Source organism: Lacerta agilis, chromosome 8 (genome assembly GCF_009819535.1).
Source record: "Lacerta agilis isolate rLacAgi1 chromosome 8, rLacAgi1.pri, whole genome shotgun sequence".
Lineage (NCBI taxonomy): Eukaryota > Metazoa > Chordata > Lepidosauria > Squamata > Lacertidae > Lacerta > Lacerta agilis.
The window spans coordinates 4,052,682-4,196,860 of NC_046319.1; the positions used below are offsets into that span (position 1 = coordinate 4,052,682).

Genomic DNA, 144,179 nt, shown 5'->3' on the forward strand with positions numbered 1-144,179 from the left:
AAGAAGCCCACTTGTTCGGAATGCAGAGGTTTGTGGAAGACAAAGGGGATTTTATTTCAGAGCCATCTGAATTTCTAGTCCCAGATCATAGCTCGTTTGCAAATGCAGTTCGTCCACCCTTGCTCATTGCTATTATTTTAAATACGAAGCAAGGGTTGTTGAGGATAAATAGGTGAATCCATCCAGGAGGTAAGAAGAGTAGGATTCAATCACACGGTCTAAGAACAGACCTGGGTTGAATGTGCTATTTGGGGATTGTTAATATTTTCTCTGAAGATATTCCAGAGGAGTAGCAGTGCTAGGCTATGTTGCAGAAGAAGAAGAAACCCCCAAAGAATTTTGTTGAATTGACTGGTGAATTTATTATGGCATGATCTGCAAAAGCTGATGCCATACTAAATTTGTTAAATATTTAAGGTTCCACAATTTTTTTTTTGTTTTCTCTGAAAAGCTTCACCTTGGGATCCTACAGGCTGAATTCATTCCTGTGCAGATTCATGTCCGGCTAGGTATGAAACGAGTGCTAAATGATTTACGCTGCTCTGCAACCATGCATTATACATCAAGGGGCCTGGCAGTGCAGGAAATCAAAGCTCCATGAATGCTGCTGTTTCAGCCTGACAGGGCAAAGCACCCACAGATGAGCCTTCATGCAAAACAAGGCGGAAACGACCAGTGGGAAATGGCATCTGGAAATATCAGATGGAGACAGGCTTGTGAATAAAAATGAGGGTATTTTAAGAGCTCCTTTTATTTATTCATTTTAAAAATAAAGTCTAAGGTGGAAGGAAGAGGATAGGGCTTAATAATTTACATGTAAATCCATACACACCTATGCTTTAACATGTCGTCTGCTTTACAACCTTGTGTTTGACATCCCAGAAAACCTGCAATGTAGCTTAGTGGCTTGGTCCAAGACCCAGGGCTGTAGCTCAGTTGTAGTAGTAGTAGTAGTAGTAATAATAATAATAATAATAATAATAATAATAATAATAATAATAGTAGTAGTAGTAGTAGTAAAAAATATGGGATGCGGGTGGCGTTGTAGTCTAAAGCAATGAGCCTCTTGGGCTTGCTGATTGGAAGGTTGGCGCTTTGAATCCCCGCGACGGGGTGAGCTCCCGTTGCTCAGTCCATGCTCCTGCCAACCTAGCAGTTCGAAAGCACGTCAAAGTGCAAGTAGATAAATAGGTACTGCTCTGACGGGAAGGTAAACGGCATTTCTGTACGCTCTGGCTTCCGTCATGGTGTTCTGTTGCGGCAGAAGCGGTTTATTCCTGCTGGCCACATGACCCGGAAAGCTGTCTGTGGACAAATGCCAGTTCCCTCAGCCTGAAGTGAGATGAGCGCCGCACCCCATAGTCACCTTTGACTGGACTTAACTGTCCAGGGGTCCTTTACCTTTTTATTACTACTACTAATACGTTGTTGTTGTTGTTGTTGTTGTTGTTGTTGTTGTTGTTGTTGTTGTTGTTGTTAGAATTTATATACTGCCCTATACCCAGAGGTCTCAGGGTGATTCACAGAACAAAATCAAAATATAAAACTACAAGATATATAATCAAAATAAAATCAACCCAATAAGACCCCCCTAAAAGTTGTGAAGTTTATTTATCTCCTTGACATCTGGTGGTGGGTGGGTGCCACTGCCAAGAAGTCCCTCTGCCTGGTTCCCTGTAACCTCACATCTTGCAGTGAGGGAACCACCAGAAGACCCTTGGAGCTGGACCTCAGTGTCTGGGCTGAACAATGGGGGTGGAGACGCTCCTTCAGGTATACTGGGCCTCTGTTCTACAGCATTTGTTGTACATGCACAGGATCCCATGTTTAGTTGCTGGCATCTGTAGGTTAAGGAGTGGCCTTACCCCTCTGAAACCATGGAGAGCTGTTGTCAGTCATAACATAATAATAATTTATTGCGAGTCGATGACCCGCCACCCGCGTGGATTAAATAAGACACAAGGACACATGATTTAGGTTAATGGGCAAAATAACCAACTTTATTGGTTACGGCATGTGAGTGGTATTGGCTTAGACATTGGACAAGAGCATAATGCTTGACTCCACCCCGTCCGGCAGGGAGTCACCTTAGGGTTAACACCCAGTGGGAGGAGCTTGTTGATGGAAGCTTCCCCTGACATCACCGGGGTCGTGCCATGGCCCTAGCTACCACCAGGGCATCGAACAGGATCCATGACCACCAGATCCCTTTAAAGGGATACCCCTAGGAGGTAGGTGATGGTCCGAACCTGATCTCCAACACACAACACATATTACATCACATTGAATATTCCAATGCCTATCCGCCAATACCATAAGGTTGTGACGAGTTGCTACGAGTTAGGCGAAAAAACCAGGAGGCCGGTGCCAATTTGCCAAATGGATAAAAAACTCCTACCAGGTATCCCCAGCCACTCTGGGCTGCTCCCAACAGAATATTAAAAATGCGATAAAACATCAAACATTAAAAATTTCTCTAAACAGGGCTGCCTTCAGATGTCTTCAAAAAGTGAGGTAGTTGTTTATTTCCTCTACATTTGATGGGAGGGCATTCCGCAGGGAGGGCGCCACTACCAAGAAGGCCCTCTGCCTGGTTCCCTGTAACCTCACTTCTCACAGTGAGGGAACTGCCAGAAGGCCCTCAGTGCTGGACCTCAGTGTGTAGACTATGCTGAGCTAGATGGAACGATGGCCTGATTTAATATGATCAGTGAGTGCCATTGCAGAGGTGGGATGAATCCAGAGTTCCCCATTCTGTGTTCAGCTACTTACTCAGTGGACCAGCATACAACATGTGTCTAAAAGGGCCTATTTGCTTCATTGGGGGCTGATCAAATAACACCAGAGTGTTTGTTTAGCAGTGCTGTGTAAGTTAGAACATGCCAGATGTTTTCCATAACTACAATAATTTGTTACTACAACTCACTGAGAAAGCCTAAGGCAAAGCACTTAGATCTGGGCAGGGATCCAAGACCTGGATCCAAGTGCAATTTAAACAAGCATTCCTGGTCTATTTAGGGTTGTACTATCCACCACTGCCCAACCACTCATGCAGCTCCTGCTACAACAAGTGAAGCTCCTTCATTCTGTTCACTCCCATAGCCTGGTAGTGCTGAGGACTTCTAAGAATTTCAGGAGAACGCTGCCTAGATAAGACCAAAGGTCCATCTAATCCTCCAGCCATTTCCACAGATAATGGCCAACTAGATGCTCCAATGGGAAGCCAAACAGGCAGGGTGTGAGTGTAACTCTTGTGTGATTTCCAGAAACTGGTATTCAGAGGCATATGGTTTCAAAATATGGCTGTAGATAAACATAGACCTATTTTCCAGGGATTAGTCCCAGATTTATAGAAGCTGTCCCATTTCTGATTTGATCCCAGAATGTCCCACTTTTCCTTAGGACATCCCTACTTTCATCAGAGAAATATTGGAGGGTGTGGAGTTATGTGAACCCTGAACCAAGGAGATAAGTACTGTAACTATACAACCAGGGCTTTTTCAGCTGGAACTCACTGGAACTCAGTTCTGACATCTCTCAGGTGGGCTACATTGCCATTATAAAAGAAATCATGGTGATTTCTGGCATCTCTTTTTCTAGAAAAATAGCAGATTACAACCTTTAGAAAACATCTGAAGGTGGTCCTGTAAAGGGAGGGTTGTTTTTTTAATGTTTAGTATTTTTATATATGTTGGAAGCCAGAATGGCTGAGGCAACATTTTATCAGATAAATATTGGAGATAAATATTGCAGACCTAATCCTCTTGTGAAGCATCAAAGTCTGTGACCATCACTACACCTTGTGGGAGCAAACTCCATCATTTAACTATGTGCTGTGTGAAGAAGTAGCTCCTTTATGTCTGTTCTGAAGGTCCAACCATGAAGGCAAACTCTTCCATTGCCTCACAAGACAGATGGATGCCAACCAATGTGAATGTTCCAATAGTCAGCACCATTGGATAGCTCCAAATTGTAGTATTATGAGAGAATGAGAAAAAATGATTTCTACCCACTTTCCCCACACCATGCATATATTATGTGTCAAAGATGTTAACAGTTAGAGCTCCACAGCAGCCCATAGCAATGCTAAACATAGATACACATTTGCCAACATTGCTGGTGGATGGTGATATCCCTGGAAGGTGTACATCAGTGGTGGACTGGTTGTGGGTGAACAAATTTCAATTTGGTGCAGATGAGATGAAGCTGCTGATCCAAGGGGTCTCCCCACTCCACCGGTAAGCTGGAGAAATCCCTGCTCTGAATGAGGTCACACTCTCCTGTAAGGATGAGGTTTATAGTTCTGTTAGGTATCACCTTATATTATTATCAGGATATCTCTCTCTCATAAAATGGTAGAGTTGGAAGAGACACCAAGGATCATCATGTCCAACCCCCTGCAATGCAGGAATCCCTGACAGATGGCCACCAAACCTCTGCTTAGAAACCTCCAGTGAAGGAGAGGCCACCACCTTCTGAGGTAGCTCATTCCACGGTCAAACAGCTCCTACCCTTGGAAAGTTCTTGTAATTTGAACCCATTGGTTTGGGTCCTGCCTATATATATAGTATTAGATACACACAAAGACCAGGTCAGATCTGTGCTTAATAGATACCGTAACTACTTTGTACCCATTTGGTGGTTTGGGAATGTGCGTGTGGTTATTGTTGAGCTGAAACAGGATCTTCATTGCCAAGGCTGACACCCACTTTTTTGCAACACTTTGTTGTAGTGAAATTGCCACAGCGCCACGAGGAAATGCCCTCAATGTTTTGGCAGCACAGTGACACCAATTTACATGAAGACATGCTTGTTCCTCAGTGATGCCCACAAAGGCAGATCTGATGACTGTACAGCTGTGACACCATCATTATCCCTGTATGTAGCCTTTAAAATGGTGTGAAGTCAGGGCTGCAGACAAATATAGGGGATTTCAGGGGACCAGATGCATCTGGGTGAGAAAACAGGAGCATTTTGGAATTTTACACGGGATGCCAACATGTGCAACTTTCATGTTGTACCTGCTCCTACGTTCTAGGATGCTTTCAGTGGAAGATACTGGATAAAGGCAAGACCATATTTTATTTCCAAAAAAGACATACAAAAAAATTGTGGAATCATAAAATTAAAAAAATGCTACCGTAGGACACTCACTGAACCCAAATTAACCCACATTAACACCAACCAACCACACCCTTCTGAAGACTGTGTGGGATTTTAAAGACATAGCACCTTTTGTCATATCTACTTCCCGCTTTGCTAAATGAAACAAATCACAATGCTTCCCTGCTTCTACGGATGCACTAAGCCTTGACCAGACTCTCTCAGAAGGCCAGTCTTTCAGACAGTTCCAAAATATAATCAAACTTTACTTTGGAAGATGTCATCATTTACTGTGTCATCCTCTTTGTCAAGGACTGGTAAGTAGCCACCTTCACGGGGCAAACACCAGCACCAACCAGCCCCAGTGAGGTCCAGAGAGGCAAAGTCGAAGTCAGTCATGTCTAGTGCCTTGAAATCCACAGTGTCCAGACTGTAATGAATCTCGTTGAGCTTTTGCCAGTATAACCAGGCCATCACCAAACCTACTGCCTGCAAGAAAAGATGGAGACAAAATTACTTGTTAACATGTGTGCTTTAAAATGCAATTATGACAGGGTATGTATGTGTATAGACTGAACAACAACAACAACAACAACAACAACAACAACAACAACATGTATGTGTATAGCCAGGGTTTCCCCTAATACAACAGTGTGAGTATGCATAACCCAAGTGAAGCTGCTTTGATAGAAAAACCTGCAGGGAAAGTTCACAGCAAGTAAGAACACCTGTGTTTACCCTCCATGGTCCAGCACAGCAGCCAACATGCAAAAGGCAATGGGTCCATTTGGGCACTCTTGGAGGCTAACCTTATTAGCAGCAGAGGTACCTTTAGTCGGTCCTTGCAAAAAAGCGAATGCAATTCTAGGCTGCATCAGCAGAAGTCGAGTGTTCAGGTCAAGGGAAGTCATAAAGGTAAAGGCAAAGGACCCCTGACAGTTAAGTCCAGTCGCAAACGACTCTGGGGTTGCGGTGCTCATCTTGCTTTACTGGCCGAGGGAGCCAACATTTGTCCGCAGAGAGTTTTTCCGGGTCGTGTGGCCAGCATGACTAAGCCGCTTCTAGCGAAACCAGAGCAGTGCACGGAAACACAGTTCACCTTCTCACTGGAGTGGTACCTATTTATCTACTTGTACTTTGATGTGCTTTCGAACTGCTAGGTTGGCAGGAGCTAGGACCGAGCAACGGGAGCTCACCCTGTCGTGGGGATTTGAATTGCTGACCTTCCGATCAGCAAGCCCTAGGCTCAGTGGTTAAGACCACAGTGCCACCCGCGTCCCAAGGGAAGTCATAGTCCCACTCTATTCTGCTTTGGTCAGACCACACCTGGAATACTGTGTCCAATTCTGGGCACCACAATCTAAGAAGGATGTTGACCAGCTGGAACATGTGCAGGAGGGCAACCAAGATGAAGAGGAACAGTTAAGAACTTTAAAAGTACAAAGGGAGTGTGGTGTGTTGCCCTTACAGAAAAAATGACTCTCAAATTAAGAATGGCAAGAACAACAAAGCACGAAGATACCTTTGTGGGAGAATTGTGGATCTTCATTTCATTCACAATTTCTCCAGAAAACCAGAGATCAGTTTTGTTTATACTAGCTTGTAGATCCCTTAATAACATGTTTTGTAGATGTGTAGTGTTATTAGTTGTGATGTATGTGTGGGAATGTAGGTTTTCATAATATATTTTTTGGGGGTCTTTGGGTTGTTATTTTTAAGTGAGGTCCCAGGAACTTCAGGTTTATTTTATTTAAATAAGGATCCTGTGCAGTTAAATAACTCCACTTGTGGAAGCTCATTTTTAAAAAGCTCATACCTAGAAAGCTTACACTTAGTTGGTCTTTGAGGTGCTACTTGAATTATTAAAAATAATAATTTGGGGGGAAAGTTTCTTCTAAAGACTGTCTTAAGACAAAAAGATTGATTCTCTTAAGGGAGTTCTTTTTGGATCATCTATTAATATATATTTTTTAAAAAAAATATTTCATTTGTTATTTATTATGACTATGACTATGACAGACCATCACGGCTACCTACCTGAATCATGGAGGATAAGTTTGCTGCAAACTATTAGCCATGATAGCTATGCTCCTGTTCTACTGCTGGAGGCATTACGTCTTCAAAGACATTATCTGTTTCTAGGGATCACAAGTCAGGTGATCAGGTGTTGCCGGTGGGCTTCCCATGGGCATGTGAGCACAGGATGGTGCATGAAATGGACCTTTGCCCAGATCAATCAGCCAGTCTCTTCTCGTGTTCCTGCGTTCCAAGCATAATAGGAGGACGCAGACTCCTGGAAACAGGTGGGTTCCTATTATGTGGGCCGCTATTCATAACGTAGATAACTGTCTGGAGAAGCACTGATAGAGCCTGAGATTCCAGCAACTGCCAGATCACCCTAAAAAGCTATAAACTGGGCCTTTGTTATTTCAGATCAAGAGAGAGCTCAATATGGTATATTGTGAGCAGGAAAATGTATTCATTAGTGACAAGCGCTACTTCTTCATTCGCAAAGTGGGCTTATTTATAACTTTCTGCTTCCACCTGATATCTCCCTTGATAACGGTCCCAATGCAGCAATTGTAAGCAATATACTGTAACAGAGAATGTGTTCTGTTCTTCAAAAAATAATCAGGTAGAAGCTGTTAGCTAGGAAACAGATGCTGATGATAAATAATGATTGTAAGAGCATTAATCAGCACCATCCTGTGTGCACTAGGAACAGCATGCATTCAGGAAAAATCAGGGAAGTTGCTTGATTTGCATTAACTCCTTGATCACTCCAATGACAGCTTATTTGCAGGAAAACAGCTTGAACCAAATTCAATGAAACTATGGCATACAGCAGACACGTCTCTTCTCCCTCCCCCAGATATACTGTTTAAGAGTCATTGCCACCCATTATATGTGTGCTCACAATTTTAGCCCATAAAATTTTAGCTCATAATTTTATGGTTCTGAGATCAGACAGGTTGTGTGCATGTTTGCATGTGTGTGCTTTAAAAATCTGCAGTGCCCCTTTGATTGGACAAACTTAGCCAGAGGGAAAAATCAGTAAGTGTTCGCATCAGTCAATCATACTGCCCTCAAGTCTCTTTAAAGTTGTCCTGTATCTCCAGGTAATGACAGTTTTTTGATGCCACCAGCTGTGATGAAGAGCAGCTGTGATGACAACTGTGTTTGACTCAACTTCATTCAGCTTTTCAACCTAGTGAGGTTCCCATAAAAGGCACCAACTATTTCTACTTATAAAGGGTAGTTGGGGATTTTCTGGTAATTGTCCCTGGAAAATCACCCTGCCTGGTTTCCTTTTTTCTTTTTTTGCCTTAAAAACCTTTGAAAATTTCAGTAAGTTGCACTGCTGCCATAATAAACATACCCCAAACTAAAACCAATCCTTGCAGCCTCTCATTCTTATAAAATACTGCTATACTTATAAGCCATTCCAACTCTAAACCTCAGTGGGTAGCACCAGCAATCTGGATATTATTGTTGGTTGTACTCTGTGTATGCTGCCTTGGCAAGATCTTTGTTTTGAAAGATGGGATATAAAGAAACAAGCATCTGCATGAAAACCTCTACTTGCAACATGATTTTGGAGTCATGGATGATGGCATTGTATTGCTAGCACATCTATTTGCATAACTGCTGTTCTCTTAAGAAATTATTTCTGGTGTGGTAGGTCTTTGGAATCAGTAAGTTTGGTGCTGTGCTGAATTACCCAATAGACAGACCACACATATCCTTAGGGATCCAGCAAAGCAAAAAAAAAAAAAAAAAAAGGAGAAAATTTTGAAAGAATTTGACATATTACAAATAAAGCAGCTAAGTATGAAGTAATCACCATGGGGAAAATCAGAACTCTTGTACTCCTTGTACTCCACACTCCTCCCACATTTTTGGTCGTATTTTTATTACTAATATCCACCTAAACCAGGGAGACATTAACAAAATAATGCAAGAAAATTGGATCCTGTTATGTGCTGCACATAACATGCATGGAATTTTCAGCACACATGTAAACTTCATTAAAAAATTTTTTTTGGTTAAGTATTGGTTTTATTTTGAATTACATACAGGGGTGGGGCACAATCATCTTTTCAGTGCTTAGGACCTCTAAAGCAGCTTTTCTCAACCTTGGGTCCCCAGATGTTTTTGGCCTACAACTCCCATCATCCCTAGGTAGCAGGACCAGTGGTCAGGGATGATGGGAATTGTAGTCTCAAAACATCTTCACTTTACCTTCTAAGTTTTGTACCCTCCCTTCTAACTTCCCAAATCTTTCAGTGATAACAGATGTACCACGTTCAATATCAGCTTTAACTTGCAGAGAGAGCCCTTTCATTGACTCTTTCATCGATTCTTTCATCAATTCTAACATATCTTTTCTAAAGGTATTAAATTGTGGTAATTTCATTCAATTCAGCCCTCCCAATCCTATCTGAGGCACCTTGGTCATCCTGCAGCGAGGCCTTTCGTTTTCCTCTTAGAGCGGAAAGCACCATGGTGGCTTTCAAGCATTTTCACTTAAGTCGACCAAAAAAGTAAGCTGGTTGACATATAGAGAGTTGTTAACAGAAGAAGAAGGTAAACTCAAACTAAAAGAGTATGATGAGCTGAAAGATTATTTACAAAGCTGGTTACACCATAGGCAATTAAATGAATTTTTTAAGGAAGACAATAAAAAGGGGTTCAGTTATACAATCTCCAGATTTCAAAAAGAAACAGTGGAAGAGAATTTTAAATTGTTAAAAAAGCATACAGTATTTTATTAGAGTTGGAAACCAAAGAGAAAAAGGTTAAATCAGTTATGATTTATGGTTCAGGATGTGGGACACAACATCCAATTTGAAAGTTGGGGAAAATTATGGAAAATTGATATAAAACTCACAGATTGCAGACTATTAAGAGAGAATTACATGAAAATGATGTATAGATGGTATATCACACCAGTGAAAATGGCAAAAATATTTAGGAAATAAAATAACAGATGTTGGGGATGTAAGGAACAGGAAGGACCTTTTTATCATATGTGGTGTGAATGCAAATGCATTAAAAAATAATGGGAAATGATATACAATGAATTAAAAAAAATGTTTAAAATGAATTTTGTTAAAACACCCTGAAGCCTTTTTGTTAGGTATCTCAAATCAACAGCTACCAAAAGAAAAATGGACATTATTTATGTATGCTACAACAGCGGCAAGAATCTTGATTGCACATTACTGGAAGACGGAAGAAATACCACCAAAGGAACAATGGCAAGAAAAACTGATGAACTATGCAGAATTGGCTAAGCTAACACACAAACTACGAGAGAAGGACAAAAAGGACTTAAAGAATTTGGGAACCATTTACAGTTTATTTGCAGAAACAACAGAATGGACTGGATTCACTGGCAGGATTTGAATAAACTCACAATTTCATTTGAGTAACAGATATTTCAGAGAAATGATAAGGGATTTTATTTTTGTGTAGGAAAAGCAGGATACGATAAATAAAACTAAATAACTCAGCAGAGGGGGAGTTGAGGAAAGTAAAGAGGAGGGGAGGGAGAATAATTGTAAATTGTTATAAAATTAAAAAAAATATTCAAAAAAGAAAAGAAAAGAAACCGCAGGTGGGGAGAGAGAGTGCTCTTGCCTTCTAATCCTGCTTGCAGGTTTCTCATTGGGGCATCTGGTTGGCTACTCTTGAGAACAGGGTGTTGGGCTAGGTGGGCCACTGGCCTGATCCAGCAGGCTGTTCTTAAGTTCTTATTTCTCAATTTGGCCCTGGCTTGGTGAGATGCTTTCAAGCAACAGTCAGTTTTCAGATCAATACCACAGACAGCTCCCAGACAGGATGGTCACTGGTGAAGATAGATTTGTGCAATGCATACAAGCTCAATTTGCTAGCTCAGAAGTATCTACGCGTAACAGCATTGGGGGTTTTTTTTAGCAGAGCAATTCTCAAGGGTTTGAGCTGCCTAACTTTAGATTGAATAAAATAATTTGAATTAAATTGAATGAAGCTGTGACTGATGGACACACACCGACTGCTATTTTGCTCCAGGTTCTGTAAGTACGGCTAGAAATTAGCATTTGGGTGGAAAACACAACTGTGTCTATAATGTGACCACCCATCTACGTGGAGATGTCACAGCAGAGGAGAAACACCCCACAGTGTGGTCTAAACAGTTTCTGCTTGAGGCATGTTACGTGCTCTCCATGAACAGTGAGAAAATGCTGCTTCCCTACTCAGGCTCTTCTTAAGTCTTAATCTGGTCCTGGGTTGGTGGGGTACTTTCAAGCAACAGCCTGTTGACAGATTAATGCCATAGACTCTCAGGGCTCAATTTAGCTACGTTTCATTTCTAAAGGGCTCTCACTGCTGTTTCTTCAGAGCTACTGAACTGTCACTTTCTTGAAAATTAGATTTATACCAATGGCGATTAGTGTCAATATGAAGAGAACTAAGTGACAAGAGCAATATTTATTAAGTTAAGCTGAACAATTTCTGTTTTGGGTTGGCTTTGTTGTGTATAAGCAATACTAATGACTTTCTTTAGTGCTAATCGATCTGGTAAACAGCCTTGTAAACTGCAATGGGTGAAGAGAAGAGTTTATATGAAGTGCCCTATCAAATAGACAACACTGTCTCTGTTAATTGCAAAGGAACATACAGAAGTCAGGAGATGGGCTGAACAATTAGCTGCTGACAGGCATATCCACTTAACTAAGAATTAACAGGTGAATGTTTTCACTGACAAGTCAATTTACACTTGGGAGAAGCTGGGATGCACTCTTATGATAGCCACTGAATTCTCTGTGATAGTTCAAGTTTTAAAAAAAGGCATCTGGTTTTACATTACCCAGATAAAAATAAACAATGGTTTGTCAAGATGAAAGCTCTTAAAGCTACCATGTGCTCCTCTGGTCCCATTTTGTAAAGCATATGTAAAACGACTGCAAGTAGTGCTGTGAACTGGGCTTGTGTATTGCAGGACATAGTCATAAGGACATAAGAGCCTGCTGGATCAGGCCAATGGCCCATCTAGTCCAGCATCCTGTTCTCACAGGGGCCAACCAGACGCCCGTGGGAGACCAGGGAGCAAAACATGAGCAGAAGACCACTCTCGCCTCCTGCGGTTTCCAGCAACTGGCATTTGGAATCATTGCTGCCTCCAACTGTGAAGGCAGAGCAGAGCCATTGTGGCTGAATTTATCCCATCCTCTTTTAATGCTGGTGGCCATCCCTGTGTCCTTGGGGAGCAAGTTCTACAGTTTGACTATGTGCTGCGTGAAGAAGTCCTTTCTTTTATATGTCCCAAATCTTCCAATAGTCCTAAATCTTCCAACATTCAGCTTAATTGGGTGTCCATGAGTTCGAGTGTTATGAGAGGGAGAAACAACTTTTGTCTGTCTACTTCTCCATGCCAGGCACCATTTTATAAACTTCTATCCTGTTGTATCCCTTCTAACAAGGTGATACAAGGGAGCCATTATTGCCTGTGGTGTGCTACACCACACCACACCACACCGCTGTCTCAGGTCAAACACTGGTGACAATGGTGGGGAAAAAAGGTGGTTTGGTGGACCAAACACATAAAACTGAAAATAAGGCAAGCTGCTGTGTTTTTTTTAAACAATATCACTGTTTCGCCTTCATCCCTCTGGTGGCAGCAATATGGGAAGTGCAGGGACTGGGGTAGGTTAGGAGAAAACTCGCAGGCAAGCTCAGTTTCTCTTCTCTTCTCTCTCCTACACTGTCCCCCACGATGGGGAAGCTCCAGGTGCCATCATAAGGCACAACTGCTAGCTTCCAGCTGTGGATTCTTACCAAAAGAGAACCACCTCCCTTGTAAAAAAATATGAAGGATGCCAGCATAATGGATGGGATCAGTTTTAGAGTAACCAGCCGAGGAACACTGGCAATTCAACAGACCGCTGTGGGGAACAGACACTGTCCCCCTTGTTTTCACCTCCCTAACCTGCTACCCAGGGCAGTCTGCCCAGTTTGCATGAGTGTTACCCAGCAAGATGAACACTCTCCTTCACTTCCTCTAATTTTAGCGATGGATTTTGATGACTTGGAGAGAACACAGAGAAAAGCCTTTAAAACGTTTTCTTCATTTTTTTTTTTTTTTGGTTAACGTTTATACAGTCAAAGTGCACTGAGTCTTGTGATGTGTGAAGACCAAAAGGCCAGAAATTGTTTTTACTGTCCTATAATATTAATAAAAGCATCCAGAATATGCTTTTCTCTGAAGCAATGCAGATTCTGGCTATTGCAGTGCAAGTTATTATTACTGCATCCAAATCATCTACTTAACACAACTATATTGACATTTGAGGAAAGAGAGCTCAAGTTTGTGTATCTTGGCAAAACCATCACTATTTTTTTTTTTTTGCTTAGTGTGAATAATGTGTTTATTGAAGCAATGGACAGTTTTCAGTTTTATGGGGTGCTAAAGAGCATTCATTTCCTTCTTTTAAAGCACTTTGTTTTTGTAAATGATATGCTCAGTGCCTCCCTGTCACTTAGCAACCTTCCCTGATTTTCAGAAAGTCTTCTTTGAGGATTATAAATGGATGTTAATCAGCTGAGGGGTTGGGGGGCTGCTACGGCTGGAGAGGACTTTGTGTGCTTCGAGGGCAGCACTTCCTCTTCAGGCAAAGAGACATTTCACCTACTTACCTTAAAGGGAACAGAAGCAGTGAACTGGAGGAGGGTGGCCTTCCCCTGCTTGATCACAGCAGCCATTGCAAAGGGAGAGGGCAGCCCCGCAGGAGCTCCCCACCAGCTCTGCCAAAAGACCCCCAAATCCTCCTCTCATTGAAACCTTTCTGCTCCAGCTGGTCTCTGAAAGAATTCTGTTACTATGAATCAGTGCCTGGGTTTTCTTTTTTCCTCTGCTCACGAAGTCCCTTTTCCTTTTGTGGGACTGTCCAGCACTGGTATCTGTACCCTGTCCTGGAGGCTCATTTAGGCTGAAGAGTGGGATAGAAATAATTCAAAAAGTAGTAATTAAGGGGCTTTTGTAGTACTGCCATGCCAAGTAGGTTATGCTTTCCAATGCGGCCAGGGAGTGGCCTCACTGATTAGCTTCCAGAAAAATGCCAGCTAGCATTATGGCTTCCATTTCAAACCAGAGCTCAAAGCCAGTGCAGTCCACGGCTCTGTTCCCGAACTGCTCAGTGCTTGGAGTTCCCCAGCTAGGCTGGAGCCCTGGCTTCCCTCAGCACTCTAGTTAGCCAACCTGCAAGGGCCAATCCTGGTGCACCCAGCTGCGCCTTTTACCAACTGCAACTGGTTTGACAGCTATGGCCATTCCTGGACTGGGAAAGCCTGGCCACAGTAGTTCATTGGTTACTTCAAGCTTGGATTACTGCAATGCACTCTGTGGGGCTTCCCTTGTGCTTGATTCGGAAGTTGCAGTTAGTGCAGAATGCTGCAGCATGATTGCTGACAGGAATGAGGACTTGTCAGCATAGAACAACTGTGCTCAGAAATCTCTGCTGGTTTCTGATTTGCTACTGGGCCAAGTTCAGGTCGTTACTATTAGTATAAAGCCTTTAACAACTTGGGACCAGTTCACCTTCAAGATTGCTTTACTTCATATGCACCCATTCACTGCTTTGATCAGCAGAACTGGCACTGTTCCTGGTGTCAATTTGTAAGAACTCCCGAAGATTGGCAGATGAAGTTAATTGAATACATGGAACTCGCAGAACTGACCGCGAAACTCCGAGACCAGAGGGAGGAGAAGGTGCAAGAAGAGTGGAAGAAATTCAAAGAATATTTGAAACAACGTGAAAAGTTAGATATCTGAAAGTGAAATCGGTGGATACAATAGGCGATAGCATTACAATGTTAGCTTAAAATAGTATATAAGAAGTTAAGATTGTGATTTCTTTTTATGCTTTGTATTATGGTAATGAATAAGTTTATAGAGATAAGATGTTAGATTAGGATTAAGAATAATTGTAAAATAAGAGTTAAAGTAGTTACAAAGTTACTACAGTAAAATTAAACTGAACACAGACGAGAGGACGTCCCCCAAGTAAGATTAGAAATAAGATTAAAATAATTAGATTGGTGTGTTCCTGTTGTAGGTGGGTTTTCAGGTAATGTATTTGTTTTTTTCTGTTTGTTTTTTGTATTTTGTAGTTTGTTTGTATTTTTTGTAGTATGTATGTATTTTCTTTGCTTGTTATGTGTTGAAATACCAATAAATTTCTTTTTTAAAAAAAGAATTCCCCTCTTGTTGGTGTTAGCCAGGCGCTTCACTGTACTGCCAAAAACATTTTTGTTTAGATAAGTCTACCCAGAAGCTTAGAAAGTTCATGCGAGTGTTAGTAATTTTAACTTTCTGAAAATTTTAAAATTGTTGTTAATTTTTCTTATTGATAATTTTATTGTTTTATCTTTTTAGTAAGCCACTTTGTGGTTGTGGTTGTTTTTAGTCATCAAGCGGCGTATAAATGGAGACCATCCCCCATGCTTGCCCTTCGCGTGTGGAAACAGCCTAAGCTTCCACTCCCTTCTGATCCAACGATCTGCCTTGGATTCTGATCGCTGCCTGGCTTGGATTGTGCATCCCCTGATGTGAGCTTCTGAATCTTCTCTCCTGCTAGAACATGAACCTGCTTCTGGCTCTGTTAGCATGGGGTAGCCTGTTAGCATGGGTTAGCCTGGTGTGCTCTGGTCCATGGGGTCACAAAGAGACTGACACAACTGAATGACTGAACAACAAAAGCATGGGGTTGACTCTGGCTATTCAGCCTAAGTCTCCAACCAGACTACCTGTAGACTGTGCCCTTGGCAAGGCTGGCATCCAATGAATTCACAATTGTAGATGCTCAGAAACAGCCTTCCACAAGCTGGTGCCCTTCAGATTAGGCATGGTGCTGGACTGATGAGAGTTGCCATCCAAGACAACTGAAGAGGTTGGAGAAAGCTGCTCAACAAACTCCCGGAGTATTTGCAACCATCCGAAACACAATACAAACCTCTGCTCAACTGGCTTAATATTTATTCATCACACTTATACCCCACTTTTCCCTTCAAGGAGATCAAGATGGCACACACCCTTCCCCCCTCTCAATTTTATCCTCATAACAACCCTGTGAGGTAGGTCAGGCTGAGAGACAGTGACTAGCTCAAGGTCACCCAGTGAGCTTCATGGTCTCCCAGGTTCTATTCTGACACTCCAACCACTATGCCACAACTGGCTCTTTAGGATAGTTAGCCACACACATGATGTGCGTGTTTGTCACCAACATCATCATTCTTCATCATCATCAGTGTGAAGAGCCTGCAGCCTCTGCCTCTCGTGTCCCAATCCCTGTTGGATACAAAGGTCATGGCGCTAGCTGACGGGAAGGAGTCTGTGGACACATTAAAAAAGGATGTAGGGCTCCAACCACATACAGGGTTTCCCAAGGCAGAATAAAGCAGTATTATGACTTCCCTTATGTTAGTTTCCTAGAGATGAAGAGACAGAGCGGTTTTCTGATATGTGCAATAGATTGGAAAGACAACTGAAAGCTAATGAAATATGCCATGGCTGTTATGAATGGAGAATTAATCCTAAGTGGCTGTTAAACAGTAATAAGAGCATTTTTTGGTACATGGTTGAATAATTTTATGATATATGAACCAGAAGTATGATAAATTATCTGCACTGATCTATGCATCTGAATATGCCTTTAAAAGAAGTTTTACTAGATATGAAGGTTACTTCATATCTAGGAAACTTGATGTCCACGAGCAATAAAACAGAAAGCAACAGCAGGAAGCTTTTGATTAAAGGTACAGGAGACCTGCAAAACCTCAGCTGTGCTTTGCCTACCCACTCTGGATAGATTGGAGTGCAATTGGGGTTTATTGCAACCCATTTTCAGTGGCACAAATCAAGTTGAAAAAACATGGAAGGAAACTCTGACAATTTTTCCATGTTGCTATCAGGAGTCTCTGAAAAAAATGAGGTAAGGATCAGAATTCCAGAGGAAGAAACCAGGGTCTGTCAGTTAATGGAAATAGCCATACTGAATAATTTGGTGAGGGGCTGAGAGATTATAGCTATGATGATTTTTTAAAAAATAAAATAAAATCAGAAGTGGTTGTCCTGCATTGTCATATGGGTCAATTAAGTTAGATGTGGATGCTGATTTTGGGGAAGCATTATTATTATTATTATTATTATTATTATTATTATTATTATTATTATTATTATTATTATCATCATCATCATCATCAATACCCCAACCATCTGGCTTAATTAATGCAGAATTTTGTCTCTAAAAAAAAGTATTTGGAATGTAGTTTCATGGTGATCTATAGTAAAGAAGTAATGTCTTCACCTCTGTTTTGGGGGGAAAACACACACCCCTGAATAGCCATCCAGGAGCAACACAATGTTTACATACCTGTGGAAACAGCAGAGAGCAAACAATTCCAAAAGTGGCTTCAAAATTGTCTTTAAGCCACAAGCCGACTGCATGGATGCAGCCACGCACGTGAATAGTGGCCACCAGCTCCAGGCGCTACAAAGAGAACAGATCACATTAAAGGCAATATTTTGAGTCTGAGTAACTCCTTCAGCTCCTTGTAGAAGTCTAGTGACTTCTGTTTCAGTGTATCTGAAGAAGTGTGCATGCACCCAAAAGCTTACACCCAGAAGAAACTTAGTTGGTCTCTGAGGTGCTACTGGACAATTTTTTATTCTTTTATTTATTTCAACTGCGTCAGACCAACATGGCTACCCTACCTAAATCTTATAAATTACATGAGACCAACAGGGATCTCATGGGTCTACCAAAAACCAATTGGAATTATGAGATTTGATTCCAACAAAGCAAGTCAAAAACAGTGTGCCTTGGAATCCCAGTTGCTGGGAATTGCAGGAGGGGAGAGAGCTGCTGTTGAGCCTGGGGGCACCTGGTTGGCCACCATGAGAACAGGAGGCTGGACCAGAAGGGACTTTGGCCTGATCCAGCAGGGCTCTTCTTACATTTTATTTTATTATAATTTTATTTATAATGTTTAAACAATCCAACAACATTTCAAATTTAGCAATCAATCATTCCACCCACGACTTCCCCTCCCTCCCTCCATGGTTCCCTCAAAATTTCAATTTATGCTGCATGTTATAGTTACTCTATACCTTCATTTTATCTCACAATAAAACACAAAGTTCGCCCCCACCGCTGTCCTTACTCAAATCCTATTTGCGTCCTAACTTTTTTACACTGAATTTTTAAGTATTCTGCAAACATTTTCCACAGCTCTTCTTGCATTACTATTCCAGAAGCCAGCCAGATGCCACAATGGGAAGCTCACAAGTAAGACATGAGTTCCAGCTTATGATCCCTGGCACCTGGTACTCAGGACCTCCCACTGGGGATAGCCCATAGCCATTGGTAGCCTTGTTCCCCGTGAATTTGTCTAGCTTGCATTTAATGCCAACCAAGATACCCTGTCACCTGTCCTCAAGCTCTCACTATTCAGCTTCATTGGGTGAGGACCGCAGTTGGTTCTACTATTACACAAGAGAGGAACAAAATGTCTCTTTATCTGCTTTGCTCCATGCATATGTTTATAGCCTCCATGATGTCCTCTTCCCTTACTAAGTATCTCTTACTCGCCCCTCATGTGCCCCACAAAACACAACCTCCTCCCTCCACAAATGTCTGCTACCTAATGCCTGGCTCAGCCCTCAGGTACCTTAAAAATGTTTGTTACCTCTTTATTTAGTGTCTTGTATCCACACAGTGTGTTAATGACTTCTCCTGGGGCCTATTAAGAGAGGAAGAAGAAGATCGAAACTCAATAACAGTGCAGGTGGATGGTGGGAGTCTGTTGTTTTTAAAAGTCACAAGAAAGGTAAAAGAGGGTAGGATTCTCTCTCTTTCTCTTAAGACTTTTCACCAGACCACAAAAACTGTTGACAAACCAAGCCACAAAGGAGTTTAATAAAGGCCACTCTCTGGCCTTTTGAACACTTGCATTTGGAGAGTCAGAACTTTGCACTGAAAGTACCTCAGACTCTGCAGCAGCTTTGAAGATGGCTGAAGTCTCCTTATATTTGAGTCTTCCCTCTAGCACATCAATCCTCTGACCCCCGGTTGTCACAGCGGTGGGAAAATATGTGTAACTGCCAAACATTTTGCAAAATTCCAAGCAGTGATGAGGGTGATGCAAGTGGGGTGGGGACAGACTCAAGGCACATCAAGTGTACATGGGGAAAGGTCTCGGACTTTGCTCCATTTGCTAAGGTAGATCTATTCACTTCCAGTATGCCACCTCCATTCACAGAATCATCATACTCCATCTACTCCAAACTCCTCCTATTCGTTCAAGGAGAAAGCTGACCTATGGCCCCGTCTGCATTAGAAATTTGAACTATTATAACAAAGAATCCTGGGAGCTGTAGTTTGTTAAGAGTGCTGAGAGCATTTATTAGAGGTCTCCTGATAACTATTAGCATCCTTGACAAACAACAGCTCCCAGGATTCTTTGGGGAAGCCCTTTAAATGTATAGTGTGGACCTAAGTAGCTGGGTAGGTGGTGAGTTGTGATTATCTCTGTCTTATTTTTTTGTTTAAACAATTTATATACCACTTAACTACAATAGTATCTAAGCGGGTTACGAAGATACTAAACAAAAAAACAAAAACAAAGATCAGTTAAAAATACAAAATCCAACTTTAATTAAAAAGCCTGCTGGAATAAAAACAGTCTTCAGTAGGTGCCAGAACTTCTGTAGGGAGGGTCCTACTGAACCTCAGCTCGAAAGGAGAGCTGTAAAATTAGGCCCACAATGCCAAACACACAGCTCCTAGTGGATATGAGCCATACATCTGATCATCTAATTCCTTATATCCCACCCCAAATAAATGCAAATTGCATGTTTTGATCATTTTCTTTCTCCTCCATGCCTTCAAGGCGGACTTAATTTTCATTTTCAGACATTGTCATTCTGACAGAAAAGGTTTTCCATAAATAATGATGTGTGACGTCTTTGCATAATCCTGTATTCCTTTTGACTCTTGCGGATCACAAGGCCCAGGAACTGAAGGCCCAAGACATGGCAGGGCCTCCAGAAAGCAAAGGAATCCCTTTCCATTGATTTCCTTTGTCAGCCAAACACGTTTGTAGTAGAGCCAAACAGAGCAGGAATATCAGTCCTCCTCATAGTAAAACTGAGGAGTTCTGAAGAACAAAGAAGTCTAGAAGTGATTTTTTTTTCCCCTTTTCCTTTTTACTAACCACCATAGAACATGATTGAAATGCTCTTGGGCCTAATGCATAAACGTGAAGTGACTGCAAATTCCTATCTGGGTTACATTTCAGGCAACTCTCCCTTGTCAATGGCATTTAATCTAGAGGCAAAAAAGGGAGGTGTGGATCCCAAGGCCAAAATGAAAGCAATTCCATTAAGGTTATATCCTAGGAGGGGAAAGTTCAGGCATTGGCTCAGGGTAATTGTTAACCTGGCAGTGCTTTATTTACCACAGGCCACGGGTGATATTAAATATGAAAGGTAGCATTTGGTTGACTAAGAAGGTGGGAGACAGCAGCACAACAGAGGTTTATATGAAATGTGTGGAGAGATAAATAAATTCTTTCCTCATGCTACAATTTGCCACAGATGAGAAGGGAGTGATGGGGGGCAGCCAGAGGGGCACAAAGAGGAGCTGAGAAAGCATTTAGGGTTTAAGAGCTGCGTAAGGAGTATGGTGTCCCACACAGATGGCTGTGCTGTCATGATGTTGCCCTTGTGGCAAGATGGTGAGAGAGGCACTCAAAACCAATGATTCGTCTGGTGGGAAGCTTGGAGAAGGAGACTGAAACCCTATAAACCACAGTGGCTTCTCCTCTGCAACCCCTGAGACTACGTCGGTGCCATATGAGATCCCCTGTGAGAAAACAACTCTGGGTTCTTCACCCTCCAGAGTTAATGTAGACCAGCTCAGGCTCCCTCCCTCATGATCAAATTGTGGATGACTTGATTTCCGAGGCAAAGGATAAAATTCCCCACCCCCATTCAATGTACAGAAGCTGAGCAGACTGGCAACAGGCACAAGGCAGGGCCCCCAAAGCAGGCTATAGTCTATGCAGCTGTCTTCTCCAACATTGTGCTGCTCTCCACACACCCTGCCAGCATCTGACAACTGAGGTGTCTCCCCGACTAGTGGTAGGTCCTGAAAACTGATGCCTTGATATATACTGACCAGCACCAAGTGTGGTGTAGTGGTTAGAGTGTCGGGCCAGGACCTGGGAGCCCAGGGGTCAAATTCCTACTTGGCCAGGCTAACATACCTTGCAGGGATGTTGTGAGGATAAAGTGGAGGGGGAGGAGAACCATACATTCCACTGTATGCTCCTTGGAGGAAAGGTGGGATAGAAATGTAAAACAATAATAATATAGCACCTTAAGACCTGAGGGTAGGTTGGTGTGACTGCTTAGAACAGGGGTCCCCAAACTAAGGCTCGGGGGCCAGATGCGGCCCAATAGCCTTCTCAATCTGGCCCGCGGATGGTCTGGGAATCAGCGTATTTTACATGAGTAGAATGTGTCCTTTTATTTAAAACGCATTTCTGGGTTACCGGTATTTGTGGGGTCTGCCTGGCGTTTTTACATGAGTAGAATGTATGCTTTTATTTAAAATGCATCTCTGGGTTATCTGTGGGGCATAGGAATTTGTTCATATATATTTTTTCAAAATATAGTCCGGCCCCCCACAAGGTCTGAGGGACAGTGGACTGGCCCCCTGCTGAAAAAGTTTGCTTTAGAACACTGTGGTTCAGCAAGGGACTGGAAGGTGGCACAGGCCACCACATCCAGATGCTTATAGCCACTGTAAGGGTGGCCCTCCCTGCTCCCTGCTGCATTTTCCACATAGGGTCTCAGGCACATGGTGCAAAACTAATCAAGCATTTTAATTATTTTACACATAGAAAAATATATAATCAATGTGGTCTCCTCCCTAGGTCTCCCATGTCAACATGGTGACTTGCTGCCTCCTTTGACCTCCACACTGTGCACTCTCAAACACGTTGCAATGCATGCAATGAATTGTTCAGAAAGTGCTCTAAGGAGCTGGTTTCTTGTCTGACATGACCAGCACATATACTTCTCCAACATTAGACCCGCCCCAGGCTTTTCTGGTTTTATGCCAGATGACAGACCTTCCAACTCCATTATTTTAAGTACAGTCAAGATGGAGTGACAATCAAACTCTCTTTTCAATTCTATAGAAACCAGATGTCGCACCTCAACCCAGCTCAGAACAGCATGAATGGACCAAATTGTATTTCTGTCAGACTTTTAACCAGTGCTATTTTTCTAGAAAAAGAGGTGCTGGAACTCACCATGAACACCTTCCTCATTCTCTAAGAATGGCAATGGTGTCCATCTGAAAGGTGTTGGAACTGAGTTCTGGCGAGTTCCAGCTGAAAAAAGCTCTGATTTGAACACTGCCAGGTAGCAATAGGAAGACCAGCAAGCCTGTACTATTCCCTCATGATGCACATCACCAGATATCATTTCCTTGGACACCAGATGCACAGGAAACTAAGATTAGTTCCATTCTAACAGCAGAAATGATGCTTCTTTGTTCTTTGGATTCCAAATGAGCATTGTCCTTTTTCTTAATGAATCTCATTGCTCCAGAAAATTCAATAATTCCAACCCTTTAGGCGAGCCTCTGAAAACAACAAAAACCAAATCAAACTGCTTATAAATGCATCACATAAGGAGTTGTATACCAAATTTGCTTATCATGTTTTCTTTTGCAGAAGCCAACCACCATCCGTCATGAATATGCATGAATGCAGACTGTGCTTACTGGTTGTTGGATCAGTAATCTTCTAAACTGCATCTTCTAATGATGCTTTGCTCACCTGGTGAAACACTTGGACTGGAACAAAACTAGGCAACTAACTCATAAGCCACAATTTATCTGATCTCTGTGTGGGCATTCATTGCTAGTGATCACTGCCGAGTGCTGGAACAGGTCTTGAACAACATGTACTTCCTTGCCATCAATTTTCACTGATTTCTCTGATCCCAGTCACAGCTCTATTCTTCTTTAAAAAGACACAAATATAGGCTAATTTCCCAATCATGTCCCTCAGTATTCATGAATCAGTATCCTTCGCTATATTCACACCCATGCCAGCACTTACTCTCACACAAGTTACAATGCTGTTCTGGTTTTAGCATTGCAAGAATGGTCTGTGTAGCTGATACATCTTTGTCCATGCACAAACATGAGGTCTCAACCTGCAGTTCCCTTGTGGAGGCGATTTCATCCACAAAGGGGCTTGCCAGCTGCCACACCAGCGGGACAGCACCCAAAGCAGGGCTGGCCCAAGATCAGAGTCTAAGCAAGTGGAGCACACAACCAAGAGTCAGGTGAGAGGCAAAGTCAGGGCAGTTCCATGGTCATTTTTCACAGGCAGGAGATTCAAAAGCAGGCAGAGCACAGAGCTGGTAAATATACATTGTTCCAGAGGTTCTTCAAGCCCAGCGCTGGTTTTTTTTTTAAGCTGGAGCTGCTGGACTGAGTCATGACAGTAGGGAAGGCCACTAAGATTTTGCATGGACTCACTTAGGCACTGCCAATGACTAGATCAACCATAGAACCTTGTTCATACCACATCCTTATGTTCATCTCATGTTCCAGCACAAAGACTGTGCTGGACTCCCAAGATTCTCCCCAAAGTGATAATTTCTTCTGTCTACAAAGGGCCCTCCTGAAACATTGAGTAGAGCAGTGTTTTTCAACCACTGTTCCACGGCACACTAGTGTGCCGCGAGATGTTGCCTGGTGTGCCGTGGGAAAAATTGAAAAATTCAAGAGAATTACTTTATATATAGTCAATATAGGCACAGAGTTAATTTTTTTAACATTTTCTAATGGTGGTGTGCCTCGTGATTTTTTTCATGAAACAAGTGTGCCTTTGCCCAAAAAAGGTTGAAAAACACTGGAGTAGAGTTCAGGTTTCCTTTTTGGAGGTCAGTCATATTCTGGAGATGAACACATAACTGCTTTGGTAAATAGAGTTTCATTTGCTATTGCTGTGTGTAAATATAGTTTAAGACCTTTAGGTGTGTTTTTTCTGCCCTGGAATGCAGAATTTGCAAAATTCAGCACTGTAAAGGACAACTTTCTCTTTCTCTTAGCCTCTTTCCTATCCAGGGGATCCACTGGTCACCAATGGAGGTGGAGGCCAGACCAAAGTTGGGGAGACTCTTCACTGAGCAGCTGCATATATCACCACATGGGGCAATAGTCAGCAATTCCTGATACCTGCTTCTTAATGGTACCACTTGCAAAGCAGTAAACTGGTATAGTGGTACCTCTAGTTACAAACTTAATTCGTTCTGGAGGTCCGTTCTTGTATATGATACACTTCAGTTAATAACTGAATTATTTGCACACCCATTTTAAAATGGAACAACAAAAACCAAATTAACCAGAAGTGTACTTTTAGATGTTATTACCCCCCCCTCACAAATATAGTTGTATTCATATTCCAAAATTAGCACCTTGGTATAATAATAATAATAATAATAATAATAATAATTATTATTATTATTATTATTATTATTATTTATACCCTGCCCATCTGGCTGAGTTTCCCCAGCCACTCTGGGCGGCTTCCAACAAAAGATTAAAAATACATTAAAACATCAGTCATCTGTATTAAAAAATAAAACCAAAATATTATTTTAAATATATATAAAAATAAACCGAAGTTAGGATTTCTCATTTGATATTACCCAAGTATCTATATTTCAAAAAACAAATGAGGCATAACATGCAGGCATAACAAATTAACCCCCAAAGCCTCATTTGACCCCATAACTTGGTGTTCAGGAGGTCAATGTTGAACAGCTCATTTTTCTGAACATTTCTGTACAAGACGCATTTGTGCTGTCATTTTGTCTTTTCTGCCCTGGACTATTGTGTTAAGGGCTAGTTCTGCTGTAGGGGTTTGATCTAGAGACAACACACTTCCCAGCCACCTGTTATTGCAAGCCCATCAATTTGTTGGACATCTCAGTAGACAAACAGAAAAATGTTTGAATGCGCTACTGGTCTCAGGTGTTCTGTTTCCTCCAAAAAGATATTGCCTCATATCTCCATTGTTAGAATGATGCCTTTAGGTGTGAGAGTCACATTAAGCAATGAAGTCCCTTACCAATAATTCTCCATTCCTAAGTGCTTTGAGAAGAACACTCCAGAAAATAAGACTGAGCAGAACTAACACAGTTACAAATTCCCTCCAGTGGTACTCTGCTGCCATTCAGAACATCAATGGGCACAGCTGAAAAACTCAGATTTATGCCTTCCATGAACAGTTCCAATGCCTTTAAATATATAATGTATCAATGTGTTGATCTATGTGTGATTTATTGCTGTAAATAACTTTGAATTACTTTTGTAAAAAAAGCAACTCATAAGTTTAATTAATTAATACTACTGTAATACTAATAATGTGCAATGCAAAAAATTCTTAAAGGGCTGGCAGCAAGGTGGCAGGCAGAATATTTTTATTTACTGATTTTCCAAGTGTGTGATTCCAGAAAAGCTAGCCTTGGAGAAAGGCAGATTTCATTTCAGGGGTTGGGGGTTGGTAGAAAGAATATTGGATTGTCAAACAGACTGTATTGGATACCTAAGACTTGTGGACAAATTATTCATTAAAAAAAACCAATTAGTTGAGGTCCTCCAGGTTATATATTTCCCATGTGACCAATGGCTTTGAACGTAATCCATCCCAGATCTGGTGAATACACTTCTCTTCCTAGGAAGTGACTATTGAATGTGCTTAAAATATCCCATACTTCCTCACCTGACTAAAGCCAGACATCATAATCGTCTCCTGATTCTTTTGGGTGATTATTTATTCATGCATACCTCTGGTGTTTTATGCACATTGATCTGCATGCAAAGGAGTTAGAAGGACTTGAGTTCTAGCACCTCCATTAAGAAATACTCAAGGATGGTTTGGGGTGGCGGCGGGGGGGGGGGGAGAGAGCCTTCCACCATGTAAGCAACATTTACTTGCATGCCAAACACAGGCTGAACATCATTTCAGGGAGAGAGAACTAGGGCAGGGAGTTAGTTGATGGAGGAGCACACTCTGTGCCAACACGGAATGCTTAAACTCTCTCTCAACCTCCCTTCACAAAGAGGAATGTGTGTACCTTCTGGCTGCAAAATAGATGGTGGCACGCAGACACACCCATGTGCATCCAAGAGAAATCCCGGCTGTTTTGTGGTTACTTCTGAGTCAAGAGAATGAGCAGCTTGATCACATTTCCAAAAACTGGTGAACTGTTGTTTTCTCGTTCTGGGACATTTTGAATGGCTTTGGAATAGTGAGGTGCCTTTTAAGATGTTTTATGCATATTAATCAATTATATTTTAAAGATGTTTATATATGTTTGCTGACATTTCAGCAGTTGGTATTGCTTTGTATTTTTGATTTTGGATATGTATTTTTTAGATTGTATCTTTATGCAGTTCGTTGCTCTTAGCTCCCATAGGAAGAAGGGCAGTATAGAAATGGATTCAATTAATCAATCTATCAAATAAAGCTGGTAGTACTAGAGATGGATGGGCCACTGTTTTGGTCCAATTCAATTTATCATGTGTTTATTCTCATTTTGTCCCATTTCCACATTAATCTGCAAATTAAAAATATGTACAAAAATTAATCAGTATGTATTGTAGTAGCACTGTATGCATTTCTGAATGAATTTTATCCTAAATATAAACTTTAAATGCATTTTGGTACTTTCTTGACCTGAGGACTTGTATTGTAAATTTCAGAGAAGAATGGAGTCCAAATGATAATAATGTTCCAGTCCACAAGGCAGGTGTGAATTAGACCAGTTTGCTTAAAAATGCGGACCAAACACAAGTTTGCCCCACCTCTAGTCACCACAGGAAAGATCCAGCAAGACTTCCAGGATGAGGCAGTGCCCTTGCATCAGTGAGCCCAGCGACTCTCCTGTTAACTCTGCCAACCTCACCTGGAACCTCACCTGGACCCATACTTTGAATACAGCACAGCAGCAGCACTGCCACTGCAATAGCTCCAGCATTGAAATGTGCTTTAAATGTATGGTGTGGATGCAGCCTAAGTTTCCTTATTTCCACTTCAGATCCCCTCAGTGTTTGTGTGTGTACATGGACCTGAGATATACATGACTTCTGCCTCTTTGTGTTGCAGCAACCCCAAACAGGGGACAAGTTTGGTTTCTGGGCTGTACACTTTTATAATTCATAGAGCACCCACCTTATCATTTTTAACACTTCACTAAAAATGACTCTCTTTCTCTGCTGGATAACCATCAAGCAGAAGTTGCAAACACACACACATCATCTTTCAGGTCACATCGTTTCTTTTTCCAGCTCTCAGCCTAATTCAAAGCAACCACCTCCTGCTTAGGAAACAATACAGCAGTTCTTCCAAGAAGCCAGTGGGACTTTCTATTCAGTTCTCAAGAACGATGCACTTAGCATTAGCACGGATTAGTGGCAAGGCTGGCAAGTGCCATTTCTGCACCAGAGAAAGCTTCCTGGCCCTGTGTGTCCCTGTGTGTCTTCATTGTGAATGGAGGATTTTCATGTAGGCTCTCCCAGGAACTGGCTTTCAGCTTAACTCCCCATGCTCCTGATGAAGTCTGTGGCATTTTATGCCAGAATAAATGTGTTGGCTATTAAGGTGCCTGTTGTCTTTGTTCATGGAGTTTTCTTGGCAGGGATACTGGAGTCAAGAAAACTCCAGGGACAAAGACAACAGGCACCTTAATAGTCAACACATTTATTCTGGCGTAAAATGAAACAGACTTCATCAGGAGCATGGGGAGAAACTTGAGGAAATCAGGCCTGAGTGCTCACTGGAAGGACAAATCCTGAAGCTGAGGCTCCAATACTTTGGCCACCTCATGAGAAGAGAAGACTCCCTGGAAAAGACCCTGATGTTGGGAAAGATGGAGGGCACAAGGAGAAGGGGATGACAGAGGACAAGATGGTTGGACAGTGTTCTCGAAGCTACCAACATGAGTCTGACCAAACTACGGGAGGCAGTGGAAGACAGGAGTGCCTGGCGTGCTCTGGTCCATGGGGTCATGAAGAGTCGGACACGACTGAACAACTAAACAACAATTAAGGTGCCACAAGATTACCTGCTACTTTTGCTGCAGCAGAGTAACATGTCTACTTACTATGTTCTGGTGCTCTGCCAGAGCCCGTTGAGAAAGCAGCAAGGCTGGAGGCAAGGGGAGGCTGCTCAAAGGCTGCTGGACTGCAAAGAGTCCTGGGGTGAGCCACTTGCTCCGATGAAGGCCTCTTATGCCACTATCTCCTCCAGGCTTCCTCCTCCAGGCTCCAATCCCTTGAGCGAACATCATAGCTCTAAGGGCCAGTCCTCTGGCCCTTCCACAGCCTCCTTCCTGGGGCACTTCCAGAGCTCCTGGACTGGTGATGTAATATGCAGCAGGACACACTTGGTTCTTCCAGCTCAGGATGTGTCCGTGGGGGTCCCTATAGGCTCTGGTAGTCTGGGAGCTCTTGCCCAGCCATCTCAGGTGCAGTGGCTTCTCCATCTCCCTCAGTCAGCTCCGAGTCCCAGACCCTGCTCCCACCATCTGGTGTGCCTGCAGCCTCTGCCTCTCATCTCTGCTGGATACAAGGGTCATGGCAGTTCCCCACCATCTGGAGTCTGTGGACACATTCCAAAATGATGTAAGCCTCCAACCACACATACATGATTTCCTAACCTGTTTGCTGTTCCCCACATTTTCCTCTTGCAGTTGCAGTTATATGTAAAGAGAATTCCTCAACTTGTAGAATGGGGCAGCCCTGTGGAGCTCTCTGGATGAATCATAGTTGGAATCAGCCACCGTAAACAATCTGGCAGGAGCAAGGCTGGCACCCTCCTCTCACTGCATTTCTCTTCATGGGCACCCACAGGGCAGGCAAGGCTGCAGTGCCTCCCTCAGTGGGCTATGATTCCTGGTTTTCTTTTCTTGTGAGTTTCTCGCACTTCTGGAACTGGAGAACTGAAGCAAATCATGCTGGAATTATTCTCCTCACTTGTTTTGTGAGAAACTAGCCTGTTGGCTGTCCTTCAGGGTTTCGTTCCACTGAACAAAGTCACATTAATAACTGATGTTTCCGGAAGCAGTCAACTGGTCAATATGAAAAAGGAATGGCGAAGAGTGAAACATCCAGCAGCTCTAGACTTCAGAGAAGACACTTCTCTTTTGCTCTTCCTTGGTGGAGAAGGGATCCATGTTGTCGCACAGAAAACAATTCAGGTGTCCAGGATTTTAGTGCACTGTGATTGTGGATTAGTGGGAAATCCCAGGAACAAGAAAAGTAGCAGCAAAGACTGGAGTTTATGATGTCTACAGATGAAGTCTTTTTTCATCTGAAAAATGTGACCTCCCCTTAGTTCGGAAGATTCCTGAAATTTGCTCTGCCTGTGCCATTGCAGATATAGGTAATAATTACCACACCCTTATTTCAGGGAGCAGGGCTGGAGTTTGTTTTATTTCTTTATTAGATTTATATACCACCTTTGCCTTCCAAGGAGCTCACTGTGGAGCAGGGGTAGGCAACCAAAGGCCCGGGGGCCGGATGTGGCCCAATCGCCTTCTCAACCCGGCCCATGGACGGTCCGAGGATCAGCATGTTTATACATGAGTAGAATGTGTCCTTTTATTTAAAATGAATCTCTGGGTTATTTGTGGGGCCTGCCTGGTGTTTTTACATAAGTACGGGCTTCCTCAAACTCGGCCCTCCAGATGTTTTTGGCCTACAACTGCCATGATCCCTAGCTAGCAGGACCAGTGGTCAGGGATGATGGGAACTGTAGTCCCCAAACAGCTGGAGGGCTGAGTTTGAGGAAGCCTGCATAAGTAGAATGTGTGCTTTTATTTAAAATGCATCTCTGGGTTATTTGTGGGGCATAGGAATTCATTCATTATTATTTTTTTCAAAATATAGTCTGGCCCACCACAAGGTCTGAGGGACGGTGGACCGGCTCACGGCTGAAAACGTTTGCTGACCCATGGGAGCATTTGGTTCTCCTCCTCCCCATTTCACCCTCACAACTGTTCTGTTAGTTAGGTTAGGTTAAGAGATCACAGTGACTGGCCCAAAGTCACCCAAGTGAGTGTCGTGGCTAAGTGGGGATTCAAACTCTGGTCTCTCAGATCACGGTCCAACACCCTAACCATTATGCAACACTGTGTCTCTGAAGTTGAGAGGGCGTGGGTAATGCCAGCCTCTCCAATGTAGCCCAATGTTGTTACACCAGATGGATGGGAGCTTAAGAGTAGTGTATGACAACCCTACAGTAGAGTAACATGTTGTTATTCTGGCATTTTGGGTTTTCTAAAGAGAAATGTTTTTTTGGGGGGGGCAAAGACTGTGAAGCTGAGTTGTCCTCCATATCCTGCCCCCTTCCAATATTGGGCTAGGCTAAATCACTGCACAAAACATGGAATACAGAGAACACCAGAGGCAGTTAGTAAAGATGGCACTGATTCCTGCATTGCAGGGGCTTATACTTGACTCTCGGGGTCCCTCCCAACTCTAGTTCTATGATTCTGTTTTTTCTTTTTAAAAATGGCAATATTTATCTGGAAGCATTGGAAAGAAAACAATCCAGGCCAGGTGCAGAATGTAGCTTCAGAAATCAGTTTCCAGCCCAATTCACAAGCCATTTAAACTAATGTGACTCAAGTTTAAGTGCTATTTTTTTGAATCAAATAAAAACAAGCACTCATTTCGCTTGCCATCTTGCAAGTTTCCAAGAATGAGGAGGCAGAAGCTCTGCCCCAGGTGATAATGACAAGTTAAATATGACCCTGGTGGGATGGTATGTTCGTCATAATGAAAAAGCTAGCTCAATTCTTTCTGGCATATCTAGTGGATCTCAGTGTGGAAATTCACTCACCTTTGCAGTAAAGGCCAAGGCAGGAGGATGGAGTGTAAAAGGCAAGTCCTCTCCTGCTCTGACAATCCACTGGGCTTTGAAAAGTCACCAGTAAAAACAGCTGTTCGTGTTATGAGAACAGTCGCACAAATGATCTTCGGGATATGAATTAATTGCTTCCATTTCAAGGGAGATAGAATCCAGAGCCCATGCAGAATTTAGTTCACAGTGTCAATGGAGCAAGTCATGATTGCCCCATTTCTTTTATGAATGCCATGAAGCTTGGCCATCAGTCCTGAGCCTAGCTGTCAACCCTCCCTGCTGTTTCCTAATGCTATAATAAGGGAATTTCCCGCAAAAAAGGGGGGAAAGGTTGACAGCTATGGTCCTGAGCTGAATGGGGAGCCACTCTTAAAGCTACAAGAAAGCCATCAAGTCTGGCTCAGCTGCCCCTTCCGGAAACCCAGAGTGGAGCGAAAATGTAACACAGGAACGCTTGGTGTTTGGGGCAGCTGAGCCAGACTTTTGCAATTTCCCATCTAGTACAATATTGTAGTATTGTCAACAGTGGCTGGCAATAGCTTCCCAGGATTTCAGACCCAGAAATCTTTTCCCAGCCCTACCTTGAGATGCCAGGGATCGAATCCAATGCCTTCTGCATGCAAAGCACTTGCTGTGTTTTATTCCTTTTTTATATTTATTATTGCATACACACCCCGCCTTTTTCTCCAAGGATCTCAAGGTGACATCATCATCATCAGTTGTTATTATTATTTGTACCCCGTCCATCTGACTGGGCTGCCCCAGCCACTCTGGGCAGCTTTCAGCATATATAAGAACACAGTAAACATTAAATCTTTAAAAGCTCCCCTATACAGGGCTGCCTTCAGATGCCTCCTAAAAGTGATATAATTACTTTTCTCCTTGACATCTGATGGGACGTCATTCCACAACTGAGAAGGTCCTCTGCCTGGTTCCCTGTAGCTTTGGGAACCACCAAAAAGCCCTCAGTGCTGGTTCTCAGTGTCCAGGCTGAACGACGAGGGTGGAGACATGGTTTGCCCCCTCTTCCGTTGATCCCCAAAACAACCCTATGAGGTAGGGGCTTGGCTGAGAGGCAGCAACAGGCCCAAGGTCACCCAGTGAGCTTCATGGCTGAGTGGGGGATTTGAACCCTGGTCTCCCAGGTCTGGGTCTGACACTCTAACCATCACAACAGGCAGGCTCTCTGAAGGCAGCTTCCAAGTTCTTCTGAGGCACATCTAAAAAATCCACTCCCCACCCACATGAAAGGAGAAAGCTGCCTTTGGCCTAAGTTAGTATTGCCTGCACTGACTGGCAGCAGCTCTCCAGGGTATCAGGCAGGGAATCTCTTCCGGGTATATTTGAAGGTGCCAGGGATTGAACCCGAGGCCTTCTGTGTGCAAAGCAGATGGCCTGCCACTGAGCTACAGTCCCTCTTCTTAAACAAACGGGAGCAAGAGTGCCATTCACAGCCCACAAGGGTGGTCCAATCCTGCAACTGTGATAAAGCTCAGTTTGGAAGCAGGATCCCACCCCCAAACCTAGAAGGAAGAGGCCCCTCCCTCTGTCTTGCAATCTGTTACACCTCTACCACCACTAGACCAGTGTTTTTCAACCACTGTTCCGTGGCACACTAGTGTGCCGCGAGATGTTGTCTGGTGTGCCGTGGGAAAAATTGTGTTTATTTGATTCCTATTCAAGAGAATTACTTTATATATAGTCAATATAGGCACAGAGTTAAATTTTTTAACATTTTCTAATGGTGGTGTGCCTCGTGATTTTTTTCATAAAACAAGTGTGCCCTTGCCCAAAAAAGGTTGAAAAACACTGCCTTAGAGACCAACTCTGTGTGCATGCACACGAAAGCTCATACCAAGAACAAACTTAGTTGGTCTCTAAGGTGCTACTGGAAGGATTTATTTTTTTATTTTTTTATTTCATTTCCTTCCTGTGAAAGATAATTATTCAGAGAATACTCAAGTTCTAGTGAAGGATAAATATTCAGAGACCACTCTTAGAGCATGCTCAAACTTTTTGTTATGGGATTTCCACATCCCCAAGAGAGGAGAAGTTCCCAGGAGAGGGTTCTTGGTTTTGGTTTCATTTGGACAAAAGATAACTGGAGATTTATGGAACTGAAGATAAAGTCAAGAGGAGGTCAGCTTTCGGGGCTGCCCCATCTCTAATTAAGACAAAGGTGGGAGATCACAAGCCCCCTGGGAATGCACTAAGTCCCCACCACCTGACTTCCCAGCATTTAGTCACAGGATTATTCCACTTCATCCACGGGGGGGCGGGACTAATGTGTTATTGGGGTAAGATTGTCGTGGAAAGCTTATAGCAGTGTACTTCATCCTTTGGTCCCCAGATGTTGTTGGACTACAATACTCAGCAACCCTGAGTTCTTGTCCAAGAACATCTGGGAGCTCAAGGTTGAAGAACACTGCCTGAGAGGCAGGACACACTGCTTAGGAAGCTAGGCAAGAACTTGACTGTGCTTGAAAGGGCAGAATGATCAATAGGAAACTCCTGGCTCCACCCAGCACCCTTACGTGAAGCCTCAGTGTGGCCATTCTACAGTGGAGGCTGCTCTATTAGGAGAAAGGGGGCCGTGCCTCCCCCCAGCCACAGTCTTGATTCTGCCAAGCCACCTGCTTTCTTGCTTACAGCCAATCCAGGGGGTGGCATGCCACTCAACACTCCCAATTTGAGTGGGATATCCAGGAATTACAGAAGCCACCCCAACTTCTGATTGGATCCCGGAATGTCCCATTTTTGGGTCTTGCACAAGTTAGCAGGCTCACGCCAGAGCGCCGGACCAAAAAGGCACTTGTTTTCTGGACCAAAAGACAGGTGAGAGGGTGAGACCAAAAACAAGTATCCCAATTTTGATGAGTGGGGTGTTAGAGGGTGTGGAGCGGTGGTACTAGTGGTCTGCTTCCTCCTCCTCCATAAGTTTCAGCGTTGCTGTTACAGAAATCAGCAGGAAAGAGGGAGAGGACCAAAGGAGAATTTGTTGCCTCCACTTGTAATTGGCTTTGGCTCCACCTACAGTTGAGTAGTTCCGCCTTTTCTGTCACCCAATAGAATTTCTCTGTCTTCTCTACACAGAGGACCTACCACTTACTTATTCTTCCTCTTAGTTCAGACATAGCCAAAGAAACCTTTATTATTTCTAACCTCCCTTGCAAGCCTGAGCTCATTCTGAGCTTTAGCCAGCCTGACTTCCCCCCTGCAACTGTTAGCTATTTGTGTCTACTCCTCCTTTGTGATCTCCCCTTTCTTCCGTTTCTTATACATGCCCTTCTTAACTCTCAGCTCATCTGTAAGCTCCTTATGCAGCCACACTGGTTTCCTGAGATGCCTCACCCTTTTCTTTCTTGTTGGGAAGATGTGGAATTTGCACCGGCTGAAAAGGAAGCAAAGTCACCACCCCAAAAACTTTTGTACGCACAAACAGTATTGAAAGCAGGACCAGATATGAGCTTCCTGCTAGCATCATCAGCACAGATCCTCAAGAATGAGCAATAAGAAGGATATTGGTGGGGTGGAGACTCCTGGGCACTATGCTGTGTGTAAGGATTGCCAAGGCTTTGCAGAGATCAGGGCTGGTGTGTTTAACCATCACCGGCACACAGTTAGCATTGCTCTGGAACAAGCACAAAGGCCTCATCAAGAATCTACTCGGGGAATTGTTAGTAATGAATTATAGACACTGGAAGAGGGCCATGTTTAAACTGGATGTACACTCTAGCCAATTTAAGCTTAATGTTTGAATTACATATGCAAGGGCTGCGGAACACTGATTTAAGCATCACTTGTGAAAACAAACCTTAGGCTTTATTGCAATTTGTAACTTCTTTACAAGGCCCTGGGCTCAAGCCTGCCTGGAAATCAAACCGGGTATGGAAAGATCCCCCCCCCGAATCCCAAGAAGTATGCGGAATTTTGTTGTTACTATGAGAGGGAAAACACTCGGCATATGCTCAGTAGAAATCCTTAGAATTATCCTTTCACTCTTTTGAGGACTATGCCTTCAGATCAGACTTTTTTCTAGTGAAAAGATCTACATCTTACATTCAAGGCACATTAAAGCAGTGTTTTTCAACCACTGTTCCGCGGCACACTAGTGTGCCGCGAGATGTTGCCTGGTGTGCCGTGGGAAAAATTGAAAAATTACTTTATATATAGTCAATATAGGCACAGAGTTAATTTTTTTAACATTTTCTAATGGTGGTGTGCCTCGTGATTTTTTTCATGAAACAAGTGTGCCTTTGCCTTAAAAAGGTTGAAAAACACTGCACTAGACTGCCTAATGTTTGCAAAGCACGTGGATCGTGGGACAAAAGGTCTTACTGAACTGTACACAGCAATTGTGCAGCAGGGATCACGTGCACTCAGAGAACTGCACATGGAGGGGACAGACAATGTGATTTAAAACCCCAGCAATACCTCCCTTCGTGTGCCTTTCATGCACCAGCTTGGCACCCCGCAGCTCTCTGAATCACAGAGGCTAAAACCCAAGCAAACTCAAAAGCAAGGGCAGAGCGGTGCCGGCTCCCACAGAGAGGTGACAAACAGCACTTTTTGAATCAGCCACATATTCACAGCTCTTGCTACTGCTAACCTCCATGGACTTGATCTTCATTACAAGCCCATGGAGTTTTAGCCTGCACCGAAAATAACTCTATCTTGGAGGCAGAGTGACCAAGCAGTTCCCAGACCCTTTATCATTTTGGTTGCCCACCTCTGAACACATTCCAGCTCGTCACTGGATGCAATGAAGTTTACATATTTTGGAGCATGGGGATGGGGTGGGGTGACATATCTGCAGCTACATAGAAGTGCCAAAGATAAACAAGCAGGATTCCTAATATGTACAAAGAATTAAGGAATAGAAAAAACCCACCAATAGAACATTATAGGGAGGGAAGTACAATGGTCCTGTGCTTTGAAAAAACAACTTAAATCTATTTATGATGGGGCTGTATACAATACTGAGTGGATTTCAGAAAGTCAGTGGGGAACGAGCAATCTTAACTGGTTAATTTTGAAGGCATTTCTTGAAACAAAAACATACCACTGAACTCTCTGTGGCTGGAAGTTTTTTGTGTTTTTTTAAAGACCCAACCAATTCATGAGAGGTAACAATATCTGCAGGATGGTCTGAACTCCAATAACCCCTTTGGTAGAAACTCTGCAGCAACCCTCCCCTCCTCCAAGTATATCTTGCCTTGCCCTCAGGCGCCTAAGATCAGTCATTATATTAAAAACACAGTCTTATAAACAGCAGATAAAAGCAGCCAAGAATCAATAGTCATTCAAGGGGAAAGACTAAAACTATTAAAACAATGAAATGTCATTAAAAGCTTATGTGGATCGCATCAAGTTCATATATATCAGCTTAATGTGCTTTGTCCCCAAAAGCCATCAGATGAAGGATTTGGAATTGTTTTCAGGAGGGTTTGGTGGCATGGTGTGACACAGAAGAAGGAAGCAATATTGAATATTGGATATAGAGGGACAGAGTGGCAGGAATCAGGTGGCTGCAGAGGAAGGGAAATGCCTCAAACAATGTGAGATAGGTTGAGAATGTAGGGATCTTGGAGTTACTGGTTTCAGCATCCAGAGCTGGGCAATACTAGGAGCAGCAGGAACCATCCCTTGTAAAAACATATTTAATTCTGGAGGATCTATGTCACAGTTCATGGGGAGAAGTAAATTATAAAGACAGGTGAAGAGGGAAAAGAGGGGGAAGAAAATACACCCGAACTGCAAAAATCTATCTAGATGCTAGTCTTGTGAGGGCAACTCACACTCACCAAACATGCTAAAACTTGACAAAGTTGCAGCATGTGATAATCACAGTCACTATGCCTGTTTAACTTCTCTCTCTCTCATATATATATTCTATGTATATGCATTCTATATATATAGAAATAAGGCTATTGTCATGCTGCATTTCACATGGCGGCCAACAGGTGGCCACACCAACTGCAGCATGACAAATGGCAAGCAGAAAAGCAAGGAAGCAGCAGGGGGAGGGGCAGGAGGCTCAGGCGAGCTGTTTAATGGAGGGGGGCCCTTTGCACAGTGGTTTAGCAAACCGGTATGTGAAGCCTATCTTCCCTCCATTAAATGCAGGTGCAGCGAGGTTTAATGAAGAGGGTGGAGGCACCATGTAAGGGCTAAGCAATTATGTGAAATGCCTCCTCTCTCCTTTAAAAGAATTGGGGTGAGCTGTGAGGAGAGGAGCAGGGAATAGGCAAGAAGGTGGCTGGGGTGTAAAGGGAAAAGGGTTCGGCCAGTTGTGTGGGAAGGGCAAATGGCAAAGCTATAGGCAGAGTTGGAAAGCGGAGCAAACCACTGTAGTGTATCTGTATCTGTAGTACAATAATATACAGGCAACTCCCCATCTGCGTGCGATCAACACGTGCGCCACTTTTGGCACTGCAAGGGGGCAGGACGGAACAGGCTGCTGCACATGGTGCCTTGGCATGCAACCTCTGCACAAATGGGGAGTTGCCTGTACAGTGGTACCTCTGGTTACGTACTTAATTCGTTCCGGAGGCCCGTTCTTAACCTGAAACTGTTCTTAACCTGAAGCACCACTTTAGCTAATGGGGCCTCCTGCTGCCGCTGTGTCGCCAGAGCATGATTTCTGTTCTTATACTGATGCAAAGTTCTTAACCTGAAGCGTATGTAACCCGAGGTACCACTGTATTTATTAATCAATTGCTTCTCTCATCACACCTATCAGATTGGCGATGCTTCTGGGGGCTCTGTGGTTAGATGCGCATTGCTGGGGCTGTAACAGAACCTAGGGCAGTGGTGGCAAACCTTGTAGAGACTGAGTGCCCAAACTGCAAACCAAAACCCACTTATTTATCACAAAGTGCCCAGAGTTGTTGAGCTTTTCGTTGAGTTTTTTTTTGGGGGGGGGCTCCCCAAAGTTGTTCAGCTTTTTGAGGGGAGCTGCTGACCTAAGTTTTGGAGCTTTTTTGGGGGGGTCGCAAAAGCTGCATTGCTTTTGGGGGGGGGGGGAGAAGAAGAAGAAGAAGAAGAAGAGTTTGGATTTGATATCCCGCTTTTCACTACCTGAAGGAGTCTCAAAGCGGCTAACATTCTCCTTTCCCTTCCTCCCCCACAACAAACACTCTGTGAGGTGAGTGGGGCTGAGAGACTTCAGAGAAGTGTGACTAGCCCAAGGTCACCCAGCAGCTGCATGTGGAGGAGTGGAGACGCGAACCCGGTTCCCCAGATAATGAGTCTACCGCTCTTAACCACTACACCACACTGAACAGAACAGAAATAAATGGTGACTAATAATACTTTCGCTGGAACTAACATGCAGCACTGACATCATCATCGTGTCCCAAAGCGCCCCCAAACCCAGCACAATAAGGGTTAAAAAATGAACGCTGTTACGCCCAATCAGAAACAGCCACTGACGCAGTGAATTGAAAAACAGACCAATTGCCGAACACAATCTCCGGCTAACAGCAAGAAAGAAAAAGGAAAAAGAAAAAAAGCTTCCGGGTTTCAACAGCAGACGCAAGCTTTAGCATTGGGGGGGGGGGGAGTGGGAGAACAAATGGGGAAAAAACACCAATAGCGCGGATGGGCCGATGGCGCACGTGCCAGCAGTGAGGACTCTGCGTGCCAAGTCTGGCACACGTGCCATAGGTTCACCACCGCTGACCTACGGCAACTGCCTGAAGTGAAGCAATGCAAGAAAGCCACTGAGCCACACCACCAGCAGTGTAGCAGTGGCCCAAAGGGGCCACAATGAATATGATAATGTGAACCCCAATAAATCATTGAATATGCTTATAATAGAAATGTTATGGTAACCTGTTGCTTTAAGGAAACAGATGATTTGGCACGAGACCTTCCCTACAGGGAAAGAAGGATAGCAAATACGTCAATCACATTCATAAGCTAGAACATAAGTTGATACATAGAACAAAGGCCTAACACAGATTCCCATGCACGCAAACTAACGAAAATGTAACAGATCAGTGAGAACCAAGGTTTAGTTAGAAATGCTATTGCGCATGCGTATTAGATTAGGTAATGCACATGCGTACTAAACTAAAATGAGGTAATGAAATATGATTGGTTAAATTGAAATGCTTTGTCTGAAATGTTATAAATACCCCTGCCCAGACCTTTGGGCGGGGTTGCAGGCTTGCGGAAATGATTCGACTGTAACCCTTATTGCTTTGCAATAAAGAAAACAAAATGGACTCCTAGCTCCTCTAGTCTCTGAGTTTTATTGGCGTAGCTCAGAAGAAGGGCCTTTTGCCCAATGCAACAGCAGGAGTCTTTAGCAGGAGTGTTGGGTGCTTGACAGTGACCCACAAAAAATTGTACCACTGCAGGAAGCCCATGACGTTGGAGAGAGGTCCACCTAACAACTTCCTTTTAGAAACTCACAGTTTGCACTTCTTTCATCTCACCTTCTTGATACAGCATGTGTAGGGCACCCCACAGGAGAGAGGGCCGCTGCTGTTGCAGGAATGATATGGATTCACATGCCAGTCTCTGAATTCATCGCCTCCGCAGCAGGAAAACTGGGGGGGGGGGGAAGAGGGGGAGGGAGAGAGAGAAAGAGGAGATAATACATAAGAACATGTGAAGAGCTCTGGGTGGATCAGACCAAAGGCCCACCCTGCCCTTACAGTGGCCAACCTGGTGCCCATTTTGGGAAGCCCACAACCAGGGCATGAACACACATCCTGACTCACATAATTTTAGAACTGTGGAGTTGGAAGGGACACCCAGGGTCATCTAGTCCAACCCCCTGCAATACAGGAACCAAAGCTAAAGAATCCCTGACAGGCCGCTACCCAACCTTTGTTTCAAAACCTCCAATGAAGAAGAGCCCACCACCTCCTGAGGCAGCCTGTTCCACTGTCAAACAGCTCATGCTGTTAGAAAGTTATTTCCAAGGTTTAATTGGAATCTCCCTTCTTGCAATTTGAATCCATTGGTTTGGGTCCTACCCTCCAGAGCAGCAGAAAACTAGCTGTCTCTCTCCCCCAAGTAACAGCCCTTTAGGTATTTGAAGGAGGCTATCGCATTACATCTCAGCCTCCTCTTTTTCAGGCTGTTGTTGTTGTTCAGTCGTTCAGTCGTGTCCGACTCTTCGTGACCCCATGGACCAGAGCACGCCAGGCACGCCTATCCTCCACTGCCTCCCGCAGTCTGGCCAAACTCATGCCAGTAGCTTCGAGAATACTGTCCAACCATCTCATCCTTTGTCGTCCCCTTCTCCTTGTGCCCTCCATCTTTCCCAACATCAGGGTCTTTTCCAGGGAGTCTTCTCTTCTCATGAGGTGGCCAAAGTACTGGAGCCTCAACTTCAGGATCTGTCCTTCTAGTGAGCACTCAGGGCCGATTTCCTTGAGAATGGATAGGTTTGATCTTCTTGCAGTCCATGGGACTCTCAAGAGTCTCCTCCAGCACCATAATTCAAAAGCATCAATTCTTCGGCGATCAGCCTTCTTGATGGTCCAGCTCTCACTTCCGTACATTACTACTGGGAAAACCATAGCTTTAACTATACGGACCTTTGTTGGCAAGGTGATGTCTTTGCTTTTTAAGATGCTGTCTAGGTTTGTCATTGCTTTTCTCCCAAGAAGCAGGCGTCTTCTAATTTCGTGACTGCTGTCACCATCTGCAGTGATCATGGAACCCAAGAAAGTGAAATCTCTCACTGCCTCCATTTCTTCCCCTTCTATTTGCCAGGAGGTGATGGGACCAGTGGCCATGATCTTAGTTTTTTTGATGTTGAGCTTCAGACCATATTTGAGGCTAAACAGCCTCAAATCCGTCAACCTTGTAAGGCCTGGTTTCTTTGCATGCGTGTTTTACATCTCAGGAACAGGAGGGCCCAACAAGAAGCTTGGAGACAGTGCTACTCCCTTGTATTCTACATCCATGTTCGGAGGCAGCTGGGGATTATGAGGAGAGCTTGTTGCCCTCACCCCCTGCTTGTAGGCTTCCCACCTGCCTCTGGTGAGCAACTGTGGGAATCAGGATGCTGCACTAGGTAAGCCTCTGCATCCTCAAGCATCCCATCCCATCTCAGCTAACTTTTGCCACTGCTTATTTTATCATCATGGAGACCATAGTGGCATGAAGGAGGCTTTCTTTCTCTTTAGCAAATAGCTGCAAAAATGTGCAGAACTGAATTTAAAATGGGGGGAAATGAGAAACTGAGAGAACTAAAACTACAAAATCCTTCTACCCCTGGTCTCCAGTGAGCTCTTCTCCAAAAGAAGTCTTCTCACCTGCCAAAAGTGGTGGGGAGCACGTAACACAGTGTAATATATTTCAAGTAACAGAAATCCACAGCACTTATTTGAGTTGGCACTTTATCTGCACTTCAATGAGCATGGTTTAGATCAATTATATTCTGTACTAGTTACAGGTAGGTAGCCGTTTTGGTCTGCCATAGTTGAAACAAAATAAAAATCAAAAATAAATAAATCCTTCCAGTAGCACCTTAAAGACCAACTACGTTTGTTCTTGGTATGAGCTTTTGTGTGCATGCACACTTCTTCAGATACACTGAAACAGAAGTCACCAGATCCTTATATATAGTGAGAGAATGGGGAGGGGTATTACTCAGAAGGGTGGTGGGAATGGGTGATTGGCTGATGGGTGTGGAAAACCTGTCTGGTGACTTCTGTTTCAGTGTATCTGAAGAAGTGTGCATGCACATGAAAGCTCATACCAAGAACAAATTTATATTCTGTACTGATTGTTTTTCCCTCCCTCCAGTCTTCATATGGCCTATCCCTTAATCTGAGACCCAGTTAAAGCCATTAACTCCTTGCCATGTTCAAAAGCTTTGCAATGAGGTATAAGGGACCCAGAACTAGGGTTGCCACCGTTGTTCTAGCAAAATATAGGACAGGGCAAGACGGGGGTTGGGGGAGATTTTTTAAAAAATAATAATCTGATGCTGAAATTACTTCAAAGCAATCCATTACAATCTATTGCTGCCTAACAGGGTGGCCTCTCTAGAATTTGTCACATGCACACACAAATTTGTAAAATCTGTTTGTGCTTTGCCACCCAGAGCTTAAATGCACAAGTTCCCACACACATACAGTGGTAGGCTACCTCTGGTTCCAAACACTTCTGGTTACGAGCTCCACTAACCCGGAAGTAGCTGCTCCTGGTTGCAAACTTTGCCCCAGGATACGAAAGGGAATCGTGCAGCGGGAGGCCCCATTAGCGGAAGTGCGCTTCATGTTAAGAACGGTTTTAGCTTAAGAATGGACCTCTGGAACGAATTAAGTTCGTAACCAGAGGTACCACTGTACATTTGGAGAGGATCCCTAACTTGGCCTAGAGAAGTGGGGGGGGGGGCAGAAATACAGGACAAACTGCATCCTGTATTGAATCAATACAGGATGTAGCATTTTACATTGAAACACGGACGATTGATCCTCTTATTATACAGGACAGGTGGCAAGCCTAAATGGGCGATCATCATCCGAGGCCGTTCTCCGTGTGCCTGCCCCACAAGAGGTTCAGAGGGTGGCAACACAGGATCAGGCCTTTTCTGTGGTGCTTTAGACTGATTAAACAATTAGTCTATGGCCTTTTAAATGTGTTTGTGGGAGAGAGCTTATTGGTTTGTATTTGGTATTTTGCTATGTATTTTGTGTTCTCATTTTGTATTTTTATCTTGTAAATTGCCTTGTGATCTTTGGATGAAGGGTGGTATACGAATAATAACCCCAACTTGGTCCCCTCCAGATGGCTTGGACTACAACCTCCTTCAGTCTCAACATCATACAGCTGTGCTGCTTGGGGCTGATGGGAGTCATAGTCCAAAGTAATCTGGAGGGCACCAGGTTGGGGAAGGTTGCCTTGCGCCCTAATTTCCTCTTGTTACTCATCGTTATGTCTTCACATCTGCAAGAAGAGGGAAATGTTTGCCTTCTCCTTTCCCCTCTCACCCCATGAAAATCCACACAAGCTAATAGCATGCATAATCATTCATACTATATTGGTTCCCCGATTCACAGGGCTGAAATTTAATCTGCTTCATTTGCTTTGAGAATACATTATTTCTGCAGGCAATCAAGATTTTTCAATGCTGGATGCAGAGACTTATCGGCTTCCACCTGTCTCTGTTCTCATTGGCCAGCACTTGGGTACATCCATCCTCCTTGCAACTCACCTGCTGGGCTGCATTTAAACACCAGCTCGTGCATTCTTGCTGCAGCATTTAGTTGGGCAATTAGACTGAACCAGAGGCCACTAGGAAATATGTGGGAGCCACAGCTGTCACAGCAAATGAACAAAATGAGATGAGCATCCCTTTCTTCAGGAATGGTTTGTGGCAGGTAGATCCAGCTACCTGTTTCAATTCTCAAAGACAAACAGCTGACAACAGGCAGCAGACATTGGTGGAGACCGGCCAGTCTCCAAGGCATGTTTCCATGAGTGTACGAAGAAGTGAAACTATGGGACTGGAACTGCCAGCCTCAATCCACAACTCTGTTTGCAGGTGGTGAACTGGGGCAGCTGCTTCAGCTCCATTTTGGGGGACATGGTTCAACAGCTCTTGGGAAAGGACTGGCAGCTGTGGGCAGGTCTTCTCTATCCCCTTAAAAAAAACAAAACCAGCTGTGAAAGCTGCTACCTTCAGTGGTGCAACAGCATGAACAGTGCTATGGTCACAGCCTTCCTTCCTTCCTTCCTTCCTTCCTTCCTTCCTTCCTTCCTTCCTTCCTTCCTTAGCAGCTAGAGCTTTGCTGCTGCCGCCACCATATCTCTGTGTCCAGTAAGCCTTGTCCTGTCTCCATTGACATTGTTCCAAGGATGGAACTGCAACCCCTGAAAAAGCCACCCCTAATATGCAAATAGGGTGGCAAATTGGGAGATGGCTTTCTCAGTCCACTCCATCCTCTGGGCTTAATTAATTTCAAGCCCTTCACAGCCTGGGTCCCACTTAGAGACTGCCTTTCCCTTTGCAAGGTGGAAATTGTCCCAGAGAGAAGCTGGACCTTCATGCCAATTGCCCCAAGGCAGTGAACTGCTTCCTGGAGCACATAATTCTACTATTTCTCATTGGACTTCCACAAGTGTGTGTGTGCAAAACACATCTCTTCTGCTTGGTTTTTGGTTTGGCAGGATGGTTTGCTTAGGTTTTTGTCATTGGTGGTAGTGGTGCTGTTTTTTTTGCTCCTTTTCACTAGTCTGTTGAATTTATTTTTATTTATTATGGTACACCACCACCAGTGGTTGATAAATGTTTTAAATAAATAAAAGGGCTGCAGGCTGGTCATCAGGGGTCTGTTATATTGTCCTCTCCCTCAAACTGCAAAACCAAGGAGACACCCCCAAAGTGCTCTGAAAGAGATGCAGGAGAATTATAACAGCACAAACCAGAAAAGTGTCACAAGATGGATTTGGGGGTGGAATGAGGAGGGATGCATTTGACACCCCAATCCTTGCCTCTCAATAAGGAAAGACATTTCAAATCCAGCCTGCTACACGGACATGCACTGTGAAGTCTGCTTGATATGCAGATAAGAAGTTAGCCATCAAGGGAGACATCTCCCAAAATTGTAGCCATTAAACTGTCTGGATAAAATAAGCAGAAATCAAGAAGATTTATGGACTCAGACAACCACTCTCTCATTGGGCTATAATTTGTACTATTTATTGCTTTTGAAATTGGTCTTTTCCTTCCATACTTGGCTCCTCAGTCAAAGGAACTGAAGATGTCCAAGATCCTTTGCAAAAGAATGATCTTAAGAACTGCAAGAACCTGATAATTTTGGTTTCTGATCTGCACTTTATCTTCCTGGTCTTTCAAAGACCCAAATAAACTTTGATCCCTGAACATTTTTTTCTAAATATTAAGTCTCAACAGGAAAGCAAATATCATTTTTGTTGACATAAATCTGCTTGCCCCAACCTGTGGCCCTTCAGATATTTTCAACTACAACTCTCATCTTGGTATATTATTTGTACAAAGTCCTGCAAAAATTGATTGTATACCTATGAGACTTAACTCCTGCGTCTTGTGTTTCAAATCAGGGTATGTTTTCCCACTGATATAAGAATAATAATCTTGATTTATCTTGCAAGTAAGCTTGTAAAATGATCTCTCTTCCATAGATGAAAGGATCTATTCAAGCAGAGTAAGCTGAAATGAATGTTAATTGTAAAGGTATTAGCCTTTTAACAGAAAACTAATCAAAGGCTTAAGCTGTTCCATATGCACTAAACACAATTAAAAAGTCCCCAAATGTTCAGTTTCTAAGCTTGAATTAGGAAGTCTGCTCTGCCCCAGAGTTTCTGTAGCACTCCTGTGATCCACACATATCTGGTACCAAAACCAATCTGGTGCCCTGTGATTAATTCCCAGTGTTCCCAGATGTGCTGAGTGAGCGCTGCTAAACTACAGGAGGTCTTCTTTTAAAAAGCATATTACCCAGATCAAACTTGTAGCATTTCCTAGCCAACAGCAACCCACACACCTCCGAGACGTAGCTGCCACTATGGGACTTTCTCATAATGTCCAAAAGATAAGAAGTGGTCTGGAAGATAAGACTGGGTGGGTAACCTTCATGTCCAACAAGGGACTGCCAGATTCCTCTAGGCCTAGAGAACTTATAATATGGACATAAAGCAAGTACCCTTCCTGTTAGTTCTTTACAGCATCTAATGCTCACTGCCTCTGAATGTGGAAGGCTGCCTTGAGTTATCAGTCCATACTATGAAGCCCATGAATTGTGGGGGCCAAGGGAGAAAGATGCCCAAGGTAAACAAGACAGCCAGAGGCAACTTCTAGCCCAGTTCTCCAAGTCATCTCTCAGCAAGGAGATTCCCATGATGAACAATGCTATCCCAATTTCTGGTGCAGTCTTGGGGCAAAAGCAGGGTCCACCACACCGCCAGTGTGGTGTAGTGGTTAAGAGCGGTAGACTCGTTATCTGGGGAACCGGGTTCGTGTCTCCACTCCTCCACATGCAGCTGCTGGGTGACCTTGGGCTAGTCACACTTCTCTGAAGTCTCTCAGCCCCACTCACCCCACAGAGTGTTTGTTGTGGGGGAGGAAGGGAAAGGAGAATGTTAGCCGCTTTGAGACTCCTTCGGGTAGTGAAAAGCGGGATATCAAATCCAAACTCTTCTTCTTCTTCTTCCTCTCCAGCCAGGAGCAGCCGGGATTCATGGCAGTGGCATTGCTGCTGCTTCTTACCTGGATGGGGCAGGGCTGAGGTTGGCCGCCTCTGTGGGAGCACCAGATTGTCTCCACCATTGCTCCCACACAGTGTCCTGTCTCCCAGTTGCCAAAGAACAAAGACTGGACAAAAGGTTCTTTCCAAAAGCCTTAATGCTTATATTACTGTGGTATATGCAAACGGTTGGTTTAAGGCTCTTCAGGGGTAATCCTAAATACAGCTACAACAAAGGCAGGTGCTCTAGCTGGCAAGCTCTGAAAGTTGATATGACACTGTCGCAATCCTTGGCTTTCCTATAGATAGGAACAAGAAGGACTCTTCTTAAGGCTGTAAGCATTTCTGCAATCTCCTGCAATATTTCTGTTCCGACTCCTTCTCAACCTAGGTGACAGGACAGGTGTCTTCCCCCCCCCCCAAAGAGGTGGCTGGGACCACTGAAACATCCCCCTCTGGGCAGGCAGAGCTACTCCCAGTATATGATGGTGCTGGAGTGGGCATGCCAAAGAGAGGCTCTGCCAAGTTTGGAGAGGGTGGTGGGAACACAGAGGGAGGTGACACTCATGGCTCCCATTGTGGGGATGGAGGAGACAAGAGAGCAGTTGAGGAAGGCTGCTCTCTGCCGCAGGATCCTAGCGGATTCCTCTACATCCCTACTCTTGGCCAAACCTCCCCCCGCAGTGTTCTGACTTGGCCAGCCCCTGTCACGACTGCCAAGGTAAATGCCGGTGGTGCTGTTGTCACCAGCCCATCCCCCACTCCCGCCCGCCTCCAGCTCCTGTCTCCATTTGCGTGTGCATGTCCTGTTAAAATATCAGACTCTGCTCACTTCTGGATCCTGTCTCTTGGACATGCCAGAATATGACGGGATGCTGGAGTTGGCTTTTATAAATAGGTTGTCATTGTCAAATTCCTGCATTTGAGTTTTTAATGGCTGCCATGGCCGTGACCAGCTGTTTGGAAGATGGAGATGAAACAGAACGAGCCACAAGAGGAGAGACAGGGAGCCACACATCCTGCTAGCTGTACCGTAAGAGAATCATCTGGGATGTGAGTTAAGGATGCATTTCAATTATATTCCCGAGGAAAATTCTCCTGTAAAATGTAGAGCTCCAGAGGTGAACCTATTGTCAAAGCATTTTATATTTATGAGATACAGAGAAATAGTTTACTCAGTTCAAAGGGTGGAATTGAATGCTGTTCTATTACCATTGTTCCATTACTGAAAGAATGTCAGTTTGCCAGACTGAACCATCTCCCCTCTGTCCACTATTCTGATAGTTCTCCACCCACCACCACTAATGGGGGTGCAGGAGGAGGAGGAGGAGGAAAGGAGAGGAAATCCTGCTGCAATAGCGGGATTCATTGCACTGGTTGCTACTTAGTACAACAGTTTACTTGAATCTGACCCAAAGTTTTTAAAATAAAGGATGGTATTCAATCGGTTTTACTTCAGGTAGACCCACTGAAATGAATATGACTAAATTAGGTCCATTCATTTCAGTGGGTCTACTCTGAGTAAAACTTAGTTGACTACCACTCATATTTTTATTTTTATTTTTGCAATGAGGCATCTCCCCTCCTTTGATTTGTTAAGAAAATGAGTTTTGGAATGCAAAGTACTGAATAAGCATCATAAAGGGAAAATGTGTGTGTGAGATAAAATTTATTTCATTTCATTTATGAATCTCTTCCCATGAAACATCATGAACTGATTTAACAATAAAAACCATCAAAACAAAAACGATTTCAAACCCAATACAGATGCAAACTGGAATAATAAAATCTCCCCTTAAAAACACACACAACAAAAGTCTTCAAGAGAGTCTGAAAAGAAAACAGAGACCGCACCTGTCTGATATATATAACGAGAGGGAGTTTCGAGGTGGTGTATACATCTATTCTAGGAGCAACCTGGCATGTCTCCACACCAAGACAAAACTGGCAGATCCTTATCTAAGAGATATCATCTACAGAGACTCATCAACCATTTTGCCCATGCCTGCATGGAGTTCAGCCTTACAATAAGCCTGACGAAGAGCAGCATCCTGGGTCAGAACATCACCAGCACTCCATGCATCAGCACTGGTGACCTCATGCTTGAGGTGGCAGCTCCACCATAACCAGCAACTCCTCCATCGATACTGAGCTGGACAAGCATATTAGCAAGGCTGCTATGGCAATGGCTTGTCTCCCCAAAAGGGAGAATCTGATGCTAATGTCCCATACCAAGAGGAAGGTCTTGCAGGCTTACCTGATGAGCACGCTGCTTTATGGAAGTGAGCCTTGGGCAACTTCCAACCCTCAGGAGTGACACCTCAATGCCTTCTACATGCGCTGTGTCAGGAGGAATTTGGGTATCACAAGGCAGGACAGAGTTTCAAACCAAGATGCGCTCTCCCAAGCCCACATTCCCAGCACGTTTGCGCTCTTGTCTCAGTGATGTCTACTCTGGCTTGGTCATGTCTACAGAATGGAAGATGGCAGGATCCCCGAGGATGTGCTTTACCGGGAGATGGTTTCAGGCACGGAACAACTCTGTGTTATAAAGATGTCTGCAAATGTGACATGAAGGTTGGCAAAATTAACCCCTTGCAGACAACTGCAGCACCTGGGGACAGACAGTCAGGTTGTGTATCCACAGCAGTGACCCGAGAAGGAATGACTGTTGGGAGGAGTGCGGAAAGAAGAAACGCCATGGTGCACATGTAACAGCAAAACTTTCATCTACCCCAGGTGCAACAAAACATGTCTCTCCCATATCAGTCTCTACAGCCACAGCAGGCGCTGTTAACTCTCCAATGGTTTGACTTCACCCCCTAAGGCACAGTCCTCCATTGTCTCCCAAGACAGACAGGTGCCACTGATAATATAACATGATGGACTTCTTGATGTCCATCATGTTATAGAAAAATGGTATACAAATTACCAATATATAAAAGGATGTCATATAGAGGAGGGAGAAAGGTTGTTTTCTGCTGCTCCAGAGAAGCGGACACGGGGCAATGGATTCAAACTACAAGAAAGAAGATTCCACCTAAACATTAGGAAGAACTTCCTGACAGTAAGAGCTGTCCGACAGTGGAATTTGCTGCCAAGGAGTGTGGTGGAGTCTCCTTCTTTGGAGGTCTTTAAGCAGAGGCTTGACAGCCATCTGTCAGGAATGCTTTGATGGTGTTTCCTGCTTGGCAGGGGGTTGGACTGGATGGCCCTTGTGGTCTCTTCCAACTCTAGGATTCTATTCTATGATTCTATGAGATGTTATTTGCAGGGCTTTTTCTTCTGCAGAGTACAGCAACCAGTTGGGTATATAAGGGGTTATTCCTACATTGCAGGGGTTGGACTAGATGGCCCTTTGGATCTCTTCCACCTCTGCAATCCTATTATTCTATGAGAATCTTCTAGGTATCCTGGTAACAAGCTGTATAGGGCTTTGTACACCAGCACCTTGAATTAAGCCCAGTAGCTAACAGGTAGCCTGTGCAAGTCTTTAAGTAGTGGAGTGACACTTAAAGGATTACTGAGAAGCAAATTGAGACTTCTAGTAAATGGCTGTGTTTTAGGAAGGCAGATTACCTCATCATCATAATCACTTTTAATTTGTATACCATTTTTCTATTTCACAATACTCAGGGCAGTTTACAAGCTGAAGAAACGAAGAATGTACACCTTATAACAATCTACCGGTAATCCAATACAAAAAAGTTATAATAAAACATAATTTTAAAATAAGCAATTTACAGCAAATAAAGTAATACTCAACAATCCATAAGAATAGTATAGAATAATATTAAATATCAGCATATAAAAAATTAAACAGAAATCCACTCTTAACAATTGTAATAAATAATTACTAAACTATAATCAATAAAACAACAAGTCACAGTGCATAAAATAATACAATACAAATTGAGAAGCAGAGACTGAAGGGTGGGGCAAGGCAGGTGGAAGAATTCAAATTCTGCTCATTTGAAAAGCAGAAACTCCTTACACTGCAAGAAGATCAAACCTATCCATTCTGAAGGAAATCAACCCTGAGTGCTCACTGGAAGGACAGATCCTGAAGCTGAGGCTCCAGTACTTTGGCCACCTCATGAGAAGAGAAGACTCCCTGGAAAAGACCCTGGTGTTGGGAAAGATGGAGGGCACAAGGAGAAGGGGACGACAGAGGACGAGATGGTTGGACAGTGTTCTCGAAGCTACCAACATGAGTTTGACCAAACTGCAGGAGGCAGTGGAAGACAGGAGTGCCTGGCATGCTCTGGTCCATGGGGCCACGAAGAGTCGGACACGACTAAACGGCTAAACAACAACCACACACACACTTGCATAGACAATCACAGGACTTTGTTTTTCCACAATATTTGCTCTACTGATGAAAGATGAAGATGTCAAACTTTATCATGTACTCAATTGGTAATTAATGATACACACAAGAACAAAACAAAGCATAATGTTTGCTTAGCTTTGTTGGCCAGTTTTGAACACAGCAGCAATCTGCAGTTGCAAAAAACACTGTTGGAGTAATCAGGAACATTTCCTCCCAAAATGCTTGATTGGCTTATCTCTTTGTAAAAGAGTGAAGGAATAGTCACTGGGAGTTGGGATGGAGAAATCGGTCAATTTCAGTTTCTCTTGGCTTCTACTTTCCCCAGATTTTAAGTCTGCTCCCTGAATTTCCATGTCAGCTTTCAATTTATACTTTTGGAAATACCTGTCAGAATTCTAGTGGGCATCTTTCCTACAGTACACATTTTTGTGGACAATCTTGCAAGCAATTCCCCCTAACATAATGTTTCTGTATGTTATTTGGATGCAGAGTGTAAGGCAAGGTTTAGTGTGGACCCAGGGAAGTCCCAAGTTCACCTAATAGCCAAGTTACAGGGAACCAGGCAGAGGGCCTTCTCGGTAGTGGCACCCGCCCTGTGGAACACCCTCCCACCAGATGTCAAAGAGAAAACCAACTACCAGACTTTTAGGAGACATCTGAAAGCAGCCCTGTTTAGGGAAGTTTTTAATGTTTAATAGATTATTGTATTTTAACATTCTGTTGGAAGCCGCCCAGAGTGGCTGGGGAAACCCAGCCAGATGGGCGGGGAATGAATGAATGAATGAATGAATAAATAAATAAATTATTATTATTATTATTATTATTATTATTATTATTATTATTATTATTATTATACCCCCCTGGTGTATGCACAGTTGACTACAACAACCTGGCACTCGGCTTAGAGGCCTTTAAGCATGAGTGGAAAACTGTGCAAACCCCTGCCTCACCACATATCATTTGACGCCACCTCTGTTATACCTGTGCTGGATACTCTACATGTACAGAAACCATTTTAGAGCCAGAATGGACCTCAGAATCCATCCTAGAATGTACATTCCACTCTAGAGGAACCAGCAGGCCAATCTCGATTTGTTCTGGGGTCATTTTGTACACAGCCTGCTAATAACAGAATTGTTATTAGTCATCTATTCTAACCTCCTGTGATGCAGGAATCATAACTAAGGTTGGAAGATGGCCTTCCAACCTCTGTTAAAAAACTTCTGGTAAAGGACAGTCCACCACCTTCCCAGGTCATTTGTTCCACTGTTTAACAGTTCTTACCATCAGAAAGTTCCTCCTAATGTTGAGTTGGAATCTCCTTTCTTGCAACTTAAATCCAGTTGTTCAGGTCCTACCCTCTGGGGAGCAGCAGAAAACAAGCTTGCTCCTTCAATGTGACAGCCCTTTAGATATCAGAGGATGGCTCTCATAACACCTCCCAGTCTCCTCTTTACCAGCTAAACATACCCAACTCCCTCGTCAGCCTTGGTTCCCAGACCCCACCCTACCCAGCCCCACTAATACTTTATGCTCATACTGAGAAAAACAAAAACTTACCTTTTGTTGGACAAAGTCCAAAATATTCTTGAAGTCCAAATCATCATAGTAGTGTCTTATCCCATCCTGCACAGTGGAATGGAAAACTGCATTCATCTGGAAAGAAGCAAAGTCCCAAATGTGAGAGAAAGAAGACGAGGAGGAGGAGGAGGAGGAAGAAGAAGAAGAAGAAGAAGAGTTTGGATTTGATATCCCGCTTTTCACTACCCGAAGGAGTCTCAAAGCAGCTAACATTCTCCTTTCCCTTCCTCCCCCATAACAAACACTCTGTGAGGTGAGTGGGGCTGAGAGACTTCAGAGAAGTGTGACTAGCCCAAGGTCACCCAGCAGCTGCATGTGGAGGAGCGGAGACGTGAACCCGGTTCACCAGATTACAAGACTACCGCTCTTAACCACTACACCACACTGGCTCTCCCAACAACAGATATGAAGTTAGCAAGGAAAGGCCTTCACACAACATTGCAAGGTTTGGTGCAATCTCCCTTGCAGGGACAACAAATGATGTGCTGTCAGATCATCAGTTGCTAAACAACTCTCACCCCCAGAAAGCAATAGTACAGTGGTACCTTGGTTTAAGAACAGCCCTGTTTACGAACTAGTTGGTATATGAACTCTGCAAAACTGGAAGTAGTGTTCCGGTTAGCAAACTATCTTGGTCTACAAACGGAAGCCGAACGGTGGAAGGGTACCGGCGGCTGGAGGCCTCATTAGGGAAAGCGCGCCTTGGTTTAAGAACGGATGTCCGGAACGGATTAAGTTCGTAAACCGAGGTACCACTGTACTGGCTATAGAAAGGCAGTGCTTTGAAATAATCACGATCCATTTCTCTGACCTTTTAGACCACAAGCATTTTCATAAACACAACAGGAAGAGGCTTGGCACTTTCTACAGAGATGGTGCCCTGAGGCCATCAGGGTTTACTCCTGGTGCAATGGACAAGTGCTGGAGTTGCAAGTCTTAGCACAGCTCCTCTTCTGACCAGGCAGATACTTTGTTATGTGCCCAGTGAGATTTGTGGGGTACAGAACCTGGAACTGAGGCAGGTAACCTGCTGCCATTCTGCCACTGACCAGGGTCGGCATCAGAGGACCTGGGAAAGCTCTCAGTACAGAGAGCTGGACTTGTTCCCATAAGGCCCAAAGCCCAGCTGAGCTCTTATATTCTGGGGAACCGGGTTCGCGTCTCCGCTCCTCCACATGCAGCTGCTGGGTGACCTTGGGCTAGTCACACTACCTTTGGGTAGTGATAAAGCGGGATATCAAATCCAAACTCTTCTTCTTCTTCTTCCTTTGTGAAGGGGTCTCCTTTGTGTTTGAAAAATGGGTCACGGGACACACTGCAAAGGGTCTCTCCTGTAACTGGGCACAACTAAGCAACTAAAACTTAGTTCCTCTGAATACAAGCAAAGTCCCCATGTGAAGGACACCATCTTTTTTTTTTTAAGACACCCCCATTCTTTCAATAGCCTTGATTCCGCAAAAGAACCTCCCCTCTCCATGACATCTATGAACACATTTGTAAGAACCCACACACTGTAGGTCCTGTGCTGCATTTTGTGTCCTGAATCCAACCATGGAACTTGAGAAAAATATGCAAATGAATAAGCAAAGTGATGGTTGGGGTGGGGGGTGGGAGGCTGCTCTGCATGGGGCACCGACATTGCTTTTCAATTTTTAAGCAGTTGCTTTTGATAAATTTAATTAAATTATGCACATAGCAAAATTTGCAAAAACAAAAAAGATACATATATAGAGGAAAACCCAAGGTGGGTGCAATCAAAGATTATTCCCATATATTCCTAGAGAACATACCCTTGGGGTTATTTTGACACGGCAGATGCTTCGAATTAAGCAGTAATTGAATCTAAAATGCATTTCACAAATACTTCAGAAGGTTCCTGCATCCCTCAAAGCTGAGCCCCTAATGCCTGAGGAGTTACCTTCTGAAGGAGCATTTGCCGTATGACTTCTGACAAAGCCCCACCAGACACGAACCCGGAGAAATATTAATGAAAAGAAGCTGTTTGGGGTTTTTGTTTTTTTAGTTTTTTGCTTAAACACACAAATTCACCAACTTACTTGGCCTAATTAATTCTGACATGAAAATTACAGAGGTTGGGTGAGCTGAAGAATAAATGCGAATACAAAGAAGAAGAATCTGACAGAGCCAGGGAGAAGTGAAGGCATGTCAAGGTGGAAAACATAAAGAATATTTTTTATGAAACCCCCCCCCCCCAAAAAAAAACCTGTATCCCAAACACAAAACACAAAATGTCAGTTTCAACACTTCCATACTTAAGATGAGGCTGACAGGTATTCCCCCCCCCCTTTAAATCCCCAACATTAACTTAAAGGAAAACCACATACACAAAAATTCAATTGTCTCATAGCTGACAACCTTGCCAACCTTCTAAAAAGACAGTCAATCTCCTGCCCAAGCAGTTGACTCCCCCAGGGCAGTTCCTACATTCATTTGGAGAACAGAGCCATCACACATTTTGTTTCCTAGTCAGGCATGAACAGTGGGCAGCACAAGATCTCAGCTGCAAATACAGGTTAGAAATCTGGACGGATGAGATTTAAAAACACAAGGACCTAAGTTGAGTCTGCTGAATCAGGACAGTGGCCAATCTAGTCCAGCATCCTTTTCTCACAGCCATTGTGGCTAGTAGCTATCTGCATGGGGAAAACCCTGAAACCCTCCTTGCTGCCTTTCTAGGTGTGTATTCCCAAAACGCTGGGACTTCCGAACATGGGAAGAGGAGCTCGTGGGTGGGTGCCTGTGCATGCACGTGAGCAGAGGAGACAGCTGGCACCCTCCAACACTGCTTGCCTCAACTTGGTGGCTCTGAAGCACAGCAGCTAGACCCTGGACCTGTTTGCCACAAAATATGTCAGCTGCCTAGAGTTATGAGGGGCTGACTCCTAGTGCTGCTTCTTCACCTCTCTGAGTCTGTGTATGTCATTAAAAATAAATAAATGCTGGTTGTTGTTGTTGTTTAGTTGTGTCTGACTCTTCGTGACCCCATGGACCAGAGCACGCCAGGCACGCCTATCCTTCACTGCCTCTCGCAGTTTGGCCAAACTCATGTTAGTCGCTTCGAGAACACTGTCCAACCATCTCATTCTCTGTCGTCCCCTTCTCCTTGTGCCCTCAATCTTTCCCAACATCAGGGTCTTTTCTAGGGAGTCTTCTCTTCTCATGAGGTGGCCAAAGTATTGGAGCCTCAGCTTCAGGATCTGTCCTTCTAGTGAGCACTCAGGGCTGATTTCCTTCAGAATGGATAGGTTTGATCTTCCTTCAGTCCATGGGACTCTCAAGAGTTTCCTCCAGCACCATAATTCAAAAGCATCAATTCTTCGGTGATCAGTCTTCTTTATGGTCCAGCTCTCACTTCCATACATCACTACTGGGAAAACAATAGCTTTAACTATATGGACTTTGTCGGCAAGGTGATGGCTCTGCTTTTTAAGATGCTGTCTAGGTTTGCCATTGCTTTTCTCCCAAGAAGCAAGCATCTTTTAATTTCGTGACTGCTGTCACCATCTGCAGTGATCATGGAACCCAAGAAAGTAAAATCTCTCACTGCCTCCATTTCTTCCCCTTCTATTTGCCAGGAGGTGATGGGACCAGTGGCCATGATCTTAGTTTTTTTTTTTATGTTGAGCCTCAGACCATATTTTGTGCTCTCCTCTTTCATAGTGTGTGCCTTGCAACAACGAAAACCATCTAATGCCCTAAACAGGCACCAGGCAGCATGTCCAGCATCTGACCAAATTAATCTAACAACCCTAACCTGCAGATTCTGCTATTCAGTGCTCACCTCTGCTCTAGGCAAATAGATATAAAACAAGCCATGTTATTTACAGAATTGTTAAGGACTTGGGAGTGAAAAGCACCCTGTAATTGTTGCTTTCTCAGTATTTGTTACACACTTTGCATCCATGAGAACCTGAAGCTCCTTGATAAGAACCTAAGTAGAGTCTGGTGGATCAGGCCAATGGCTCACCTAGTCCAGCATCTTCTTCTCACAGAGGCTGACCAGATGCCTGTGGGAAACCAGCAAGAAGGATTTAAGCACAAGAGCCCACTCCCTCCTGTGGTTTCCAGCAACTGGGGTTCAGAAGCATGGCTGCCTCTGAATGTGGAGGGCACAGCATGGCCATCATGGCTAGTAGCCACCAACAGCCCTCTCCTCCATCAATTTGTCTTATCCTCTTGTCAGGGAACTGTCCCAGGCGCAGCGCGAGGTGGTGGAAGGGCTCTCAGGATGCTACAGAGGGCCCCGGTCCCACCTGACCAGCAGCACCTCTTCTGGCAGCGGAGGGAGCAGCGGGGCTTCCAGCAGGGAAGGGCATGCGTTTCAGGGAATGGAGGGTAGCGGCTCTGAGGATGCTGAAAAGACCCTGCACTCCCGTAATCCAAGGGGCAATGAAAGAGACACACAGCTTCTGTCGCCCCAACGGCGTCGAGGGGTGAAACGAAAGGATGGGAGGCTGGGTTTTCGTATACCAAAACTTTTTTGTTGGGGGCAGAACCGGAAGGGGCCATTCCCGGATTCTACCGACGCTTGATACAGGCATGAACTTATTAGCTCTGCACTGTACATAGTTTGCACAATAAAATTATTAAAGGAAAACTCAGAGTTTTGCCTGCTTACTCATGAGCAACTAACCGAGGACCTTACACCTCGGTTAGTCATTCAGATTGATGGCTCTCACTGTCTCCTGGGGAAGCCAGTTCCATGGTTTAACTATGCATTGCATAAAGAAGGACTTCCTTTTATCCATCTTGGATCTTCCAACATTCATCTTCATTGGATGTCCATGACCTCTCATGTTATGGAGAGAGATTAAAAAAATTATCTGCCCTGCTACTTAGTGCTCACCTCTTCCCTAAGCAAACAGATGGAAAACAAGCAGTATAACTTATGGAGTCATTTTGAGCCTGGGAGTGATTTTGGGAGCCACAGCATTCATGACACACTTTGCATCCATGAGCACTTGGACCTCCTTGTTCTTTTTGTTGCTTTTAAGAAGGAAGGTGGATTTCTATGGGCAGGGCAGGTGCTGTGCTATGGAGCAGGATCTGTGCACTCCTGGTTGTGCAACACCTGCTGCTCCTGTCTATATCCTGGTGCCAGCCTGAAACAATGCAGAAATGATTTCTCCAAGTTCTGCAGTTTCATAGGGCAGAGATAAATTTCAGTCTGAAAAAAAGAGGAGAACAAAGTGTGGAGAAAAGAGCTCAGCATTCAATCATACACCTAATCGCTCTGACATGGCTGTTAAGTTATGCACACGCTGAAAAATTACTTGGGTAAAAAAACAAACCTGCCAGTCCTTCACATTCACAGCCCACTGAACAAGATGATCTCCAGTCTCTCCTAAAGGGGTCAAAACACACACTGTAATTACTCGTGTGGGAGGCTCACCTGCTTTTCAAAGATTATTTCGATAAACAGCAGCAGCAGCTCAGTAATAAAGATGGCCAACAGGACCCAGAAGAACTAGGCAGAAAAGAGAGAAGGGTGGGGAAGAGAAGTGGATTTTGTATTTATTTAAGAGGTCACAAAAACCATGAATAACTCCCCACCCCTGATACTATAAGTCAGGTGAACACCAAACTGGATGCCCATCAGTCCTAGCTGCCATAGCTGTGCTCTCCCACCTGACACCCTATGGCTGTGCTGAAATAGGAACTAGACACAGAACGTTCTCCCCATCCCCCCTCCACCCTGGGCAGTTCAGCTCCACACATTTCCCCTCCTATCCACCCTTGGCTTTTAAATCAGGTGATTGCATTTAAGAGAGGGCCTCAGGCAGTGATGTCTGGTATGAAAACTGGGGTGAAGGTGGGTCCATTTTCACCTGTGAAATGTTGGTGGACAGGGTTGTGTCATCATCTTTATCATCACCCACTCAACCTGTACCAGCAGGTACAGGGGCATCTTAAAAAGGTAAAGGGAGCCCTGACCATTAGGTCCAGTCGAGTCTGACTCTGGGGTTGTGGCGCTCATCTCGCGTTAATGGCCGAGGGAGCCGGCGTACAGCTTCCGGGTCATGTGGCCAGCATGACAAAGCCACTTCTGGTGAACCAGAGCAGTGCACGGAAACTCCGTTTACCTTCCTGCCAGAGCAGTACCTATTAATCTACTTGCACTTTTGACGTGCTTTCGAACTGCTAGGTGGGCAGGAGCTGGGACTGAGCAACGGGAGCTCACCCCGTCGCGGGGATTCAAACCGCCGACCTTCTGACCAGCTTTGCCTAGGCTCTGTGGTTTAACCCACAGCGCTACCCACGTCTTACAACATCTTACAACAATTTAAAATTCAGGATTAAAAACTGTTAAAACAGATTACAGTCATTGGAATATGATGGGCTGCGAAAGCTCTCATCATGGGAGTCAAAGGCCAGCACCTCTAAACTCCTCAAGAAGGAACTGGCTCCATCTTCTTCATCCTTGTCAACCCATCCCAAACATGTTGCTTCCCTGCCCTCCCCCATCCTTCCTGGGCAAAGTGGGGGACAACATTTTATTTGTGTCTTGGGCAAAGCTAGGGGCTTCTATCCTCCCACAAGCAGAGGAGGATTTAGGGGTGCGCAACCATCTTGGTCCACTGGGCACAGAGCCTCAGGGGCACTGCAATTATGATGCAGATTGAAAGGCAAGAGGTGGGGGGGGGCAAATTTTGGCACTGCACAGGGTGCCACGGAAATTTAAGACCCCAAGGTCAGCCACTGCCATCAGCCCCGGCATTCTATGGTTATGCTGGTTGCGGCTGCTGGGAGTCGCAGTGCAAAGGACCCAGCAGGGATCTAGGATGGGTATAAACTTGATATAAACAGATCAAGACAAACCAAATTGGTCACATTTTTCTTCTGCTTACATCAGACTAACATTCCTAAGACAATGCAAGCATTTGCACAAGCCAAGACACATAAATTAGGGCACTCCCAAGTTATCTTCCCCTTGCTGCAAATTCAGCATGCTGTGGAATGGAAGGAAACCTCCTGCATAAAACCACAAAATGAGATGTCGAAGCACCAAATATTCAGATGACACCAAACTGGGAGGGGCAGCTAATGCTGCTTAAGACAGAATCAGGATTCAAAACCACACTAACAGATTGGAGAACTGGACCAAAATTAACAACATGAATGTTAATAGGGGCAAATGTAAGGTTCTACACTTAGGAAGGAAGAAACAGCTGCACAAATATAAAATGGGGGACAGGGGGACACCTGTATTGCCAGTAGTACATGTGAAAAGGATCTAAGGGTCTTAGTAGACTACAAGCTTAACATGAATCAACAGTTCCAGTTACGGGTAGGTAGCTGTGTTGGTCTGCCATAGTAAAATAAAAAATAAAAAAATCCTTCCAGTAGCACCTTAGAGACCAAACAAACTTAGTTGGTCTCTAAGGTGCTACTGGAAGGATTTTTTTTATTTTTTATTTTGTTATGAATCAACAGTGTGATGCAGTAGCAAAAACAAACAAACAAAAACAGATCAAGGGAAGTAATAGTACTGTTCTGTTCTGTTCTGTTGTGGTCAGACCACAGATGAAGTCCTATGTCCAGTTCTGGGCACCACAATTTTAAAAGGATATTGACAAGCTGGAAGGGCGACCAAGATGATCAGGGGTCTAGAAAACAAGCCTCATGAGGAACGGATAAGGGAAATGGGTGTATTTAACCTGGATAAGAGGAAAATGAGAGGAGTTATGGTAGCCATCTTCAAATATCTTAAGGGCTGTCACATCGAAGGTGGAGCAAGCTTGTTTTTTCCTGCTCTGGAGGGTAGGACCCAAACCAACACATTCCAAGTTACAAGAAAAGAGATTCTGACTAAGCATCAGGAAATACTTTCTGACAGTGAGAGCTGATTGACAGTGGAACAGTTTCCCTCAGAAGGTGGCGGACGCTCCTTTGGAGGTTTTTAAGCAGATGTTGGATGGCTATCTGTCATGGATGCTTTAGTTGAGATTCCTCCCTTGCAGGGGGTTAGACTAGATGATCATCAGGGTTCCTTCCAACTCTACCATTCTATGATTCAAATGTTGTTTTAAACTGCATTGCCTTTGCTCTTCACTAACTGAATTCTAGCATTATCATGGTCGGAACAGGGAGAGCTGAAAACATTCTTGCCTTGATAAGGCCATAGCCATAACTTCAGGCTCCAGCTTCCTCCTGGACTTGACATAGGTAGTTTACAAACTGAGAGCTAGTCTTGAAAGCTAGCTCCTTCCCCTCCTCTGGCACTGAGTCACATTACATGATGTGCACCAATCACAAATCACAGCTCCCTTCAAAACCACAGATCCGAACCATGTTTTGAAGGGAGTTTGCAAACTAGCTTATGAGGAAACAAGGTACCTGTAGCAAAACAGCTTGTCACACCTTGGTTTTCGAACAGCTTAGTTCTCGAACATTTTGGCTCCTGAACGCCACAAACCTATAAGTGACTGTTCCGGTCTGCGAACTATTTTTGGAAGCTGAACGCCTGACGCGGCTTCTGGGGCTTCTGATTGGCTGCAGGAGCTTCCTGCAGCCAATCAGAAGCCGCACTCTGGTTTCCGAATGTTTTGGAAGTCGAACAGACTTCCGGAACGGATTCCGTTCAACTTCCAAGGTACGACTGTAGTGGAAAGCTGTACTTAACGCTGAACCAAGAAAGAGGGTAAAGAGAGTACATGGTTATTAGGCTGATTCTTAATTGTTCGCTTCAACCCCTCTTGACAGTGATCCTGCATGACCTTCATATTAGGCTGGAACCCTCTAATCTTTGCATTCTTTTGTGACAAGAGACATCATCTTCCATTTGCTAAGGGGGCCAAATTCAGCAGAGCTTCTTGGAGGATTAATTTGGCTCAATTGCCTGGCAATAACATTACCTGCTAAGTAAGGAAAAGAAATTTGGTTGAAGTTCAAAACAGACGAGATAGTTAATAAAGGGTTCAGCTACCAATTTATCACCTTCTCAATGGGACAGGAGAACAGGAACAAATCCCTCATTCCATTAAACACAAACTGCCACCAGCCATCCTTAAGAAGCCCGTCAGTTCCAGCTTCGACAATAAATTACAGACTGTTCCAGCACTGAGTTCGGGGCCAAAATTAATCACTTTGCAGTGCCTGCTTCCACAATAACCCAGGGAGAGTATTTAACTGCTTGCTTTTAATTTCATTTAACTTGGCTGGGTTTACCACAGGAGAAAAGAATTCAGCAACGGGGAGAGAAGCTTGTTGTCAGACAGAGCTGCAACTGAACATGGCTCAAATAACATTTTGATATGAGAGTAGAAGCTGTTGCTTAGCCTTGGAAAAGCTTTTGTGTAAAGAACAGCGAAAATTTAAAAGGTGTTAAGAAGTCTCTACTGCACTGGCTGAAGTCTTGAGCTCAGAGGCAAAGGCAGTTTCCAGTGCGCCAGAATCTTCTAATTTCCTTGCAAAAAAAAATCAAACAAAAATAAAAAAAATAAAAACAGAGTGCTTTACCAGCTACGGTGTGATGCAGCAGCAAAAAGAGCTAATCCAATTCTAGGCTGCATCAGCAGAAGCACAGTGTCCAGATCAAAAGGATGGCTTTGGTCTGACGCCTCTTGGCCTATGAACAAATATGGCTGCCACCGTGACACAAGGAAGTTGAATACTTGAATTACTTTCCCTTGGCATAATAGGATCGTGTTTTGTAACCTTGTCCCGTTTAAACGTTTTGTCTATGCTACAAATAGTTCTAGTCACTACCTTCCAGACATCCACATACTTGAGGTTTATTTATTTTGGTTTTAGTTTATGTCTATATTTGTTTGACGGTGATCTATAATTGTATATGGGTTGTGTATGCTGCCATCAGATCCTGTTTGATAACGCTGTACTTTGCAGAAGCTTTTCTTGAAAAGGATTTTTCTAGAAGAAGAAGAAGAAGAAGAAGAAGAAGAAGAAGAAGAAGAAGAAGAAGAAGAAGAAGAAATGATTATGTCCAGGGATTATGCACCATTGTTGGAGGTACTGGACCAGGTTTCTGATTCTGAACCTAGGACAAGTGGCCAGGAAGCCTGCAGAACATGGTCAGTACTTTCCCTTTGGGAGGGTGGATGCCTGGGGCAGTGGATGAGCTCATGTGCCTTGCCAGCTGTTGGCCACTGCTCTCGCCAAGCACCTACTGATGGAAGCCGCTGTGCTGGGTTCCAGGGCACCTGGTGCATCTCCATGCCCTGCTCTGAGGAATGGGGTCCCTCTTCAGAGTGAGGCAGTCTCGAGGTAGCGGCTGCTCCTTTGCCATGGCAGCTGGAAATTCTATTAACAGAGAGGAGGAGGAGGAGGAAGAGATGTATTTCACTTCAGGCCTTTCAGCCAGAGGGGACTTTAAGAACATAAGAGGGGCCTGCTGGATCAGTATCCTGTTCTCACAGTGGCCAACCAGATGTCCATGAGAAACCCACAAGCAGAATTCAAGCACAAGAGCATTCTCCCCTCTGGTGGTTCCCAGCAACTGTGATTCAGAAGCATTACTGCCTCCAACAGTGGAGGGCACAGCATAGCCACATGGCTAGTAGCCATCGATAGCCCTCCTCCATGAATTTATCTAATCCTCTTTCAAAGCCATCTAGGCTAGTGGCCAACACTGCCTCCTTTGGGAGGAAGTTCCATGGGTTAACTATGCACTTTCTTCCCCATGGCAGCTGGAAATCCCATGTAAAATTCGGTTATCAGAAAGGAGGGTGAGAAGTATTTAGCTTCAGTCTCACTGTGGAGCTGCAATCACCAGCCTGCCTTGCTGTGCAGGCACACGCAAAAGCCGAATCAGAACAGCACATTCCTTTGTGGGTGAAGTTTGATACCATGGAAGCAAAGGTGGGTGGGGACTGATTCTGACACAGAGACATACTGGCAACTCAATACCTTTTTAGTGGTGCATACAAGGTGCTCTACAATGTCACACTGTGTTGCAGCTGTTGGTCCTTGATTAGGTTGGTGTTCTTTTAAAGTAAATATTGTAAGTTTTCTAGTTCAGTTTGTCCCATTAAATAGGCTGTGCTATTTTGTTCTTTTTGGATCTTCATGACGGCTTCTGACACTATCATTTAAAGTGGTCTTTTCAACATTAAATGGATTCTGTAAATTTTTTACAGTGTCCCTGCAGAGTCTTCGACTCAGAATGTGTGCATCTGGGACCATTAAAAGCATCTACAGAACCAAGACCAAACTCCTCTCCCTATTTAAAACCTGTTGCACCTAAGGACTTTTTCCTTGCACCCATTCCACAGCCTTCTCTGAACCTGAAGCCCTTTGGGTGTTTTGTGCTATGGCTGCCAGCATCAGCACCAGCCAGCTAGAGATCTGCAGAGCAAACAGAAGGCAATAAGGGGGAGGGCAACCAATGCAATGCTTTGGGATGCATTTTCTAGCCCTCTGAAGTCAACTCACAGGCAACAAAGGCTCTGTGCCAGCAAGGCAGACCCACAGCCATGGACTGCCCTCTTCAGTTCCACCCACTGCTTTCAAGAGGAGAGCTGGACTGCTCAGTCTTCATTCAGCTGGAGGGAATCAGACATGCTACTGCCACTTTGGCTGTGGGAACTCACATACGAAGCTGCCATTGGCCCATCTTGCTGAGCACTGCCTCCACTGATGGAAAGGAATTCTCCAGGGTCTCAGGAAGGGATCATAGATACAGAAACAAAGGGCAGCCTAACTCATGGGTCTCCCGCGTGGCCCCTGCATGCAGAAATGTGCCCTCAGAGACCTGCACTGGTGTAAATGATATACAGCTTTTTTCAAGTCTGATTTGGTGGGACGGGTGTGTGAGAGATTGAGTGTGTGAATGAGTGTGTGTGTGTGTGTGTGTGTGTCAGAGAGGGGGAGCGGTGGCAGAGAGAGACTCTCTGTGCTTGTTGGTTGTACCTGTGTGCATGGTACCCACAACAGCTCCTTCAGTTTGCAAATGTGCCCCAGAAGGTTGACCTCTGAGATTGCAAACCTCACTCTGTACTGACTTCAGGCCCTTAACCTTGGCACTTCTCACTTATTATTTGCCCCCTGCAACCACTTGTATGTTAAATGATTATATGCGTACTCAATTTGCATTGCTTTATTCTAGCTTCTTTGCTAAACAGATGCAGATCCTATCTTTTTTCAAAAGTGGTGGAGTAATTGTTTTGTACACAAAGGTGCCAGTCCCCCAAATCTCCAGATATGGGTCAAATTCAAGAGCAGGCTGTTTCACCCTGCTGAAAATTGGGGCATAATTTCAGGAGGGTTGACTTCATGGACTATTTCATGATGCCTCCTTGGAAAGAAGGTGCTTACAGGAGTGACAGGGGCCACTCTTTCCTCACCTGGCATGTTCTCTGGCCTCAGAAAGGGGGGGGGGGGAGGTTTTGCCTGGTGAGCCATCATCCCTCATCCCTGGACCATCCAGGTCAGAAGTTGGCCTTGAGCGATACCTGGTTTTCAACATCATGATTTTTTACCAGCTAGCCATCATGTATATCTTGATATACATTGGACAGTGTTCTCGAAGCTACTAACATGAGTTTGGCCAAACTGCGGGAGGCAGTGAAGGATAGGCGTGCCTGGCATGCTCTGGTCCATGGGGTCACGAAGAGTCGGACACGACTGAACGACTCAACAACAACAACCATATCTTGATGTCTGAAATAAGGAGGGGTGGGCTGGGCTGTCCTTCCCAGCAACGTGCAGGATTGTGGTGCCTCAGCTGAGGAGGGAGGGAGAGAAGAAGCAACCAGGAGAAGGAAGGAAGGAAGGAAGGAAGGAAGGAAGGAAGGAAGGAAGGAAGGAAGGCACAGGCAGAGAGGAAGCACTCTTTCTTAAAGCACCAATACTGCGGTTAAGGGGAGGTGCTAAGGCTGGCACTGTTCTGCCATAGGAGGGATTGGGGAGGGGAAATGCAGCTGAAAGGAAAGGCAGCTAGCCAGCCAGAGGGAGCCAGCTGTGACAGAGCATGGTCCATCTCAGCACTCCCCGCTCTCCTCTCCTTCCTGCCGCTTGGAAGGAAGCAGCCAGCCAATCTCACTTTGGGGGAGGTAAAACGGTATTTGGAAGGCGGCAGCCAGCAATCAGCACACACAGGGACAGGACTTCTCAAATTGCTTGCAATTATACTGCCCCATGGCGTTTTGAAGGCTGTTCGCAATTTATTGCCAGTTAAATATAATGAAACGGTTATCATGATGTGGGCTTCCAACTAGTTTTGAATGATGCCCCTAGTTGGGGCTTTGCTCAAGTCCTCTGACCATGCACTCCTCACTGCCCCCATGCCACAAGAAGGAATGGCTGCAGACCTGAGCAATGGCCCTTGAAAAAACAGGCAGTTTCTCCCCAGGGGCAGGTGTAACAACAGGTCCAGACCAGCCAGCCTTCAGAAGGCCTCAGGATGCTTCACGGTGCCCCTTGGGTGAGTACCAGCAGCCTGCTGTTATCAGAGTGCCCAGTGCCTGCTGTTATCTGGCATGACCTACACTGACTTAACGTATTAGAGGCTCAAGCTGAACTAAGGCCACATTCACACCGCACCTATATGGCGCCACTTTAAACAGTCATGGCTTCACCCAAAGAATTATGGGAGCTGTAGTTTAAAGGTTCTGAAAGTCACCAGGAGACCCCTATTTCCCTCCCAGAGCTATGGTTCCCAGAGTTTCCTTTGATGTACGGTGGGAACTGTAGCTCGGGGAGCAGAATCAGGGTGGATTTGATTTAAATCAAACTGATTTAAATCACGATTTAAATCATGATTTAAATTACTAGTCAGTAAGGTTCAGGGTGGATTTAAATAAAAAAAAATTCAATTTAAATTTTAAAAAATGGTTTTTTTTTTTATTTAAATGCACCCTGAGCCTTACTGACTAGTGATTTAAATCAGTTTGATTTAAATCAAATCCACCCTGAGCAGAATTGGGAGTTTTCTAATAACTCTCAGCATTCTTAACACCCTACAGCTCCCAGAATTCTTTGAGGGAAGCCATGACTGTTTAAAGCGGTATCATAGCAGGAGTGCTGGAATGGCTCCGCTGGTGTGTTTGCACAGAGCCAGCCTTACCCTGCCTTAAGCAGGAGTTGCATTTCTTGTGGGAGACTATTGATGTGGTTCCATCACACCAGATGAGCCACTCCTGCCATTTCCACCAGCAACATGGTAAGCACATCCTTACAGTTTGGGGCCAAAACAGTGGGCTAACTTGAAACACGCACACACACTTTCTCAATTCACCACTGAAGGACTGGGTTGTTTCCTCACTTCATGAGAAAACAACTTCAATCCAAGGAAACTGAGCCTGCGTAAATTCCTGTAGCCCCTGGAGTCTCTCACCGCTTGGAGGTTGGGGTGACGTGTAACAACACTAATATAAGCAGCCCCAAGAGACATCATCTGAGACTGATGACAATAAGGTACAAATTCAAATGTGGATGTGGAAAGGGCAGTGAGATCTTTCCACAACCAAGCAGAGGACGATGGGTGTTTATACTTTCAGCTGCCTTGAAGGATCAGAATCCTGTCTCCATTATATGCCACTACTTCCAAACACAGCCTCCAGATGTGCTTTAGGTTTGAAAAGGAGCCTATCACTAGCTCGCTTCTGTCAGGCTTGACTTGGCTGTTGCAGCCTTTAGGAGGAGTATTTGAGAGCGAAAGGAGGCAGGCAGGCTACTGCCCAGATATCCACACTCTGCTCCACACTGAAAAAACTGAGTGAAGAACACTTTTCTCCTTCATTACACATTTGCAGCTGGAGGCCAGCTAGAATGAAGGAGGCGGGCCACGCCAGACTGACACCAAGGACAAGCAGTGTAACTCTAAAATCCATTATTTATGAAGACGCCGTGCTACTTGCAGAAGCCAGATTCTCACAAGGGAGGAGCAATCCCTTGACTTTACAAAGATCAACCATCTCTGAGATTTAACTAAAAGATCAACTAAAAATCTAGAGACACATCTTGTGCTTTTTCACTCTGTCCTCCCGTGTGTTGGAAAGGATTGCTTCACACAAAGTAAGAGCCAACTCTAAAGAAGGGGTGGGAAAACTTGGGGCCTCTGGGTATTGCTGGACTACAATTCCCATCATCTCTGAGCGCAGGCCATGCTGGCTGGGGCTGGTGGGAGCTGGAGTCAAAATCATCTGAAGGGCATCAACCTGGTTAGTGAAGGCATCGTAAATCAAGAGATCCAAGGAAGCTGAAGCTGCCTTGACACGTACCCAGAGAGATGGAAATTACTTAAGAACATAAGAAGGGCCTGTTGGTTTCTGTTCTCTCAGAAGCCAGTCAGATGCCTGTGGGAAACTCTCAAGCAGAACTTGAGAACAAGAGCACTTTCCCCTCTTGTGGCTTCCAGGTACTGGTATTCAGACACATTGCTGCCTCTAACTGTGGGGGCAGAGCAGAGCCATCCTGGTTAGCAGCCACCAATCGCCCTCTCCTCCATAAATTTGTCTAATCCTCTTTTAATTCCAAGCTGAAGGCCATCACTACCTCCTGTGGAAGTAGCACCTTAAAAAAGGTAAAGGGACCCCTGATCGTTAGGTCCAGACACGGACGGCTCTGGGGTTGCGCTGCTCATCTCGCTTTACTGGCCAAGTGAGCCGACGTACAACTTCCAGGTCATGTGGCCAGCATGACTAAGCCACTTCTGGCGAACCAGGGCAGCATGTGGAAACGCCGTTTACCTTCCTGCCGGAGCGGTACCTATTTATCTACTTGCACTTTGACGTGCTTTCGAACTGCTAGGTGGGCAGGAGCTGGGACCGAGCAACGGGAGCTCACCCCGTCGCAGGATTCGAACCGCCGACCTTCTGATCAGCAAGCCCTAGGCTCTGTGGTTTAACCCACAGTGCCACCCGCGTCCCAAGTAGCACCTCAGAGACCAACTAAGTTTGTTCTTGGTATAAGCTTTCATGTGCATGCACACTTCTTCAGATACACTGAAACTGATTGGCTGCATGAAGAAGTACTTTATTTTATCTGTCCAGAATCTTCCAACATTCAGTTTCATTGCATGTCCACGAGTTCTAGCATTATGAGAGAGGCAGAACAACTATTCTCTATCTACTTTTCTCATGTCGCTGATAATTATCTAAACTTCTCTCATGTCACCTCTTACTCACCTTTCCTCTAAACTAAAAGGTCTCAAACGCTGCAACCTTTCCTTATAGGGGAGTTGCTCCACCTCTGGATCATTTTGGCTGCCCTTTTCTGAACACTTTCCCAACTCTACAATAGCCTTTTTCTCAGGTGAGGTGACCAGAACTGTCGGCCAAATGCAGCTACAGCACGGATTTGTATAATGGCATTATGATACTGGCAGTACCTTTCTTAATGATCCCTAGCACAGGGATTTCTCCTTCATGGATCACTGCCTTGTCGTGGCGAAGGGGCTTGAATAACTCAGGGAAGCTATGAGCTATGCCATGCAGGGCCACCCAAGATGGACAGGTCATAGTGGAGAGTTTAGACTAAATGTGATCCACCTGGAGGAGGAACTTTCAAGCCACTCCAGTATCCCTGCCAAGAAAACTCCATGGACAAAGCCTGGTGTGCTCTGGTCCATGGGGTCACGAAGAGTCGGAGACGACTGAACGACTGAACAACAACAAAGCACAGAATTTGCTCCCCTCACTCCTTCTCACTGACAAAATTTCCACCCAACCCCAAACTGCCATCCTTTGTTACATTAAACTGCCCCTCCTGCTTCCCTTTAACATGGCACACACCAAACTACCTCCTTCCTCCTTCCTCCCAAATCTGGTTAACTCCAACTGGACCGCAAGGGGCACAAGAGGAAAGCTCACCTGGAGGCAAGCAAGGCAACACAAGGCAGCTCCTGAAGCCTGTCACCTGCTAAACAGCAAGCGCATCTTCCATCTCATCAGTTCACCAGAAGAACACAGTGACAAAACATGTGACACATAGCTCTCCTGCGGCTGCCGGGAGATGGGAGTCACATCATCTCCACAGCATGTCAACAAAACCAACTCAAGGAGCCCAGTCCCCCCACCCATCACAGCGGAAAGCAGAGATTTGCAGCGTATACAAACACAGCTCAGCTTGCAGTGGAGCAGGGATGCTAGCAGACAGGAGGCGAAACAACCTGTTGGTATTGCTTACAAAAAAGGGGGAAGCAACAGCACAGAAATTGAAAAGCACAAAACACTATTTTCAGCATTTTTTAAACCTGGGTTCTGGTGCTGGTCACTTTTCATTAGGCATTGCCGAAAATTTTCTCCTGTGTATCCTCCCCACACCCCTGACCATTCTCCATCATTCAATGAGAACATAAATTTAACTCAAAAATAATCAAAGGGGAGAGAGATAATTAGCACATATTCATGGGTAGGTTGCAGTGTTTTTGTTTTGAGGTGGGCCAAGAACTGTAGAGTTGGAAGGGACCCCAAGAGTCATCTAGTCCAACCCCCTGCAATGCAGAAATCACAGCTAGATGTTTTTCTAGAAGTGAAGCAAGTCCCCAAAGTGTTATGTCTCCAATATTCACCTCACCACCACCCCAGGCCTTCTCAAATCAGTCCATTTCAATGCTGCAGCTTATTGTTGGCTTCACGTTTTTAACACTTTATCATTTGCAATATGATTTATATCCAATTTTTGTACACTCAGCAGGTATTCTTTAAATGCAAAGTGATCCAGAAATTCCGAAATAAACAGACTCTCTCACACACTGGCTTTTTTTTGCTGCTGTGGAGACTGGGTAGTCTTGAGGATTTCCTAAGGCAGAGCAAGGATGTTGCAAGTGGAAACAGACAGCAGCTGTTTCTCAAATAATGCAAAATACTTCACCTAACTACAAGTAGGTGGTGCTGCTGGGGCTGGGGGGGGGGGGAGCTGCTGGTTATCACCAGAGATTGTTAATGATGTTTGTCCTAGACATGACAAAAATTCTGGGAGCTGGTCCTGGTTGTGCTGTTCAGCCGTGCTAGTCATATTCAACTGCTCAGCAGCGTGGGTACCAAACAAGACTGACACCAGTCATATACTGGCTGTGGAGGTGATTGTGGTGATCTAAGGAGCGGGGCTATCTGGAAGCTTTCTAGAGAGCCCACTCATGCATTTGGTATCCATGGGTAAGGTAAAGGTAAAGGGACCCCTGACCATTGGGTCCAGTTGTGTCCGACTCTGGGGTTGCGGCGCTCATCTCATGTTACTGGCCGAGGGAGCCGGTGTATAGCTTCTGGGTCATGTGGCCAGCATGACTATGCTGCTTCTGGTGAACCAGAGCAGCAAACGGAAATGCCGTTTTACCTTCCCGCTGGAGTGGCACCTATTTATCTACTTGCACTTTGATGTGCTTTCAAACTGCTAGTTAGGCAGGAGCAGGGACCGAGCAACAGGAGCTCACCCCATCACGGGGATTCGAACCGCTGACCTTCTGATCAGCAAGCCCTAGGCTCTGTGGTTTAACCCACAGCACCACCCGCGTCCCTTGCGCCATGGGTACTGAGTGGCTAAACAAGGCAATCATGTTCTCTGGATCCTAACAATAAATGGAATGGACAACCTCAGAAGGTGGTAGACTCTCTTTCACTGGAGGCTTTCGAAGAGAGACTGGATAGCCATTTGTCGGGGCTTCTTTAGCTGTGATTCCTGCATTGCAGGGGGTTGGACTAGATGACCCCTGGGGTCCCTTCCAACTCTACAATTCTATGAAACTATGAAAGGTTTTTCTGCTTCTCTCATTAAGCTGAATGTTGGAAGATTCAGGAGAGATAAAATAAAGTTCTTCTTCCAGCGGCACAGAGTTAATTTACGGAACTTGCTCTCACAGGAGGCAGTGATGGCCACTAGTTTAGATGGCTTTAAAAGAGGATTAGACAAATTGATGGAGGGGGAGAGGGCTACTGATGGGTATTAGCCAGGATGGCCCTGCCACCACAGCTGGAGGAAGAACTGCTTCTGAATTCCAGTTGCTGGAAACCACAGAGGGAAGAGGGCTCATGGGCTCAAATCCTGCTTGCTGGTTTCTCACAGGCATCTGGCCATCCAATGTAGACTAGATGGACCACTGGCCTGATCCAGCTGGCTAGTCTTTTGTTCTTATGAGAAAGATACTGGGAAGAGAAGGACTCTGTTGTCCAGAGGAAGTTGTTCTAACTGGTGGAATCCACACTGACCACAGTAGCCAGAGCAAACATCTGGGGAAAGCCACCTCCCACTTGAGAAAGCCTTTAACCCCACAATACCTGTGCGGCAAGAACAAAGGCCACCTATGGAGTCCGGAAGGATTTGCTGTTCCTGATTGAGTTCTGGACCTTGCCTCCTCCCAATGAACCTAAAATACAGAGGTGCTGAATATCTGTTGGAGAGAGTGCCCTTTGCCTCTCTGCTCTGGGTTCACCTTCTTCCAGTCATAACATACGGGAGGGCAAGGGCTGAGGTCTCCATGACAAGGCAAAAGAATCCTGCTCAGCAGAAGAACAATCAGACTTGTGTAATGAAGACAATAAATTGAGAACAGAAGGAAGTTGAGAGGAGCACATCAAGGGCTGGGCATCATCCACTGATGCCCCCATCAGATTTCTTTTTTGAAAATACAAGGCCTTGCTATTCCCTAAACATATCCATTTCATAACCTGGAACTAGGAATACCCTGGTTCCCCACCTGCACCCAACCAAAGCATCCTGGAATTGTAATTTGCCAGAAAGACCCCAGAACTGCAGAGTAACAGTTTCAGGGATTGGGGGGAGGAAGAGGGGGAGAATGGCTATTAAACCCATCGTGTAAGTTTTCAGTCAGGCTTACAGGAAATAACAGAAAGGAAGCACTTCCTTTTCTCACATCTATTGTAACATGTGTTTGGGGGGGGGGGGAATCTGCACCTGCCCACAAAAGAACATCAGGCTGCATCTATCTGTCTGATTTCGCTCACCAGTTCCCAAACTGTGTCAAAACGGCCCCGAATTCTGCCACTTAGCCCTGGAGCGGTATTTGTCATCGCCCGCTATCTTGGTTATGAAACAGTTTTATTGAACCAAAGACCTCCTGCAAAGGCCACTGAGAAATGCTACCCTTCCATCCTCAGCCAGAAAAAAATGCTTTTGTCCCTGTTGTTTAACTACGAAGCATCTGCCAGCTGTTTCATTCAACATCCTATTACACAGAGCAGACAGGAGCCAAACCAAAGGGGGTGTGTGTGTGCCAGTTGTTCTGAAATGCCTGCATGCAGAACAAAGACACCATAAGAATGGGAAGAGGGAGGCAGGGAGGAAGTATCTTTCTCCAGCTGCAATCTGAAGAAAGGCAAGCAAGAACACTCCATTGCATGGGCTTGTGCTTCTAGGGCTGGGGAAACAAGGCCCTCTCACCTCGTCTGCCGGTGGCAAAATAGAAGGAATTTGGGGGCAACTTTTTCACTGGTGGTGATGGAGTGGGGAGGGGGGCAGGAAGAAGTCAATGGGGGGAACTTTGTTGCAAACAATGGAACTTTGTTGCAAAGCAAACAGGAGCCAGAAATGAGTTTGTAGGATGATGGAGAAGATGGAGCCACTCCAGACTGGGTTTTTTTGTATGTGTGTGTGGGGGGGGGGAGTATTCTGCAACATTTTACTGATGTGGTTATTGATGAAGTGCAATAGAGCTGGATGTATACTGAACGGTTCAGACATTATTCCACTGACTAATTGTTTTGTCCCTAATGCATTATTATTGCATCAGCAGAATATACCCTCAAAAAACCTCCCAACACTATGGAGGGTGTTCTTGTTCTTCCTGAAAAATCATAAAAATAGAATAGAATAGTTGGGAGGGACCATGAGGGTCATCTAGTCTAACCCCATGCAATGTGGGATTTATTTATTTTTTGCCCAAAGTGGGGCTCGAACCCACACCCTGAGATTAAGTTTCTGGTTTTATCAACTTCAGTCTCTCTCTCATCTCCACTTCAGACCACCCCTATCTTCCCGAAGAGTCAGAAAACAGTTCTGAAGGATGAGAAAGCAGAAGATGGAGAAAGAAGCCCCGATTCTGTCCAATTCTTAAAATTAAATGTCTTTAAAATTAAAATATTTTTCTCTGCACTTCACATGCAAAAATCATTTAAGAAACCCCACAGATGTTTATCCAAGAGTCATCCCTTGCAATTTGGAGTGAAAATTAATTAAGATTCACATCAAATGATGTTTACGTGGGCAATGAAGCAAACCCCTGTAGATGCTTCCTATCTTTTAGAGGTGCTTCTGTTGTGAGGCAATTTAGCAGCACATTTGGGTCTCTCAAAATAACTATCTGATCACACACACACTTTCCCTGAAGCAAAGAGAATAGGATGGCATGCATATTCCACAGCACCTGGGGCAGCTTAGAGGTCCACCATTTCGAATCAATCACACAAGTTACCCATTTCAGTGAATCTACTTGGAGTATGACATGTCACTGCAGATCTTCCCATGTATAAAACCACATAAAATATCAACCAACACAATAATAATAAGATAGCAACAGTAAAACATTTCACTTCCAAAATCCAGTTCCGTCACCCTGTCTGCCTAATAAAGAGAGTAATCCTCTATCTTTTCCCACACCTTTGCTAAAAGCAGTAATGAATAGAAACATTGTTAGAGCCCACCTAAACAGCAGCAAGGAGGAGGCAAGGAGCTCCACAGCCATGGGGCCACCATGGAAAAGGCTGAATTTCTCATGCCCAACAGCTTGACTTCTCCCTCCCTCCCCACATCACCCATCTTGGCAGGTTTAACATGGGTGAAGGTGGTCCTTCAAGTAACTTGACTCCAAACTGTTAGGGGCCATAAATGTAACCAGCAGCACTATGAATTGGACCTGGAAGGATGCAGATAGCATCTTATACAAACAGAATAGGTGCAATATTGTCTGAGCATTTGGCGCCTGTCAACACCTGGGCCATGCAGCCTCTCTTTGTGCCCACAGGACTGTCATATATCAGAGGGAAGGAGCAGTAGTAAATTCTCAGCACCTCGAGAACTACTAACTGTTGAGGGAGATGGATATGTTTAGTCTGGAGAAGAGAAGACTGAGATGACAGCCACCATGAAATCTCTGAAGGGCTGTCACACAAAAGGTGGAGCCAGCTTGCTTCCTTCTGCTCCAGAGGGGAGGACCCCAAACCAATAGATTCAAATGACAAGAAGGGAGATTCTGACTGAACCTTAGGGAGAAGTTTCTGATGGCAAGATCTGTCTGGCAGTGGAACAGAATCCCATGGAAAGTGGTGGACTCTCCTTCATTGGAGGATTTTCAGCAGAGGTTGGGTGGCCATCAGGAATTACTTAGCTGTGACTCCTGCACTGCAGTGGTTTGGACTGGATGACTCTTGGGGTCCCTCCCAACTCTGCAATTCTATGACTCTACAATCCCAAAAGTTACCTTCTGGGCTGCTATGGTAGCCTCTTATTCCAGTGTTTTTCAACCTTTTTTGGGCAAAGGCACACTTGTTTCATGAAAAAAACCATGAGGCACACCACCATTAGAAAATGTTAAAAAATTTAACTCTGTGCCTATATTGACTATATATAAAGTAATTCTCTTGAATTTTTCAATTTTTCCCACGGCACACCAGGCAACATCTCGCGGCACACTAGTGTGCTGCGGAACAGTGGTTGAAAAACACTGTCTTATTCATCAGCACCATGAACTTTTGGAGCTGGAAGAGTTCCAGGAGTGGAGGAAGGGGGGAAGCAGCCTTACTGTTTTCAGCAGCGTCCGATTGTCTCGGAGGGAGCCCACCATCCCAATGAAGGAAACGGCAAACATTGTTATGCCGAGGAGGAGGAGAATCAGTGCTGGTGCAAGGAAGATCCCTTCCAGGGTCCGGTGCTTCTGCCTTTCCACTTCGGCATAGATGCCAATGCACAGTATCACGAGGCCAATGATCTGCAAAGAGGAAGGAAGGGGGAACATCCGTCACAGGACTGCAGGTCACTCAAAACAGGACAGGGCTTTGGGAGTGAATGCCATTCAGAACATCGGAAGAGTCTGCAGGATCGGGATCAGTTAATTAGCTGCCAAAAGGCTACAGCCGTTACTCTTATTCATGGCATATTCACTGCTGCCCAGTTCTCAAAAGCAAAGCAAAAATTTATTGCCCAGTTTAAGAGATGGCAGGACGTCCCCAGCTCCTGGATATTGCAACTGGCACTCAGGACCGTCATCAGCTTCATCAGCAATGTGTGCCACATTTTTCATTCCGTCCCTTTTTCTGGCTTACTCTGTCTCCCTTGCCGAAACCCTCACATTTGTAATGGCTTTAAGTCTGGAGTGCTAGAGCTGCAAAGGCAGTGCTGGAACACCCTCAGTCACTTACAGCAATGAGAGAACTTTTTGAATTTGGGAAATATTAAGTGGAGTGCAAACAATTTGAGGTGCTTGCAAAACACTCACACAGCATGCTTGGGGATGGGCGCCATGGAGAGAGCTCTATGGTAACTTCTGCATTGGGAGCACCAACATTATCACATTTCAATTAAAGGCATGAAACTACAATTGTTCATTAGCAAGAATACAAAAGGAAGATGGTTTGAAAACTTGGAATGGATGGAACTGACTCCTCTGAGATCATACACATCAAGCTGGTCTTTGAGAAAATGTTCTTTACAAGAATAATTCTACCATAGCCACCATTATAGGAATAACAGGACTCTCTTGACTTGAATAAGGCATATTTTGAAGCAATTTGTTACAATCTGAAGTGTTGCCTGCACATCTGTCAAGTCTGCTTAAATCTACCCCTGTATGATGGCACAAACTTAAGCTGAAGAAATTGTTTCTCACATGCCTTACCCATGTGTCCTAGTCTGAATTATCAGGAAGATGCTCTATATCAGCCTTCCCTGGTGCCCTCCAGATGCTGGCTGGGGCAGATGGGAAGAGAGAGTCCAAAACTTCTGGAGGGCACCAGGTTGGGGAAGGCTATTCTAAAGCCTGGCACAGTCACCCTCAAGGATGCATTTGATCCAACACTCTGCTTCCCACAGCAGTGAATCAGATGCACACTCAGGAAGTGGATGCTGGCTTGCCTGGTTTGTACCCATCACCTGGCTCCCAGATGTTACGCAAGTTGCATGTCACAGCTGCCAAGATGATTTTTTTGGCTTGTTCCGTAGGATCTGCAAGGTGAAGCCTTGAGTTGTCATTATGTTTATCACTGTGCATTTACATGTCACCTGGAAACCGTCCTTAATAGTTAAGGGAGCAAGACCACACGGGACGAAGCATAGTCTTAGCCAGTGATTTAGTGTGGTGATCCATACTCTGGCCTCAATTCTTACAAATCCAGTTTTGAGACGTACGGTAGCATTGGAGACATGTTTAGGCACTTCAGATATTTCCCCACTTTTCTCAAAGGCATAGTAGATGGAAAGAATGCAAGTTCCACAAATTTCTGTTCAGGAAGTAGTTCTCAAAGCAGTTCATGTAGGAAAACAGAGCAACAATTAAAACCCCCTTAACAATCACAGTTCTAAGTTTCCACCTCAGTGCCCTCTGAACTCTTCCTTGAGTGTTTAGCACTGGAACTAGCAGCTGCTCCACAGAGCTTGGCTTTTGGATCTGGGATGCACAATACCCCCCACCACCCTCTTGTTGCTCTGCTAGGCTCATAGTGCTCACAGAGGAGTAGCTTTGTAGATACACCTGTGAGCACCAAGCCCATATAAGAAGACTATGGTGCCATAAGAGGACAAGGGGATTTTCTTCCGGTGGGCAGATACTATCAATTGTTTTTGGCTCTCAGAAGGCAACGTGTGGGGTGTTCTTGAGATGGCCAGGAAGCTAGAAGAGCAACTGGGCTGGGGGTGTCCAGGGTGAATACCGTACCAGGCCTTCATGGATAAGCTAGAACTCTCTTCCCAGTGCAAATGGATTGTGCCACCTCTCTCTCTTCCTCATTATACCTTTAGAAATGTCACTGCTTCCTTGATTTCTTTAGCTCAACCTTAACTACACTTTTCTTCTCATCTTCCATTGAAAAGAAGCTAAAGTAGGTACAAATTGATTAATTCATCACACACACACACACACAGAGAGAGAGAGAGAGAGAGAGAGAGAGAGAGAGAGAGAGAGATTGGATAAAAAGATTCTCAAGACTTTTCTCCATTTGCTACATCTACAGCATTTGCTCTCGACTCTCATCCCAATAGCGATTAAGTTGATGGACGACAATTGGCCTCCTTCACTTGCATACATCTGACTGAAACTGGCAATTTGCTCTGAAGTGCTGTGCACTGTCAAAAAACCATGTACTTTATGTCTATCATCTCTGAACTGTGGTAATGAAGAAGGGCAAATAGGCTGCCTTTCAGCCCAGCAAAGAAACAAACAAAGCAATGGAGCTTTGGACAAACAGCCTTCTAAGGCTTCCACAAGCACTGCAAGAAAGAAACTCAAAGTAAATTGCAACATTCCTTCAGCATCTCGTATACAATCTGGCTAGTATTTCTAACAAACCTGTTCAATTTCACAAGGCCTGGAATATCATCTGCTCCAGGGAGGTCAACGCCAATAAAGTCTTTGTGAACATCTGTCTGCCACCAGACCAGCTATCAGTGGCTCACAGTACACTTGTAGATTGTCAGTATTTGCAGAGGGGACCCAAAAATGCACATTGTGCAACTGAAGTGGATTTGATCTTGCACAACAAACCTGCTTCCAAAAACAAATGAAACAAAACTCTTTGCAGGAAGGCCAGTGACAGAAAAGTACACTGGAAAGTGTGGGGTGATAATGTCTGGACATGAAGCTCACTGTAAAACAAATCTCTCTCTCTCTCTCTCTCTCTCTCTCTCTCTATATATATATATATATATAAATGTTCCCATTGTGTGTACGCCGGAAACCTATGTTCTCCATAACCACTGCACCAGACAGCATCAAATTAGGACACAGCGTAACATGACCATCAAGGAAGGATCTGGCATAATAAAAATTTTAAAAACCCACACCTGCCATACCTAAAATAAAGGATAAAGGGGGGGAGTGGTGCGCCTATTATACCTCACCAGCAAAAGGAATGAAGACTCCAACAGCATCCAATAGAAAGGCGGATCGCCCCTTGACATCATCAGACCTGGCCAGAGCAACAATGCCTGTGCCCTCACCTAAAATGGCCGCCACAGCTTCGCATGCGCCGAGAGAGAGAAAAACACGGAGCAGGAGGCATGCCTGAGAGGTCGCACTGAGTAAGACCAGCTCTGAGGGGATTGTGTTGCTGGGGTGCGTGATTTTGGGACTGGGGTAGGGGAGAATGCTCTTTAAGGCTCCAGTGCCCTAACCTAAAATGGCCGCCGCAGCTTCGCATGTAAAATGCATCTCTGAGTTATTTGTGGGGCATAGGAATTAGTTCACCCCCCCCCCAAAAAAAATATAGTCCGGCCTACCACATGGTCTGAGGGAAAGTGGACCAGCCCATGGCTGAAAAAGGTTGCTGACCCCTGCTCTAAAGGGACAGGGAAGAATGAAAACAGGAGCTTCCAGAATACTCTCGGGGTCAGGAGAATTTTAAAAAGCAAAGCAAAACAAAACAAAAACACCCCACAGCAACGCGTGGCCGGGCCAGCTAGTACTCAATAAAACAGTGGGTGTCATATAACCTCTTCAGAAATTTTGTGCAAAGTGGATGAATCAGTTGTCTGGATGCAACCACAGAGGCAAGTAGCCAAGCAGGACTAGTCCCACCTCACTATCAGTTCAGCCTCTCAAGAAGAAACAGTTTGACAATGGAACTGTGGCCAGTCAAGAAATAAGAGGTTGTTTTTTTACAAACTGTGTCTGCAGTGAGAGAGCATCTGTTCTGCCCACGAAAGGCCCTAGATTTAACCCCTGGCATCTCCAGGTGAGGCTGGGAGAAACCAGGAGAACTCCTGCCAGCCAGTGAAGACCTTCCAGGTGTCCCTATTTTCCAGAAATAGTCCCAGATTTACAGAAACCACCCTATAATGTCCTGCTTTTCCTTTGGACGTGCCTATTTTCATAGAAGTGTTGGAGGGTTTGCGCTGTGTAGACCAGTGTTTTTCAACCTTTTTTGGGCAAAGGCACACTTGTTTCATGAAAAAAATCACGAGGCACACCACCATTAGAAAATGTTAAAAAAATTAACTCTGTGCCTATATTGACTATATATAAAGTAATTTTCCCACGGCACACCAGGCAACATCTCGCGGCACACTAGTGTGCCGCGGAACAGTGGTTGAAAAACACTGGTGTAGACAATACTGAGATTGACTAAGGCAGCTTCCTGTGTTCCTGAGAATAAGGGTGGGAGGCTCCTGGCTGCTGGCAAATGAAAAGGGTAACCCCACAAATCTCTGGTATTCTCTGCTCACAAGAAACTGAACCAGCAGAGCAGCCTTTGCCAATGGGGTGCTCTCTAGACGTTGCTGGACTACAACTCCCATCAGGCCCAGCCAGCACATAGCCCAGGCCTACTCCTAGCACTCCCCTAGGCAATCCCAATACAGTACTCCCCAGAGGGCTCTACAGCCCACTTTCAGAACCACTGCAATAAATGCAAACAGCATGTTTACCATAGGCGTAGCCAGGATTTTTGTTGGGGGGGGGGACAGAACCTCAGTTTTGTATTGATTTTGATTGATTTAGGGGGGCAACTACCCCCTGCCCCCCCTTGGCTTACACCCATGACGTTTACCCGCCTGGCTAGAAAGACAGACCACCAGACGAGCTGGGATTCTGCAGAAGAATCTTTCGGAGACATTAGGTACCAGAAAATGACAGCATTCAATGCCATGATTGTACTCTAAGTCAGCCTTGCCAAGGCTAATACAGGAGCAAGAGAACATCCCTGGGAGGCACATTCTGAAGAGAGATGGGCCTTACTCTGCTGCACTGCACACGTCTGCTGTGTTTCAATTCAAGTACTAGCCAGCTAAGTAAATCATAGTTAGCAATTAGCGACATAACATACCACAGGGAAGGATGAAATGGTCCTCTGCCCAGCAGATGCCAGATTAATTCCATTTTTAAAAGGTCAGTTATTTTGACCAAGCAGCAGCAATTACCGTAACTGGCCATGCCTAATTAAATGGGCAGCTCTCTCTCTCTCTCTCTCTCTCTCTCACACACACACACACACACATATTTTGGCTACCAGACACCATGCTCTGCATCTCTCACAACATTTTCTCTAGACTAAAACACCTTGGGATATGGTGTGATACTCTTGTCTCTGCAATGACTGTGGCTGCACAGAAACTCCATCCCATTTCAGCCTGGCTGGTGCTCTGCCTTACACCTGTCCTGTGCAAATTTTATTTTAAAGAACTAAAAAGAAAAAAAGAACGCCAACATCTAACTTGTATGCATTTTGAACACACACCCACACAAACACACACCCACACCACCCATTTCACATACAAATGTATGTGAAATATACATTTGTGTGCACCGTTTTTGAACACCAAAAGTGTACAGCAAATCCAGGTAAATGCACAATCTGGCTGGGAGCAGCATTCTAGTCTGCAAGCAAGTTCAGAAGCATTGGATCGGCCTGGTCTGCTGAAAGAAGTAGGCCCAAAAATGTCTCCTTCAGAGCTCTGAGCCCTCGTCCACATAAACTGCAGCACAATATGCTCTAAAAAGTTGCATCAATTAAATCTGAAGGTGGAAGATGAGCAAAGTTACATATATATATTTTTACATTCCCCTTAAGAAGAACAAGATACGAGCTGCCTGCAAGTAGAGATCTAACACAGAATGGAAGAGGCTGGGTTAAAAACTACCTTTCTAACTGCAAGGCTTTTAAAAAACAAACAAACATGTATGGCAAAAGTTTTTTCTCCCTTCTCAACTGACACAGACCACCCTACCACCCTAGTCTGCTGCATGTGTAAACCAATTCTGAGCTCCTACAGAACTGTTAAAGGTAAATAAAAAACTATCAGTTTTAGTTAGACCTGTAGCAGTTGCCAGGGCATTACCACATTCACCTCTACATAGTTCCAGCCTTATTTCAAACATCATGATAAATTGAAATATTGCCATGTTTATCTGGTGATATATCGTGAAACTGAAAACCAGATATCTCCCTATAAGGTGACCAAGTTGATGAAGGGTCTTCGAAACCAAGTCTCACGAGGAGCAACTGAAGGAGTTAAGAGATGTTTAGCCTGGAGAAGATGGAGTATGATAGCCCGCTTCAAATATCTAAAGGGCTGTCCCATGGAGGATCAGCTTGTTCTCTGCTGCTGCAGATGGTAGGACCTGAACCAATGGATTCAAATTACAAGAAAGGAAATTCCTACCAAACATTAGGAAGAACTTTCTGGTCGTAAAAGCTATTCGACAGTGAAACAGACTCCCTTGAAGGTGGTGGATTTTCCTTCATTGGAGGTTTTTAAGCAGAAATTGGATGGCCAACTGCCTGCAGGAGGTTGGACTAAATGCCCCTTGTGCATGGAAATATCTCTTTACCTGTTCAGCACAAAATGAACCATGAAGCCTCCTCAACCTCAGGAACCACAGGCCAGCTTCTACATACCAAATGTGCCTGGAAGCCCCTGCAGACTTCTGTGCTAAATATGCAAAGGTCTGAAGATGGCTCTTCACATGCAGAGATGTTGCCACTTTAAGCTGTCAGGTGTTCAGGCAAACACCTGAATAAGACCACAATGGCTGTAACTCGGAAAGTGACTGAATGGACACTAGAACTTTAGCTCTGACTTGTACATATTTGTATAATAAAGCAATGTAAATATACAGATTGGGAGTTGAGGGTCGTTGTTAGTGGGAAGCACCACGACACCCTGACAGCCATGAAGCTCGCTATGTGGCCTTGGGACAGACAGGCCCCCTCAGCCACGTCTCCCGCACAGGGCCATTGTGAAGGCAAGACTGATGGGAAGAGGAGCTCCGACCCATCCACTCTGAAGCACCTTGGAAGGAGGGCTGAATGAAAACACAACGAGACAGAAAATGACTCTGAAGCTCATAGTTGGGGATCTCCTGCTTCGTTTCCCACAAACCTCCTCCCTGCCTTCCATTTTCCACAGCGGAACTTTTCTACTATGCGAATTTAATTAGTGCTCGGATGTCAAAAGAACAATTTGGAAGATGTTGTTTCTCCCGGCACACACTCCATTATACTACTCTCATAAAAGTTTGCCAGTAAACCCTCCATAATTGCACAGCAGTTGCACAGATATCTTCTTTTCTGTATTGCAAACAGAAGTTGCAGCAGCCTTCCAAGGCAGGAGATATACCATATTCAAGATGCAGGTTTCAATTTCCCTTGTCGCAAAATGGCAACGTCTATGAAATTAACCAATCAACATTTACCTGGTTCTGGAAAGTCACTTTCTCCATCCTGTTTAGCAACCAGAGCTGTTGATGCTGCTGCTTGTCGTTGTCAAGCTTTGGTTGTATCTGTTGTGTTTCTATGATATTAACAGCCATCTTAGGAGGCCTCTGCCCACCCAATGGTGGCACATAAATAATTTTATAAATAAAAATAAAACACAACTGTAAGGCTTATCCAAAAGCCCAGAATTCAGAATCATATGAACATTAAAAAACAACAACTGTTAAAGCCACCAAAAAGTTGACAAACCCAAACTTCACAGTTGCTATTGAAAATCATTCAAGTAAAATTAAACTCTACATATAATTTTAAATGCATGATAACCAAGCATTTTGTGCCGGGGTGGAGAAGAGGAGTAAAGAGGAGAAGATAAGGTGGGTTTTATTTTGCTGTCAGGGGTCCTTGCTCTTAGCTAGCTGCATGGCAGGCAGCTGATTCAGCAGGTGAAGCTTTTCTGCCTCAAGGTCAGAAAAAAAGAGCTGTATCTGCTGAATTTCTGCCTGCCTCATAGGTCAGTGGGGAAACAATAGCTTGATGGCTTCTGACCATTAATATCAACAGAGCGCTAACATAATGCGGTAGCGCCTTTTGCTCGAGTTACCTTCCCTTCCAAGCAACTTCCTGGTTCACACTTCAATCTCTAGGCCACAACACAACACTTATGCAGCCACTACAGAGACTTTGCTGCATTTCTGAAGGAAATGCAAACCAACATTGCAGAGCTCTGTACAGATGAGACCAGGGCTGGGGGTGGTGAAGTAAACTTTCCAAGTTCTCAGCTTCCCAGTTTGATGGATTGCCTAAATTTCTTTCTGAATACACATGTGCACACATGCATTCTCCCTCACCCTCAGTATTTAACTCTGGCAATCTCAAATGTCTTTTTTTTAAAGCCTTTCCTGTCAACCACTCACAAGCTCTTTAGCCACCCTCCTTGCTTTCAAGCAGCAGCAATTAAGACATGGGGCAGCAGGAGGGTTTGCTCTCCAGGCACCTCCACTCGTCGGATCCACTTGTGCTTGCTGGCAACTTTAAGCTGCAGCATTACTGATTTGGTGATACTGTTAGAAATACATAGACAGATAATTATGAAATTATTGTGAGGTTTAATAAGTTAACTGTTTATATTTGGACAACTTTTCTGCTGTACTTTATTGGAAGGAGAAAAATAACCATTTCCTTAATAACAATTTAAACAATTTATTTAACTAAAACAATAACATTATAGCATATGTATCCGTGTTTGTTAACTGATGTGGTTAAATGGTTAAAAAAAAAAAACTTAGACAAAAGAAGAAGAAGAAGAGGAGTTTGGATTTGATATCCCGCTTTTCACTACCCGAAGGAGTCTCAAAGCGGCTAACATTCTCCTTTCCCTTCCTTCCTCACAATGAACACTCTGTGAGACTTCAGGGAAGTGTGACTAGCCCAAGGTCACCCAGCAGCTGCATGTGGAGGAGTGGAGACACAAACCTGGTTCCCCAGATTACAAGTCCACCGCTCTTAACCACTACACCACACTGGCTCTCACACATGAGAAACAGAAAACAAATACTTATTTCCCGACGAATAGCCTTTGGACTATAATGTAACTTAAACAGAAAACTATCTTTAGAAAGATTTTTACTCCAAAAGCATTTTATTTTAAAAATCCAATTTAAAATTTAAAAAATCCTTTTTATTATTTTTTTAAAAAATCATTTATTTTTATCCACCCTGAATAAAACCTTACCCCTTCCTAGGGATGAGCAAACATGTCAGTTTCAGCTTCTCATTCTTCCACTCTTAAGCTCAGCCTTCCACATTGCCACACCAGTTAGGAATCGTACAGCACAGTCACATCTTAGGCAATGGTTCTGTCCAAGAACCATATATACCGTATATGCAGAAACGCATATACACAAACTGCCCCTTTGGAACTGTCCCTGCACAGGCATCCCCAGTCTTCCATAGCCAGCGTGCTGAGTGGGACAGACACAGACACACAGACACACAGACACACACACACACACACACACACACACGCCAGCAAGGCAGACAGCTTAAAAGCATTTTTCACGCTAGGTTTGCTGGGAAAGAGAATCAATATGAATCTGCTTAGGCACTAGCCAGCGTTGCCTATGGCACATCTGAACAGACATCAGCTGTAGTAGATAGCGGAACAGTAACTGTTGGCTTCTCCACAGGTGCACTTCCAAGAGCAAGCTGTGTGGGTTTTAGGTAATATTGCAGCTACAGAGACTTGCTTGTTAAATATGGTGCACTTGACCAACTTTTGACTCTGCCTGATGTTCCCAATGCCTCATCTGTGGCTCCTGGTTACCTCCACAATGTAACCTGGACCCTGGCAAACCACTGTTATAACCAGAATCTAGCACCACCCACAGAAGCTGCTGAGCAGATCTTGCCCACCTTGGTTCACCTACTGCACTACCATGGCCGTGAAGTTTTGGCTAACACTTGGCTATTTCTTGACTGGTGGATTTGTTGTAGTATCAGGTTAACACAGGGTTAAACCTGGAAAGGATATGACGTCCCACAACTGGATATGTACATCTGTTGAACTGATGCTATTGTCTGTATCACACTTTCGGTTTCGCTTTCTGTGAGCACCATGCAAGAAGAGTGTGCTCCATCTGTATATAGTTTGTAATAAAGTAGTTTGTAGTTTGGCCAAACTGCGAGAGGCAGTGAAGGATAGGCGTGCCTGGCGTGCTCTGGTCCATGGGGTCACGAAGAGTCGGACACGACTGAACGACTGAACAACAACAACAAGTTTGTAGAACAAAGACTACAGACTCTGGAAGCCTTATTATCAGGGACTAAGCTGTGTTGCTCTGCTAAGAACTATGAAACATATGCACAGGAGGAAGCGCACGCACCCAAATCGTGAGTTAACGACAGAATGTCGGCCCGCTACCGCTACAAAAGTCAAGAGGATTGAATGACGAAATTGAAACAGAGGTAAAAACAGAGGTGGTGCCACAGCTAGGAAAGCTCCTGAGCTGTTGGGAAATTCCAGTGGTGAGTTATATGAAACAAATGGACTCAGACTGTAATAGATTCTGGAGCACTTGCTGTCTCCCGCAGCCTGCTTACTCACCACAAAACTACCCAGAAAGAAACAGCACAGGCCATGTCTAGCATCACTGCGGGCCCTGCAGTACCAGTTCCAGAAGGCTGTGGACCAGTGGTTTGTCCCATATCTTGTTGGCGTCTTCAAGAGGCCGGGCAACAACTTCCAAAAAGAAGCCGTATGGGCTGCAATCAACTACACAGTTGTGGAGCAACCGGCCAGGTCACCTACTTTGTTCAGATTGAGGCAATGAAACCACTGATGAACCTGCTGATGGCGAAATCATCCTCGTGGTTCTTGATGCTATTAATGACATATTTGTGGCAGCTGAGAAAACAGGGGAGACTGGAAAAGCTTTGCATTATGATTGAAGAGTGTGGCAGCTTAGACAAAATTAAAGCTCTACAACCCCACAAAAATAAGAAGGTTTACAAGTCTGATTGAGAAGTATCTCTTGGAAGAGGAAGATGATCAGAGTGCTATTCCGGAGTCTACTACTGGTGCACATACTTTCCAGATTCAGAACAGTTCCAATGGCTTCAACTTCTAGATATTCTGTATGACACATCATCCATCCTGTCTGTCTTGTCTGTCCCCTCCACTTTTTTTGTTTTGTTAAATGCCTCCCCACCCCATTGTGAAATGTGAAGTAGCAATTTGTTGCAACTGGGAACTACTTGGATATTTCGTGGCAAGGATGGATGCCCTGCAAACTAGTGAACTGTCTTCTTCTAGCTGTTTTTTCTTTAAATGCAAATTATCCAGTTCTGCTTCTCTGGACTAGCCTTCAGTGATGAAGGATTTGCCAAGATTTAAGTTGTCCATGCAAAATTTGGAAAGCTATACACTGTGGTGAAGCCAGTGTGGAGCAGAGTGTTGGACTGACTTATGAGACCAGGGTTCAAATCCCCACTCAGTCATGAAGCTCACTGGGTGACTCTGGACCAAGGACGGTGCCTCTCAGACTAACCTACCTCACTGGTGCATGCACACTTCTTCAGATACCATGCACACGAAAGCTCATACCAATAACAAACTTAGCTGGTCTCTAAGGTGCTACTGGAAGGATTTTTTTTTATTTTGTTTCAACTATGGCAGACCAACACGGCTACCTACCTGTAACTACCTCACTGGGTTGTTGTGGGGATAAAATGGAGAGGAAAACTGTGCATACCACCTTGAGCTCCTTGAAGGAAAGGGGGGATATAAATGCAATAAATAAACACCATGTGGGCTTAGATGTCCCAGCACCTAGTGGACTTGCTAAATGCACACACCATCTCAAATGAGTTCCTACCTTTGAAGATTTGCTTCGCTTTCAAGACAAAACCTTCAACCTGGTTTGAAAGAGTACTTGTTCAAACTTAGTAAACTAATTATAACCTAAAAACTTTTTTTTTTAAAAAAAATGCGCCAATGGCTACACACACACACACACACACACACACAAAAGTCCATTCACTGGAGGCCTCAAGCACAGCAAACCATCTCGGCCTCAACTCTACAGAGGTAACAAGAGGGTGGCGATGCGGCTGACCTACAGGCTTGCTGGATGGATAAGCATCTTAAGTACATAGAGTTCTTAAGGAAAAAGCCATTACTGAGAGTACCTATGACAATTAGGGTGGTTCTATGAGATGTAAACAAGCTCACATCTTCACAATGTTCATGTCTGTTGGGATCACTGGTCCACTTTATAGACATTATAGACTGAATGTTTCAGAATGCTAAATTATATTTTGCCCAATATTCAGACTATAGATGCTTTACTAATTGATTAAATTTATATAGTGTGGATATTTCACTTTCTGCTGGTAGTGTTTATTATATTTAAACGGAAGAGGGAAGCAAAAAACAACAACATTGGATCCTCCGAAAAGATCCTTTTCACTGACCTGTCAACTGCACACACACACACATACAAACAACATTCAATCACCAGGAAAATGAAGTTCCAAGGTAACAGGATGCAAATGAAATTCTCTGTGCAACCGTGCCCCACTGACCATGCTGAACTGTTCAAAACCACTGAGCAAACCACCTGCGGAACAGAGAGCATGTTTACATGATCAGAGGCTTATGTGGAACTTTCTTCCCTTAATGATATTCCATGCCAGTGTTTGATAATCTGCAGTAAAACAGATGTTTGTTCAATTGGCATCTCTGTTTTCTGTGGATGCAAGAGACAGTGGACACAGGGTGGACAAAGACGCTTTGGTGGTGCCCGCTTTTAGATTGTTGCTTTTTGAACACTGGCCAGCAGCAGTTAGCCACCTCGGCTCTAAATACTTCGCTGTCGTAGTTTCTCACCACACTGAATCCTCAGAATCACTTTGTCCAATAAAGCAGATGCATGCCATTATTCACGAAGTCACAGAATGTGAATGCCACAAAGCCAGCTGAGAGAGAAAAGGCACCTTGACACGTTCCGAAGTACAGACAGCTTCTGCAGGTAACCAATCATGCAGTGAAGCGGGCTCATGTATCCGTGGTACAGCATCATTCTCATTTACTTCTACTAAAGGATTCAATAAGATTGAATGGGACCTGAATAGAATTTCCTCTTGAGGCAATACATTCCTCATGGAGCAGATTTCAACATTCAACTAAAGCCCAAAGTACAAGTAGAATTATTAGAAGCGATCACAAAGAAGTACAGCATTTACTCAAAGGCTTCTGTTCCACTCCTTACCCGCATCCTTTCATGAAGTTCATGCAGACAAGCCTGTCATATTATTAAGCTTTGTACTATTAACAAAAGCTTCTTTGCCACCCATCCATATCAAGCAGTGACATGAATAATGGCATACAGCTGGTTTTACTGAACAGCGAGTTTCCGAAGAATACCTCACTCTTGCAAGAAACAAGAGACTTGCAATTTACAGAGAAATGTTCAGAGACAGCCTTCTTAACAAGGAGGGCACGACATCAGTTACTCTACACACCACTACCAGCTCACCTCCAAAGTTTTTACAGTCTCAACCAGCAGTGGACTGATTTATAACTGAAGCTTGTGGTCAGCCGACAGGCATGAAGCCGCCTCTGTGCCTCGACTGAACCACTTCAGTTTGCAGGGGAACAAATGCGTGTTTGGAATCACATTCTACTTGTGGGCATCTGGTTGACTGTGGGAACAGAGCATTGGCCTGAGTGGGCTCTTCTAGTGCTCTTATGCTCACCTGCATGAGACAAGCAGGTCAGGGAGGAAGACTACCGGTAGCCTATCCGCCTTCCAAAATGCTCGCTTCCTCAATTCGTACCCATGGTGGCTGGAGTTAATGGGAGTCATAATCCAAAGCATCTGGGGGGCACCAGGCTGCCTGAATTACACCAACCTTGCAAAGGTGGGGCAGTTAAACTAGTGGGGGGAAAGCAGGGAGGGCAGGTCCACCTTCCAGTCCAGAAGCCAAGGAGGTGATGAGCCTCAACAGCTTCTGAAGGAAACAAGCTTGCTCAGCACCTCTTGACAGATTCACCTCCCTGCCTCTTCAGCCCTACCAGACCCCATCAGACAAAGGAAGAGGTGATGTCCCCACTGTGGAAGGACGTATGATACAGAATTGGCCTCTACAGTCACTTACAGATACAGGTGGGCAGCCGTGTTGGTCTGCCATAGTCAAAACAAAATAAAAAATTCTTTCCAGTAGCACCTTAGAGACCAACTAAGTTTGTTCTTGGTATGAGCTTTCGTGTGCATGCACACTTCTTCAGATACACTGAAACATTTAAGGATCTGGTGACTTCTGTTTCAGTGTATCTGAAGAAGTGTGCATGCACACGAAAGCTCATACCAAGAACAAACTTAGTTGGTCTCTAAGGTGCTACTGGAAAGAATTTTTTATTTTGTTTAGTCACTTACAGACTCATTGTTAAAACCGTGTTTATGGAAGACAATCTTACTTGGCTACAAGTGGCAGCCGAAGAAGAAGAAGAAGAAGAAGAAGAAGAAGAAGAAGAAGGGGTGGCCAAGTGCTTTGCCCAGTGCTCCCTTGTTAATTTATGGAAGAGTCCAGATTACTTCTTGATTTCTGGAGGAACAGCTGCAGGGGCTCAAGCCTATGGGGAGCCATGACCCTTCTCCATCCGTAATCCCTGATGGGCAGCCCTTATAGAATCATAGAGTTGGAAGAGACCACAAGGGCCATCCAGTCCAACCCCCTGCCAAGCAGGAAACACCATCAAATGGCCCTTATCAAATGGCCATCAGCAAAGGGCAACCAAAAGGAAGAAGAGGATGGAAAGACTCCCCTATGAAGAAAGGTTGGAGCATTTGGGACATTTTAGAGAAAAGGTAAGAGGCGACATGAAATAGGTTTTTTAGATTATGCATGGCATGGAGAAAGTGGAGAGAGCAAAGTTCTGCTCCCACTCTTGCAACACTAGAAATTGTGGACATCCAACGAAGCTGAATGTTGGGAATTTCAGGGCAGATATAACCAAGTTCTCCTTCACACAGCACAGAGTTAAATTATAGAACTCACTCCCACAGGAGGCAGTGGTGGCCACCGACTTAAATGGCTTTAAGGGCGATCTGTGGCTGAAGCCAGGATGACTGTGCTCTGTTCCCACAGCTGGAGGAAGTAATGCTTCCAAATACCAGTTGCTGAAAACCACAAGAGGGGACAGTGCTTGGATCCTGCCTGTGGGTTTCCCACAGGTACCTGGTTAGCCACCACGAGAACAGGATGCTGGACTAGATGGGCTGTTGACTTGATCCAACAGGCTCTTCTTACATTCAGTGAGGAGGAAAATGCACTCCACACCTGATCAGAGGCCATTTATCCTTACATCATGCCTTTCTGGGCCTTTGCCCTGGCACTGAAACTGACACCGGGGGTAAACCTTGGTAAAATTAGAGTACAAATTAGATCCTGGACTTTTTTTACCAAAATCTTTGGCAAAGAAAATCTCCCTCCTTTGATAGCTCCAGTTGCAGCCGGCAACTCCGGGGGCAAAGGCAAACCGTTGGAGAATCGCAGTGCCAGCTGTGGCTGCAGATACTAGTAACTCATAACTGCTGCCTCCCATGCTGTTTTTGCTGCATTAGCAGCACCAAAGTGACCTCCCCAGGGGCTCCAGGGCTGCTCAGACAACAAGACCCGCCTCTCAGCCTCACTGATGTGGTCCAAAGGAAAGCAGAGCAATATATTTGGCACCAGATTGGCTACAGCAGTTGCCAGAAGGAGGCGTACAAGACACCATCCCACCGCCTTAGGGACTCCACTCTGATTTGCATTATATGAAGCAAAGCCCAAATGTTGCAGTAAGGTTTGAACATACACAAAGTTAGGCATGTTGTTCTTCCCCAACTGGTACTCAGGATACTGCCTCTGTACACAGTTCCTTTTAGCAAAAAGCCCCATGAATTTTAAATCTTTTTCAAGCTCTCTAAGCCAGTGGCCATCAACACAGCTTAAGGTATAGCTGTCAACTTTTCCCTTTTCTTGCGAGGAATCCTATTCGGAATAAGGGAATTTCCCTTTAAAAAGGGGAAAGTTGACAGCTATGGCTTAAGGCGGCAAATTCCACAAGTTGATTGTGTATTGTCTGAAGAGGGACTGGTAGCTACACACACCATTGTTTTAATTACAGTTCCCTAGGCAAGGTGGGGCTGTTCTCCCACAAGTGCACACACGTTCAGAAGGAGGCGGCTCAACTGCCTAAGAATCACTCTAATCTTTTTCCTGCCAGCCTTCACTGGGTTTTTTGTTTGTTTGTTTGTTTGTTTTGTTTACCTGTGCGGGGGCCTGGAGATCTGAGCCATGACCGAACTGCATTTTTATTGGAGATTACATTGGTGCATTTTATTACGGTACCCTTTCTGATATCACATGGTGATGAAAGGCGAATTAGAAAATACATTAAATAAATAAAAATAAGAATGAGCAGCTTTCCTTATAATGAGCTGGGAAAAGGTGTAAGTGGAGGGGGCATAACTGTGGCCAGCAAATCAAAGAGTAACTCATTTATTACAAAATACATTTTTTGTGGACATGCAGGGTTATCCCGAGTTGCAGGAATATATGCACACACCTGGATATGGGTATAATAAAGGAAGGGCCAGAACGCAGAGGCAGAGCATGCAGAAGGTGCCTACACTTCACGGGGGGGGGGGGGCTGGAATAGAATCCTACATTAAACCAGCCCTGTAGCGCCACTTCCAGCAAGTGTGGACAATGCTGTACTAAACACATCCAATGGCCAACTTTGGGATGTTCACATCAGCATCTCGAAAGGCAATGAGGTTATTTCCTCCTGCTGTGCTTCAAGCCACATCTGCATGGCACTGTTCACAGCAGAGAAGGGGTGGGCAAGTATTCACTGGAGGCACATGAGCTTTTTGGTTCCCCTGCCCCTAGGTAAAGGGACCCCTGACCATTAGCTCCAGTCGTATCCGACTCTGGGGTTGTGGTGCTCATCTCGCTTTAGTGGCTGAGGGAGCCGGCGTACAGCTTCTGGGTCATGTGGCCAGCATGACTAAGCTGCTTCTGGCGAAACCAGAGCAGCACACAGAAACACAGTTTACCTTCCCGCCAGAGCGGTACCTATTTATCTACTTGCACTTTGACGTGCTTTTGAACTGCTAGGTTGGCAGGAGCAGGGACCGAACAATGGGAACTCACCCCGTCGCAGGGATTCGAACCGCAGACCTTCTGATCAGCAAGCCCTAGGCTCTGTGGTTTAGACCACAGCACCACCCACGTCCCATCCCCTGCCCCTGCAACCCCCCCCCCAAAAAAATCCTATTCAATAAGCTATCATCAGCATAAGCAGGACAGCAGTTAGGGTGTGTTCAGACTATGGCTTATTCCACATACAGTTTTCTAGTTAGATTGCACCTGGTTGGGGGGGGGGGGGTGAGGAGAAACCACATCAGACAGCAGTATTTTCCAAGAAGCAACAGGATCCTTCTGGATTGAGGCTAATATCATGTAAATGCAGCCGCCCAACACATTCCTGTTTCTCATAAAGAGCTCAAACTGGTGAAGCGTAGTTCTCCTCCTCTCCTCCCCATTTTATCCTCACAACAACCCTGTGAAGTAGGTGAGGTGGAGAGGGTGTGACTGGCCCAAGGTCACTCAGTGAGCATCATGGCAGGTGGGGGATTTTGCCAATAAAGCAGAACATTGACATATTTCTGCTCCCGTTTATTGCTGATTTTGATCTTTTAAAAATGTTTCAAATGGTTGTTAACTGTTTCTCCAACATTTTTATCGTTTTATTCTTGTCTGCGAAACAATCCAACAGTATTTATTTTTAAATAACAGAAAATAAATGCGGCTTCCAAGCCAGCCGTGGGAACGCACTGGCTGTGCGAGCGGCGTAAGGCCGCTTCTTTTCCTGTGCTCCCATTCGATGGGGGCAGAGGGGGAAGCAGGGGCGCCAGAGGCCCACAGACATGATGCTCGAAGATGCAGAGTCCAGAAACAAAACCCCAGGGGGCTGAGAGGCGGCAGAAGGGGCGGCAGAAGGGGCGGCGGGGGCGTCGATACAGCAACAGCCCCCCTCCCCGCTGCGGGCTGCAATGGAGGAGCGGCCTGCCCGAGACAAAGGGCTGGGTGATGCAGTCCACGCCCGGCGCTGAGAGGCCCTGGGGAGCCGCGAGGCGGAGGAGGAGGAGGAGAAGGGAGAGAGACGCAGCCGCGGAGAGAAGAGGCTCGCCGGCCGGAGCCTGGCGCCCAGTCACCTACCGAGAAGAGGGTGGCGTACGCCGAGAGCGCGAACTTGAGGCAATAGTAGTAGGCGAGCGAGTCTCGCCAGCCCTCGCCGCCCATGGCTCCGCCGGCGCGCCTTTCCTGAGGAGGCCGGCCAGCGGCGCGCCTCCATCCAGCCGGGAAAGTGACCCAGGTCGCGGTCGCCGCCGCCGCTGCCACCTCGCCTCCTCCTGCGGCTCCACTTTCTCTTTCTCCTCACCGGCGGCGCGCCCCTCCCACTTCCGCCCCACAAAAGTGAAAGCAATTAAAGGGCCCGGCAGGCGCAGCGGGTCCCGCCTGGGCTTCCTTGCGCCCTTGGCCCTTAAGGAGCTGTATCGGCGCTACCCCAAAAAAATATGCCTTTGTGGCGCACTGTGAGAAGGACCGGAAGCTTCTCTCCCCATGAAGCACACACAAAAAAATATCAAGTTGTGTTTTGTTCCCTCTGGAACTTTCAAGGGTTGCCTGCCTGCTTCTAGCATTTCAATTTTGATACCAAGGATCATTGCGCGTGGTCTCTGTTGCTCCCACCACCACAAGGTTTCAGCTACACTTTTATTCAGGCGCGCAAATTGGCAGGCGCAAATTTGTGACGCACTCTGCACTTCACGTGTAGATGTCCAGAGAAAAATGTCTAAATGTGAATGGCTCCATAGAGCAAAGGGCCTTTATGTTGGAGGCTGTCAGGGATGGGATTAGCTACCGGTATGTTCCTTCTTGATGGGAAAATTCCCACTAGAAGGCCACAGAATTATTTTCAGACAGCAGGTGAATACAAAGTATCAGTTGAAGGTGGTTGCAAAAAGTCTATGCTAGAACAGCCACATCTTCCTACAGTATTTGCACTTTTGTCCCTTGTGTTTTGCATCCGCTCTGGAAAGAGGTTGGCCTTCCAATAAATTGAATCAGATGTCTTTCATTTACTTCTATCCGTGCAACGTTTTTCTTTCCCTTGCTCAATCGGTTTCAAAGAGACCAGCACATATTTCCTGGGTTCATAGTTACATAAGAAGCTGCCTTCTGGCAAGTCAGACCATGATCCTTAGAGCTCAGTGTCATTTGCTGAGTGGCTAAATAATGCTAAAGCCCTAAGCTATGTCAGCTTCAAGAGGCCCCATAGCACTGCCCTCCCTAAAATGTGCAAGAAAGGACAATGAAAATAACATTTGAATGCCATGAATGATCCAGATGCAGGAGATAGATAGATAGATAGAAGAAGAAGAAGAAGAAGAAGAAGAAGAAGAAGAAGAAGAAGAAGAGTTTGGATTTGATATCCCGCTTTATCACTACCCGAAGGAGTCTCAAAGCGGCTCACATTCTCCTTTCTCTTCCTCCCCCACAACAAACACTCTGTGAGGTGAGTGGGGCTGAGAGACTTCAGAGAAGTGTGACTAGCCCAAGGTCACCCAGCAGCTGCATGTGGGGAGTGGAGACGCGAACCCGGTTCCCCAGATAACAAGTCTACCGCTCTTAACCACTACACCACACTGGCTCTAGATAGATAGATAGATAGATAGATAGGGCAGGGAGGAAGAGATTTAAAAATGCAATATGACAAATGATTGTGAAGCCATTAGATATTTATTTCTCCTATCAGAGCAATAATGTCTGTTTTAGAGCCTATTTTCCCTGTTTTTACTTTTTATTTTTTAAATGAATCATGGTAAGGTTTTCGGGGAAGAGGTGTATTTAGATGCCCTTCATAGTCTGATGGCCTAAACAATAGATTATTTAGCATTCCCATAAATCTAGCACTACTGGCAGTAACTGTAGAGGGTCCTGGGACAGAGGTTGTTCCGAGCCCAACTTGGACGTACCAGGGATGAGTTCCTGTGTTCATTAGGCCTGTGCAGACCCTGTTCTTGCTAATAAAGAGTTAACTCCAAAGTGTGTGGTGTGATTTACTGCTGGCTTGCTGCTGCCACAGGAGGTGTGGATGAGGTCCATTCATATTGGAATCTGCAAAGAGCAAATGCCTCAAGCAGGGGTGCCAACTTGAATAAAATATGGGGTGGGCAGGTAAGCCCTGCCCTGCATAATCGGTCACAAGATGTGGTGTGCACACACTATTTGAATGGCAATGCCCATAAACTTGGGGGGACAAGCTTTTATTGGGGGAGGCAAAGGGACCTTGACCCCTATGAGTTGGCTCCTATGGCCTCAAGCAATCTCACCTGGAGCAAATGGATTTATATGGACTATGCATCTCTCTTCTTCAGGAGACAAAATTCATTCACAGAATAATGACATTACCTCCTCATAGGCAACTACGGACATCACCTGAGAGGGAAAAGGCAATTTTCATCCAAATGAATTTGGACTGGATGAGAATATTAAGGGAATAACACGCACCTAGAAGATTTCACTGGAAATAGCAAGTTTGCCTTTTTTCCCTTGTTGTCTAAGAGGAAGCTGGCATCACTGCAATGCTGCAAGGATTATTTAGGGCTAGTTTCTTCTACTTAAATGCTGCCTTTGGGGAGGGGACAGGAGGGAGAAAAACAAGCTCAGTTAGATTTCCTTTAATGAAAATGTAATTGTAGCTTTCAGTCATGATTTGGGCAGGCGCAAGACTGCCCCTGGCATTCACAGGCAGAGTCTCAGGCATTTGATCAATAAGTACCACCAAGCCTGGTATATATGGAAGAGCAGCTGTAAAGTGGTGCTTTGCTACCTGTGCCTGGCATCTAGGTGTAAAGAAGGACACAATGGGGGACTGTGTTGCATTTGAAGAAAACGCTGCATCTGCGGTGCCGCCACCTGAATATGGATGTAGACAGTGATTCCTAACAAAAAAGCAATGGTTGAAATGGGCAGCGGGTGGCACCTTGTCAGATCTGAATTCTGTTGAACCGTGAATGAACACACAGCTCTCGTCCCTCCTGGCTCAGCACATGTGGAGAGAGTGTCCTGTACAGTTTTGCTGAGATTTCTCTCTTCCCTCTCTCTCCTGTGCTGTCCAGATCGGAAGGTCCCAGAGCCTTGGGAGGGACCAACAGCAGCAACTCCTGGCTAGCTGGAGTTGAGAAGCAACAGTTACCACGGCTGCCAGTGGAAATCAGACTGCCTGGCGCACTTAGGGGGGATGCAACCCCTATCCCACTGTCACACTCTGCCACATCACCCAGAGGGGTCTAGTGGTTTGAGTGCTGGGCTAGTGTAGCTGGGAGATCAGGGCTCCAGTCCCCACTGAGCCAGGCACTGCTTTTCTCAGACTCGCCCTACCTCACAGGGTTGTTGTGGGGATTAAATGAGGAGGGATAGAACCGTGTACACCACCTTGAGTGGCTTGGAGAAAAGCTGGGCTATAAATGCAATAATAAATAAATAAGGTGGGTGTGTGAACGACTTGAGCTTGCTTCTTGCCCCATCACTCGCCTGCTAGCTTGGCAGGCATGGGAGAGGTATGGGTGGGCCTGGACTCTGAGCAGTAGGTGGTCCCACCAAGGGTATGTCCCCAAAGAATCCTGGAAACGGCAATTTGTTAAGGGCCTCCCAACAGCTTGGTGTAAGTCAAGGTGTGAATGTGACCCTTGAAAAAGCAGCTCCCCTGTCTTTCTAAATGGTTAAATGCCATGCCAAAATTCAAAATGAGAGGATTCCTACCCACTCCAATGAATAAAAGCACTCTCCTTACCTTAGTCTTCATTGCAGAAAGCAGAAAGAGAAGAACCATAGCTTCAAATTTATTTTTAAATGGCTTCCCATTAATTCCACTTTTATTGCTTTTAAACCTCTGATGGCAGAAACACAACCACTTTTGTGCTAACTGAGTTTGGTAAAGTTATTTCCAATCCAATGATCTTAAAAAATTAGTCATTCTAGGTATTTTTTTTAATAAAAAAAATATTGTTGGAGTCTGAGATTTATTGGCTTGCACATTTTGGTCAGAGTAATATGAAGCTTTGGTAGATAAAATCTGAATACTTCTGATCCATTAAAGCTCAGTTATTATATTAAACTGTGAGACAGAGTAACTATTGTCTGACTTGAATAGTGCATATTGAGTTTTCATGAGCTCTCTAGTGGAATACAAACGCAAAACAGCTTCAAAGGTGTAATTCTATGCAAGTCTCCTCTTGTGTTCAGGCAGTGAGTTGTGTTCCAAGCATCTTCTTTGGACTTGCAAAAGGATGAAGGTGCTTCTTGCTCAATGGTTGTGCTTTGCCTATTAAAAAGGATGCATGGTGATGAGTCATCGAAAAGGAAACAAGGTGGGTTTCCCTGGGGAGAAAGTTTCAGAGCCTCAGCATGGCCATGGAGAATGGTCCCTCCAGAAAGGACTGGAGCCACTCATCGTGCCATGCCCCCCCCCAGCCCCATTTCCCTACAAGATGGTTCAAAAGGACACCATGGTTTATGTCTTGAAGCTGCTCAGAAACCCAGATGTTCCTGGCCTAGATCATCTACCAGAGTGACTAAGGTGGTGTTTCATAACTGGGCCTGGAGCCAGATTAAAATGGATATAATTTTAATTCATGGAGGAGAAGGCTATCAATGGCTACTAGCCATGGTGGCGATACAGTGGTACCTCTGGATGCGAACGGGATGAGCAGTCCGCATCCCGAGCGCCGCGTCTGCGCATGTGCACGACTAGATTAGATGCTCCTGCGCATGTGCGTGACGTCATTTGACGCATCTGCGCATGCGCGAACTACCGAACCTGGAAGTAACCGGTTCCGGTACTTCCGGGTTTGGTGGTTTGTAACCCGTGTCAAAAGCAACCTGCAGCATTCGTAACATGAGGTACGACTGTATTCTGCCTTTACATTTGGAGGCAGAAATGCTTCTGAATACCAGCTGCTGAAAACTGCAGGAGGGGGCAGGGCTCTTGTACTCAGTTCCTGCTTGCAAGTTTCTCTTTAGGGCACGTGGTTGGCCACTCTGAGAGCAGCATGCTGAACTAGATGGGCCACTGGCCTGATTGAGCAAAGTTCTTCCTATGTCATGAACCACTAATTCCTAGCACACACCTTTCCCAGTCTCCTCTTTAACACTCTTATGTGCTTATGCCCACCCAAGTCTTCCAGTCACTGTTCCATCCACTCTGTGACTTTTTCTCCATCTCTCCTCCCTACTGGCTTGCTCTCTCCACAGCTTCCTTACTTGCATGCCATCTTGATTTCTGACTCCATCTGATTAAGTTTGCAGACGACACCATCTGGGAGGGGTGGCTAATACCCCAGAGGACAGGATCACACTTAACAGATTAGAGAACTGGGCCAAAGCAAACAAGATGAATTTTAACAGGGAGAAATGTAAAGTACTACACTTGGGCAAAAAAAATGAAAGGCACAAATACAGGATGGGTGACACCTGGCTTGAGAGCAGTACATGTGAAAAGGATCTAGGAGTCTTGGTAGACCACAAACTTGACATGAGTCAACAGTGTGATGCAGCAGCTAAAAAAGCCAATGCAATTCTGGGCTGCATCAATACTGTAGGAGTATAGCGTCTAGATCAAGGGAGGTAATAGTACCACTGTATGGTCAGACCTCACCTGGAGTACTGTGTCCAGTTCTGGGCACCACAGTTCAAGAAGGATACTGACAAGCTGGAACGTGTCCAGAAGAGGGCAACCAAAATGGTCAAAGGCCTGGAAACGATGCCTTATGAGGAACAGCTTAGGGAGCTGGGTACGTTTAGCCCGGAGGAGAGAAGGTTAAGGGGTGATATGATAGCCATGTTCAAATATATCAAAGGATGTCATATAGAGGAGGGAGAAAGGTTGTTTTCTGCTGCTCCAGAGAAGCGGACATGGAGCAATGGATTCAAACTACAAGAAAGAAGATTCCACCTAAACATTAGGAAGAACTTCCTGACAGTAAGAGCTGTCCGACAGTGGAATTTGCTGCCAAGGAGTGTGGTGGAGTCTCCTTCTTTGGAGGTCTTTAAGCGGAGGCTTGACAGCCATCTGTCAGGAATGCTTTGATGGTGTTTCCTGCTTGGCAGGGGGTTGGACTGGATGGCCCTTGTGGTCTCTTCCAACTCTATGATTCTATGATTCCTTGGCTCTCAAGTCTGGGATGGCTCACATGCTGCTGTCAGGTTTCCCAAAGACATCTGGTTGGCTGCTATGAAAATAGCATGCTGGATGAGATGGGTCTCTGGTCTGAACCAGAAGACTTTTCTTACATTAATATGTTCGGTGATGAATAGGACCACCACCATTACAGCCCCACCCCAACTCCCCAGAAAGTTCGTAGTGCTTTCTCATTACAAGGAAAATAAAACCCTGTAGTAGCTGTGCATTAGAAAAGATCACGAAACGTGATGTTCCTCTGGGTGAAAATCTCCTCCTGTTAACTAGTAGCAGTGTGAGGAGATATTTGCTCTTGTAGGTTCCTGGGGGGGGGGGAGTGAGATGAGAAAAGGGGGTATTTTGGATCTAGGCAGGTTTGCTACTCTAATTAACAAGAGTGCTGAGGTAAAAGCATTTAGTGTTTCTTGCTGCCATCAGGAAGTATTTATGAGTGGGAAATTTGAGATTGCTTTTTTCCGCAAGATGCGAGTTACTAAAACCTAATGTCTCCTGCTGGTACAGAGTGAGCAACTGCAGAGAACAGGTAACGAATCACTCCATTCCCTTGGCCATTTTGGTTGCTCTTTCTGAGACCTTACATATATGATAGTGTTATGCTTTTCCTAATTCTCTGAGTGGTGAAACAATCCAACAACCCTTACTCAGGTCTGGTTTCCTGTGGAATGGCATTTTATAACAATGTATATACAGATGGGAGGCACACAGCTTAACCAGGCCTCCAAAATCCTTTGTCTCAGCATTAGAATGAGACCCTGGGGTTGTAAAGGACAGCTCAGTGAAGATGTTGACCTACTGGGTAGCAGCTGTAGAAAAGGCAGATTCCATGCTAGGGATCATTAAGAATGGAATGATCAAACTGCCTTCCAACTTTTGCAGAATAAGTTGCTTGCTAGGTGCTCTCCATGGTGCTGCAATGACCAACATGAATTTGCTGCTTTACTCTGTGGATTCCGGTGCAGATCAGAGCAAGAAAAACCCATGGGGCCCTCAGCTGATACAACGTCATTAGAGGTTTGCACCCAAAATAACTTAAAATGCATTGATTAATCTGTCTGCATTCTGAATCCCTATCCATTTAGCACAACATTTCTTAGGATGAGTCTCTGATTGGCTCAGCCCCTTCCGGCAAAAATCTCAGAGGTCCTTGCTACATGGACACAAAGATGGATGCTCTACTACTAGAATGGAATGTCCAAAAGATATTATACATCAAAAGTAAAAACACAAAGGACAACTTTAAGGATGTATATTATTGGCCACACTTTGTTAATTCATCATCTGGCTAACAGCTATCTGTCATTCCCATAATTTGTGTGTCCCTTTATTAGAAAAGTGACATCTTACCTCTGGTCTGCCTCTTAAACCAACACACACCACCAGCACCTGTAAGTGGTTTCCCCCCCTCACACCACTTACAACAGAGCAGTCACGAAGCCCAAATGTCCTCAGTATATTCTCTTTCCTGCAGCATATTTTCTTCCATAACAAATATTGTTTTGACATGAGTGGTTGTGCTGCCAAGGCAAAAGTCTTCCTGACATTCTAATTCAATTTCTAAAATTAAGAGTAACAATGTAACTGGTAAGCCATCAGCTAAGACAGCAGCTCGGGGACATTTATATACTGCTGCCAGCCCTCTTTGTATGGATTTTGTTTCCAAATAACTAATTTCCCTTCCATTACATTTTTGGCACTTGATTGCTATATTAGTGGAGGCAGTGGGTGTTAGTAGTACATGCAAATACAGTAGACAATTTGCTAGTAATTTCAATGCCCTGGTCAGGCTACTGAGCCTACTCCTCCCTTTCCCTCCCCTGGGGAAAACAAAAATCACTGAAATATGAAATAAGCAAAGGAATTTAAAGAAATAATAATAAATAATAATAATAATAATAAAAGCCCAAGTGAAAAAAAAAACAATCTATGGCTGGTGGAGAAATTTGGTGGTTGGATTTTAATGCAAACCCTTCAGATGACATCAAAACTATCTCCCCCCAACTTGCAACAATGCATAATATGATGCCAATTTTTAACCCCTGGCCAAGTAGCTGCTGGGCAGATGCCCCCACCATCCCATTCTTGTTACTTCTTGGCCAATCTCAACCCCAGATGGGTAATATTAGGATGGCAAGGGCAATAACCTCTTGTCCATCATGTCAAGGCAGCAATGTAACAAATGTGCCATGAGCCCACCGTAGTATCTGGCCTGGAGGTTGGATCAAAGTTGATTGAGTAAGGTTTATTTAATTCCTTTCCAAAACATGATGTAAATATAGTGGTACCTGTGGTTACATACTTAATTTGTTCCGGAGGTCCGTTCTTAACCTGAAATCGTTCTTAACCTGAAGCACCACTTTAGCCAATGGGGCCTCCTGCTGCCGCTGTGCCGCTGCTGCCCGATTTCTGTGCTCATCCCCCGAGGTACTATTTCTGGGTTAGCGGAGTCTGTAACCTGAAGCGTCTGTAACCTGAGGTACCACTGTAATAATACTTTTAGAGGTCTGTACAATGAGGTGGACCTGAACTGGACACGCACAGTGAAAATGGTTCCTCTGTGTAGAAGCTGGCCAGCCCCCACCCCAAGACAGGAGGCCTCTGTGGAGAAAACCCCAGCCCGCTGTAGAAACATGTTCTGCCTAATGCCTTCGATCTTTTATACGCAATGGGGCAGGCTAGACATACATACTTTCTAGGAGCCTGAGGTCCTGGCTTCTCTTATCCACAGATCAATCTGGCCCAGTGTGGGGCCCTGCCTGTGTACTGACAACAGCTGAGTTAAATGAAATTATTAGGAAGAAGGAAGAGGCCCATCGGCCAGGCAGTTCTTCTGGCTGAATTTGAAAGATTTCCACCTCCCTCTTGGATTATTTTCTGAGTGCTTTGCAGGCAGAATGAGTCACTTCAGGAGGGCTCCCCTCATGCTGTGCTCAGGAAAGCATTAATACCAGTCATTCAGATGCTTAGAAGAGGTGCCACAGTGCCAAAAAGCTCTGTTATCTTGCAGAGGAAAAACAGTGGCATTACTGTGCAATGATCAGAGACAGGGGTGCCAACATGAATAACATTTTGGGGGGACAGATAAGCTCCGCCCTCCATAATCGATCACATGATGTGAGGCACACACACCATTTGAATGGCAAAACCCATCAACTTGGGGGGCTGGCCCCCCTCAAATATTTTATGGGGGGCTGGAGACCCCTCTGCCCTAGGAGTTGGGCACACCAAGGAAGGCTCCCTGCTGGAGGCCACCCCCTCCTTCCACAATGATCACACATTGCAGAAAGTACTTCATAGGCCACAATCACACCATACTGTATATTTAAAGCACTATCATACCACTTTAAACAGTTATGGCTTTTCCCAGTGAATTCTGGGAACTGTAGTTTGTTTAGGGTGCTGAGAGTTATATGGAAACCCCCGTTCCCTTCACAGAGCTGCAATTCACAGAATTCCCTGGGAAGGGGGATTGCTTGTTAAACCATTCTTTAATGGTTACACCAGAAGGGACATGGGCTCCACTGGCCTTCACACCATCCAGGTCAAGTAACAACCGATACTTTGTGAATCATTTTCCTATACCTTGAACTTAATTACCAGGATAGTTATTTCATTACCAGGAGAGGTATTTCCTCTGCTCACCAAAGGAGCAGAAAAAGGTGTGGGCTGCAGTTCTCTTTATTTTGCACATATATACAAAATTAATATACCATTATCCCACCCTTCCTTCCAGGAACTCAGGGCATGCCCTAACCCATTTGCCCTCACAACAACCTTGTGAGGTTGGCTATGCTGAGAGTCAATGACTGGCCCAAGGCCACCTGGTGAGCTTCATGGCTGATGAACTTGCCCTTTGTGGGTTTACTCTAGGGGCACAAAAGTTGGACATGAAGGACCTGAATGCAAACCAGATCTAAATTGACTCAGTGGGCCTGGAGACGGCTGCCCTGGACCAAAACAATGCAGAAAACACACAATGTTCCTGTGATGGTTGGTTTCACCTGGCATTACATGGTGATGGACACTTCTGAACTCACCTGCCAGAAACGAGGAGTTTTTGTAATTTCTGTAGGCACACAGAATGCCACCAGTTCCTGCTTTTGCTTCCTTTACGCCAAATTAACTTTTGGGGGGCAGAAGAGATGGAGGACTGGAATGAAGGCAAGAGGGGCTTCCAGAAACATCAGAACCAAGATGAGTTAATAGAAGTCAGCCAAATGCGAACGTAAGGTGACCAAAAGAATCTCTCCCAACTGGGTGTGTGGGCAATAAAAGGGCAAATGGAATTCAATGCAAGCAAGCGATGCTCATTGGGGCAAAAATATACCCCAATTTCACATATACGCTCATGAGGTCTGAACTGAAAGGAATGATGGCCCCCAACTCAGATGGCTTTGAAGCAGGATTTGACTAATTCGTGGAGGAAAAAGCTATCCAGTGGCCTCTAGTCATAATGGCTGTGTGGCATCTCCAACATCAGAGGCAGTAGACCAGAGGCAGTAGATCAGAGGCTGGAGTTCGCAAGTGGGAAGAGGGCTGTAGCACTCTTGTGTTGCTGATAGGCTTCCCATAAGTATCTAGTTAGCCACTGATTCAAAGATCCCTTTTGATAAAGAATGGCTTTGCTCACTTCTTGCTCACAAAACCACACTGAACATTTTCATAAAATTAAGATAGAACTCACAGCAGTGTGTGTGTGTGCGCGCGCGCCTTGGTTCTGCAGGGGATGTAACAAACAATGATTAGTGGTGGGGTTGTATTAAGGTAACACAATTATAGGACAGTTTTTTCAGAGATTGCTAAAATCGCGGGTCAAAGATTGGCCAAGGCAGAACAACTGGTATTACTAAATCTATTTTGTAGAGAGGAAAAGAGACTTATACTTTAAATCTTTAATTAGACTTTTATTGGTGCCAGTGAGGTTGCTAATTGCTAGATTTTGGAGGGGTGTGTGTCATTGATGGTGTAGGACTGGAAAATCTGGCTAATTGCCCTAAATTAAAAGCTTAATGAAAACTGTGAAAGGGGGAGTGCGTGAGATGTAAGGACACATTTGCTATGAAAAGCATTATTGCTTAAGGTAAAGGTAAAGGGACCCCTGACCATTAGGTCCAGTCGTGTCCGACTCAGCGGTTGCGGCGCTCATCTCGCGTTTCTGGCCGAGGGAGCCGGTGTACAGCTTCCGGGTCATGTGGCCAGCATGACTAAGCCGCTTCTGGTGAACCAGAGCAGCACATGGAAAGGCTTGTTTACCTTCCCGCTGGAGCAGTACCTATTTATCTACTTGCACTTTGATGTGCTTTTGAACTGCTAGGTGGGCAGGAGCAGGGACCGAGCAACGGGAGCTCACTCCATCACGGGGATTCGAACCACCGACCTTCTGATCAGCAAGCTCTTGGCTCTGTGGTTTAGACCACAGCACCACTTACATGATATCTAAATGAAGATATGCTTGCAGGATTTTTTTGTTGGTTCTGATTTGATGTTGTAATGTCTCCTTTTTCTTGTTTTTGTATAATTTGGAAAGGAATTTAGGACATACAGTGGTACCTCTGGTTACGTACTTAATTCATTCTAGAGGTCCGTTCTTAACCTGAAAATGTTCTTAACCTGAAGCACCACTTTAGCTAATGGGACCTCCTTCTGCCGCTGCGCCGCCAGAGCACAATTTCTGTTCTCACTCTGAAGCAAAGTTCTTAACCTGAAGCGTTATTTCTGGGTTAGCGGAGTCTGTAACCTGAAGCGTAAGTAACCCGAGGTACCACTGTATAAATTATTGTTTGCACCCTGTTGCATCCTGGGTTTTGTTGTGGGGGTGGGCTATTTGGTTGTAAAGATGCTTATTTTTTTTTTTTAAAAAAAGAATTCATAGACGTGTGGGTGTGTATCTTCATTCCAACTATAAAATGTTGCCTGATTTATTATACCATTTCATTAGCCCTGCTTGAAATGCAGTGCTGGGACTTTGAAGTCAGCATACGGACTTAAAAGTTTCATTTTATTAAAAGGGTTTAAAAACAAAATTGGAGTGACTTCTGCTGTTACGTTCACAAGGTACTAAATTTTCTTTCAAAGAAAAGACTTAACTGCTGTGTCAGAGTATTGTGTTAAGCTAAACAGTAACACAGCATATTGGTACATATTCATTTGTCCCTTATCATTTTTAGCATTTTATGCCCACATTCAGACAAAGAGCTGAAACTGAGACCTAACCTGCTCAGGGGTGCATTCTGCTAACACTCCTTCCAAGGCAAAGGTCTTTGAGCGGTAGGTTGTCCAAGTAGGATGTTTGACTTCCTTCCCTTTGAACAGTAGACCCTCCACTACCACTCCACAAACTGCTCTGGGAAATCTCTAGAATGGCAACTGTGTGTTGAGGCCAGCCCCCTCTCTCTTCTGAACACTGGCGCCAACTCCAGGGGCCCCTGGGGGCCTGGCCACCCACAAAAAATTGTTACCACAGAGCCTCCGATGTGACTTCTGGGGCTTCCAGGCGCCGCTGCAGCGTGCGCGATGTAACGTCACGTCATGACATCACATTATGTCGCGCATGCCATTGGGCACCCATAATCTGGGGCCCAAGTTGGCTCTACTGCTTCTGAATGCCAATTGTTGGGGAACATAAGTGAGGAGAGGGTTGTTGTGCTCAGGTCCTGCTTGCATCTGGTTGGCCACTATGAGAACAGGATCAGGGGCGTAGCAAGGGGGGGCGGGCCGCCCCATGTTCCATAATGGAGGAGGTGACAAATTATCAAGGAATTTTTTTTTTGAAAATGCCTGCTCCGAAGGTCTTATCTTACTATACTAGGGATTATATAGCTATATATGGAATTTCATGCATATAAGTTAATATCTTGACCCTGTTCCACCAAAATAGCTGTTCACTTGGCTGTTTTCCTATGTCGTGAAGGCTGAAATTTCAGTGGAGTACTTACTGTTCCCAACCCTAACCCTGTGGAAAGCCATCTAATTAGACTTTAATTTGATTTTGAGATGTTTTTAGGAGGTAATTTAATTATTGTTTGATTTTATACCAATGTTATGTATCTGATGTTAGCCACCCTGAGCCCGACTTTGGCCGGGGAGGGTGGGATATAAAAAAAAGTTTTTTATTATTATTACTTGTTATTATTACTTTGTAAGAAAATATGAAATAACGTTTTTTGCGGGGGGGAATCAATGGGGGGGTTGACAAGAAATTTTCCGCACTGGGTACCACCTGACCTTCCCATGCCTTCGGGGGGGGGGGTGATAAAAAATTTTTTGCCCCCGGGTACCAATTTATCTTGCTACGCCCCTGAACAGGGTGCTGGACTGGATGGTCTGATCCAACAGGGTCCTTCTTATTTTCTTAACCCCTTGATGTGAAGGGTTTCCTCAGTAACTCTATATTAATGTATGTGAGAACTATTTGGTTTAAAAAATAAAAAAAATGGTTTATAGCAGAGTTAAAAGTGTTTGGAATCTGGAGCTACCCAGTCTCACTACCACTCATTCTGTCTCATTTGCACATCACTAGCATTGCTTAAAAGAGTAAATAAAATGCACAGAGGTCCCGTTTGTTCTTACAGTTTCTTCATATTTATAAGGATGTCTTCAGATTCTAAGCTAGTTTCATGGCTGCTTCATGCAGGAAGAGAGGCATGGGGGGTGGGGAGCAAGAGAGAGTGCTGGAGCTTGGGATTTTGGAGGTGAACCACAAAGTGTTTTTCCTCCTATCTTTTAGTCCCAATGCTGATGACTGCTCACTGGAGAATCTTGGGGAGAAATTTTTGCCAGTCCCATTGAAACTATTTTTGATTAAATTCTTCAGATGTTCTGTCCAGGAATGGGCCTCCAAATTCTCTCAATATTTCAGTTTAGGTGAAAGGTGATAGCAGCTCTAATAAAAACAGAATAGCAAAGAATTTCAAACAGTGAGTAGATGGCTAGAAGATGAAATGGAAACTAGGAAGATGAAATATTGATGTCTTCTCCACTCAGCCCTACTAACATTCATCTAATTACAATACTATAACCCATCCTCCCCAAATCTTTGAGGTGGGCTTCTATTAAGATCTGTAGCTTTTTGAAACCAGTGCAAATATTAGCAGAAAAAGCAATCTTCTCCACTGTGTTGTTCAGCTTGCTTTCCCACTTGCTCTGGATATTTAATAATCTTGATTGCTTCCTTCTAAATAGATTTGGTGCATTAAAAACCTTGCCTCTTTAACCATTGCCAAGCTAAAACGATTAAGCAAAGTTAGTTAACGATCTCATTACTGGATAGAAAGTTGATGATCTACCGGTAATTAATGTGGGCAAATTAATGACAAGAGGAAATGGCAAAGGTCAGAGAGAAGGATTTATTATTATTATTATTATTATTATTATTATTATTATTATTATTATTATTATTATAAGACCAGGCAATGCCACATTGACAGTCCAGTGTGGTCAAATTAGGAATGGGGAGAAATTAGCTACAGTTCAATTTGGATGTGATTCTAACTCCCAAATGAACCCAAACGCAGCTGTCTTTCAAAACACACATTTGTTCAAATTTTGAAGTGCAGTTATCCCACCAAAAAACACATTCAAAAATGCATACTTTAGGAGAAAGTAAGGTAATGCTTCAGAAGGCAATATGAGACTAGGACATGAACCACACCCTATCCATCTGGATTTAGGCCTGAAAGGCCAACAAAAAAATGTGGGTGCAAAGAGGGTAAGCCCTAAGCAAGTAGAATTAGTGACATTGTGCAAGATCAGCAATGGTTCTTTCTTACAATCAGCCTTAACCTCCAGTTGTCAAATTTGTGGAATGCAAGTCAGTGTGAGATAGCCTTAACTCTTATCTTGAACTAGGTTATTGAATAATAGCAAGGAGCGCCTAGGGCTGCTGTCCAGGAATTTGTGGAAACCAAAAACTATTGTGGGTGCAATTGGTGAGTTTGCACCTGTCACAATAAAAACCAGGCGAACTCAAACCAAGTCAGGTTTCAGCCTGCTATTTTGATTCAGAATGATGCCCTGCACCCCACTGTTGCCAAGGACTGCTTTCCCCACCTTGGGAACATCTGTGCTGAGTTTCAAATTGATGCAGTTCGGGGATGTCATGCCCAAAATCGGGTGAAGTTATACCAAAGTCACATTTTGGTCTGCCATCTTTATTCAAAATGGGAGCCAGCCTCCCAACATTAACCAAAACAGCCAATCCCAGTTCAGGAACTTTCGTGCCAAGCTTGGTGTTCCTAGTTTGAGAGGCAGTCAAGCTTTTCAAGTCTGAAGGGAGGGACTAACCACTTTCCAAAATGTATTGTAATAGATATGTGGGTGTTAAATGTCTGGGTTCAGTAAATGTTTGAATTTAACTGGAGCTTGTGTGTTAAATGCACCTGAGTCTAGTTATTTCCCAGTTCTAAGATAGATCCAGGTGTGTATTTAAGTTGTTGGAGCGTAATTCTCATGTGTGAAGGCTAATTAAGTCAGACCCGTGTGCTGGACTGTGTGCCAGGTGTCTTTAATCCTGTGAAATCAACATGGGTTCAAAGGTAATGGAGTCAGTCTAATTCCCTTTGAGATGAAAGCCTGGGGGTAATGATACATTAGCACAACAAAACACCAGAGAACTTGATGTGAGGATGTAGTTGAATGAGGCCTGCCTCTGTGTTAGAAAAGGGCTTAGGTTAGCAAAGTTAGAACAGGCAGTATGTGACTGTGCTTGGGGAAAGGGAAGCTGCAGGGGAGGGATGCTACTGCCTTTGGAAGAAGCTGGCATTGCTTTGGATGTAATACTTGGAAGCCCCTCCACAGCAGGCTCAGGTTGTAAATGTGTGTAAATAAACCATATATCATAGAGACACCACAGTCTTCGCTGTGCCTCATTCGTCCAAAAGGACACAGACCACAGGGTAAGGCATGCCGGCAACTGCTGGAATCTCAAACCACTCATGGAGATTGGGGAGGTGTGGAAGGGGTTGGTGTACAACACGATAGCAGACTCATACTGATTTGAGACATATCACCTGACCAGTTCCATGGGAACTTGAAACTCAGAGGGGAACAGGGTCGTGTGCAAGTATAGGACCTTGGACAGTTCCAAGAGGGCCCTGTGGGCTGAGGTATTATCTTAAGGCAGCTGCAGAATATGTTGTCTCCAGAGGGAGCCAGAGTCAAGTGGAGCCTTAGGTAGGTGGACAAGAACTGGAGTAGTGTAGGCTCCACCATCCTGAAGAGGCTGGCTCACAGGGTAGTTAAAGGTTCTTACCTTCTTTCCTAGTCTTTTTGTTCTGCAATGCTAGGGAAATCATTATCTTAGGGACACATCCATTGGTGGCAAAGCTGTGTCTTCTGGCTGGGAGGAGCTCAAATAAAATACAAATGGTTCTCCCCCTGAGGAAGCATTAGAGTCCTCAGAAGACCACCTATGCACACAAGAGAGGGGTACACTCAAGTACAAAAATGTGTAAAGGAAAAGCCTATGGAGAGGAACTCTAAAATGGCCCTATAATATTTCAATAGCATGGAGTGTTAAACGAGTAAGTGGGGAGCATTTGTGACCCTGACAACTGGGTTGTGGAGGGGAATAGGAATGAGTGGTTGGAACTGGAGGACACATGAATACATTTCAAAAGCAGAAAGAGCCATCTGATTGTCTGGATACATTAATTTGTGGTTCACACCAAGAAACTATTTTTTAATGTTCCCACAGATGGAAGAGAGTTGTTCATAGACATATGTGTCAAATGAAGGAATTTTAAGCTAACTGGGAATGGGCACAGGTAGATCCACCCCATCCTCACCCCCACAAAAAACCCAACAACCCCAAAATGAGAGAGGGAAAGCACTACAGCCAACGGAGGACTGAGCATGCTCAGTGCATGCCACATGGCAGAATGTTTCAGGTACTGCTTGCAATTCTTTATTTTTATGTTATTCCCCGATACTGAGGTTGTGTGTGTGTGTGTGTGTGTGTGTGTGCTTAACCCTTACAGGTTTTACACATCAATCTTCTGGCCGCTTATCCCCCCTGCAGGGTTTAAATTCAAGAGTATCTGAAAGATACTCGGAGTCCAGTGTGATTTTCATGCTCTTTATTCAGCTCATAGTAGTGAGGAGTGTAGTTCCCCCAAAACGTTTGCTTTATATACACTATTTACACAATGGGCCCCACGTGATTGGCTAATTCCGGGATACTCCTGTATGCCAATCAGAGTGCGGATTCACTTCCACCTGGAGCTGGATTGGGTGGCTCCTGCAGACCAATCAGACTGCTGCAATCTCAATCCTATTGTTCTGGGACCAGTCAGACTGCTGCAATCTCAATCCTATTCAACTCAGTACATAACAGTATCTCATTTATTTCCACCTCTGTGAAAGCTTGGGAAGTGGCTTTGATCCAAGAAAAACTGCAGGAAAAGGTCAAGCACCCTCTCCCTGCTGCTGCTGTTACTGTGCCAATGAAATTTTCATCTTCTCCCTCCTGTGTCTTCACTCCAATTAAAAGGGGGGGGGACTCCCCAGTGGAGATGGATTGTGGTTCTCCTGTGCTTAGTTTGGCCCTGCGTCACTTGCTTTCCCTGTTGCAGGGTTGGAGGTGGAGGCAAGCGGATCCCATTTCCGCCGATTTTTCACAAGATTGCTGGCTCCCATCTTACCTTTGCATTCAGTCTAATGAACTGAGGCACCAAGATGAACCATTCCCCGCAGCTGAAAAGGAGCTGCAGGTGCGACGGTCGTTTTGTGCCTTTTGATGAAGTGACAACCCAGGTGTGTGTTACAATGCTACTTGATTGAAGTATGGCAGCTGAATGGCCAGAAATCAGTGTCTTGATTGGGATATAACTGCTTTTCAAGAGCAGAAACTTCCAAGCAACGGTAGAGGCAAAGTGTTCAAAATATATTGCGGGAGAGGCCCAGGTGGTTTTGTGGACCTTTGCAGGAATAAAGATGAATGCTGCTCCATATGTTTGTGAGACTGGGGGTGCCGGCTCGTTCAGGTCTCATTGCCTGTGTGGCAAAGGCAGAGCAGAGGCAAAGGAAAGGTGGGAGCATCCTAGATGTTGTGACCTGCCCTGTGATCTTCGGGTGAAGGGTGGTATACAAATTTTGATCATCATCAACCCAGTCTTTATGTAGGAGATGAAGCGAGGATTAAATCTGTAGATAAAAATTTCAGCCTCCTATCCCCTGTATGTGGGAGAAATACAAAAAGCAGTGCCGAATCTATGGGGTGGGGAGCAGGGAGGACAGGCTAGCCAGGTTTTTTGACCTAGAGGAAGCCTACAGAGGGGCACCATTGAGGCTCTCAGCCTCTCTCTGTGTCTGTGTATGCAAATGCGTGGGGGGTCTTTGTGTGCCAAACTGGGACTTTGACCCTGGTGAAATAAAGCCTAGTTTCGCCCCTGCAAAAAAGAAGTGGGCCATGAAGCCTTTTTAGAAGAATAAAACACTCATGTGTTTTGCAGCTTACTAAAGCTTAGAAATATGGCAATTATACCTTTTAATCCCTTTTATTTGTGCTCTGCTGACTTCTCCTCTTCACACCCATTGCAGAGAATAAACAACATTTTTTTAGTAAGATAAACAGGTATATTTACACTTCAATGCAGGCAGCAAATAGGTAAGAAAACTTTTTCAGATACAAAACACAAAAGGTGGCTTCAGAACAGACTGCATGTGCTTGGAGAGGCAAAGTTATGAGAGAGCTGTATTTCATGTACCTGTCCTGTGCTTGCTTGCTTTTTCTTTAGGGGGATTGCTGTGGGATTGTAGAATCCACACAGACCATGCCCAGCCTAGCATTTGAACAGTCCAGCTTCCTATATTGACCAGGTCTGAACCTGTAAAATAGCACGATGCAGTGCATTACTAAAGCTCATTCCAGCCCTTGATTCATTTACCTGCAGTTATTAAAATGTAATCTCCTATGGGTGTAACCTGGGTGGCCCTCAAATTTGAAAATTGCTCTCACACCCACTGGCACTTTTTATCCCTGCTCATAGCTTCCCAAACCCCACCCTCAACCAGTTGCTGGTCTCCTACTGCAAAGTCTTCTCCCATCCACAATGATGTGGCCTTTGCAGCCACGGCATCTGCAAACTGGTTGGTAACAGCTGTTCCTTCATTTGCACGATTTCAGGCAAACATTCAGAGCTTTAATCAGTGCTTGCCTCTAAAGCTCCAGGCAGCCATCTCAGAACACCAGTATAATTGCCTCTCCAAAGTCTCTTTCATTCAGCTGTGTACTAAATGCCCTAATTCATTCATTAAACTTGCATGGCAAAGAATGTCAGGTTTGGAAAACATTGTGGAAGAGTCTGTGTGTTTACGTGGGGACCTGCTTTAACACACACAGAGTCATGATTTGCAGTATAAGAACCAACTCATTCAGTTGCTTCCATTCCAGTTTGGAATGACTTGGGCAACAACTGGAAGAACGTGGTGCTTGGTCAAAAGGAAGATTAGGCGGTGTTAGGTAACAATGAGAAGAATGGCTTAAGGGAGAAAGTACCGTACTTTCCCATGTATAAGACTATGTTGTTGTTTTTTTACTCTAAAATAATGTCCAAAATCTGGGCTCGTATTATACATGGGTAGTGTCTCCTCCCATTTTCTTAAATCAGAGTCCCCCAAAATAGGGGGCGTCTTATACATGTGGCTGTCTTATAGATGGAAAAATTCGGTACTTCTTCACACAGTGCAGAGTTAATCTATGGAACTCCCTCCCACAGGACACAGTGGTGGCCACCAACTTGGATTACTGTATTTTTCGCTCCATAAGACGCACTTTTTCCTCCTGAAAGGTAAAGGGAAATGTCTGTGCGTCTTATGGAGCGAATGCATGGTCCCTGGAGCCGAATTGCCTAGGGGCCAAAAGCAGATTGTGGTCTTTTTTTTTACAAAGAGAGAAGGGGGTGTTGAAAGGAAGCCGCTTAACAACTGTTCAGCAAGTGATGGGGAGAAATATAAGGCTCCCTTTCCAGCCCCGCCCCCTTGCCCAGGCCTCCATTGTTGAATGCAGAGGGAGGCTGTTTGTTTCCCCAGCGACATGTGACTGGCTGATTGGATTATCTGTCTGGAAACTGTAGAAATGGCTGTAGGACTAGAAGCTGCAGAACTGTGAGTTGATCCTCAAAAAAGCTAGGGCTATTCCCTTTTTTTTTTTTTTTTTTGCAAAAAAGCTGCACCACTTTGAGCTGATCTTCAAAAAACCAGGGCTTTCCCCCTTTCCTCCTCTAAAAACTAGGTGTGTCTTATGTTCAGGTGTGTCTTATGGAGCGAAAAATTCATGGAGGCGAGGCAAAGTTTCCTCTTGCACACAAACATTGCAGGCGCAGGGTAGAGACGAGTCCTTATTTGCATTTCAGTCCTAAGAACACACAAGAAGAGCCTACTGGACCAAGGTAATGGCCTCTCTTGTCCAGCGTCCTGTTCTCGCAGCAGACAACCATATGCATGTAGGAAACATGCAAGCAGGACCCGAACACAAGAGTGCTCTTCCCTCCTGTGGTTCAACTGGTATTCAACAACATTCCTGCCTCCAATTGCAGAGGCACTAAATAGCTAGTAGCCACCAAGAGCTCACTCCTCCATGAATTTGTCTAATCATCTTTTAAAGCAATTCATGTTGGAGACCCCAATGCCATCTGTGGGAGTCCACATTTTAACTATGTCCCATGTGAAGAAGCACTTTCTTTTATTTGTCCTAAAGCAGTGGTCCATCTTTACAAAAAGACCAGTTTATTTTAAGCATGATGAATTCGTGAATATTTTGAACATGGTAAGATTAACAAACAACAACATGCAGGCTGGTGCCTGTGCGCCCCCCCCCCCGTTTGTCTTCTTCCACTTTGCCAGAATAGCTAAAGCCTGAATTGCATCATAAGCCAGGGAGACTATCTCAGAGTCAGGGATACTGAAGATTTGATAGCTGGGCCACATTTGACACATAGCCAATCCACAACGCAAGAGATAATCAGTTTTGCTCAGATGGCATGTCAGGAGTCGGGAGCTGTAACTGATTTAAAAAATCTTTAAAGAAATAAGGTAATGACTGCTAAATACATGAAGGACTTGATGTTGCTCTTTTGCCAGTAAAATTATTGGAGTGTTGAAATAAGTCAGGGCTTCAAATCTGTATCTTAGACACACAGGCATCGCCTCCAGCCAAGCCAACACATGTGATGCCAACACAGCCTTGATGTTTGAAGTTTACAGATTGATTTAATGCAGCTTTGGATGGGCAAAGGCAAAGGGGAAGTGGCTTGATCTCTATCTGTACCATCTTTCCCCTATCCTAGCCAGCAAAAAACATTTTGTCAGTGCTAGTGGATTAACAAAAGGGTTGCCAAAGCTGTGCAAGACAAGGCATTAGTGATGAAGGGGGAAACGTAGATCAGGCAGACTTAGATAATATGGTGCCCTGAGTGAGGACCAAATTTGGCACCCTCTCCTAAACATTTCTTATTTTCACAATTATTCATTTTGGTAAAGTTGATTTTTTATGGATCTCATCAGGAGGAACCCATATAAATAAAGATATTATTATTATTATTATTATTATTATTGTTATTATTATTATTATTATTATTATGTGTCTTCTTGGATCGGCACCCTGTGCAGAGGAATTAGGGGGGATTTGCTAGTAATGCTAAGAAAAAAGCAGGCACAATATTTATTTATCTAAGGAACAGACCTGAGCAGAAAAACTCCCATAGGGAGTCCCCAGTCAGGTCCGCCCCCCACAACTGGTTGAATTTGCAGGTGCACCCCAATTCAAACCCCGTGGTCGGCAGGGGAGAACATGGCACCTCCTGCTGGCCATTGAGGCACTGGAACAGAAGAGCCCTGACAATGGCGATGAGTCATGTTGCGTGTCAAGGAGCTGTAAACGAACCAGGTCAGCCACAGGGCAGGCACACACATGGAAGGCAATTAGCTTTTTATTAGCAGAAAACAACGCAGCAATGTCCTTTGTTCATCTTTACAAAGGTGTTGCTGAAACTAAGCTCTAGACATGTCCTCCTCTCTCTAATACTTCACTCTGGATCCCTCCCAAGCAGACAAAGGCTGCATCGAGGGGGTGGGCTCCTCTAGGGGCATCGCTAGGGGGGGCGGCAGGGGCGGTACACCCCGGGTGACAGGGGAGGGTGGGGTGACAAGCGGCGGGTGGGGGTGACAAGCAGCGGTCCCTCCGTCACCCCGGGAGCAGCAGCGCACGGCCGAGCAAGCATCCTGTCCATGCAGCGCTGCTGCTCCCGGGGTGACCAGTTGTGCGTGGGGAGTGGCAGGAGGGGCCGCCGCTTGTCACCCCCACGTGCCGCTGCTTGCTCCGTCGCCCTGGGAGCAGCAGCACACGGTGTGTGCGGTGCTGCTGCTCCTGGGGCGACGGAATGAACGGCAGCACGGGGGGGTGACAAGCGGCGGCCCCTCCTGCCACTCCCTATGCGCCGCCGCTCCCTCCATCACCCCGGGAGCAGAAGCGCATGGCCCGACATTTCGTGCAGGCACACTCTGTCGTGCGGACCGCCACTTCCGCAGCTCCCTTTTGAGCCGCAGAGGGAAAAGGTGGTTCGTGGGGCTGCCGTGCGTGATTGGCGGGGAGCTTAAAAGGGGGCTGCGGAAGCAGTGGTGGCCCGGCAATCGTGACGTCACGACGCCCAGCCCCCCGGGACATGTTTTTTCGCCGCCCTGGGTAGCACTGAGCCTTCCTCCGTCACTGGGCTCCTCCTCTGGGCCTGTCTGGTGTGTTGCTCAGCAATGTGCAGGACCCTCCTTGAGCAGGGGGTCAGAGGGGGAGTAGAGTAAGCAGGACTGGGACTGTCTGCAAACATGCAGTGGCTCTCAGCTTCTAATCCTGTCCTGGAAGGCCCTCCTTCTCCTGACCCTCAAGTCTCTTCTATGAGTTCCCAGCTCATCCCTTCTGTTGACTGCTCCTCAGTTGTCCCACCACCAGCCTCCAGGCCCTAAGGTGTCATCTTTGGTACCCTCCCTGGGGGGCTCTTGCAAGGCAGGCTCCCACCGCTCTTATTCGTCCAGCTAGTCTGAGCCCTCCCTGGGGGGGATCTTGGACTGGCAGCTCCTAGCTCTCCTCCACATCCACAGAGATGGACAGAAACTGTCAGTGGAGAGTTTGCCCTTCATGGAGAAGGGTGGCCCCAGTGGCCTGGGAAGTACTGATCTGGACTCAGGGGAGAGGCCAAGCCCTGCCCCAGTGGCAGAGGATGCCCCACCCCTTGCTAGCCACATGCAGTCTTCCTCTGAGCCAAGGTTGGACAGTGACAAGATGGCATTGACCTTGCTTCCATCTCCACAGACATGACATTTGTTGCCAGAGGCTGGCCAACCATCACCCAGGGGTGCTGCAATTTGCTTCCTGCAGAGAAGGCCACCAAAGTCTATTTCCAGTTATATGATTTTATGCTTGTATGTGTGAAGCTGATGTTTTTAAGTGGTTTATATGCCATTTAAAAGCCCATTTCCCCGGTTTGAAGAGATCACTTTGGAGCACCTTGCAATCCCCTATATGATGTGGTGTCTTGGTCATCTCACTGCCTCATCCCCAACTGCAGATCATTTATGAACAAGCTCCAAAGGATTTCAGAAAGGATCCCCATGCAGAATTTCCGTGTTCCAAGGCAAACAGGAAGACTGGAAAAAGAGGCTCGACTGGCATTTAAGAATGCAATTGTGGCTTTGTTTGTTCTTTGTTTACACAGGTGATAAAATTGACCCACCTGCTTCTCCATGTTCTTTACATTTTGATGTGACAGAGAAATTTTCTACTGCAGAACAGGGAATTTGAGGGCAGACTGCAAGTCATGAGTTGTTAACTTCTGGATAAATATCCACTCTGTACCTTCAGCCCTAAAGACATTTATGGCATGTTCATTCACATCTCCATCTGCCATTGACCTGCAATCTCCAGCTCTGGGTCCAAGCCAGCTCAGCTCAATTAAATCGTATTCTATTCATCCTAATGTGTTAATTACATTACTGCAGTAACTTGGGACACAAACGAACATTACTGTGGATATGTGGGATGTGGGCCTCCTACCATTTCCTTTCAACACATTAATTGTAGCAGGGAATTGTTGCATACAGCAGAATAAATTTTCAGATTAATTATCCTGCTCATTGTCGAAGAGTAATGAGCTGTGTGTACATCTGTCTTGCTGTTCCTCTGTCACTTACCAAGCCACTGTTCTAGCAAAAGGCAGCCTGCCTCTTGCAGAACAGCTCTTATTAGCTACCAGGTTTGGGATTTCTATTGTACGAATCTATGGTACAACTGCATTCCAAATAATGTGTACAGTTCTGGTTTCCTCACCTCAAAAAGGATGTTGTAGAGTTGGAAAAAGTTCAAAAACAGGCAACCAAAGTGATCAAAGGTGTGGAGTGACTTCCCTGTGAGTTACAGGTGGGTAGCCGTGTTGGTCTGCCATAGTCGAAACAAAATAGAAAATTCTTTTCAGTAGCACCTTAGAGACCAACTGTGTTTGTTCTTGGTATGAGCTTTCGTGTGCATGCACACTTCTTCATGGAAGGCACCACATTGAGCCGCATGAAATGGAAGTCCATCGACTTCTGTTTCAGTGTATCTGAAGAAGTGTGCATGCACGAAAGCTCATACCAAGAACAAAACACAGTTGGTCTCTAAGGTGCTACTGAAAAGAATTTTCTATTTTGTTTCCCTGTGAGGAAAGGGTGCAGAGCCCAGACTTTATAGTTTGGAGAAAAAGTGAGAGGTGACATGATATAAATTTATAAGATTATGCATGGCATGGATAAAGTGGATAAAGGTTCCCCCCCCCTCTCATATTACATGAGAAGTCATGGGGACATGCAAGGAAGCTGAATGTTGTAAGATTCAGAGCAGATAAAGGAAAGGACTTCTTCACACAGAGCCTAGTTAAACCATGGAACTCCTTCTCATGGGAGGCCGTGGTGGCCACCACCCTGGATGGGTTTAAAAGAGGACTGGACAAATTCATGGAGGAGGAGGAGGCTATCAAGAGTGAGAATTATTATTATTATTATTATTATTATTATTATTATTATTATTAAGGAAAGGCTTTTTATTTTTCTGTTTGTGATGACTGCAAACTCATCTAAAAAAGCAAAAATGGCTTTTAAAATATAAGTATACATTTTCTTTATCTAAAAAGCAAAACAGATAAAACTGCAAAATATAAACATTTACGGTATACACAAATAAAACCTATTTTTTTCTGGGTTGAATTAAGTGTAGCTCTGATGTTCCAAATTATCTGTATCTCTCTGTGATTAGATTTGCCTGCACTTCAGAGGAGGGTCAAATATTTCAGATTTCAGAGAATGCATGACGGTTTCAGAAGGGAGGCAGTGACACATTGGGCAAAGTGCAGAAAATATGGTGAGGAGAATCTTTAAGCAGGCGTTCCAGCTCCTCCCACAGGTATGATTTAGTTTGTATCCACTTACCACATAGAGGATGTATACGTAACTTGGTTTCCAAGAGAACCTGAAGAAGTGAGAATTGGGCTCTCTATTTGTAGAGCATTTCAAACAAGCAGCTCACCTACTCAGTCAAGGCAAAACATAATCTTTTTTAGTTCCTTCAGAAAAGAAGAAAATACCGGTATACTGGTATTTTTGCTGAAGTGTTTGTTATTTTGAAAAGAGTTAACAAACATGCACTTCCTCTTACTAAGAAATACATCTACAGCTGCAGATCAATGCAGTACACAAAGCGAGTCTCTTTTCTGGAGTGCTACTTAGGATTTCAAAATATCTTGAGTTGTTGCTAAATAATTAAACTATCAAGTGCTTAAGAGACTGAGGAGTTTTCAAAAGCCTCATATGACATCTCAATGAAAAGTCAGCCCGTCACGATGCCTTAGACAGAAGAGAGCAAAGAGCTCTCCCTGTGCGGTGATAACAAAATCTCAGGTTGGGCGTAATGCTGAGCCATTATTTGACACTAATTGGCTGAGCCTACTCAAGCCTTGGACTTGGGCACTCCCTGTTCCGCTCTCCTCTGCAAGGAAAATGCCAGGTTCTGTTTTCCAATGAACCTGAGCTTGTGATTTCATCTGTACTGGAAAACTGTATTGTACTGGAAACACAGGTTGGTTTTAAAGGGTTAAAAGAAGCCAGGATCAGAAACTAACCATAGTTTGGCTCTGTGTTATTTCAACAAACTACAGCTTACACCAGGAGTGGGCACCTGTGGGTCATGGGCAGCCCAATTTCAGGCACCACTTAGCTTGATTTCAATAGCTCTCTGCAAGCAAGCCATTCAGCCCTCTCTGTTGGTGGAGAGGGGTGAGAAAGAGAGAGAAGGGCTGTCCGAAAAAGAGAGAAGATTCGGTAACTTAATGGGATGGGCCAATGGTGTGACTTTACATCATGCATCTTCAGATGTTTGCATAATTCATAGCACATTATTAACGGATCTGTGAAAGGAAACGCCGTATTTGGAACAATGGAATGTGCTGGGAAATGTGGATATTCCCCTATTCAGTTATGCAGTCTTATTTAACATTCTGGTTAAGCAAACAGCAAATAAAATGACCACCTTCGCCAGGGCCCTAATGTGCCATGAAGTTGGAGGTTGTTTTGTTTGATCAAGCTTTTCTATGCAATGTTGTTACAGAGATGGAACAAGCCCGGACTGTTCTCCCTATCTCTGCTGCTTTTATTAAAGCTTCAAGAATTGAGTTCATTTCCATCCGTGTCTCTGGGGTGAGCACATCCTTTGAGCTTGGATTGTTTTCTTCCTCGGCTGCTAAGGAAGGATTCCTTTTTCATGTGTGCTTTTTGTATATGTTTCTCTTTCCACATGCATTTCTCTATATTAAATTTTCATTTTGCCTTTTATCAGAGGCATCAATCTCCCAGCTGCTGCTATCAGGATGGCTTTTCATTTCTGAACTAATGGTGGGATGAGCCTTTATTGTTCTTCTCCTCCTTAGATTTCTCCCCAATTCATTTCTCACTTAGATGAGAGCAAAATATGACTGAAAGAGGGATGGAGAAAGAGGATGACTGCAAGAAGGCATAGAAAGCTTAGGCTTCTCCAGAAGAGTAGAAATTAATGTTACATGCCACTCCGATATCTGAGTGGTGAGACATGACAGGGGTTCCAAGAACTTACTCAAGGTTCAGCTTCCTTGGAATGAAGGTCAGCAGAGACTATGGTTTCTTTAAGATATATGGTTTTATTTACACAATATATACAATCTGAGCCTAAGATGGAGGGGCTCGCAGCGTCGACACCCCAAGAGATCTTGCTTCTCCATTAGTCACAGCTTGGATTCTGCAAAATGAAGCATGGGTTTCTCTCTCCAGCTTCTCAACCTGCAGCCCTGCTTTTAGCTCAGCTCTTACCCAGCTATCAAGCCTATCATGTGGGTTGGTGTTTTCTAAGCCCCAAGGACCACTTCCCTTAAGCTCAGATCTATACATGATCCTTTATAGAAATAAGGGAGCTTTAGATTTACTTTCTCAAAGCACAATGGAGACAGAGTTTAACGAAACCTTGTGGAATACCCTTAGAGCACAAGGGAAGCTTAATAAGCATGTAGTATAGCATGTGGGCCCCTTCATGGATCACTGCCTTGTCGTGGCGAAGGGGCTTGAATTACTCAGGGAAGCTATGAGCTATGCCGTGCAGGGCCACCCAAGATGGACAGGTCATAGTGGAGAGTTTGGACCAAACGTGATCCACCTGGAGGAGGAACTGGCAACCCACTCCAGTATCCCTGCCAAGAAAACTCCATGGACAAAGACAACAGGCATATAAAAGTTATGACGCTGGAAGATGAGCCCCTCAGGTCGGAAGGCGTCCAACATGCTACTGGGGAAGAGCGGAGGACAAGTACAAGTAGATCCAGAGCTGATGAAGCGGCTGGGCCAAAGCCGAAAGGACGCTCAGTTGCGGATATGCCTGGAAGTGAAAGGAAAGTCCAATGCTGCAAAGAAAAGTATTGCATAGGAACCTGGAATGTAAGAACCATGAACCTTGGTAAGCTGGATGTGGTCAAAAATGAGATGGCAAGAATAAACATTGACATCCTAGGCATCAGTGAACTAAAATGGACGGGAATGGGCGAATTCAGTTCAGATGACTATCATATCTACTACTGCGGGCAGGAATCCCGTAAAAGAAATGGAGTGGCTCTCATAGTCAACAAAAGAGTGGCGAAAGCTGTACTGGGATGCAATTTCAAAAATGATAGATTGATCTCGATACGAATCCAAGGCAGTCCTTTTAACATCACAGTAATCCAAGTTTATGCACCAACTTCCAGTGCTGAAGAAACTGAAATTGACCAATTCTATGAAGACTTACAACACCTTATAGAAATGACACCAAAGAAGGATGTTCTTCTCATTATAGGGGATTGGAATGCTAAAGTAGGGAGTCAAGAGATAAAAGGAACAACTGGCAAGTTTGGCCTTGGAGTTCAAAATGAAGCAGGGCAAAGGCTAATAGAGTTCTGTCAAGAGAACAAGCTGGTCATCACAAACACTCTTTTCCAACAACACAAGAGACGACTCTACACATGGACATCACCAGATGGGCAACATCGAAATCAGATTGATTATATTCTCTGCAGCCAAGATGGAGAAGCTCTATACACTCAGCAAAAACAAGACCTGGAGCTGACTGTGGCTCTGATCATCAGCTTCTTATAGCAAAATTCCAGCTTAAACTGAAGAAAGTAGGAAAAACCACTGGGCCAGTAAGATACAATCTAAATCAAATTCCTTATGAATACACAGTTGAAGTGAAAAACAGGTTTAAGGACTTAGATTTGGTGGATAGAGTGCCTGAAGAACTGTGGATGGAGGCTCGTAACATTATACAGGAGGCAGCAACGAAAACCATCCCAATGAAAAAGAAATGCAAGAAAGCAAAGTGGCTGTCCAATGAGGCCTTAAAAATAGCGGGGGAGAGAAGGCAAGCAAAATGCGAGGGAGATAGTGAAAGATACAGGAAATTGAATGCAGATTTCCAAAGAATAGCAAGGAGAGACAAGAGGGCCTTTCTAAACGAACAATGCAAAGAAATAGAGGAAAATAACAGAATGGGGAAAACCAGAGATCTGTTCAAGAAAATTGGAGATATGAAAGGAACATTTCGTACAAAGATTACCACAATTAAGGACAAAAGTGGAAAGGACCTAACAGAAGCAGAAGACATCAAGAAGAGGTGGCAAGAATACACAGAGGAACTATACCAGAAAGATATAGAGGTCTCATACACCCCAGGTAGTGTGGTTGCTGACCTTGAGCCAGACATCCTGGAGAGTGAAGTCAAATGGGCCTTAGAAAGCCTTGCTAACAACAAGGCCAGTGGAAGTGATGATATTCCAGCTGAACTATTTAAAATCCTAAAAGATGATGCTGTTAAGGTGCTACACTCAATATGCCAACAAGTTTGGAAAACTCAGCAGTGGCCAGAGGATTGGAGAAGATCAGTTTACATCCCAATCCCAAAGAAGGGCAGTGCCAAAGAATGCTCTAACTACCGCACAATTGCACTCATTTCACACGCTAGCAAGGTTATGCTTAAAATTCTACAAGGCAGGCTTAAGCAGTACGTGGACCGAGAACTCCCAGAAGTGCAAGCTGGATTTCGAAGGGGCAGAGGAACCAGAGACCAAATTGCAAACATGCGCTGGATTATGGAGAAAGCTAGAGAGTTCCAGAAAAACATCTACTTCTGCTTCATTGACTACGCAAAAGCATTTGACTGTGTCGACCACAGCAAACTATGGCAAGTTCTTAAAGAAATGGGAGTGCCTGATCACCTCATCCGTCTCCTGAGAAATCTGTATGTGGGACAAGAAGCTACAGTTAGAACTGGATATGGAATAACTGATTGGTTCAAAATTGGGAAAGGAGTACGACAAGGCTGTATATTGTCCCCCTGCTTATTTAACTTATATGCAGAATTCATCATGCGAAAGGCTGGGCTGGATGAATCCCAAACCGGAATTAAGATTGCCGGAAAAAATATCAACAACCTCAGATATGCTGATGATACAACCTTGATGGCAGAAAGTGAGGAGGAATTGAAGAACCTTTTAATGAGGGTGAAAGAGGAAAGCGCAAAATATGGTCTGAAGCTCAACATCAAAAAAACTAAGATCATGGCCACTGGTCCCATCACCTCCTGGCAAATAGAAGGGGAAGAAATGGAGGCAGTGAGAGATTTCACTTTCTTGGGTTCCATGATCACTGCAGATGGTGACAGCAGTCACGAAATTAGAAGACGCCTGCTTATTGGGAGAAAAGCAATGACAAACCTAGACAGCATCTTAAAAAGCAAAGACATCACCTTGCCGACAAAGGTCTGTATAGTTAAAGCTATGGTTTTTCCAGTAGTAATGTACGGGAGTGAGAGCTGGACCATCAAGAAGGCTGATCGCCGAAGAATTGATGCTTTTGAATTATGGTGCTGGAGGAGACTCTTGAGAGTCCCATGGACTGCAAGAAGATCAAACCTATCCATTCTCAAGGAAATCGGCCCTGAGTGCTCACTAGAAGGACAGATCCTGAAGTTGAGGCTCCAGTACTTTGGCCACCTCATGAGAAGAGAAGACTCCCTGGAAAAGACCCTGATGTTGGGAAAGATTGAGGGCACAAGGAGAAGGGGACGACAGAGGATGAGATGGTTGGACAGTATTCTCGAAGCTACTAACATGAGTTTGGCCAAACTGCAGGAGGCAGTGAAGGATAGGCGTGCCTGGCGTGCTCTGGTCCATGGGGTCACGAAGAGTCGGACACGACTGAACGACTGAACAACAACAACATAGCATGTGGGAAGCATTTTAGTGACAATTTCTTGAGAAATAACATTTTTAAACCGATTAAACCACCAATGTATAAATGGGTTTATTTGAGAAAAGAAGGGGAAAGGGAGAACAACAGATCATATACAGATGTTCCAATAAACAATAAAGAGGCAATTAACTTAGGTAGCTATATTTTACCTACTTGAGTCGACTCTAGGGTTTCAGAGCATGTGTAGTGTTCCTTGTAGAAAAGATGTTCAAACAGAGCATAAGCCTTCACAAGGCACCTCAGTCGCCCGATCTGAATCGTTCCAAGGAGATAAGGGAATGTAGATGAATTTGAAACCAATAAAAGCTGGCCTCATCTGGAATCAAAGGAGAAAGAAGCTCCATCTCTGCTGTCACTGGTCTAAGTGGCCAGTCAGATATTTACTTTGGAGACTGATTCAACCTTCTGAACTTCTGTTATGAAGGATAGCCAGTTCCAAACAGCCAAGCTCTTTTTATTATTATTAAGAATTAAACAGGGGAAATGGATTGGGAATAAAAACTCAGGATGTTTATCAATTCAAGAATGGGGTGCCAAGTCTCAGATGCTCTATATGGCACTGTTGGTCTACAGAGGAATCTTGGGGTGATGTGATGTTGTCAAGGGTGCAGTCGGCATACTAGCCTAAGTTGGTCAAGGCACTACACCTAAGCACTACCACCAACTGTTCTTCCACAGATAGAACCAAATGACCAGAGTTGTTTCTGTCCCATATCCAGATTGAAAACGATACAAATACTCAGTTTCCTCCAAGACCACCTGCAGTTGAAGGGCTCCATAACCACATGACCAGATAGTATCCTAGCTACATCCATCTCTAACTAACAAAACTATACTATCCAAACCAGCATGAATGCAAGCCATTCTACCCACATAGTGCCATGCAAGCGGGTCACACCCAGCCTTTGAGGGTTCAAGCACATCCACATCCACATTATGGAGTCCAGAAGAAGCCTCTGGGCTGCTTATGAACAACAGAAGCAATGAAAAACAATAATCATCATACAGTAAATATAAATTAATTTCAGTTTATGATTTCAGCAGCAACACCAAAAATCCAGCAGCTTTGGGGTAATTAGCATAGAGGAAAGGGCAGCATTTTTAAAAGTATACATACAAAGGATTAAAAATTCAGGGGATTCAGACATTCTCCGGGCAAATAAAAATGGCATTTTGGCTGGCACCAGAGAAGGTGCCAGGCAACCTTTTTTGGAAGGGCATTGCATCGCCAGAACAAAGGGTTTCAAGGGCTTTGAGTTGTCACTGTCCATGGTGCTGCTTTTGGAGGATTTCATAGTATGCCCGTTGCTGCCTCAAGAGGTGCAGAGGATTGATGGGCTTCTGGGGAAATGAAGCAGAGCTTCCAGACTCTTTTAATGTGATATTGAAAGCCCCAGTCCCAGATACAGTGGTACCTCGGGTTAAGAACTTAATTCGTTCCGGAGGTCCGTTCTTAACCTGAAACTGTTCTTAACCTGAAGCACCACTTTAGCTAATGGGACCTCCCGCTGCCGCTGCGCTGCCAGAGCACGATTTCTGTTCTTATCCTGAAGCAAAGTTCTTAACCTGAAGCGTTATTTCTGGGTTAGCAGAGTCTGTAACCTGAAGCGTATGTAACCCGAGGTACCACTGAATAGCAGTGGACAACTTGTCGTCTTCCTCCTCCTTCAGTGGGGTTCATCCTCAGAGTCTGTTTCAGGTGGGCTCCGAGGTTCCCAGGATGTGTCACTCCGGCTCAGTGTCTTTATTAAATGGGTCCAGGGACTGGTGTATGGAGGGGGGCAGGGGGAGCACACCTCACCAGGTACCATTTGGGGAAAGGGTGCCATGATGGCCGCCCCGGGACGCATGCCACGCCCCCGCGCCACGCACCACGCCCTTGGAATGCACACCACACCCCCTGTGGTGCATGCCAGCCATGCCCCCACCTGTTCTCCGCTCTGGGGGCTGCAGCCACTGTGTCCAGGGACTGAGCCACAAACGTTGCCTTGCTTGGAAGAGGATTTCTGAATGGCTGTGTCTGCCTGCCAGTAAGCGTGAGGCAGAATCATTTTTGGGCCCTGTTTTTCTGCCTAAAAAAAAACATCACTTCGGAGAAATGTGTTTAAAGTGTGCAGAGCCAAGAGGGGGTATTAACACCACACACATTAGCTTATTTGGGAGATAGCTCAGGTCAGCTCTTTATCCAGAGTGTCAAAGCTCCTTTCCAGTCAAGGAGATTTGATTGCACACCAAGTGTCTCATTACACTTAACTGCAGTGTGATTTTGTACCTTGATTTCTTCCTGTTGGTATATTAAACATTGTTCCAATCTTGGCTCAGAGCCATATGTTCTAAATTATCAAGTGATCCGTGGTGCTAAGATAATTTCCTCTGACACTCAGGTGATATATTTGTTGTTGTTGCCAAGGTGTTTGGTGGGTTTCCCACCTTGTAGGCAGCACAAGTTGTTTGATTAGACCTTCCTCCCCCACCCCATCCAGGTGCACTTGTCACAATGTTATGTTTCGTTTCACTTTTAATCAAAGGGCAGGTAAAGCCAAGAGAGGGAGGTTGCATATTCCTGGTTTTGTAAATGCTATTTCTAGAATTTCTGGGAACTTCTCTGTATGCACACATTCCCATTTACCTGTACATCCAATGTGTTCCATGCACTGGTTTGGAAAGCAGTGAGCACATGTTAGCCACAATCCATATCTATCCTGCATATATCTATCTACCTACCTACCTACCTACCTACCTACCATATTTCTTAGGAAATATTGTGTTTTGATGCATTTCCTCTCAAAGCAGTTTCAATCCAAATGGAGGAAAAGAGTTACTAGGCTGTGTTTTAAGTTGGCAATATGTACACAGCTATTGTTTCCATAACTCAGGGGTGGGGAACAGGATCTAGTGGAAAGGCTGGCTCTCTAACCCCCCATCCCAAAAACTCTCTAACCCCCCGTCCCAATTTTGACAGAGGATGGCGCTAACTCCTGTCAACCATTGGACATCATAATAATGTCAGCTGATAATTCACTATGGATAAGGCTGGTGTCAGGAGTGAGGCAGCAGTAGATCACACCATGCAAGTTGGAGTTAACTTTTTATTAGCAAAAGCATGATCTGTGCAGGAGTGTCAGGCCTAATGAGTACAGCAACTCATCTCTGCTAGGTCTTGCCCCCATGAAGCAGTTGCTGAGACTGAAGGTCCCTGCCTCCCCAGAACTGCTTAAGTCCCCTCCTCTCCAGGATTTTTTGCAAGCAATCAGAGGCTGCACCTGCATGCCACTAATCTCTCCTCTGCCCTTTTCATGCCACTCCTGGTTCTGGTGGGGAGGGGAGCTGGTTGCAGCAAGTAGTCATTGAGAGCCTTCTCCTCAATGAATTTGTCTGGTCCAAGTTGGTGGCCACCACTGCCTCCTGTGAGTGAAAGTTACATCATTTAACTTTGCCCTGCATGAAGAAGGACTTCCTTTTATATGTCCTTCAGTTTCATTGGATGCCCATACGTTCTGGTGTTATGAGGGAGGGAGAAAAACTTTGCAGATTACCAGTTGCTTGAAACTACAGGAGGGAACAGAGCTCCTGAGCTCAGATTCTGCTTGCAAGCTTCCCATAGGCACCTGGTTGTCCACCGTGAGAACAGGATGCTGAACTATAAGGGCCATTGGCCTGATCCAGCAGGCTCTAATGTTCTTACTGATGTCAGCTGATTGGTGGTTGCAGTAACTTCCTTTGAAAATGCACTGGAAGCACACCTTCAAAGTGGTTAAAGGTAAAGGTAAAGGGACCCCTGACCGTTAGGTCCAGTCGCTGACGACTCTGGGGTTGTGGCGCTCATCTCACTTTACTGGCCAAGGGAGCCAGTGTATAGCTTCCGGATCATGTTGTGGCCAGCATGACTAATCCGCTTCTGGCGAACCAGAGCAGCGCACGGATATGCCATTTACCTTCCCACCAGAGCGGTACCTATTTATCTACTTGCACTCTGATGTGCTTTTGAACTGCTAGGTTGGCAGGAGGAGGGACCGAGCAACGGGAGCTCACCCCATTGTGGGGATTCGAACCGCTGACCTTCTGATCGGTGAGCCCTAGGCTCTGTGGTTTAACCCACAGTGCCACCCGCATCCCACAGTTAAGTATAATTTAAATCTGACTACCAACCCAGTGCTACCCAGATATTTTGGGCTACAAATTCCATCAGTTCTCACTTTGGCTGATGAAAGCTTTGGTCCAAAATACTGTATTTGGAGAGCACCAAGTTGGTGAAGGCTGATTTAAGTTATATAATACATCTAATTTACCTATTTTTCCCAGTTGGGGATAATTTTGTATTCTGCCCAGAAGATAGATGAGAACTGTAAGCAAGTTGGTAAGCAAATTACAGAACAGAGCTTGTAAGCAATTGATCCTGCTGTGGCAGAATTATCTACAACTTTTGCACTGTGGAAAGGAAGAGAGTCATCTCCTTACACAAACCCCTGTAGCACAGAAGATGGTGGCAGTTTCCACAGTAAAAGTGTGGAAGAAGAAATGTAATTCCTTCCAGATGCCCCATTTCACCATAGGATTGGTCTCATCCCAGCATTCAAAGGCTTTCACTATGTTCTCACAATGTTTTTTGGCACCAAAATACCAGGCTGTGCTCCCCCACCCTTAAATCTGGATTTATCCTTTCTGCAGAAAATTTGATAAGTTATACAAACAAAGCCTGTTGCCAACAATTCATTTGTGATATCTGAATGACTCACTTGCAGTCTTAAGCCTCCCTCTGAAAGCAATCCCAAGAGCCAAACTGCAAATCCTCAAGCCTAGTTCTGCCCTCTCACAACTGAGTGGTCAATTGGCCAAAATCCTCTAAAGTGTTGACCCAAAGTTGAACAGGTTCTGAGATATACTCGGAGTCAAGTGTGAATTTCATGCTCTTTATTCAGCTCATAGTAGTGAGGAATGCAGTTCCCCCAAAACGTTTGCTTTAAGCACATTATTTACACAATGGGCCCCACGTGATTGGCTAATTCCGGGATACTCCTGTATGCCAATCGGGTTGCGGATTCACTTCCACCTGGAGCTGGATTGGGTGGCTCTTGCAGACCAATCAGACTGCTGCAATCTCAATCCTATTGTTCTAGGACCAATCAGGCTGCTGCAATCTCAATCCTATTGTTCTAGGACCAATCAGGCTGCTGCATTTTTGGATCCTATTCAACTCAGTATGTAACAGGTTCTGTCTGCCTCTGTGACTGTCCGTACAATCATTTATCCTGTGATAACAATTTGGTAGATATATATACAGAAGGAGATTGGAAAGTGGTGAAAAGGAGTTGCACAACACCCAGAAAGGCTGGAGGAAATCAAGGAAATGAGTTTTTGCTGCCAAACTTGTTTTTATTATCTAAATGCCCAACAATAAAGCCTGAAAAAGCACTTGCAAAATCAGAAATGGGTGTCTTTTTGATGGATTGGTCCCCATTGTTTGGTTGTATAAATAGGGAAAGTCATATAAGCAGGTGCTGGATTTACGTATAAGCTAAACAAGCTATAGCTTAGGGCCCCACTCTCTTGGGGGCCCCCAAAAAAATTAAAGGGGGAAAAAACTGGATGTACATTTCCAAAATATAAGAAAAAAATAAGATAAAACCTACATACAGTTAGAGCTTAATAATTATTTCACTATTATTAATATTCTTCTTTTTAATTGTATTTCACTATTAATATACTTCTTCTTAATTGTATTTCAGTTCAACAATTACTTTGATAAAATACATATTTTGTTATGTGCAAATGGCTTTAGATACTTATTAGGTCCATAAATTACCATATAGCATATATTCAACACAAAAAAACAGTGACAATTTGTTTTTGGCAAAGGACAGCTGGACACATAAGGGGCCCCATTACCTTAGGGCCTTATCAAACCTAAATCTGGCCCTGCATATAAGCCCTTCTCCCATGACTCTTGTTAGTGGTTGGTTCTATAGACTCCTTTTAAGAATTTTGCTACATGTAACTGCATCTCTGTAATTTGCTTTTTGTACTGAATATGCTCCATGTATGGTCCTGTTATTGTTTGTATGGTTATGTGTTAGTGTGTACATAGGAATGGGCATCATTTGCATGACATCTCTGTGCCCTTTGCGAAGCCTTCATTGCTGAGTCCATTGCTTCCTCTGCTGCAGGGAATTTGTTACATTTGAGGCATAGTAGCAATCACCCTAGGGACACGGGTGGTGCTGTGGTCTAAACCTAGGGCTTGCCAATCAGAAGGTCGGCGGTTCGAATCCCTGCCGCGGGCTGAGCTCCCGTTGCTCGGTCCCAGCTCCTGCCAACCTAGCAGTTTGAAAGCACGTCAAAGTGCAAGTAGATAAATAGGTACCACTCCAGCAGGAAGGTAAACGGTGTTTCTGTGTGCTGCTCTGGTTCACCAGAAGCGGCATAGCCATGCTGGTTACATGACCCGGAAGCTGTCTGCGGACAAACGCTAGCTCCCTCGGCCTATAGAGCGAGATGAGTGCGCAACCCCAGAATTGTCCGCGACTGGACCCAACGGTCAGGGGTCCCTTTCCCTTTACCTTTAGCAATCACCCTGCAGTACCAGAGTTTTGCTTTTTTGATGGAATCCTTCTTGTGAGTTTCCCACAGGCATCTGGCTCGCCACTGTGAGAACAGGATGCTGGTCTACTGGCCAGTGGCGTATTCCAGCAGACTCTTATTATGTTCATATCAGTCTGCTGAGATGCACAGAGGAACCCTCAGCCGCAGGATTCTATCTAAGTGGGAGAACAGGGTCCCCAAACTATAGAGGAATAGGAAGTTAGCCCTGGAAGGGTGGGTTGGGAGCCCTGTAGAGCAGGGCTGCTCTGAGCTGGGAGGATCCGAACCTTCTTGCTATTCCTTCTCCCCACCTGCCAACTTTGGCAGCCATTTCCCTAGCAAGGCATGAATTAAGAATAAATTATTGCATCAATCGGAAGGCTTCCCATGACTCCAAAAGTATCTTGGTTCACTAGAAAATACTTTGGCTGAAATGTGTTTGTGGCTGCGGCTTAGATGGCTATAAAAATGGCACATGCACAGGAACACTGAGCGCTAAGCTGAAAATACCTAGAAATATATTGATTAAACAATTGGTAATTACAACACCAGAGACATTTACAGCCTTATCTGAACAGTTTGTCCGGGTTAGTCATGTATGGACAGGGCCCATCTTTTGACCATCATTTACCAGTCTTGTTTCTGGTAATTGTTTCTTTGATGGTCCTCGAATCTTCCTGCCACACCAGGCTGGTGCACCCTCTGAGAGCCACTGGCTTAGGAGGCGACTTGTTAGCTGAATTGTTTGTTTGGTTTGTTGCCATGTGTATTGTTATTTCATTGTTTTTACTCCTTTATTTTCTATATATTATAATCTGATGGATTGATTGAATTTATAGCCCACCTTTTTCGCCAAGGAACTCTAGACGGTGCACATCATTCTCCTCTTCATTTAATCCCCCCCAACAACCCTGTGAGGTAGGCTAGGCTGAGAGACAATGACTGGTGCAAGGTCACCCGGTGGGCTTCATGGCTGCGTGGGGATTTGAACCCTCATCTTCCTAGTCCAACACTCTAATCACTATACCACATTGCTTTTGGCACCATTCTGAGGCAAAGCAGTGTACAAGTAAGTGAATAATGTTGCTTAGCCTGACACAGATCTTCCACATCTTATCTGCCTGGGCTTATTTGTTTTACCAGTGTGTGATATGGGAGGGGGTTGAGGGTGCACAGGCAGAACTTCTTAAATTCACTTTTTAAAAATCTAAACTGAATCCAAACCAGCACGTTTTGCCCAGGTGCCAAAGTGGAGGACCTCTTATTCTCCCATAGTTCAAGTACGAGGTTGTCCAGCGGTGTCCTTCTAGTGTAAATAAGGTTAAAGCAGCCCACTGAATATAAAACAACCTGGGAAAATGTATTTGATTACAAAAGGGCTATTAAACTGGAGAAGCTCCAGGAGATTAGGTGATAAATCAAACAACAAGGCCTACATGAAGGACAAACGTGTAGACAAACACTTGAGGCGTGGAAACCGGAAGACAAAGAGGAAATATTTTGCACCACAGCTTAACAGAACGTTTCCGTGCAGACTGTTCAAAAAGAAAAATGGGAGGATGTCACAACTTGGGTGCCAACTTTTAAATTAAAAATCCTGGTGCCATTTGGAGGTGGAGGCAGGGTTATTGTTGTTTAGTCGTTTAGTCATGTCTGACTCTTCGTGACCCGATGGACCAGAGCACGCCAGGCACTCCTGTCTTCCACTGCCTCCAACAGTTTGGTCAAACTCATGTTAGTAGCTTCGAGAACACTGTCCAACCGTCTCGTCCTCTGTCGCCCCCTTCTCCTTGTGCCCTCATCAAGCAAATTCCAGCTGAAGTTGGGGCACAATCCCAACCAATGCCTGGCAGAATCCGGATTTCACAGGCTTCCTGGTGCTTGTTTCCTGGTACTTGTTACCCCAGCATTTCCTACGCCTTCCAGGGAAACAGAAACAAAGCAATAGGGTTGAGTGGCTTCAGGAACAGGGCAACCTTTAAAAGTTGAAGTAAGAAGATGCATTTTCCAAGCATGCACTGGGGGTTCAGCTTGGTGTTACAATCTGTAACCCACCCCCCTTATTTATTATCTTGTAGGTCAACACCAGCTAAGGACCTAAGCAACCCAGAATGTGGCGGCCTTCACCTTATCTCAAGACAGCAGACTCTCTGGCAAGAGTATAATCCTACGAAGCTATCTTATTCAGAGTCATCTTGACAGAACATATATTCCACTGCTGTCTGTGCCAGACTCCCTCAACCTGGTGCCCTCCAGATGTTTTGGACTAATCAGCTCCAGTCAGCATGGTGTCTTGCTAGGACTCATGGGAGCACAGCCATGTAGTCCAAAACATCTGGAGGGCACCAGGTTGGAGAAGACTGAGGTGCCAGACAAGAATTATCTGCATTATAGGAGCAGGCGGAAGTCTGTTGCTTCCAGACCCCAGCTAAGTCAGTATCTGCACCACAACCTGCAATACCCTCTCTGCCCTTCTGCCGTGGTGGCAGTGAAGAGCAGCAAGCAGCCTTCCATCAGCTCCTTCGTCTGGCAAGCTGCCACGTTGAGTCTAATTCAAGTCTGCTGGTGCCTTGTAGCAGGAATAATTGGAGGCAATAAGAATGCCTAGAAGCAAGAATTTCCAATTCTCTTTCTCCGAGTATTGCAAGCATGATAATTCCAAAAGCAAGGTCCCAGGAGAGGAAGCTCTCATGTCAGCTGTGTGCCACCTCCCTAATACTTCTCTCATTGCTTCAATTCTTTTCTTCCCCTCCTCTTTGATGAACATGACCTCAATTTCCTCTTCTCACCTCTCCGAGAAATCATTTTTCAAGTGCTCATTTTCATCTTCAGTAACAAAATTCCTCCTGGTGTAGTTTTCTTCCTTTCATCCCCCCCCCCCGAGACAAGGGAGGGGGGGAGCATCTTTCTTGTTTTGCCCTGCAGGTGCTCTTTAGCTTTCACATTGCAAGTTCAAATATTATTTTGTCTCTCACCTTGCTCATCATCAGTTGTTGCTTGAATTAATCCATGCCTTGAGTTCTCTCCCCTACAGTCAGCAGCCCATGGGGGCAGGTTGCTGAAAAATATGACTGGAATGCATTTCAGAAAGGGGGCCCTGGGGTTGAGATGCAAATCTGAAAAATTAATTTCATTGGTTGCTAAGGATAAACTGGGCAGAGATGCAGCACATTTGTTTATTTCTCAGTTTGGCTTAAGGTGAAGTTGTTGTTGTTCAGTCGTTCAGTCGTGTCCGACTCTTCGTGACCCCATGGACCAGAGCACGCCAGGTGAAGTTAGATACCCCCAAAGGTATCTTCCCACTCCACTTGCCACAGTTGTTCAACTGGATTCCCCCCCCCTTGAACTTCACGTTAAAATTGTTGTTGTTCAGTCGTTCAGTCGTGTCCGACTCTTCATGACCCCATGGACCAGAGCACGCCAGGCACCCCTATCCTCCACTGCCTCCTGCAGTTTGGCCAAACTCATGCTAAAATTAGTGATGGGCAAATTCCCTTCAGAGCAGGATTTAGAAGCAGGTCCACAAATTATGGGTGTCTTTGGAGAAATGCCGGGGGCGTAGGTTCAGTTCTTTATCATTATGATCACTGACCAGCTACTAAATTATAGTCAAACAGATACAATTTTCAGGCCAACAGAAGGCTATTAAAAATTGATTAATGACCATTTCTGCAAAATACTAGGATGTGGCCCTGTGTTCACAGTCCTGCTTAGGAGAGATTACCGAGTGCTGGTATAGCTCCTATTCCTTTTTAACTACTTCTGAAGTCACAGCTGAGATGAGCCTCCAAGGGCAGCCCTCAACAGTCTCTAAACGTTATTGGGAAGAGCAAAGATTTTCAAGGCATTAAGGAAGGGGTGTGTGTGTGTGTGTGTGTGTGTGTGTGTGTGTGTGTTTTAAAGAAACTAATAAAAGGAAGTGAAAGGAAAGATCCCTCTGGTGAAATGTACTTGATTTCGTACAGTTGAACATGAACACAAGCTCCACATCCTTGAGTTCCATAATGCCAGGCTGACAATTGAAATGAAAGGAATTGTAAGCGTTTCTTTCTCTGGGGTGAGTCTTCTTCAGCAACCCCCCCCCCCCCGGTCTCCTGCACTGAAAGTGGAAATGACTGATAACCAGTAAAGGGTGGGGTGGGGGTGGCTGAACAGCAGTAGATTTCTTGGGAACAAAGAGTGCTTTGCCTTCCTGAGGTTCCCAGCAACGGGAACTCAGAAGCACTACTTCCTCCAGCAATGAGGGCAGAGCACAGCCATTGTGGCTACTAGTCTTGATAGAAGAAGAAGAGGAGTTTGGATTTGATATCCCGCTTTATCACTACCCGAAGGAGTCTCAAAGTGGCTAACATTCTCCTTTCCCTTCCTCCCCCACAACAAAGACTCTGTGAGGTGAGTGGGGCTGAGAGACTTCAGAGAAGTGTGACTAGCCCAAGGTCACCCAGCAGCTGCATGTGGAGGAGGGGAGACGCGAACCCGGTTCACCAGATAACGAGTCTACCGCTCTTAACCACTACACCACACTGGCTCTCAGAGAGATAGCCCTCTCCTCCATGAATCTGAAGCCATCCAAGTGGGTGGCCATGACTGCCTCCTGCTGGAGTGAGTTCCGTGGTTTAACTCTGCACTCCTTTCTTTTATTTGCCCTCAATTGTCTAGCATTCAGCTTCTTTGGATTGCCCAAAATGATTTGGACTACATCAGCCCCCCTGCAGGGCTCTGTGTTACTGAGACTGATGGAAGTAAGGTCCTGCTGGCTGGCCTTGATGGAAGTCCAAACATCTAGGGTCACTAGGTTGGCAAAGACTGTCTTGCTGTGTTAGATGATATACCAATCCTATATAATAAAAAAGTGAAATAGGCATGCCAGCCTGAATGTTGGACGATTCCGGACTGATAAAAGGAAGGACTTCTTTATGCAGTGCAGAATTAAACTATGGAACTCCCTCCCACAGGAGGAAGTGATGACCACCAACATGGGTGGCTTTAAAAGAGGATTGATCAAATTCATGGGGGAGAATCATAGAATTGTAGAGTTGGAAAGGATCCTGAGGGTCATCTAGTCCAACCCCCCGGAATGGCTATGCTCTGCCTTAGGCAGTAATGCTTCTGAATACCTGCTGCTGGAAGCTATAGGAGGGAAGAGTGCTATTGTGCCTGGGTCCTGTGTTTCCCAGAAGAAGCACCTTTGAGAACAGGGTGCTAGGCTAGATAGTCCACTGGCCTGATCCAGCAAGCCTGTTCCTATGTCCTTACACTCTACTTTCCAGCGCATTTGTTGCAATCTGAGGGGACTTCAGTGCCCAGAGGTGGTCACTGTGAGTAAATCTGTGAGTCACACAAGACGCAAAAAGCAGCCCGACTAAAGAGTTAACATTAATTGGCCAGGAACACTGGAGATGTTCTCTTGAAGCCAGAAAATGCTATGCTGCTGCCCACTCATTGTTTACCAAGGTGTTTATTGCCTTTTAGAGAAAAATCCTCTTGTTCTAATGAACTTGCTCTGCCCCAAGAGGAATTTCCCTTTGCTTACAAAATCAGTGCTCATTGTAAAGAACCAGTTGTATGGGGCAAGGGAAAACACCAGTGGGCAATTTAGACACTGGCGAACTCACTCAGCAATGCTCCACCTTACACCAGGCAGCAGGCAGCAGGCCTCAGAGCAGCAAAGTCTTCCCCATTCTGGAGGAGGAAGGTGCTGGAGTTTGGCTGCAAAAGCTGCTGATCATTGAATCACAGAATTGTAAAATTGGAAGGGATTCCAAGAGTAATCTAGTCCAACCCACTGCAATGCAGGAATCACAGCTAAAGACTCTCTGGCAGGTGGCCATCCAAACTTCTGTTTAAAAACCTCCAATAGAGGAGAGTCCACCCAGTGGTGTAGGAAGCCTCTTCGCCGCCTGGGGCGGTGATGCGGAGGCACCCCCTGGCAGCGGGACGTCACAACGTGTGCGTCATGACACCATGATGCGTCAGATGCACTGCGCGTGCCTGGAATTTCCGGGCATGTGTAGTGGATATGGCCGGTGCTGCTGCTCCCACGGTGAGCCGGCGAGCGAGCGGCGACTCGTGGGGCTGCCCCATCTGGGCGGGGTGCCAGGTGGCAGGGGAGGGGCCGGGGAGTGTCACCCCCCCTCCCCTGGAACCCGGGGTGGGCCGCCCCCTACGCCCCACCCTTCCTACGCCACTGAGTCCACCACCTTTGAGGGTACTCAGTTCCACAGTCAAACACCTCTTGCCCTCAGAAAGTTATTCCTAATGGACAGTGCATTAAGGTAATTTTGCATGTGCAATTGTGTGTGTGGCTCCTAGCACAACTTCAAACTCTAATTAGAAAAAAGACCAAACATATATATTTCTCCCTAATATAGAGATTATTTTCACAAGCAGTTCTCAAATCAAAACTTGTAGAATGTTGGAATATTCAGAACAGACAGAAGAAAGCACCGGTATGTCTTCATGCAACACATATTTAAGATTTGGAATTCACTCCCGCGAGGAGGATTGATGGCCGCCAACTTCAAAAATGGATTAGACAAATGGATGGAGGATAAGGCTACTGAAAGCCTGCTAGCCATGATGGCTATGTTTTACCTCCCCTGTTAGAGGTAGTATGCATCTGAATGCCACTGGCTTGGTACTGCAAATGAGGAGATTGTTATCGCACTCAGGTCCTACATGCTGGTTTTCCACATGCATCTGGTTGGCCACAATGAGAACAGGAAACGGGGCTAGATAGATCTTTGGTCTGATCCAGTGGGGCTTTTTCTTAAAATGAGAGGGGGCAGGAATGACCTGAAGTCTCCCTATGATTATTTTGGCCATGCAGGAATCTCAGTGTGTGTGTGTGTGTGTGTGTGTGTGTGTGTGAGAGAGAGAGAGAGAGAGAGAGAGAGAGAGAGAGAGAGAGAGAGAGAGAGAGAGAGAGTTTAGATCACCAAGTTCAAGAGGTATATAAGTTAATGGAAACATAAAGGATAGCTTAGGTGAGCCAGCTGCTGTTTGTTGCCCACTTACTGTCAGGTGGATGAGTTGCAATATTGCAACTTGACTAAATAAATAATAACAACAATCAAGGTTCTTGGCAAACGTTGCTGATGTATACAAGAATTTGAGCCACCTTGTTCAATCGTTCTGTTTTGCTTATCTATGCTACCTTTTAAGGGAATAAAAACAGAAGCATTCAAAGCTCTTTGCCAGCCTTCCCCAACCTGGAGCCCTGTAGGCCAGCACAGCTGTAGGATTCTGAGGCTTATGGGGGCACAGCGAAACGGGGACTATGTTGACCAGGACCATGTTGGGCAGGCTTTGCTTGTGCTTTCTGCTGCTCCCTCACCCCCCTCCTCAAAAGTATGTCCTGTTTTGGATAGCTCCCCATCTCTTCTGGGGATAGGCGTCAATGGGAACTCTGTTAACTAATTACTTTTGCTTCCTGTCTTGAATCGACAAATGTTTGATGTTACCCTTGGCATATAAATGGAATACCTTTGGCTTACCTTCCTGGGGAATACTCTTAGTGGGCTTCCTGTTTGGGATCTTTTCTACATAACAAGGCAATGGTCAGGCAGATCAAAGGTCCTCAAATGGATGCTGGCTGCTTTCCAATATTTTGCCAGCAGCAAACCTCAACGTGATTCTTCCTTAGGCCCAACACTTGAGGAAAGTGAAAAATATTCAGGTACAACCAGTGTGATTTCTCCAATGGGTTCAACATGTCCCTAGACTTAGGTTTGTGGAGGCCTCCTAAGTCCTTTGCAAATTGGCACCACCAATTTGCCAGGTGGTAGAACCACAGAATTGTACAATTGGAAGGGATCCTAAGGGTCATCTAGTCCAACTTCCTGTAATGTAGGATTCACAATTGATGAATCCCTGACAGGAGGCCACCCAACTTCTGTTTAAAAACTTCCAAAGAAGGAGAGTCCACCACTTTCTGAGGGAGTCCTCCCGGACCAACTTAGAAGGGATGAGTATTGGAGACACTGTATTATGACAGTTTTGTTTTTTATCTTCAGCCGTGTCAAGAGAGTAGTACTGGTTGAGCGTTACTGGGCCCCCTGCACTTGGACTATCTGGTATCAATATGGAGCCATTGGGAGTGGCCATTAGGAGTTTTGGAACAAGGCATCGCCAGCAGTACAGGGATGGCACACAGCACCCTCTGTGGCTCAGAGTGCCTTTTAACGGCTTCATCTGGTTCTCCACCTATGGCTGTTCCTGGATAGGGACTCCCTGACCAATGGAGCCCCTGTGTTGGTATTGTAATGCACTCTACTGGAGCTGTCCTTGGTCTGGTTTGGAAGCTCCAGCTGGTGCAGAACGCAGTGGCCAGACTGCTGGTGGCGGCATCGGGCCAAAAACACGGGGCACCTTTGTTAAACCTGGTTGCCCATCTGCTACTGAGCCACTTCAAGGTCCATGTATTAGTTTACAAAGTCCTGCAGTGTTTAGGTCTGGAGGACTTCAGGGACCATCTGAGCACAGCTTGATCACTTACCTACAGTCTTCCTCTGAGTGGGTGAGGCTCACTTGGCAGCAGCAAGAAATAGAGCCTTTAGTGTCATTGGCCAAGTCCTGTGGACCACCCTGCCACTGGAGATTCAGCAGGCGCCTTCTGTGCCAACTTTTAAACACCTTCTGAAAACTTTTCTATTCCACCAGGCCTCTACAGGCAATTAGGAATACATCCTTCTACAATGGCTAATAGTTGCCTGTGGTTTTTACATGATTTTCATTTTACTGGTTTATGTCTTATTGCTGTGTACCACTTTGATTTTTTATGACACAGCAGTATATACATAGCTATAGACAATAAATATATACATATATTCATAAATTTATACATTTATTATTAAACGTATTTATAGCCCTCCATTCTCCCAAGTTGGGATTCAAGGCCACTTCCGACATTTCAAAGCATAATTCTATAATACAAAGTAATAAAAGCAAGCTAATTAAAAACGATAGTTAAAATACATCAGGACACATATAGAGCCTGCAATTAAAACACAGTTTGCCTTGACAGCAGCCCAGTGATCTGCATTCTCTGCACCTTGGTTTCCAAATACTTGTCTGCATAGGAAGGTCATAGTCGGCTGGCAGAAGGAAAATAAAGAGGGAATCTCTCTCAAGAAGGAATTCCGCAATTTGGGAGCAGCCACAAAAAGGGTTCCCTCTTTTGTCACCACAAACTATGCTTCTGATGTTGGTGGGACCAAGAGTAGGTGCTCACCACAAAATCTTAGCACCTGGGCAGCTTCATATAGGGAGATATAATCCTTCGGGCAGATCCTCCATGTGTCCCTATCTTCCAGGGACAGCCCCGTATTTTCAGAAGCCGTCCCGGTTTCTGATTTGATCCCGGAATGTCTCACTTTTCCTTAGGACACCACTATTTTCATTGAAGAAATGTTGTAGGGTATGGAGTTTGTGACCCCCAAACCAAGGAGATAAGTAAAGTATACAACCTTTAGAAGACATCTGAAGGCAGCCCTGTGTAGGGAATTTTTTATGTTTAATTTTTTATCATGTTTTTATATACAGTGGTACCTCTGGTTACGAATGCTTCAGGTTACGAGCTCCGCTAACCTGGAAGTATGGTAGCTGCTCCTGGTTGCGAACTTTGCCCCAGGATGTGAACAGAAATTGCACGCCAGAGGCCCCATTAGCGAAAGTGCACCTCAGGATAAGAATGGTTTCAGCTTAAGAATGGATCTCCAGAATGAATTAAGTTCATAACCAGAGGTACCGCTGTATTTTGGAAGCCACCCAGAGTGGCTGGGGCAACCCTGTCAGATGTGTGGGGTATAAATAATAATAATAATAAGATGATGATGATGATTTAATAGTATATCCTATTTCCATCCAGATCCTGAAGTTGAGGCTCCAGTACTTTGGCCACCTCATGAGAGGAGAATACTTCCTGGAAAAGCCCATGATGTTGGGAAAGATGGAGGGCACAAGGAGAAGGGGATGACAGAGGACAAGATGGTTGGACAGTGTTCTCGAAGCTACTAACATGAGTTTGGCCAAACTGCGAAAGGCAGTGGAGGATAGACGTGCCTGGCGTGCTCTGGTCCATGGGGTCACGAAGAGTCGGACACGACTGAACGACTCAACAACAACAAAAAAAAATTCCATCAGAGAAATATTGGTGGGTATATCCAGGTAGCCTTGGCTCAAGCCATACACTAGTATCTTGGTAGACGTTTTGGGAAGGTGGTTTGTTGCAGAGGAACAATATTTCCCCCCTTTAGTTTTTGAGTCTTGAAATATGTGAGGTCCTCCATACATGCCTATAGCCTGCTGACTGGCGAATTCAGCTCTGTTTAGATTTAAGCACTCCAAACACGGTCTAGAACAGACTCCAAGTATTTGGGGAGGGGGGTTGTTTGTGTTTTGCCATTATATTTTTTCTCTCTCAGAGATCTATTTCCTCTTCTAGATTAATGGCTCACAGATTTGGTAACCTGCCTGCCTCGAGGAACACAGCAGGAAACCTACCTCCAAACACAAAGCATAGCTTCCAGTAATTTTCTTAGAAAATGTCGTGCCATGCCACAGGGGAGGGAACATGTGTGCATACAGATTGTTGAAAACATACTGTATTCGGTTTGGAAATCTTGGCTTTGTTTGTCCTTGGCTTTGTTTTCGATGTGTTGTCCTTGAAAATGCTATCTATTGGAACGTTGGGTGACGCCTTTATGCATATGTGAGAACAAAGGAACAGAGATTGGCATCACTGCTGGGCATCCCAGAGGACGACAAAGAAGGAGTGCCAGCCGGGAAGTGCTTTTTTATTTTCTTTTGCAAATTTAAAAAAAGAGCAAGCATCAATGGCTTTGTGATGCGCTTCTGGTTGAGTTCAAGACATGAAGGGTGTGGGATCAGGTTCTCTAGTTGCTTTCGTTCTTATCTTAAAAGAAGTTACGAAAAGGCCTGAATTGTACCCGCCCTGAACACTCTCAACCCTAGGGGCTCCCAAACCATCGTTCCCACGTTGTGGTTGATGAGCTTCTTTTAGGTGGTCCACAGTGTGCCTGCATTAAAAAGTCGTATTTATTTTTAGTTGTATTTTATTGCTTGTTTTATTGCATTTATATTATATATATTATTTTAAATTGTTTATTTTATCATATTTATATTATATTGTATTACAACTTGAATTCCATAGAAGAGAAGCAGCCTTGAGCTGCATCTGAGCTGCCAGCCTCCTCCCTTGGGCAGCTCGTAGCAGCTGCTGGAGAACGGGCAAGGAGGAAGAGAAGCTGCTTTTCTGAGGGGCAGGCAAGAGGGCAGGGCCACCCTGGGCAGAAAGAAAGCGGGAGTGAAGCAGAGTGCAAGCATCTTGATTTTTGAAAAAATGCTTTGTGCCTCCGTGTCTAATCTTGCCCCTTTCTAAAATCTATTTATTGGTGTGTGTTATTCTTTTTGTAAATCTACCAAAGAATAACATAAAATAAAATCGGGATTAATGGGTTTTCTCAGGATTGTGGAGGTTGTTGTGGTGTTCATACAGAGCCCCCGTTTTTTTCACGGACTACTGACCTGTACACCACTGCTTTATTCTTCCACCGCCACCAACCAGCTTTCTTCTGGTGAAATATTGAGTCTCAGTCAGGTTGTAAAGTCAGCATCGAAGATTAAAGTTTATTGAAGAACAAACAAGTTTTAAATATGTTTAGAACGGTTTCTCAAAGGTGGGCCCTTAACTAGATGTGGCACTATCTCACACTGTCACACTCTTCTCTCTCAGTTCTACCCCTGTCTCTCACTCTAGCTGTCACAACCGCTATATTCCTCTTTTACTCGCTCTGTCTGACTCTGACTCTCCTATCTCCCAATGGTAAAACCCCTGGGCTGAGCCTCAAAACCAGGTAGGCTCCGCCTCTGAGCTTTCTCATTGGTCAATCTACATTAACCATAATCACAAGGAATGGGCAAACGCCACATCTATGTATGCTGTGTCCCATTGGTGTATGGTAATGGCACTCGCCCTTCCTCTGGGGCTGGGGGGACGAAAAAAGTAGGGGTTAATGAGGATCAGTTGGGGGGTGAGAACTGGTGGGGAGGGAGGCAGAAACACAGACACCAAAGAACCAGCATACCCTCCAACATTCCTCAAATGAAAACGTCCCTATTTTCATATGAGGAATGTTGGAGGGTATGCTATTGATGGGTACGAGCCAGGATGGTTCTGCTCTGCCTCCACAGTTGGAGGCAGCAATGCTTCTGAAGACCAGTTGCTTGAAACCATGGGAGGGGAGAGCGTTCTTGGGCCCTGCATGTAGACTTCCCATTGGGCATCTGGTTGGCCACTGTGGGAAAAGGATGCTGGACTAGATGGGCTATTGGCAAGAACCAACAGGCTATTCTTAGGTCCTTATGAAGCTATTCCGAAGTGACAAGGAAGCTTCTGGAACTGGACTTTTCATGGGACTTTGGGCCAGGGCCACTTGCAGTAGGAATGCCCCACCCCACCCAGTTTTTGCTTCCAGCTCTAAATGAGATAAAGCCTTCCAGGAAGAGGGTCTGCATGTGTTTTCCTTTCTTCAGCTTAACTCCTCCGCCTTCCTTTCTCTGCCATGCTGCTGCCTGCTGGCAGGAATGTGGCCAGATCCTGAAACAGCAAGGATACTCCAAGCCACCTTTGTTTTCATGCATCCAAGGCAAGCACTTTCCAACAAAGTCCATCACTTCCATTGACTTGACCTCTCCTATTGCTTGAGCATTAAACACAAAAAATGGATTTCAGTGGGACTTACTTCCAGTCTTTTATACAAACATGCCTTCATCAGAGGACGTATTCCTTTCAGCCACAGTTGCACAAGCTCTTTGGGTTCTCCTCTCCATTTGATGCAGCACCATTGAGCCTAAGGAGCGCCCAGATGGCATGTTCACAACCAGAGAAAAGAACAAGGGGAAGGGCTGGAGCTTAGTGCTACAACACCAGTGCAGAAGGTCCCAGGTTCAATCTCTGGGCTCTCCAGATAGAACTGGGGAAAAGTCCTGGTCTGAAATGCTGGAGATTTGCTGCTTCTCTGTGTTGACAATCCTAAACTAGATGGAAGGCAGCTTCCTAACAAGTCCCAAATATCAGTAAAGTCTTAGTTTAGAGGGAAGGCACAAGGAGAAGGGGATGACAGAGGATGAGATGGTTGGACAGTTTTCTTGAAGCGACTAGCATGAGTTTGGCCAAACTGTGGGAGGCAGTGAAAGATAGGCGTGCCCAGGGGCATAGCAAGGGAGGGGCGGTGGAGGCGGTGGGCCCCTGGTAGCACCCTGGTGGGTGACACTCGGGGCGGGGTCCCACCCCCGCAATCCCCGCCTCTAGCCAGCGGCGAAAAAAGCCGCTGAAAAAGGGGGCTTTCCCCCTTTCAGCGGCTTTTCTGCATGGCGGAGAATGGAGAGGGGCGGGCCAGCGAGGGGAGTGACACCCCCCTCGCTGGCCCAACCCCTCTCCATGC

At 44.9% G+C, this 144,179-nt stretch overlaps 1 protein-coding gene across 3 annotated transcripts; it reads right to left on the reverse strand.

Annotated features, from left to right (window-relative positions):
* Positions 1–5,120: 5,120 nt before the first annotated feature.
* LOC117052295 (tetraspanin-15-like) lies at positions 5,121–93,440 on the reverse strand. Of its 3 annotated transcripts, XM_033159101.1 has the most exons (8): positions 93,273–93,440; positions 74,885–75,070; positions 57,626–57,700; positions 52,192–52,287; positions 39,546–39,659; positions 18,832–18,885; positions 17,517–17,633; positions 5,124–5,592 (listed from the first exon to the last, which is right to left on the reverse strand). In XM_033159101.1, the coding sequence occupies exons 1-8, from the start codon at positions 93,354–93,356 to the stop codon at positions 5,362–5,364; spliced, it is 957 nt and encodes a 318-aa protein (XP_033014992.1). In that variant the 5' UTR covers positions 93,357–93,440; the 3' UTR covers positions 5,124–5,361. The 3 variants fall into 3 exon arrangements, with proteins under 3 accessions (XP_033014994.1, XP_033014993.1, XP_033014992.1); XM_033159103.1 differs by lacking the exon at positions 39,546–39,659 and having other exon boundaries at positions 5,121–5,592; XM_033159102.1 differs by lacking the exon at positions 57,626–57,700 and having other exon boundaries at positions 5,123–5,592.
* Positions 93,441–144,179: the final 50,739 nt, after the last annotated feature.

Coding starts and splice junctions, on each gene's coding strand:
- LOC117052295 (XM_033159101.1), bottom strand. CDS start 93,356: ATGGGCGGCGAGGGCTGGCGAGACTCGCTCGCCTACTACTATTGCCTC. Junction 75,071..93,272: donor CGTACGCCACCCTCTTCTCG/GTAGGTGACTGG, acceptor TCCTCTTTGCAG/ATCATTGGCCTCGTGATACT. Junction 39,660..52,191: donor TGGACTTTGTCCAACAAAAG/GTAAGTTTTTGT, acceptor CCCCCCCCCCAG/TTTTCCTGCTGCGGAGGCGA.